This window comes from Castanea sativa, chromosome 11 (genome assembly GCF_040712315.1).
Source record: "Castanea sativa cultivar Marrone di Chiusa Pesio chromosome 11, ASM4071231v1".
NCBI classification, from domain to species: Eukaryota; Viridiplantae; Streptophyta; class Magnoliopsida; order Fagales; family Fagaceae; genus Castanea; species Castanea sativa.
In genome coordinates, this window is record NC_134023.1 from 26,409,033 (window position 1) to 26,531,130 (window position 122,098).

Consider the following 122,098-nt stretch of genomic DNA (forward strand, 5'->3'; position numbering starts at 1 on the left):
TTAGGAACGGCTGCGATTGTCTGATTAATTAAAAGCTGTGTCCAAGTTTGTATGGACCCCATGCAGACAGTGGTCCCCCAGTCTACGCCGCTCCTTTTCCATATAAAGTACAATGAAATTTTCCTACCCAAAATAATTAAAAATATTATACAAATGAGATTTCAAATAATAATATTATTATTATAAAAAAAATTCAAAATAAAATTGAAATGAAATAAAATAAAATATCTTAACAAAATGATAATCTCTGAATAGAAAGTAGAAAAATCCATAAAACGCCATATATCATTCTGACTATCAAATCTCCACCCTTCCTTCCTTATCACACATATCTCTCTCTCTCTCTCTCTCTCTCTATATCTCTCTTCCTCTTCCATTTTTCTTCATCACCATCTACTGGATAAGAGTAGAGAGCTCTCAATTCAAACCACCGTGTTAATGGTTATGCCTTCTTCATTATCCAATTTCTGATGAACACGTACTCCACCGCTCCCAACACCATTACTTGCACCTTCTTTTAATTTACACTTTTAATTTACCTTATAGTTTTTCACATTGTTGGTCTAGCTTATTACTAGCTCTAAATTGGTACTCTTTTACTTCATAACCTTAAAAAGTGCATTAAATAAACACCCTTTACTCTCAATACTTATAACAAGCTCTAGAGACTTTCTGTTCTGCTACCTGGTAATTACTCCGAAGCTCCATATATAAGCTTTGAAAGAAACTTCCTCCTATACCCTTTTTTGTTTATATGTTTATCTTTGAGCTAACTTATCTATACTATTTTATTTTGGCATATGACACTGAATATGTTTTTAAATAATTATAGGTTTACTTATAGAGTTTCAAGTTCAACCCTTCAGCTCATTTAGTTGAACAGAGGTCGAAAATGTCGCCCAGAAACAGTCGTGGAAGGGCCAAAGGAGAGAAGAAGAAGAAAGAAGATAAGGGTATTATGGTTATGGCTTTCTGTTATTATTGTCTATTGATTGAATTAACTCTTTGAAGTTTTTGAACTAGCTAGTCTTATTTCTTTCTGTTAGTACTGTTTCTAATATCTATGTAAGTAACTTTACAGTTCTTCCAATCGTCATGGACATCACCGTGAACCTTCCCGATGAAACTTGTGTTCTTTTAAAGGTTTGCTACTTTCTAAGTTCATGTTCTTTCTTTTTTTCCTTTTTGGTTGAATATATTGATAGCTTTTTAATTTAATTTTGATAATTGGATAATTGAAAGAGGGTGATTTAAATTGTAATGATGTTGGTATTTTTGTTGGAAACATTAGATGATAAGAATACCAGTTGAGTTACGAGACTTTTGATAAATGCTTTTCTTTTCAATTTTATAAACAAATGGCTAATTAAGTTTTTCAAAATGGTATTTATTAATTGATATACAGTATCAGTCACTAGCGCTTACTTTTTGTGTATGTTTCATTAATTAGGAATCATTACTGATTGGTATATTGAGTGCTTTGAATTTGTTGTGTTTTAATTCAGACATAGTGACATACTACTGTTGCTAGGCTATACCTTTACTGGTTAACTAAGCAGTCCTAAACTAGAAGTCCCTAACCAACTAATCTAATTTTGACATAGGTTGTTAATAGGTACAGGTATTAATTAATTAAAAGTAGTAAACAGTGTTAGCAGCAGCAAATGAATCCAAATTGTAATTTGGCAAATATTAGGTAGTAAGGCAGAGCAAGTTGCAGTTGCACGCCAACACCATGTATGATTGAGTAGTTAAGAAGTTTCCGTAATCTGATCATAAAGAAAGAAAGAAAGAAAGAGATTTTGTACTAAAAATAGCTGCAGTTTTTCTCATATTGTGAATTTTATTTTCTATGTTAAAGTGAAACGCTAGCTTATTGACGCTGGTCTATGATATTGAAATTTATTGACGCTGACAGGGAATATCAACGGACAGGATCATCGATGTTCGTCGGCTTTTGTCCGTAAGGACCGAAACTTGCAACATCACAAATTTCTCGCTATCGCATGAGGTAAAAACTAAAAATTCCATACCAAACGTACTTTCTTCTATTTTTTTTCCCCTATTCATCAAATTATATATTAATTACATTTTACAGCCAAATTTGAAAGTTTACCTTGAGAGTGCAAAAAAATTTAACAATTTAGCATCATAAAAAAATACTTTATCTATTTTATTACCTCGCTTTATAAAACCTCTAATATCAGTGGTTTTATTTTAATATTCAATACAATAAAATAAAACTTTTAATAAAATTTTTTTTATAATCATTTTAACTATAATGTATGGCTAAAAATATCTGTGCACTGTATTTCAAGGGACAAATTTTTTGACTCTCTTTTATTGCAATTTGCAACATGCTTTTAATATTAATGATGTTTAAAAATAATAATGATTTTTTTTTGGAGAAACACAAAAAAAAAAACCAATTAATAATGACCTTTTAGTTACACCAATTTGAACGCTGTATAACATATTGGAGGTCAGATTCATTATGTAAATGGAACAAATACCAACCGTACAAGACATGTTTGTTTGCCGGGCCCGTATGTGTTTTTTTTTTTTTGACAGAATCAAGATCACGTCTCCATTCCACCGATGGTCTTTTGGGATACCGGGACATCATAATAACTTTGGCAGCCACCCATTTCTAAAGAAAGTATCTGATTTTCGTGGATAAACTTAAAAACAAAAAATATTAACATACATATATATTTTAAAATTTTAATAATTAGACTGTATGTATATTTTATACATTCATAATATTTATGTTAAATTTTGTATTGGATGTCATTTGCTTTTTTAATTCATAAATTTATTTTCTATGAATAATTTAGATTACAAAAACTTGAAATTTAAACATTTGATTGATGATATAGTTATTGATTTTTTGAAAACTTGTAGGTATGGATGATATAAAAAGAAAATGTAACCCAATGATAGATTTGTCAAAATTTCTATCTTTTTTTTTTTTTTTTTGAGAATCTATGTGAGAAATTTTATTGTGAAGGTAGAAAACTTCTGTCAAGAATTACAAAATTTGTCACATCACTATGGATGTCTTCTAACCAAATTTATGGTTCATACAAGAATTTTGCTAACTTAGCAAGCTTGTCAACAACTTTATTTCCTATCCACCTAACGTGCGAGAAAGACACACTTCTTAGGCTTGTGGCAAGCCTACGCAAGTCCTTAATGATATGACCAAAAGTTGTCATGCAAGTTGACTCTAATAGAAGGTGGTTGTAGATGATCTCGGAGTCTACCTCAAAAACTACATCATGTAGTCCGAGCTCAATGGAGAAAGCGATAGCTTTCCTGCAAGCCAAAGCTTCCACGTCCTCCACTATGGATGGTAGAGTTATGCGTTCCGATAAAGCTGCAATCACCAATCCTTCTGAGTCCCATATCACCACTCTAATGCCTGCTGTGCCGGTGTCCTGAAAAATCGCTCCATCACTATTGGCTTTGTACTAGGATGGTGGAGGAGGTAACCAATACGTTGGGTGGTCCACCATTCTTTGCTGTCGTGGCATGTCTTGGGCTGATAGGAATTCATGGAAGCGTTCAACGACATCAGTATAGATTTTCCCCAAAGATTTCCCCAAAGGCACCATGGTTGCTCCCACTCTCTGTGCATTCCTATCATTCCAAATACGCCAAGTAATGTACGCAAATATTTCAGCCAAATGTAGTGACTTCTGAGCTAAGATTCCTTGACACAAGTCATGGAAATATACCAATTTTTCCGCCAACAATGGTCGACACCACTCCAGCTCCACCAAACATTTTTAACCCTTATACAATCCCAGAGAGCGTGGATTGTATCCTCTGTTTCACCGCAGCAACGGTCACAAAGAGAGTTTCTTGTGATGTTCCTCTTCATTAGGTTCAGTTTTGTTGGCAAAGAATCAGTTGTTGCTTGCCAAAGAAAGTGTTAGATTTTATTTGGCAGGTTTAGTGCCCAAATATCCGACCAAAACTACTTGTTTTCTGTTGTGTTGGAAGGGCCTGGAGTTTTCACTGCTTCTTCCTTTGAAAGGAGCTGATATGCTGACTTGGTGGAGTAACATCCATTCCTCGTTGCTGTCCAAATGAGTTTGTCTTCAGCATGGGTGGAACTTAGGGGTAGACCGAGGATTGCAGCAGCTTCATGAGGCACAAACTCATTCAGAATTCGATCTTCAATCCATTTGCCTTTTTCCTCATCAATCAGGGCACACACTTGAGAGTTGTTTGGCAAATTTTTTTGGGGTGACACCACTTGACTTGAGTGCAAATCCGGCAACAATTTGTCTCCTCGAATCAATACTGACTTCCCATCCCCTATTCTCCATCTCGAACCCAACTTCACGACCCTACAAGCTTTGAGGATGCTTTGCCAAGCATAGGATCCCTTCACTTTCACACCCTCATTTAGGATAGAGCAATTGGGAAAGTACTTTGATTTAAAGACCTTATAGAAGAGAGAGTCTTTGTTATGGAGCAATCGCCATACTTGTTTCCCCAACATTACTAAATTAAAATTTTCAATCTCCTTAAATCCTAGTCCCCCTTGACACTTTGGCTTACACAAACTCTTCCAAGCCACCCAATGTGTTTTCCGGGCTTCTCCTTTATATCCCTACCAAAACTTCCTGATTAGAGATTCAATATCTTTACATAAACTCTTAGGGAGTTTGAAACATGCCATGGTGAATGTGTGCAGTGCTTGGAGGACCGCTTTGATGAGTACTTCCTTTCCCCCTTGTGATAAAATGAGTTCTTTCCATGGTGATCGGTGTTAGGGCTGAAAAATAGTTGGGTTTTTCCTTGGTTAATTTTCTGCCCCGAAGACTCTTCATTTTGGTGCAAGATTTCAAGGATGGTGCTACAGTCTTGTGTGGTTGCCTGACAAAATAGCAAACTATCGTCTGCAAAAAACAAATATGAGACCCTTGGACCTGCACTACAAAGAGAGACTCATTTTATTGAGCCTGCAAGTTCTGCTTGTTGAATAAGTGAATGTAAACCTTTTGCACATAAAAGAAACAAATAAGGTAATAGAGGGTTCCCTTGTTGAAGGCCTCTATTAGGTATGAAGTGCCCATGTGATTCACCATTGACCAAAACAAAAAAAGAAACTAATCGGATACATGAACTGATAAGGGATATCCACCTATTTGCAAAACCTAACTTCTCTATTAATTTTTCTAGAAAAACCCACTCCACTCTATCATATGCTTTGCTCATATCAAGCTTTCAAGGCCATGAGCCATTCTTTTCCCTTTTTCTTATTTTTTAAGTGATGAAGCGTTTCAAATGCTACAAGGATGTTGTCGGTAATCAATCTATCTAACATGAATGCACTTTGTGACTCCGAAACCAATTTGGGCAGAATTTTTTTGAGTTGGCTGGCAATGGTTTTGGACACAGTTTTGTACAAAACGTTACAAAGGCTTATGGGTCTGAAATCAATAGGTTTTTCTGGATTTTTTGTTTTTGGTATAAGTGAGATGAAAGTGTGATTGAGGCTTTCTGGCATGGAACTCGAATTGAGAATAGATAAGGAGGCAGCAATGACATCTTGACCAACAAAATCCCAACATAACTTGAAAAAAATTGGGGGTAGACCATTAGGCCTTGGTGCTATTAGTGGTTTCATTTGGTTCAAAGCATGTTCTACTTCATATGCTATAAAATCATGAATTAAATCATCATTCATAAAGGGAGTAATTTTTGGCTCAATACCTTGGAGGATCTAATCAAAGTTTGAAGGAGTGGTTGAGGTGAAAATATTTTTGAAGTAGTCCACAAAAGTATCACCGATTTTCTTGGTTTCTTCAACCACTGAACCATCATCCAAAATTAATTTGGATATGAAATTCCTCTTGTTTCGTTGGGTTGCTTGGCCATGGAAGTAGCTTGTATTCAAACCCCCACTCTTCAGCCATTCTACCAGTGCCCTTTGCTGCCACAAACACTCCTCCTTGACCATGAGCTCATACACCTTTCCCCTAAGAACCAGGACTTGGTCATGATTCATCTCAGCCATGGATAGATGCTCGGCTTTTGCTAGCTCTTTCTTTTTTTGGGTCAACAATCTGTGTATATTGGCAAAAGACAACCTGCTCCATGTCTTCAATCTCATTTGACAAGCTTCAACCTTACCCAATAGCCCGTTCACCGAGTCTCCTGAATTCCCCCCATTCCAAGCACTTTTGATGGTAACCTCACAACTTTCATCTCTTAACCATACAGCCTTAAATCGGAAAGGTTTGGATTTGTTGTAGAATCTAACATTTTCATCATTCGAACATACCCACAATGGACAATGATCCGATAGCGTACCTTGAACATGGTGTACTCGAAATGTGGGAAACATCTGTATCTATGATGGTGTTGCAACCCCTCGGTCTAAACGAATCCAAGTCACCTCTCCATCAAATTGGTTGTTACACCATGTGAAAGGAGGTCCCACGAAACCCAAATCTTGAAATCCCAAAAGTCCAAGGCTTCTTTGAAATCCCTCATCTACCTTTCCCTTCTGATTGCTCCACCCTTTTTCTCTTCAGCTTTAGTAATTTCATTGAAATCCCCAACACACAAACAAGGTATCTCCATTTTCAACCCGAGATGTTTTAGTAGTGCCCAAGAATGTTCCCGGTTGGCCGTTATTGAATTTCCATAGAAATCGGTTGACTGCCAGGCGTCATCCATTCCTGGGTTAATTATTGTGTCAATATATGTTGGTGTGGAGTATAGTACTTTGAGATCAATCCCGTTCTTCCAATAGAGAGCCAATCCTCCACCTGCATTAACCCGTGGTTCAATGTGTACATTCTCTAATTGGAGCTTTGAACAAAGTTTCTTCAAATATTGATCATTTGATTTGGTCTCCATAAGGAAGATGATTGAGGGCAACTTTTTTTTCACCAACTCGGTGAGTTTTAAAACAGCACGTGATTGCCCCAAATCACGACAGTTCCAACTTATGCAATTCATCGCTCTTGGCGAGGCTGATCCACAGCCTTCACCACTTCAATAAAATTATCATTGTCACCTTGAAGAATTAGTTGACGTTTGAAAGGTAGGTTTGATTGTCTATCCTCTACTTCGGCTTCTCTTTTTTTTCCTTACAAGCTATTCCACGAGTGTAGCTGGAGTGTTACTTGCCTCACGTGCTTTTTGAGTCCAGGTTGGGAGAACACGTCGTTGTGGTGTTGGGTTTGGAACCCTAATAGTTTGCTTGTGGTTACATGCTTCACTTACTTGATCAATGCTAGTGGGAGTTATTGGTGCACGTGCGTTGGCCTTAGTGAGGGAAAAACTAGACTCTTCCATACTTTCAAAACCTTCCAACTCAGCATTGATCAAGATTAAATTCATGCTACCCTCCTGTTGATTCGTATCCTCCGTGCCGTTGGGTGAAACAAATGCTCTTGAATGCTTCTTATTCATATCAGTAATGAATTGGGGTGTTAAAACCGAATTTTTATCATTGGCTCTGTCTCTCATTAATTTTGTCTGAACCACATTAATGTGATTAATCCCAGGATAGCTGTTACGCCCCCTGTCATGATTGCCCCCTGATTCATCAACGTTTCCTTCTTTATTGCTTCGTCCTCCTTGTTTTGCCATTTCCTGGAGATTCACTGTGACCTTGCCTGAATTATCTGTTTCCATGGCAGCATGAGCGGAGCTTTGGACTGTCTTTTTCCTGGCCTCGTAATATCCCTACACTTTCAACCCCAATTTTCTTGACATGACAAAGGTTGGTGCTCTCAAACCCAGTCTGAATTGCCTTTCCTTCGTCTTTAGAGTTCCCTCACTTTCAATCCACATCTCATAGTCCCTATTGTTGTGAGTGAGACAACCGCATCAATAACACAAATTTGGCAATCTTTCGCACTTGAAGCCTACCCAAACTTGCTTCCCACTCTCTAATAAAATTATCCATCCATGACACAATGGGAGAGATAAGTCCAGCTTCACCTTGAGTTGCATGAAACTTCCCTTATTGATTTCATCAAAATCCTTAGGACGTGCGACTTCTCCAACCACATTGCGTATTTTCAAAGCTGTTTCCATGGTCATGTATCGTGGAGGGATACCATGGAGTTGGACCCCAAAAACTTGCCTTATCAAACTTCACATCACTAACCGGGTTTTCTTTGTCTTACTGCTGCATGACCACCAAATGCTCATCGAAACTCCAAGGTTCACTTGAGAGGATTCTTTCAACCTCTTTCTGACTGTCAAAAGTGAAAAGAAAGACATGGTCTCCAAGATTTTGAATCTTGAACCCATTGCGTGCCCTCCACAAAGGGTTGAAAGTTCTTGCGATTACATCCATTTTAAACGCTCTCTTGGTGAGAAACTTTACTATGATGGAATAGTCCGAGTTTTGATTGTCGTTGGTAAGATTGCAACCTGGACCCTCCCTATCTGAAAAGGAGAGACGCCTCCAACTCTGTGTGAGATCATCCATGGACTCTAGAAAAAAATCCCCTACAAACCTCTTCCCTGTTTCCTAAACCCCAGAAAATAAACCCCACTAGCCGAGGAGTAACCTTGTTACCCCAAGGAACACACTCAACACCTTCTATGAGAAGGGACAGTGAAATTCTACTGCGTAAAAGATGTTGAATGTCAACTTCAATTGCTATAGAGAAACCTTAGTCAAAATTCCTATATAATAAAAATATATTGAGTAGAATTATAACCATTGACTATAAACTAGTTTGTTGCCAAACTTTGTCCATGTTTCACATGTATGTAAAACTACACTCACAACATGTAGGTCTTACTATTTATTTATGGAATCACATATTTTGAGTATGATATAACATGCATCCCAACCCATATGGTACCACTTGCCTGTCTATACAAAAATTTATTGGTTGTTTAGATAGAATCAAAGCCTCCAAATTTTATAAAATTCACTATTTCAAGGAAGTCTAGACCTACAATTTAGACTAACTAACAAATTATGTTTATTCTTTATTCATGTGTCTACATTGAAATTTATACAGGAACCTTCAATGAGATAAAGATAAATTCTAGTTTCTTGGAATTTATCAATTAAATAAATAATAAATCATCATAATCCAAATTAATTAAACTTCATCACAATTCAAATTAATTTATTTGTTACAACTTACAACAAAATATATTTACCCAATACCAATAAAAATAAATTAGAACCCCAATTAAATAAGTTCTACGATTTTGTCAAATTCCTTTTTCTTAATTTGTACTAAGAATCATGCAATGGAGTTGAGTATAACAAAATTTCAAAGGTTCATAATTTGTTCTTTTAATTTTGTTTCAAGCAGTAATCAAGTTTGAGCTTAATATTGCTGACCTAAATTATATGTTTAGGCTTGATTTATTTTGTGTCGAACAAATTTGAATTTTAATATGACCTAATGGATTAAATTCTCTTTTTTTCATAAAAAGTAAATATGACAAATAAATTTTTTAATTAGTCTATTCATAAATATACACTATTGATTAATAACTAAATTATTGTGTAGATTCTCTTATGTAACTAATTACATAGATTAATTTCATTTGTTACCCTATGAAAAAATTTTATTTATTACAAAAATGAAATTTATCAACCTTATATATATATATATATATATATATATATATATATATATTTGGTGGGAGTTGTAGTCATTGGCTACTACTTAGTTTGTAGTTAAACTTTGTTTGTATTGAGGCACCTCATTCCTTCTTATGTCCTATCATATTACATAATAATAATAAAAAATTCTGTTTGGTTAGTTTACTTGCTTAATGGTGAGACAATATGTGACTTTAAGCAAATAACTAAATAAGCTTAATGTTCCTCAAAAAAAAAAAAAACTAAATAAGCTTAATTATTTAAGAAAAAAAACACTTTTTTTTTAATTTAAATTTTTACTTTTTGTCTCACCTTTAAACAAATAAACTAGCAATTAATAAGCTTAACCAAATGTAAAACCCACCAAATTTTAGTATAAGAAAAATATTTGTGTACCTTAGTTTGTCATCAGTATATTGTAGAGGGGGAATAAAAATAAGAAATGTGTGCTAATGTTTTTATTTTGCTTTTTGTGAACTTAAAAATAAAAAAACCAAATATATATATATATATATATTAGGGGTAAAATAGGTATTTGGTTAATAATTTCGAGCTTACAGGTAAGGGGGCCACATTTAAAAGACACGGTGGACGTTTCCGCACTGAAGCCCTGTGTACTGACTCTGGTCGAAGGTAACTAAAGACAGTAATAAAGAAACTTACAAAACTCCAAACGGCGCCGTTTGTCTTTGTTTTACGAAAGCGAGAAACAAAAACGACGCCGTTGGTGTTATATACATACAATTATATGCTTATGTGAACTGAACTGAACTGAACTGAGCGGGGGAAATTGCAGAGGAGTACGATGAAGAAGAGGCGGCAGTGTCGCACGTTAGGAGAGTGTTGGACATCGTGGCCTGCACGACCAGCTTTGGCGCGTGGGGGTCGAAGAACAGCCCAAAATCCGATGAAAATGCAAATAACAAGTCGAAATCCGATGAAGAGGAAGAGACGACGAGGCATTCGTGTCCAAAGCTCGGAACCTTCTATCACTTTTTCTCTCTCTCCCACCTCACCCCTCCTCTCCAATGTACGTTATTTTATTATATGCTTATTTCTCTTTCTTATTCCTACTTTTTAATTCTTATTTTGTACTTTTGAGTTTCTCTTAACTTTTTAAGATTAATCTACACTTCTTCTCACCTTTAAAAGTTTGATGGCCTTTGATATACTACCGCTAATTTGTTGCGATTGTTACTTCATAACTACAAAGTGCTTGTGGGATGTCAAGGCAAGTTTCGGATCAAGTTTCTAAAAGAAAGTTTTGTATCTTTAGATTATGCTACAGTAGAATTTCTATTATATATATATATATGAAAAAATCCTTTATGTTTGATTCTATTTTCATATTGTCACTTGTGTAATCTATGGTTACGTTGACATATAATTAAGCCATGGTCACCCATATAATAAGGAAAAGGTTTCTAACTGCTTATATATATATATATATATATATATTTTTTTTTTTTTTATGAGTAAGACTTAAGTATAGTATTTAAGTATTTTTTCTTAGGTTTTTTTCTTAAGGTTTTTTTCTTAAAATTTTGCTATGTGAATTTTTTTTCATATCTTAAGAGGCAACTTAAGGAACAATACCTAAAGTACTGTGCCTAAGTTTGGTCCTATTTTTATTAGACGTCAATTTTGAAATTTCAAAGAAGATTAAAGATTCTAGCAATGTTATTAATCAAATGTTTCAATTTTAAGTTTTTGTAGTATAAAATTATGCATAAAAAGTAATATTATTGACTAAATGGTAAAAAATATCCGATTTGAACAAAATTTGACATACATGTTAAGAAGATAAGAAATATGCAATCTAACAGTTAGATTCTCAAAATTTACACTTAATAAAAAGATATATGAGATGTTTGAAGGGTTTTTCTCCAAACTAGTTTGGGGATAAACCTTGTTCATAAAGTATTGCGAGGTTACTAATGGAAATGAACCAATATCAATATGTAAATGGAATCAAAATGTAAGAGGCCAAAAGAAAACCAATCAAAGGACGAAAATTTTGTAATTTTATCTAATTTTAATTAATTAAAGAATATTGAAGAGATGGGATTTGGCATGAATAATATGAATGCTGTTGGGTGCAGTTATAAGGAGAGCAACAACGAGACAACATGTCGATGAGATTAATTCAGCTGCTGGTCATCATCTTTTCTCCTTTGATGTAAAACTTTCTTCCCATCTATCATAAGTATAGTGTTGCATTTTTTATTTTTTATTTTTTCCATTTAGTTTTAGATGTTTTGTAAACTTGGATGGGGTTGTGTTTGTTTTGGTTTTGATATCGGTCAGGTGAAGCTTTGCAATGGGAAGTTGGTTCATGTGGAAGCCTGTAGGAAGGGATTTTATAGTCTTGGAAAGCAGCGAACACTAACTCACAACCTTGTCGATTTGTTACGACAGCTTAGTAGGGCCTTTGATAATGTTAGTTCAGTCACTTTATTTTGCCATTTTAATGCTTTTTTCATGATAATTTTCTGTTACTTTTATTCATTTTTAGTTTGATTATGTTTAAAATTCAATAACTAAACAAAGGAAAAGATAAAACATGGATCACTCTCTGAAATAGATATAAGCTTTGCAATTGCATCTTGTTGGTATATTTGAACAGCTTATACATGTTCCAAGTCTAACTTGTTGAAACAGAAGAAAGAAAAGGCTAACAGGAGATGTACAACTCTCACATATTCGAAAAATGCTGCAACAATGAGCATGCTGCATTTGAGAAACTTTTGCTTAATAATGTCCAGCAATAGTGCCTCACTAAGCAAGATATAAATATTTGTGTGGTGTTTCTTCCAAGTATAAGATGGTGTTGAATTCTCTGTCATGGGTGTTGGGATTTTTTGAATTATAACCATGCATTGTTTGAACCTAAAGGAATGTTGACTTGGTATTTTTTTGGTCATATGTTTTTCATAAATGGAATTTCTGGCTATATAGTCTCTTCTTCAACTTGCAATATATTTTAGTTTATTCTTTCCTTTAGCCGCATTCTTATTCTCTTGAATGGTAAAGAATTTGGTTGTTGCTCATATTACAGGCTTACAATGATCTCATGAAAGCATTTTCAGAGCGTAACAAGGTAACATTCTGAAATTTATTTTCTATTTCATGCTTGCTTTGATTGACATTGCCAAGTTTAATGACTTCTCTACCATTATAGTTAGTTGGTTCCCATATTCTATAAATGAATTTTCTTCTACCACCTGCAGTTTGGGAATCTTCCGTATGGCTTCAGAGCCAATACATGGCTTGTTCCTCCTGTTGCAGCACAGTTACCCTCAGTTTTCCCTCCTCTCCCAGTGGAGGACGAAACTTGGGGAGGAAATGGAGGTGGTCTAGGAAGAGATGGAAAAAGTGATTTGATTCCTTGGGCTAATGAGTTTCTGTTTCTTGCATCTATGCCTTGCAAGACAACGGAGGAGAGGCAGGTTCGAGATAGGAAGGCATTCCTTCTTCACAGCCTATTTGTTGATGTTGCCATTTTCAGAGCCGTCAAAGCTGTCCAGCATGTAATGGAACAGCCGGATTTAATTTGTTCTGTTTCAAATGGCGAAATTCTTTATATGGAGAGGGTTGGGGATTTGAGCATCATTGTCATGAAAGATGTATCCAATGCGAGCTGTAAGCTAGATACTAAAATTGACGGAATTCAAGCAACTGGAGTGGATGAAAAGAATCTAGCAGAACGAAACCTACTAAAAGGGATCACTGCTGATGAAAACACTGCTGCTCATGTAAGATAATTTCTAAAAAATGTAATTGATCAATAATACATTGTAAAATTGGTACAATTCAGGTGATTTTTGCTAAAATGATTGAAGAATGGGTTGCATATGAGTGCAGGACATTGCCACTCTAGGTGCTATCAATTTAAGATATTGTGGTTATATCGCAACAGTGAAAGTTGAGCAAAGAGAGAATGTCAAGAGCAGCAATCCATCTCAAAGCATTGAACTCCTTGATCAACCTGATGGAGGTGCCAATTCTCTTAATATTAACAGGTACTTTACCCTTAAAATGTTTAGTACTATCATAATCCATGGAGCCTGTTTGGTACAACTTGATTTTCACCTTTTTGAAAATGGGTTGTTTATAAAAGTTGGACCTAGAAAAAAGTGAGGATTTAAAACGTTGTAATTTGAAAAAGTGCATTTTCAAACTGCTGAAACAAATAGGCCCCATGTCACCCTTACATAATTCTTTACATACCCACAAGTGGAGAATTCATGATTTTGTTGTGAGCTAGAAGTTCTAATGCTAATGAACTCAGCTATTCCTTCTGTCGAATACTCACATCATGATGGTCTCATATATGAATTAAGGTCTATCCAAGGTTTTGAGGTTATTTATTATAATGAAGGCATGGTAATCGTAAGCCAATAGAAGAAACTGACTTTGCACATATAGCTCTGGTTGGTAAAATCCATGCCTCTCTTAATGAGATTAGAGAATTATTACTAACTCTTACATCCTTTAAGGTTTTAGCCTATATTAATTTATTGCTTTTTTTGATTGCTATGTATGTTTAATATACATATTCATATTCTTTATCTCTCTGTCTCTCTCTCATAAATAAAGAATATTTCAAAAGATTGCAAAAAGGAAACCCCTAGTACACGGGATAAAATTCATATTTGTTCATTTTACAGCTACAGTTCCATATATTGCACCATACTTTGTTATTCTGATGGCATATGGTCCTTTTGTGGCTCTCTTTCAGTCATTTGGATGTTGTACAGAGTCTAATTATTACTTTGTTCCTTACAGTTTGAGATTGCTTCTTCACAAAACTCCGCCTCCAGAGTACTATAAGCCTGCACCACATATGCAAAGTTTGGAGCATGAAGAGATCAATGCTTCACGATCTTTTGTAGAGGGGCTGTTGGAAAAAAGTCTTGCTAAGCTTGAAGAGAATGAACTAGGATTGGATCATGTTCTGAGATGGGAGCTTGGAGCCTGCTGGATACAACATTTGCAAGACCAGAAAAATACAGGTAAGGATAAGAAGCCATCTGGTGAGAATGCAAAGAATGAAATGAAGGTTGAGGGACTTGGGACAAATCTTAGATCCCTTAGGAACAACAGGAAGAAAACAGATGGAAGCAATCTCAAAGGGCAGTTTGAAAACTCTAGATTGAATGCAGAAGGTGTTATTGGGGAAGCTGAACATTCTATATTGCCTTCCATAGAATCTCAGCTTGAAACCAATGCAAAAGAAAATGAGCTTGCCATGAAGAGGGTGTTGTCTGAAGCAGCCTTTGCTCGATTAAAAGAAACAGAAACTGGCCTTCATTGCAAGGTAAAATCTTGTACGTGTTTTTCAATGGCATATCTCTCCTTGTTTGTACCTTAGGGTCTGAACTAATATACAATATGTCATTGACAGTCTTTTCAAGAACTGATTGACTTGTCCCAAAAATATTACACTGAAGTTGCTCTTCCAAAACTGGTAATTACTGAATATTATTTGTTTGATTGTTCTAATCAATCTGCCTATTAATATGGTTATGGTGATTTACTTCAAGTGTTTGTCATGCAATTCAGGTAGCAGATTTTGGTTCATTGGAACTCTCGCCAGTTGATGGCCGAACTCTAACTGATTTCATGCATACTAGAGGTCTTCGAATGCGTTCTCTGGGGCATGTTGTAAGTGCCTTATTCTGACCCAGGCTTTTGATGCTTTTCTGTTACATATCTATCTACCTAAAAGGGACCTATATCCTTCACTCTGTTGGCTATCTTGGGTTCCTATCGCACTTTGACATTACTTGCTGTACTTAGGGTAATATCCACTTCAGTTTTCTGGAAAATGTTGTGAAAGAAGTGAAAAAAGAGTAACAAAGCTTGTCTAGGTCTGGAATTTATGTATTGTCATCTACTTATCAAAAAAAATTTATGTATTGTCATCTACTATATCATTCTCTTATTGCTGCATTACTGACTGTAGAAACAATCTTTACTAGCCTTTTGATTTCTGGACTGCACCAGAGACTGATCTTGCTTCTTCTATTTGCTTCAAAATTTAGCCTTTCGTTTTTCTTATTGCTACATCCAAAGTCATTTGTTGTTGTTGTTGTATTTTATTATTATTGCTTTTAATCTTTACTCTGGAACTGTTATAAGATTTTACATTCTAGATAAAAAAAGAGAATTTGACTATAATTTATAACTTTGAGATCAAATTCTACGTGTTTTTCCTTACTTAAAAGATGCTCGCCTCTTTGTTTTCTTTGTAGGTCAAGCTTTCAGAAAAGCTACCACATGTGCAGTCACTGTGTATTCATGAGATGATAGTACGAGCTTTTAAGCACATTCTTCTGGCAGTGATTGCTGCTGTTGACAACACAGAGAAAATGGCAGTATCAATAGCTGCTGCATTGAATATGATGCTTGGTGTTCTTGAAAATGAAGAGTCAAACAAATCTTGCAATGTCCATTCCCTTGTCTGGAGATGGCTGCAGGTCTTCTTGAAAAAGAGATTTGAATGGGATCTTAGTAGCTTGAACTACAAAGATATTAGAAAATTTGCAATTCTACGTGGATTATGTCATAAGGTACATAACACTAGACCATAAATTCCAGAGTTTGAGCAATATCCAGAATTTTATTTTATTGTCTGTGAATTTGCACTTCATTAATTTATAACAGGTTCATATATGTTTGGGATTTTTTGCGGTTGCATTGGATTGAATTGTATGATATATCGTTGGCAATTTACATCTTTAAAAAAAAAAAAAAAAACTTAAGAATGCTTCAATCAGTAACAGGGGGAATGGAAAGAGTTGGGACACACATAGGTCTGTTTGATGTGCCACATGAATTGATGATTGTGATTGCTTACTCATAAAGCCTTTTAAATTATTCATTATAGTATAGTGCAAGAAAGCATGGACATGGCAATTTGTCTGCCTTGCTTGTGTCGGATGCATACGGGACATGGCTGCACACGTGCCATTTTTTTTATTTTAATAATCGGACACTGCTGGGACACGGACAGGACATGGCGAGTAGGGGGAAAAAAAAAGAAAGTAAAAACCCTAACTTGAATTTTTCGATCTCTCGATCTCTCTCCTTCTCTCAGTCTAACACTCTCACACTGATCTCCCCTTGCTTCTCTTCTTCTTCTTCCACTCAGGTCAATCTCACCTCTCTTAGCTTATTCTTCTCTGCCTCACTTCGCTGTTGCTGCTTCATCTTTTTCATCACCTGTTTCTTCTTTCTTGTTTTATCTTTCACTAACCAATTTTCTTTGTTTTGTATGCCAGCTACCCTCTGTCCCAGCACGTGACTGACAATTTATTAAATAACCTTAAAGGTTGTGTGCAAAGTTTGAATATTTTCAAAGCATAGAAAAAGCTGCCAAAACAGTAATTGCTTTATTTCTTTTCCCATAAAAACTTACCTAAAATAGTTCACTAAAAACTGCCCTAAGGACATCCGTTAACTTTTCTATTTTTACTTTTATTTGAATTGAAATGTTGAGTCAGACTTTAATATTTTAAATGAAACATAAATTTATAGGTTTTTATATATATATATACACACACACACACACATATTATTTATAATTAATTAATTAATATACATATCCCTGTCGTTCCTGTATCTTACTTTTTCAAAAATTTCGTGTCTCCGTACTGTATCCGCGCCTGTAAACGTGCAGGTGCTTCCTATACATCCTACTGAATTTGATGGCCATGTGCATCTGATTAGATTATTTTTGGCTGGGTGGAATGATGGCTACCAACTACGGTGATGTGTTCCTTAATTCATGAATTATGTGGATGCATTTTTCTCCCTGACTCCATTTTTCATCTAAATGCGATGGTTTTCATGTGTAACTTTCTATAATGCTTAGGTATTATCTAATGTATAAATAATGCAAAAAAAAAATTGATATTTTGATCATACTTGGGGAAATCATGATGGGAAAACAATAGGCATCGTATTTTCCATGTTTCTAGAAGTTGATAGATCATAGGTGTTATAGATATCAATGGAAGATGAATGCTGCATCACTAACAGTTCTTCTGTCCCCCACCCTCTCTTTCTCTCCCTTTATAGGTGGGTATTGAGCTGGTTCCAAGGGACTTTGACATGGATTCTCTGAACCCATTCCGGAAATCAGATATTGTCAGCTTGGTCCCAGTGCATAAGGTGATGACGTAGACAAATGATTGAAACATGTTGTCTTTTATTGTGTGTCAGAATTGATTTTGTTTCTACAGATTTTGTATTCAATGCATTTTCTTCTTCTTTGCAGCAAGCAGCATGCTCATCAGCGGATGGGAGGCAACTCCTGGAATCATCAAAAACAGCTTTGGATAAGGGAAAGCTTGAAGACGCAGTTTCCTATGGGACAAAGGTATAAGGTTTCCAAAAGCAATGGATATACTTTTATTGTATGACACTATATATATATATATATAAGGTGTATCAGAAGCTATTCTTTGTCCCTTTCATATCAGTATTGTAGCGTGTTACCTGCTTTGCTTTTCTGATTTTTGCAGGCTCTTACAAAGCTGGTAGCAGTTTGTGGTCCATACCATCGAATGACGGCAGGGGCTTACAGCCTCCTTGCTGTAGTTTTGTATCACACTGGAGATTTCAATCAGGTCTTTTTGTAGTCCCTTTTGTTTTGCTTTTGCTGGGACATCTCTGCATTTGTATAAGTTTAGTGTTACTCTTCCAAAACATTGTTGAAAATATTCTTAAATGCCCATAATAAATTTGTGCTTTAGTCTCTGGTATACTACATACTCACCTGAACTACAAAGCACTTTATATATACATTTCTTTGTAGTAGTGGTTTTCAAGTCATGTTAATTCAACAGTTTGTCCAATCTCAGGCCACAGTTTATCAACAGAAAGCTCTGGATATCAATGAGAGAGAACTAGGTCTTGATCATCCAGATACAATGAAGAGTTATGGAGATCTTGCTGTCTTCTATTACAGACTTCAACACACAGAGCTGGCTCTAAAGTATGCTTTGATCTTGCATTTTTTGATATTAATGTCTAAATCTATGTTATAATCTCTGTGGTTTGTACTTTTCAGTTTTCAATCTGGTTTCTGACTCAGTGTTGTGTAATGGTTACCCTTCATGGTCTATATGATGCATTCTCTACTTTCTTTCTTATGCTGATAATGTATAAAATTACTATAATAATTATTGGAATTGTCATTTCCTTTTTTAGTGATTTATGCCCTACATGTTTGGTATAAATTAGCTGTTTGGGCTGGTCTCTAGCTGTTCTGTTTGATTTTGTCAAATGTCAACATGGTTTACAAGTGTTGTTCATCAGGTATGTAAAGCGAGCACTGTATCTTCTACATCTCACATGCGGTCCATCTCATCCAAACACTGCTGCAACATACATCAACGTGGCTATGATGGAGGAAGGCCTAGGGAATGTGCATGTAGCCCTCAGATATCTCCACAAAGCTCTGAAGTGTAACCAAAGGTTACTTGGGCCAGACCATATTCAGGTTTTGTTTGTTTATTTTCTTTCTTAATCTTGGCTGAAGCGTAAAGTTCATTTAATATATAATTTCTTAAACCAATGGCAATAATAGTTTATATAATGGGAGGTAGGCTTCCCTCTCCCATGAGTTGAACCTAATACATCCGTTTATGAAAGGGAAAGGGGGGGTGGGTGTTGTTTTTAATTAATTTCTGGATGAGACAATAGATATGGTGATCCATTATTACTTGGATTATTCTGATATCTGCAATGAGATATGGTACACCTGTTAAAATGTGTCAACAAGGGGATAGGCTTGCTATTCAAGCAAAGATCCTAATGCAGAGTAGGTTCCCTTTCAACCTATCAAACATGAATGAAATTTGTTAATTATCATCATTTGCTAAACCTGACGTTTCTCTGCAAAAGGGGCACTTCAATTCGTTTAGGCACATTGGGCAATCTTTTCGAAAACAGAGAATCATTTTTGTGCCTCAATATTCTAAAATGAGAACTATTACATTTTTCAAAACCTAGATTGCGAATAATATCTGCACTGGCATTTTGTTTCTCAATAAGTTTTGGCTCCAAGGGGAGGGGGAAGGGGAGATGTGATCTAGTGATCTCCGCTTTATGAAGCAAGATTGTTATCTCATTTAATGATAGCCCCATCTAGATACCTTTTAACTAGCGCCATTCATCGTTAACTTGTATTTTTGATTGTTTTTTATTCTTATCAATGAAAAAGCATCTCTTATGTGATCAAAATCATGTCAAACATTTTTCTACAAGGGGTTTTCTGTTAAAAGACTACTTAACTGGACAACAGAAACAGAGAGAAATTCATTACAGGCACTCAAGTAGTAATAATCTTGATGTCAGGTGGTAGACAGTTGAACATACAGTGGCTATTTCTACTGGAAATGCATATTTTGTTGTGAACTAATGAATGGCCTCTGAAACTCCATTTATGCTTCATCCATGCTTGCAAACTAATTGTTTTACTATACCTCTGGAAATTTTATTCTACACCCAAAATTTACATAATATTTTCTTTATACCTTTTGAGAAGTAATTTCCTCTTTTGATTTCACTCCAGACTGCAGCAAGTTACCATGCAATTGCAATAGCACTCTCGTTGATGGAAGCATACCCTTTGAGCGTTCAGCATGAGCAAACAACCTTGCAAATTCTGCGAGCAAAGCTGGGTCCGGATGACCTTCGTACACAGGTATCTTCTTAGGTTCTGGCCTTTCCCCTGTAGTCATTTAGTCATTCTGGCTACTTTATACTGCAAGTGCTCATTGACTTAGAACATCTTGGCCACATTTCATAGCTACTAAAACATACAGGAAATTTTACTAGCATCCATTATTAGTGAATTTTCTAAATTTTCTATTTAGTTATTTAATTTTTTTAGTTTCCCCTTCTTTTCTCTCTGGTAAACTGTTTTATAATTTGTTTAAATCTCAATTTTGTTATCCATAGTAATTTTATATTTTGTAATCAAATACTGCAGGATGCTGCTGCTTGGCTTGAGTATTTTGAGTCCAAGGCTTTTGAACAACAAGAAGCCGCACGAAATGGTACTCGGAAGCCGGATGCATCCATAGCAAGCAAAGGCCACCTTAGGTAAGTTAGCATTGTCCTTGGATACTGATAATTTGAACCATGCCAATTACTGTTAACGTGTCATGCATGCAGTTTACTCTGCTACTTTATTGACTAATGATAATTTGAACCATGCCAATTACTGTTAACGTGTCATGCATGCAGTTTACTCTGCTACTTTATTGACTAATTAGTCCATTGCGATGCTTGCTATTGGTATGGTTGCTTTTTTAATTACACCGTTGGGATGCAGATTCCTTGATAACATTGAGCTTTTTGCAGCTGTTCTACTTTATTGGCTAGTCACACATCGGGATGCACTGTAATCATGTAGTTGCTTTCTTAATTTGCCAATATATATAAATTACAAGCAGGAACTTTAGCCATAGTGATATATGGTCTGCCTATTCCTAAAAAATTCTTTTCATTTAGTCTTCCACATCATCAAACCTTTGAATTTATGTATTGTTGGATATATTTCAACAATTTACTTTTGTGATAAAGCAAAAGGAACAACATCTAGATCTAAATTTAAGCAATAACACAAATAGATTTGATAGGCAAAAACAATAAACAAATACTGAATATATATAAGAAGAAATCTACAAAAAATTAAAAACTCACAGACCAAATGCGTGAAGGATAAATGATTCAGATCAAGTTTTGTGTTTGACACAATCTTCTTAAAACAGATTTCGCCCTTCACACAATCACTGTGGTGCTTTGAGACTCATAGACGCCTGCCTCCTAGGATAAAATGATCTACAGTACGAAAACGAAGCATCGTGCTTTGCGAACTACTCAATGTCTCTTTCTCACATCTTCCTTTTATTTGTAGCCTTCTACAACTAGTCTTGCCTTGTAATAGTCATTAATTCCATCAACTTTCAAATTCTTAGGTGCTAGATCCACCAATTACTATGCATAGATTTCCAAGATGGATTTATTGCACTATTGACAATCTTTTTTCCAAGAAGACATCTCTCAAGATATCGCTTCTTTGAGGCTTTAAGTTCATCTTCTAACATTTAAATTAGAAAATTTAGACCAAACGAATATGATGTTTGTCCTTTTACTATGCTTAGGCTCAACCTCTCTTCCATCAACTCTTGATCATGAGAGATACTAAACGTAGACTCAAACTTTCTTTGAAGAAAGTTTAACACTTGAAATATATTCTAAATAATTTTCATGCATATAAGAATAATATCTCTTCCATCAACTCTTGATCATGAGAGATACTAAACGTAGACTCAAACTTTCTTTTAAGAAAATTTAACACTTGAAATATATTCTAAATAATTTTCATGCATATAAGAATAATAGATTCATAAATTAGAAAGCACTATGCATTACTATTATGACTATAACCAATGAAAACGCAATCAATGGTTCTTTATCATTTAGGAATAGAAACCGCCACCTTCATCAAACACTCCCACATTCAAAGATTTTAAGAAAAGGCGATCACTCTTTCCATAATTCACAAGGTGTCTTAGTGGTGTCTTTTTAAGGCATCTCAATGAACAAATAATTGGTGGAAATAATAGCTTCCCCCCACAAGTTCTATGGTAATTAAGAACTTATTGCATTCATTGAGTTATTTCTCAACTTCATTCTTATAATGAATGAAACTCTAATACCTCATCTTTGCTTATGGATAAGCACTCATAACAGACTTTTGTGCATACCGCATTTTAGACAACCCAAATATGTCAAGTAATGCATGTAACATATATTTCATCCAAAGAAATATTACAAATCATATGTTGGGATTAAACACATTAATATCCAATCAAGTTCACACATGCTCAGTATATATATATATGTGTGTGTGTGTAATTAAATAAGGCTATATGTGCTCAAATACAACAATCATGTGTCCTTCATATCAATACAAACAATTTGGCTAAACTCCAAATATAATAGTTATATATATAAACATATATATAAGCCACCTTTGCATAAAGTATTCGCACGGTGTAACTGTACTTCTGCAATATTGTTATTACGCTACACGTATTTGGCAATCAAAGAATTTCACACAATAAAAAACTTTAACTGAATGTGAATGTGTTGTTACACTGAAACCCAATCACAACACTACAGTAGTTATAGGAATCTTACTGACGCAATAGCCGTAACCATCATCAACATTAGCAAGACCAAATTAGCCTATTATAATATAATTTAATTAAACCCGCTAATTCTGTCAAGCATGAAATCAACTTTATCAAATGCTTAAAAAATATGTAAGACACAGAGCAAACACTAGCAAATAAGACAAAAAGTCCTAATCTAATATAGTAATCACGAAGAAAAAGATCAACAACAAAACAGTATATACAAACCAAATTTTGCAGTCAAACACGAAATTCAACGTTTGAAGATCATGAATTAATTTATAATATAAACAAGTGGATATTTATGCAGTGGTAAACACAACCTTGGTTTTTCCAAGATTTGCTAGAGTATATGCAACTGTTGGTTTAGTGTTTTTCAACAACCACAAAATTTCTTTGGCCGTGAATCACAAAAATAAATTAAAATATATAAGAATGCTTTAAGATTGTTGGATATATTTCAACAATTTACTTTTGTGATAAAGCAAAAGGAACAACATACAGATCTAAATTTAAGCAATAACACAGATAGATTTGATAGACAAAAATAATAAACAAATACTGAATATATATAAGAAGAAATCTTCAAATAATTAAAAACTCACAGACCAAATGTGTGAAGGATGAATGATTCAAATCAAGTCTTGTGTTTGACACAATCTCCTTAAAGTAGATTTCGCCTCTCACACAATCATTGTAGTGCTTTGAGACTCACAGACGTTTGCCTCCTAGGATAAAATGATTTACAACACGAAAACGAAGCACACAAGATTGTGCTCTGCGAACTACTAATTGTCTCTTTCTCTTTCTTTGACACAAAATGAAATGCACAAAATATTCTCACTGGGAGAGTTTTCTTAAAAAGTGGTTTTTATGAATGAGGGACTATGAAAAATTATACGTTACTGAACAGACACTTTGTTTCAGTAATAATTGCTGTGTACAAACTAACTGACTCAAAAATTAAAATAATAAAATATTATTATTTGGACAAGTAGGCCCAGTCCACATATGCCAAAAGCTCAACCCAATGTCCAACTCATGAGCATATAAACTCATATATTATCTCTTTCATTTCCTATGTGGGACTCAGAATTTTTACCACTTTAATAACATCTTCAAGTGAACATAGAAAACATCTATTTCTTATTCACTCTATGCTATTTTTTCCAACATTTATGTCAAAGTATTAATTCATTATCATGTGTTAATGGCTAGATAGATGCATTTATTTCAATGAGTTAATTAATTTTGTCCAAGTATACATGCCAAATTTCATGTTAATCAGATGCCATTTACTATTTAATCAAATATTTTACAAAATAACAAATATAGATATTTTTTAAATCTCTAATCGGCTTAATATTTTTTGCAACTAAGGAGAATATAAAGAGGCAATGTAATATCTAACAAAAATTTACATTTTTTAAAACTCATTTTAGAGACAAATAATATTCAATTGAAATTCATTTCCCAAATATAATTGATGACATGTAATATAATCAAAATTAATTTCCGAAATATTATGACACATAATGAGTATTACACATGAACCATAAAAATAATTTCTTAATCAATTTTAAAATTGAACGAATAGCGTACTCACACATTCTGCAGGACATCAGCTAGTCGATATTAAAAAGTAGAATCTATTCCAAAATCCTAACTTTGGAAATGTAAACATGGAAAAATAGTGGGACCAGGTGATCTAACAGTCAATTGCTTCCCCGAGGATAATCCAGTCACAAGTCTTTCATGTTGAATTGATTGAAAATTTCCTCTGTACATTACTCATTTCGACTTTTCTGTGAATAATATACTTTGAAATACATATTTAACAAAATTAATCGGGTCAAGATGCTGCACTGGAATATTTATCCAAGCAACCTGTTGAACTGTCAATATCATGCATATGTGCCATAATGAAGTGTGCTGGAAACTGATTATATGACACTTTCTTTGCTAACACGCTCATATTCTTGTTAGTAACTAATGATATGATTTATAAATCTGGCAGTGTCTCAGATTTGCTTGACTACATTAATCCAAATAACGATGCCAAAGGGAGAGATGGAGCAGTAAGGAGGAAAAGCTATATTGCAAAGGTAAGTTGGAGCCTAGATCATGTTTGGTCAAAATTAATTTAACCCATCATTGAGCAAATGAAATCTGGAATAAGCTTATACCTGGTTTTCTTTCCACACTGATAGTATGTGAATAATTCTCCTAGTGGTGCTGTTGACAGACATGCATTTTAAGGAAATGATTGCTTGTCATGTTAACAACAACCTTTCATTGAATGGTTAAGACCCATTAAAAAGGAAATAGAGAATGTATCTGGCCCAAATCTTAAATTAACCAAGCAGCCATATTGAGTTTCCCAGAAATGAGCTTTGGCTGAAGCTTGGCATCTGGCCAAACCCATGGCACCAAACTTTAGTGGTCTGAATCCTGAAATAGATGGCTATCTATTGTACCGTACAAGCCTGTGAATTCTTAAATTTTACACCCAGTGACGTAGAGGAAGGATATTAGGCGGAAACATTCTCTTCCACAAATGGGCACCATCTCTTTTGGCTAGAAGGGACAACTTTTCCACCTTTTAGGTACAATAGAAGTTGTAGGAGGCAGAAATTTCCCCTAAAAGAGATTCTTTTCTTGCTTCGGGGCATGAGCATAAACTTTTTAGCCCATCAAGGGTGAATGCCTCTAAATTACCCAGCAATCAATATATATCTATAAAAATAGAGACCTCATGTGGAAGAGCATGAGGTTCTGTTAAGTGGCACATTCGTTGAGCTTCTCTCATTTAGGCTTTAACCTCATCAAAGTTTACATTTATGTAAAACTTTTAATTATCTATAAGTATGCACTAACTTTATATATATATATATATATATATATATATATATATATATATATATAAGATAGAAAAAAATCACGTGAAAGACCATGCGATTCTGTCATGTGGCGCTTTGTAAGAGTAATTTTTCATTTAGCTTTACACCTCAACTTTTTTACATATTTGGATTATAATAAAATTCTATTAATAGGATATCACTATTTTCACAAAGTGTTTAATTTACCACTATCATACTTCAATAATATAAACGTAACATCATAAATTTTAGATGATATTTCCATAAGCCAACTAAACATTTACATTTTTCTCAAAAAAAAAAAAAAAACTAAACATTTACATGAAATTACAAATTTTTTATGCTAACTCCAAGCCAGTGTGAAAAAAAAAATTTTGATTAAAAATTTCAGCAAAAAAAAAAAAAAAAATAAAGATTAAACAAACAATCAACTTATTATACCACATTTTTTTTTTTTGAGAAGATATTACACCACATAATAACTAATTTCTAATTTATGTAACTTTTTCTCTATAGTTTAAATTCTCCATCTCCTTAATTTTGTATTACATCATTAATTTAACAAAAATATCTTCATGTTATTGCAACATTACTTCATGTTATTACTTTTAAATATTTTGGATATTCTATATAAGTTTTTCACATAACAATTTAAAGCATTATCCGCGCGTCGCGTGGAACCATGGCTAGTTAGTTCTAGTGGGTGGGGTTAGCTGCCCATGGTCTTATTGGCTAGAGGTGAGTCCAAAGAGCTCTTCTTTAGAAAGGTTCCCTACATTATTAAAAAAAAAGAAGTAAAAGTTTCCTTTTTACTAAAAACAGATGAGGATGGGAATGCTCCAGTCTAGATTGAATGAGCTTCATAATATATTTAGCTTCTATCAAAAAAGAAGCCACGATGGCTCATAGATTGAGGGGATAATTTACTAGGCAGACTGACTCATCTGTATGGGAACCCTCCACCTGCACCTAAGATGTATTTGCATTCTTCAAATGACTGCCAATATGCAATGTCCCTTGTATCTATACACCTCTGTACTCACCTGTCATCAACATATTCAAACAAACTCAATTTTCTTTTGCAGGTGAAGGGAACATCTCATCAAGATTTAAGCCCACAAAGTTCTGATGAAACCACCAAAGAGGAGATTTCAGATGAAGAGACGCCTATTCCTGAAACGGAAGTTAGTGCAGATGCTGATCAGGAGATTAGCTCTGTCACTGTTGAGTCCCAACAATCTGTCATGGAAAAGACTGTAGAGGAAAATCCAAATATTGCCCATGAAATCTTTTCTGAAACACATGCTGAAGGAGAGGATGGATGGCAACCGGTTCAAAGGCCAAGATCAGCTGGCTCATATGGTCGGCGACTGAAGCAGCGGCGTGCAACTATTGGAAGGGTCTATAGTTATCCAAAAAAGAATGTGGACACAGATATAGAGTATTCTCCGGTCAAGAATCCTCATAAGACCAGTAAGTATTACCTATTAAAGAAACGAACAACTTCACATGGGAGTTATACAGATCACCAAACATTGAACCCTGCCCAAGGCACCAAATTTGGACGGAGAATGGTCAAAACTGTAACATACAGGGTCAAGTCAATGCCTTCATCTACCAAAACTGCTACAACAGAGACCCCTAGAAATAGTGGTGAGCTTTTCAGTTCTCCGTTATCTTGTCCAAATTCTGCGCCAAATGATGTTGGTCCAGTGAAAAATTCAATTGTCAGTCTTGGAAAATCACCTTCGTACAAGGAAGTAGCATTGGCCCCACCAGGTACCATTGGTAAATTGCAGATCTGGGTGCCCCAAAGTGATTTTGTGGATAATCGAGAACTTGACTCTGGAAAACATGAAGAGGAAATGAATGAAGTAAAAGGAAATGACAAATTAATTAGAACAGAGATGGAAAGTATAGTTGAAGAGGAAAAAAAGAATTCTATACCAAATTCCACAGATCACTTAAAAGAGGAAATTGTAGTTGTCAAGGAGAAAGAAGACACTCAGTTAACTGATGCAATGGAAGATAATCCTTCTTTGGTGGCATCAGAGAGCGTGGAAAGACTTGAATCTGGTAGAGTTGAGGTTCAAGAATTGGTAGAGACTGGCATAATTGATGGCATGCCAAATGGTATTGATTCTCTCAAAAGGGAGGTGAGTGAGAAGGATTCATCTACCAGTTCTGAAACCCAACAAAATTCACAATCTACCTGTCAAGGAGTAGAGGATCTGCAGGAAAAACCCTTGATTCTAAATTCAAGTGATGTAAGAGGATACCCCAATAAGAAGTTGTCTGCAGCAGCAGCTCCATTTAATCCATCACCAGTCATTACTCGTCCAGCAATTGCCATGAATATCACTCTTCCTTCTGGTCCTGGTGCTGTTCCAGCTATTGCACCCTGGCCGGTAAACATAAATGTTCACCGTGGGCCTGCTGTCCTACCCACAGTTAATCCAATTTGCTCCTCCCCTCATCATCCATACCTGTCACCTCCACCAACCCCAAACATGATACAAGCATTGCCCTTTGTGTACCCTCCATATACTCAAAGCCAAGCAGTACCAACCAGCACATTTCCTGTGACGAGCAGTGGCTTTCATCCTAACCATTTCACATGGCAGTGCAATGTGAACCCAAATGTTTCAGAGTTTATTCCTGGTACAGTTTGGACTGGCTGCCGTCCAGTGGAGTACTCTGTTCCTCAACCTGTTGTTGAGCCGATATCTGATCCCATGTTGGAGACAAAACTGCAGCCTGATGATTCTGGAAGCCCAAGCTCATCTTCAATTCCTCCAGTGGACATTGACAATGTGGGTGAAGCTAAGAAAGAAGTGAATCTTCTAGCATCAGAGGAAATGCATAATGCAAATGAAGTTGCTGAAATTGGACTGGAAAGTGTTAAGGAAAATGGTCACCCTATTCTGTCTAGGGTTGAAAATGCTCTTAGTGAATCAAGTCAGAACAATAGCTCAAATGATGATTCTGGAAAAAGCGGTGAAAGTAAGATTGATGGTGAAAAAACCTTAAGCATTTTGACTAGGGGGAGAAGAAATCGAAAGCAGACTCTAAGAATACCAATAAGTTGGCTCAATCGACCATATGGCTCACAGTCTTTTAAAGTTATTTATAACAGAGTACTCAGGGGAAGTGATACCCCTAAGTCTTCCAGCTTTCCTTCAGGTGATGATTGTACAGCTAGTGCCTCATAACCCCATCTTTTCTTGTTTGTCAAGTGTAGCAGGATTGTTGAGAAAAAAGAAGATAAAGACCTTTCTGTAATACATGAAAGGGAGAAGAGTACCTTGGATCTACTCTGGCTCTTATGATCAATATGCCTTGTCTTGATGTTCCTGACTGCACCACCTTTCCAAAATAATTTTAGGTGAGTTCCCAATGATCCAGATTCATAATTCTATTATTATTAATTTTTTATAATATGCTAATTTATTAACACTTGGAAAAAAAATTGCAGATGCTTTTATTTGAGTCAAGTCTCCTGCCTGCAAAAGGACATTGATGATGAAGGAACAAAAGCTAATTCCCTACATAGGTATTGTCTCATCAATTTTCTAGTATGTATGGGCCTTATTGAAGAAATGAAAACCATCATAGGCTAGGTCTTCTCATTTGGTGGAAATTAGTTTTCATTCTTCTATCCTACAAATGATTCCATAAAGCATTATGAATGTATCACGCTTTTATGCATCTGTTGAGACCTGACTCATGTCATTTGAGGTAGCATCCTGTTAAGGTTTGTTAGTCTTGGCCAAATGCAATTAAATTATAACAAGAATGGAATCAATCAAGCTTTTTTTGGGACTAATGCATTGTTTGAATCAATTAAGTTTGTACTTTGTAATATTGAACTTGTATTTTCATGGTCTGATCATTGGTTTTGCTTGACATGCAGGTTTGCAATGTGAGAAATTTACCTTGGGAATTCAATGGGCATTTTTTTGAGGTGACAATTTTGGTTTTTAATATAGTTAGGAAATTTTGACAAATTTGGTTCTCAGCATCTATAGACGGAAATCGGTACTTTTGCACCCTTTATTCCAAACAGCAATTTTTGATAATTAATTTGGTAAATTATATATGACTTCATTTTTTAATGACTGGGTATTACTATTGTATTTCTTTATCTGAATTCTTAGTCTCTATTTCCTTTAATTCTTGATTAGATTGTATTTGTTTCTTGTTTAGAGTGTTCACTATCATGAACATGATGTTCAATTATTTCAATAAAAAGTCTTATTACCTATCAAAAAAACAAAGAAAAGAAGAAAGATTCCAAACTTCTAAATATGTCTTCTAAATAGAATCAAACTCATTTAAGGTTTCTAGACTGCATATTCTCCTCATGAAGATCATAGTTAATTAGAATTCTTTAATTGTTCACAATTTGGTCCCATGCAGTTGAACTTTTCTGAAACCAGTCCCCTTCTAGCCCTATCTCTCTTTGGAAATCATTTCTTTGTATTGAATGTGTATACTGGATAATTGTCTTCACAAATTTTATTGTTGGTGAAATTTATTTTCTTGAAGTAGTTGACACATCATATTTTGACGATAGTCATTCAACCAATCTTCTCCACAATGAAATTATTTTGACGATAATTGCCTAATGCCATTACCCTCATTTCTTCTCCACAATGAAAAAAAAAAAAAAAAATTTATACGTCCTGCGAGGAAAGAAGCACTCAAAATGGCCTTACATAATAACTCTTGCACTAGCAACCAGGCTTTCATAATAGCAAAATCACTGACAATGACAAGGAACTCACTTGCTCATTACATGGTAATTATATAATTTGTACAGAAAAAGAAAAGAGTAAAAAAGCTCAATGTATCAAAATCAAGACCCTCTATTGGAGAGAATACAACGACATAATATAAAAAAAAAAAGGGGGTGGGGGTGTGGGTGGGTTGAGTTCATCACTCTGTTAGTTTTGGTTGAGGGGGAAGCTGACATTGGTATCCACACATTAATCCAGTTCTTAATCAATTCTCTAGCATCCACACACATTGACTGACTTGTACAATAGGATCAAACTCAAGTTAGGACGATGTTCTGTAAAAGTTGACCCAGAACGAGATTCAATTCAACAAGCTTGCCCCTTTTTAAAGAGGCGAATCAGCGCAAGCTCAAATGTTTTCAGACCCTTTGTCAGAGATGCAACATATAGCATCAATTATCAACCTGTTTCAGTATAAAGGGTTCTTGAAATTTCAGAACGCTTTAATAAAGAAAACAAATAGAAAGAGAAAACCAGACCTTCAGTCAAAGTACTTGAATGTAATTTATTCAACTGGATTCATTTGGAAGGATGGATCCAAGGGAGTAGGCTTCTCAGACCTTCTCAAATATGCTAATACTTCCAGAACAATGACCGTAACAATAACTATGCCAAGAAGAAATCCATAGCCAATCTTCCAATCACTCCCTGCACCTCCAATTTGGATTCCCAATACTATGTTCAAAGCTCCAAAGAAAAGGGCAAACCTTCCAACCCAATGGTGGTACCAATTCCAGAACTTGCGAGTCTTGGCGTCCTTGTTCGGGCGGAGAAAGAATGCTAGAATCTGAATCTCAAGCATAATACTCTGTTAGATTCTTGACATTTAATGTATGAGTTCTATTTTACATAAAATGGTTGCATGAAATTTGCATGTGTGCAACTTGATATGTTAACGAGTAGAATAATATAATTAGTGTCAATTGAGGGGCGAACCTGAAGAATACTAAGTACTAGAATAAAAATTCCTATGCCTCTATGACTTGGAAAATCAGCATGTATTAGATTATAAAGTCGTTGTCCAAGTATCACGGTAGCAAGTCCGATGGCAAACCCAATGAATTGAAGAACTGAATGAAGGTAGTACCAAAGGGGGTCCTTATGCTTGAAGTATCTTGGGACAATTGCCCCAATAGGAAGGATTAGACCCCATCCGATTATACCCAATACACCATGATTCTTTTTCATCTGGCCAAAATTAGTGGATGCCGCAGATACATGTGAACCTGTGGAGTTGAAAGAGTAATATCATGTCAGTCTTGTGTGATCTGTACTGGAAAAGGAATCAGCAAAAGTCAGCAGGAATAAAGAGCTAAACCTGCAGAGAAGTCGAATAAGATTGTTGTTTTGTCCTCGTGGTGAGTTAGGTGGGAGTGCTTTGGAATTCTGGTTCCGAAAGCCAATATAATGGGTTGGCGAGCAAGGTGATTTTCAAATTTCAACTGAAATGCCAAGTAAATTGAAGGTCCATGAATCACAAGAGAAGAAGGAATACCAGTGAGTGGCAATTCACCTTTGTCTGGTATGACTTCCCACTCCTTGGAACCTTGCAAATAGAACTGCTTGATTTTTGCATGACCTTTTCTATTGATCCATCCCGCCATGGCACTAGAACCAACCATCTTACCGTCTTTGGAAAATCCTATTCCCACCCATCCAGTGGTGTATACAGAAGATAATATTATGTTCACCACATTATCTTCATCCTGGGAGTACTGCAACATGTGAATATTATGTCACTGTGTGTTAGTATTGTTGTGAATTTTTGTCAGCATCTTACTAACATTCGCAGACAAAATGAAACCATTTGGAGAAACCTTGAAATTATCAGTGTTTCTTTACTAACAAAGCCTGACACATTTTAAAACTTGCCGTATTTGTTATATACAACCAACAAAGAGGGGAAAACAATTCTAAATCATATAATCATCAAACCTCTAAATCACAAGCTAACGTCGTTTATTGTGATTGTCACATAATAAAAATGATATTGATGGTGGATATAAATTAAAGTAATATTGTTCCAATCACAACATGTCATATCCGCAATTGTGGAAAAAAGTGTGTCTTGAACATTATTCTATAGACCCAACAAGGTTCAAAATAAAACTTACCCTCAAGATGAAAGTATTCCAGATAGGCTTGCAGATGACACTAGATAAATTTCCATATGGGGGAGGAAGGAAACTCCTGGCATCTATGTTGCAAAGCTCTGGTACCCTACCACCACTGCCACTGCCTACGCCGACATTACCACTGTCCTCGGCTAATGCAAGAAGCTTGGGTTCCAAGACAAGAATCAAAACACAAAACCTGACAAAAGATCTCAAATTGGCCATGGGGAGGGAGAAAGAGAGTTGGGATCTAAGGTTTCTGTTCTAAGAAGCAAGTTCCAAGGAAGCACAAGAAATGGGAATCGGAATGCGAATGTGAAGGCATGCATATGCAGAGGCTGTTGAGAGGTCGAAATCCCTTGGGTGTTAAGATTAGAATTTGGTTGGTGGGTAATGGTGGGGATGGTAGTTGGTACTGAAGGCTAATCATCATTCCCGCCATTTCTTGCAAATTCCGCACTCCATTTCTCTCTTCCTTTCAACCTTTTTAAAAGTTTTTCTCACTAAATCTAGCCCTATAAACACTCAACATTTATTTTTCTAACTTCATCTAAAAAAAAATTATTTCCTTTGGTAGGTTTTATTAGCTTAACTGGTAAAGTCTTTTGTACAAAAAATTAATTAGTGTATTAATTGGATAACAAATTGCAATTATTCCCACCTACATAAAAAATCAATTAATATTTTAATTTTAATAATAAAGAGCAATCATTATGGAGTGAGTATTATAGGTTGAAATTCTAGGTATCTATAAAAAAAAAAAAAAATAAAACAATTCAATTTCTATAATTATATAATACGGCATTATGGCTAGTTAGTTTTGTATAATTGTTTACGGAATTTTTATTTTTTATTTTTTTTGAGGGACACTTTTGGAATTTTTATTTGAAATCAATTACTATTCTTATAATCTCATTAATTTATTAGCTTCATATCAAGGTGAACCTAAACGGTAGATCCAATAATTGCAAGTTAATATCCAAAGGCTTGATGCACACACTATTAAATAAATGCTATCATTATTTTTAATCTCTCTCTCTCTCTCTCTCTCTCTCTCTCTCTCTCTCTACATATATATATATATATAATATTAAAAATAGATTAATTAATAACATGAAAATGGTAAAATATCCAATTAGTAGGTGGCCTATTATAAGATTAAGATTAACACAACTGACAAAAATTCAAATTATTAGTTTAGTATAATTGTTTTTGGAATTTTTATTTGAAATCAATTACTATTCTTCTAATCTTATTAATTTATTAGCTTCATATTAAGGTGAACCTTCTACCTCTTTCAGTCAAAAAAAAAAAAAAAAAGGTGAACCTAAACAGTAGATCTAATTATTGCAAGTTAATATCCAAAGGCTTGATGACTTATCAAAAAAAAAAATATCCAAAGGCTTGATGTACACACTATTAAATAAACGCTATCGGAAAATTATTAGATACTCCTAAAGTATCTTAAATGTGTACGTCCTTCTCTCACATGAATGGTGAGTCTCACCATGAATTTAATTAGTGGGATCAACCATTCATGTGAGAGGAGGGAGTACGCATTTATAGCATTCTGGGAGTACACAATAATTTCTCAACGCTATCATTAGTTTTAATCTCTCTCTCTCTCTCTCTCTCTCTCTCTCTCTATATATATATATATATAAATATAATATTAAAAATAGATTAATTAATAACATGAAAATGGTAAAATATCCCAATTAGCAGGTGGCCTATTATGAGATTAAGATCAATACAACTTACAAAAATTCAAATGAAATAATTCATACAAATTACAACCAACGAAAAGAATGCCTTGAATATTTACAATAGTAGTTGTGAAAACATGAATTGTATTGTAGATAGATCTTTATTTATTTTTTGGTTTTACTCTATAAAATTTATAAAAATAATTATATGTAAATTTCATGAAACCGTGAAAGCAAAAGGAATAGAAATAAGAGATACACACACCAAAGGGTTGAAATGAAAGAAGACAAAAAAGAAAAAGAAAGTGTACAAGTGTTGCCGCTTGTAAATTCTCATAAAAAGGGGCAAATCACACATTTTTACTCTAATTTTCACTCCAAATGCATTTAACTTCTTGAATTATCGAAACACATCATTTACAACCAAGTATGTATGAATAAATAGAAGGATATACACATATAAAGTGATTCAACACGATCCATATGATATACACACGAGTTGTACGATACATTTGCATCCCAAATATAATACATCTCTTTTTGCTCCAATTCAAATAGGTATAGTATGATAGTCATGGCCACAACAAAATAAAAATATTTATGGTCTAACGAGTAGGGTCCTGTGTTGATCCTTTACATGGGTTGGATTTCCTGTTGACCCCTTTCATGTGTTGGGTTCACTACAAAACACGCAGGTCTTAGGCCGCGTTTTTTTCAGCCGCATTTGCAAAAACGCGGCCTAAGACCCTAGTTGGGCCGCGTGGGTTGAACGCAGCCCAAGCCCAGGTCTGTAGCTGCGTTTTTTTTTTCTACAGCCGCGTTTTTTTGGAATGGGCTGAAGCTGCGTTTTTAAAACGCGACTTCAGACCCATTCTAAAGCCGCGTTTATTAAAAAACGCGGCCATAGTCACCCTAAAGCTGCGTTTTTAAAACGCGGCTTCAAGAATCCCTGAAGCTGCGTTTTAAAAAACGGGGCTAAAAACTATACTATAAATTAGAAAGAAAAAAATCCCCTTACCAAACAAAAGACCCTTCCTCTCTTCTGTCTAAGCCCTTCGAACCCAGTTCCCACGAAACCCAAACCAAAACCATCATCACTGACCTCCAGACCAAGCGCCGCTTCACCGCCTCCACCCTCACTTGCACCGAAGTCCGAGGCAGCGGAAAAAAGCCTTACCCTCAAAAAAATAAAAAAAACCCCCAAGGCACCGAATCTCCACCACCGATCGTACACACCGGCGCTGCCTTGGGTCTTTTATAAACATGTTATTGTAAACACAAAATTTTCTTAATTTTGAAAATCAAATAATTGAAAAGTGCTTTGCAAATATAAATTTGTATTGATTGAATAATGAGTAAAATTCTCTATTTTTGATTCTTTTACAAAATAATAATCCTCTAATTCTATCTCCTTTGTAATCATGACTCGAACTCGAAATCTTTTTTACTTTGATTGGAAGATGGATTGAACGATCTTCTCAACGAATCTCTGGCTTTGAGCTTGTTAGGGGTTTGTTGTTCTTCTAGTCTTTGAATGTTCTTCTAGTTCTTTGAATTTGAAGGATTTTAGGTTGAAGTTTTTCGTGGCTTTAGAGGTTCATCTGTTGAACTTCAATGATTTAGGGCTTTTTGAAGTTTATTTAGGCTTTTGCATCTTGATTCCAATAGAACTTCAAATCTTGGAACTTCACATATTGGAAGAAGGATTCAAAGGAATTTTTTTGAATGTTCTTCGTGTGTTCTTGAGGTAGAATTTCTCTAGAGTTTTGATGTATTGGAAAAATTGTGTTGAATGAGAAGAGGTATACCCTTTATTTATAGTGGTTTCAAAGGATGAGTCTCACTTTAAATTGATCTTATTGAAGATAAGTAGTAGATTCTAGGCCAAAATGTAAAACTCACCCTTTAAGTTTCACAATTTTTCATTTTAGTCCTTTAAGTTTGCATTTTGTCATTTCAGTTCTCTAAGTTTTAATCCTCCTCAATTCAACCCTCCATTAACATTCGATCCATTCTTTGCCGTTAGTTTTGACCCTAATTTAATATTTATTTTATTATTTATTTCTTAATTTAAAAAAATTTAAGTAAAAAAACTAGGAATAAAAAATAGCAAACCATGAAAAAAACTAGGAGACTAATTAACATAGCAAACCAAGAGGAAGAAAGAGAGAGAAAGAGAGACTGAAAGGGAGAAAGAGAGATCGAGAGATAGAGAAGGAGAGGAAGATGAGGTATTTTGGCGGCTCAGCTCTGGCCAATACTCGGCGGCTCTAGGCCGGTATGACAATGTAGGTAGTGGGTCACTATAATCAGGGCTTACTTAGGCTGTTGGCAGAGGTGTGATGCTGGCAGCGGTGAGGTTGGGTCAAGTTTGAGATGCTTTGTCTTTCTTGTAAACTTTTGTTTGGTTTGGTTGTATTTGGTGTGGATGGATTTGTGGTTTTGGTTTGGGTGCGATTTGAGTTAGTTTGCTAGGTAGTTTGTTGTGATTTTGGTGTGGTTTTTGGTTGATTATATAAAGTCCTATTTTATAGTAAATGGACTAAAGAAGAAGAAGAAGTGGCGGCATTGACATATTGGTGTACAACAGAAAACGAGTTGCCCCGTCATACTGTCCTGGAGCTACCGAGTATGGGTTGAGCCATCCCTCAATCTGTCTCTTATATCCTTCTTGGTCTCTCGCTCTTCCTCTCGGTCTCTTGATCTCTCTTTCTCCCTCTTGGTCAGTTATCGATGGGTTAGGTTGGGTTTCTATTCATGTTCTTCTGGTTTGCTATTTTCATTTATGGATTTTTTAATGTTTTTTAAAATTAAGAAATAAATAATAAAAAAAATATTAAATTAGGGTCAAAACTAACGGCAATAATGGATGTAATGTTAATGAATGACTGAATTGAGGAGAATTGAAATTTAGAGGACTGAAATGACATAATGCAAACTTAGAGGACTGAAATGAAAAGTTGTGAAACTTAGAGGGTGAATTTTGCATTTTGGCTTAGATTCTAATTAACTCAAAGTTAAAGAGTCCCACTAGAACTTGTTACTTGTAGAGAATTATCTATATTTTTATTTATTTTAATACAGATAGTTATTAACTAATATCATTCTAATTTAATAGGACATTTATCTCTATTTAATTAGGATAATTATCACCTTGAATGACACATGTCAACACTTGATTTATTTAATTTAATGACATATAAATTTAGAATTTGTCACTAAATTTTGATGCGATATTTTATAATTGGTTTAATATTTTACCTCCTACTGTCATAAAATACTTCTATCCATTACCAATCTTTTCCTCCAAATACGGGTGGATTAATAGGTTTGAGTTAAATTTTGTCAACTATTGATCACCTTGTTCTTTATTAATTAGTTTAAATATTTCTATTTATAAATTTGAGTTGCAACAACTAAAGTCTTTGATTCAAACACTACTATAATTAGTTATATATGTGAGTATATAATGTTTGGGTTATTCATTTATTATGGATTTAATCTTTTTTTAAATTAACATTATTGTTAATTGAATGCTTTATGTTTGATATCTTTATATTATAAACTTATAAAGATTTAACCATTCTTTCTGCTTGTCTATGGAGTTTTACTAATCTAGATAGAAGTTGCAGATTTTTGAATATACAAACTAATAATGATGCAAATAACTTGATCACAGATAAATTCCATCTTTATATATTGTGTATACTATTTGACCCAAATTTTGAAAAGTTACTGATAAATGTGTTGGTTTTGAAATTTAATTATTACCATGTACAAGTCGAATTCTAAAATTATATAAATATTGAATAAAAATTATAAAAGGACCATGTGCATGGATTACATGTAAGAGTATATCTTCTTTGAATTTATGTGGCCCGCATTTGAGTGATAGATGAAACTCATGTCTTAATTAAGTTTTCTATGTGTGAAAGTTACATATTAGGTGTAAACATCCTATAGGTAACTCTCAATTGGTACAACCCCTATGGTGAGTAAATTCCATGAAGTTACAATTGGTTATACTCCTTGATGGAAGGAGAGTTATAGAGCAAATCTTAAACTAAAAGGGTTTCCAGTCTAGCCTATATATATATTGTAAAGTTATGATTTACAACTAGTTTGTATTGGTTTTAATTCCGTGCCAAATTTGATTGTAATTTTTTTAAATATTTTATACCCTATATTTATTGTGGGATTTTATTGTAAGGGTTGTGTGATAGAGAGAAAGAGTGTGTGAAGAGTCAAGAATTTGAAGACAAAAGAGTTTTCGCAGGTAGCTCACGACTAAGCATCCCGCGAAGTGATGCATGTGCCTTGCACATGACTGGAATGCGAAGAATCATGGCAGATGGTGACAATTGGTTTTCGCGAGTGTCTTGCGGGTAAGGCCTTCTCGCGAGATACTCACGAAACAGTCTGTTTTGATATTTTTTCCTATCTGCTCCACTACATCCTCATACACACTATATATACCATCATTACCCACATATTGAGTAGAGAGCTTTTTAGAAGAGAAAACACCCTAGCCTCAACCTTTGAGAGTGTGAGATTGTCATATCCACAATTCTCTACACCATCCATTGTGGTTTTCCTCTACTCCTACCTCTCCATTTCTAAATCCTTGAGAGGTTGATAGCCCAAACACTTATCACACCCATACTGAGTGTCCAGTGAAGTTTTTGGTGCTGTTGGGAAACATTGGAAAAGGCCAAACTTTGGCGGATGCAATCGGGCGCATTGCGAGATCCGGAAAGCTAGACAAGACACGGTTTTGAGAAGCCTTGTTGGAGTAGGAGCTTGGAGGGCTTAGGTGCATTGGGTAGAGTAGACTTGGAGGATCGTTTGCTATTCGTGTATCCCAACTTATTGTCTAGTGGATCGATTTATCGCTTGGAGGGTGGCAGAGAGGTTTTTCGCCGAGTTCTTTTGTTGCTTCTTCAATAACACATCGGGGTGTTATCTTGTATTTGCATCTCTCTTCCCTCCTCTTTTAGCTTTCATTTTACTGCTGCGCTTTAATGAATATGGCTTAGAGTAGTTGTTTTGTTTGTTCACTTGCATTTACTCTATTCCGCACTTAGTTTAAGTTAGAGTAAAATCAACCGAGCCGTAATTTTTATTTTTGGGGTCTAAATAGCTCTCTCTCTCTCTCTCTCTCTCTCTATATATATATATATATATATATATATATATAGAGAGAGAGAGAGAGAGAGAGAGAGAGAGAGAGAGAGAGCTTGTGTCTCTATCAAAAAGATATATGTGAGGTAATGACCATAGACTAGAAGACCATTTATATATATACAATATTATATAGTTAGTTTTCTTTTTCTCTAAACACTTAAACAACTATGGTTAGCGGTATGTTTATTTTCTTCCGCTGCTCAAAATTTATCTCACATTACAAACTTTTATTTATTTATTTATTTTTATTTTTTATAGATATCATAAAACATGACAAGACACTTTACAAGTTGAGTTAACTAGAACTTATTACAAGGTAATTTTACTACAAAGATTGTAGGGTCAATGGGCCCAAGAGTATGTATTGGGCTAGATGCCCAATTCGATGACACTAAATGGTCCGAGGATGTGGAAATATCGACTCAAGAGGTAGTGTGGATGGATAAAGAGGCGGAGGCTGATCAAGGTCATCCCGGAAAGTCGTTCGAGGAGGAGTCCATCCTCGACTAAATAAAGCCGAGATAGGAAAGGGTTGCCCGATGTCGGAAGACGATGTTCTAGGAGATCCTATAAGTAACGATATGCATGAAGGGTGTAGATGATAGGAATAAGGGCTATGAAATATCCAAGATAAAGCTGCTACCACCGCATTAAATGCTCTGTAGCTAAACCTCTGGCTGCATTAATGGGGAAGTGATGCCTGAGCATCAGGTTTCAGCCTTACAACTATCTCCAAAGACTTCAAGGATGGGCTGATGGAACAAGTATCCAAACCAGTAATCTGATCCATACGTGGAGGATGGAGGCAAGAAGGAGGAGAGGATAAAAGGAGGGGAAGAAATTTAGGAAATGAGATCAAAAAGAGGAGAAAGAAAACACTGTAGACATTAAGATCAATATCTGTAACCTGTCTTTGAGAAAGAGAAAGATAAGATCCAGCCTTCTCAGCTTGAGTCCGAGGACAATTTTTGTTATATAAAATATCCCATCTGTATGATGTTGCAATCTAGCCCATTATCTTTATTACTTAAAATCACTAGAACCTAGATTTCAAGCTCACTCTCTACAAATTCATTGTATTGGGCTTTTTGAGTCTATCCCAATTTTATTTTTTGGGTTTGGGTGCAAATTGTGACCTTACAAAGATAATATATACTTTTTTTGGGGGTGCAATGATGGAATATTAAACCATAAAACCTACCATATAAAAAAAACCATAAATACTATAATCTTCATCAATAATTATAAAAGAAAGGAGTCACCTTAAAAGTTGGAAAACTTATTTTGTACTTTCCGAGTGCAACCACGTGATGCTCCCATTGATCACATGAATTGTAAATCTTACCTTAAATTTAGTTAGTGAAACCCATTACTATATAAAAGAAATGATTGTCACATCATTATACTCTAGAATTACCTAATAATTACTCTTAAAAATCAAGTATAATTTTTTAATTTTTTTGGTTGAAACTTACATTTCCCTAAAATTGGCTCAATTTTTGCTTTTATTGATTCAAATTTAAAAAATATGTTAGCTTACCATTTTTTTTAAAAAATAATTTTATAGTCACAATAATGGGAGATGAGGGATTCGAACTTTGGTTCTCCATATAAAGGAAAGCAAGTATGACCACCAAGTTATAACAAAGTTGGCATAATATTAACTGTAGGGGTATTGGGCCCAGTAATTTATGAAGGACGGCCCAACGAGGTCTTTTGGGCTAGAAACCCAAATCTGAAAACATCAAAATGATCGTGGTGTATTTAAGTGTCCCATACCGTCCGAGGAGTGGATTTGTCCTCGGAATGTTAAGCCGAGGATATAAAGTATACGTGGAGGACAATAGACAGAGCGGTGGAATGTCTAAAGTAAAGCTGCTATCACCGCCCATATATTAAAGACTCTGTAATTGATACGTTGACAGTATAGATGGAAGGATGGGACCTGAGCATAGAGCTTGGAACTTGGTCCCAAATCCCAACGGGCTTTAGGGAAGAATGGATGGGACAAGTATCCAAAATGAGGGTTGCAACCATAAAGTGGAAGATGATGAAGAGAAGAGGAGGAGTATAAAAAGGAGTGAAGGCATACGAAGAAGGGGGAGGCTTTTTGGGAAAGAAAAAGTGTATGATAATCAATATTTGTATCCAAACTTGAGAAATACTATTAGAAACTATCCTCGGAAACAGTTCGAGGAGGAATTCTCAGTCTTACTCTTTGCAAACGATTCTTTGTTTTGTTCCATTGGGCCCAAAGCCCGTTCTTTTTGTAATTGTCTAAGCCATCCTTGAAATCTAAATTACAAACCCACCCTCTACAAATTCATTGTGAAGAAAGGCCTTTCAAGCCCATTTTCCTCCCAGTCGTGGTTTGGGAAATTGAATTGTGTCCTTACATTAACAATTTCATAATTGAGATAATTACAGTATATCCACCTGTGGTATGACCTGTTTTCACTTGCCTACCCGTAGTTCAATCATTTACACTTTGCCCAGCTGAGGTTAGTCCCGTTAGCCTTCCGTAACCCACCTTTTCATTTGCCGTTAGAAAAACACATTTTTCGGCAAAAACAAATATAACAAGAATCAAAAAGCCACTGTAGCAGGAAGGCAAAAACAAATATAACAAGCTCATTGTAGCAGGAAGGTAAATATAAAAAAACATTTTTTTTATTCCTGCTCTCTCATTTTTTTAGTCCTTTCTCCCTTTCTTTTGTCTCACTTCTCTGTTACGTAGGTTTGATTGTGCTCTGGTTCGTGGGTCTGTGAGATTGTGGGTCTGTGCTCCAGTTGTGATATGGGTTTTTGTTGGTTGTGCTTCGGTGGATTTTTGTTGGTTGTGGTGGTCAGATTTGTGGGTTTGGCCGTGGGTCATGGGTGTCACTGTTGGTTTGGCCATGGGCCATGAGTCGTGGTTGTGGTGCTGGGTTTTTTTTGCTTGGGTTGCTGAGTAGCAATGGTAGTTCGGTGTCTAGCTACAATGGTGGTTGGTTATGCTTGTGTCGTGGGTTTGTGGTGCTAGGTTGGTTGTGCTGTGGGTTGCGGTCTGATATGTGGGTTCAGTGGGTAGTTGTGTCGTGGTTTGAGGCCGAGAGAAGATGAGAGGGAGAAGAGGAGCCACTGTGTGCCGTGGGTTGAGGCTGTGGGTTTATGCAAGCTTGTGGTGGTTGGTTGTGGAGGAGGTGAGTGTTGGGGTGTGGCCTTTGGGTTTGTGAATGTGATGAGTCTTGTTATATTTGTGTGGTGGGTCTAGGTTTTGAAGAGGGGTTTGCTTTGGTTTTGGTTTGAGATTTGAGAGAGAACTAAGGTGAAGCCTTGTATGATTTTTGTGAATAATGAAAGTGTCTGAAAGGATTTTTGTGAAAATAGAGTAGAGCGCTTTCAAGTGTAGGATTTTTGTAAATGTTTTTAGGATTTGTGCGAATATGAAAATTTTATTTGGATTGATTGGCTCAAGACTGTTCATACCAAGAGCAAGTGTGTTCTTGAACCCAAGCTACAGACCCCCCCCCCCCTCTTTGATCTTGTTTGTTTGAGTTTTTCTGTTATTTTTTGTTTTTAGAGGAGAGAGACATAAAAAGTGAAGATAAAATACATTTTTACCTCTGATTTTAACAGATGTGGGTAATGGATTGAAGTTTAGGTGGACAAAGTGTAAATGATTGAACCACGGATAGGCAAAGTGAAAACGGGCCATGCCATAGGTAGGTTTATTGTAATTATCCCTTCATAATTTCCTCTGTATTCAATTAAATTTATTTTGTGGCATGATAGTTTTCAAAATGTGATACTCTATTCATCACATAACTCACATCTACCATTTCTTTAATGACAGATGGATGGAAAGTTATTTGAGAGAAAATTGAATTTGGTCCAAATTTAAAGTATGAAAAATTGTATTTTAGCAAAAATGAAATAAAAGGGCTCAATTTAAAGATGATGCAATATTAACCAAAGACAATATTGGAGATTTAAAAAAAACAAAAATTTAATATCTCATTCTTTATTAATTAGAGTAAAAAAAAAAAAAAAAATCAACAAACTAGGAAGATAATAGAAGAAGCTCCGAAAATTGAAACTATAACAAGTTATTACTACTCATGTTTCCAAAGACTTGTAAGATGTAATTTTTTTGGTTCGAGAGAGGAATATATTAATGCAAATAGATCTGTAACAAAGAAGCTTGACCTTATCAAAGGCCAACAATCTTGTGGGGCAAGTTCCTTAAAGAGGCTCTTACAATCAGTAAGGGTTCCATCTTCATAAGATAAATGAACCCCACTATAATAGATCTTTTTGTTCCCTCAAGGGAAAGGGCTCCTAATTGCCCGTTTGGCATTGTTGTAGGAGGTAGAGCTCCAGCTTTGGAGCTCTGATCATAATAGAGTTTCAGTGTTAGAGCTTTTGCCAAATAGAACTTTAATGGAAAAAAGTCTTTAGTGTTTTGAGTGCTTGGCAAATTATAGTGACTTGTATTTTAAAGTTGAATTTAAAAAATATAAACAGTAAGTTGTAAAGTCTATTATTATTTTTTCTTCCATAAAATCTCCAAATTTCAACTTCAATATTAAAGTTGTTTTCAGCTTCATGGACTTATAAAGCTTTTTTTAGTGGATTGCCAAACACCCTAATTTTTGTCTTAAAGTACTTTTTAGCACAAAAATCTCTTTATGGCAAAGTCCGCTTGGCCTCAGTTTCAACTTTTAGCTTTTAGTTTTATGTATAGTTTTTTAAAACCTCACATTTTCTAGCTTTTTTTACTTTTAAAATTTTTTTCAAGGTATAAGTATACTTTAACACACTTTCAGCAAAAAGTTTTCAACAAAAAGTTAAATAAGTTGTTCTCAAATGGACACTCTACGAGATAGACTCTTCGGTGTTTATTTGGTATTAGTTTATTTGACTTTTTGTTGATTGGTTTTTTTGCTAAAAGTTAGGTTAAAATATACTTGAAAAAGTGAGATTTTATAAGCTATACATATAACAAAATAAGCTAAAAATTAAATTAAAAAGCTCGTTGCAATGCGTCTACTTCTTTATTAATGATCATTTAAGAAATAGATCACTTCATTTTTACAATACATTAAGCATTATTGCCCCAAGTATACAATGAAAAAAAAAAAATACAACATGACTTTCATTGTACATAAGATAGGATAGATGACACTGAAATTAGTTCCACTGTCTAGTTGAAACTAGGCGACATGGTTGCAAGGTCAAATTTAGTGCTACACAAAACCTAATGAGGCAACAAACATGAAGAACTCAGACTCCACAAATCCCCTCTAGCCAAAAACATTGTTAAAAGGAGGGCTATGCTGATTCACAGAAAACAATCTACTAAAGCCCATGCTTGTCCTCTATGGCAATGTGGAGGAGCAATGATATTGATTATTAGAATAACATAACTTGAAGCTTACGTGCTGCAAAATCTCATGAGAGATTTCAGAGGATGAGAACGATGATAATGTCTCCTACTAGCATGATTGAAGACTTCTTGCCTTGCTATTCATGATTTTAAACCATAAGAAATATGATTTTTTTATGCAAAACTCTGGGGCATAATATTATCATTCCCGCCAAACAAATTTGGCTTATACTGATTTAGGCATTCTGAAAATATGTTCCTCACCACTCTCCTCATCAACCTTGAAAATCCATTTACTCTTACCGCCAGTTCCCTTCATGGAACCACATGATCTTATTCCTATTCCAGAACGACCACAACCTCCAACCCCTTCCTTCTTATGAGTCTCTTCCTTTCTGCCTATCATAGTAACTTCCATGCCTTTCCCAATAGGATGCTTCAGAGACCTCACTACAACCTTTTCCTTCATTCCTCTCAAATGGCCTTCCAACCCTTTTTTCTCACCCACCAAGTTGTTTGCAACCACCACTGACCTTCTAGGATTAACATCTAGCAACTTCAGAAACCTAGTGTACCCCTCATTCTTGCAATCAACAAGAGAGAAATCGATGTTCTCATAGTTGTGCAATAGCTCGGAGGGGTCTCCAGTTCTGAATTCCACCAGGTCCTTAAGACCCAAGTCTTTAATTACTCTTTTTGATTCACAAAGGACTGGCTCTGGAAGAATACACACTAACCTCCCACCAGTTTCTCGCGCTGCAGCTGCTAAGGCTATAGTTGATGGGGAAACACCAGATGCTACCTCCACTATGAGTTTAGATTTCATGCCAGCTGCTAAGGCTGATACAAATTCACTGCTCCCAGGTTCTGGTGTCTTCCTTGAGTCACTTTGTCTCTTGGGATTGTTACACTGAACGATGTTAATGGAATGTGTGGAACCAAATGTTCAACAAGAAGGATATTAATGTTTCATTTGCAAGAAGTCCAAATGTTCAATAAGAATGTGTGGAATTCTAATCCTTTTGGTTTTTAACATAATAATTAAGAGAATCATTCTACAGCACGTTCATATTAAAAAAAAAAATGATGCTAACACCATATCTCAAAATCTAATTTAGGGAGACATACATACACAATTACAAAGAAAGCAAAAATTCTTATCATATGAACATGATGGAATAATTTCATCTTTAAGGGACTACTAATATGTTCTTTCTTGAACACCCTCATCATGCTCGAAATCACACAAAATATAATTTAAATTATTCACTAAAATGCTTGGATATGTTTCTTTTATAATTAAGATGGCAATCACAATAACGATTTGTTTGGATACCATATTGTTTTTCTGAAAACAAAACGCATAAATAGAACAAGAAAAAAAAGAAAGAAAAGATGGATAAAAGTCGATAAAAAAATGGGAAGAATTTAATGCTAATTAGGCCTGGCCTTGTTTTAAATTATTCCTAAAAAATGAAACATTCCATACATATTCAAAAGAACCTCGAGTCAAAAACAAAAACTGAATTGTGGGTCATATTCAAATATACAATAAATTAAAAAAGAAAAAGAAAAATGGAGATTTGGAAAAGAAGTTTACCAGTTTAAGGGTATCGAGATAAGCTTTTGTAGCAGATGTAGCAGACCATTCCATCACACCCTTAAAATATATGTAAAAGACTTCTTCAGATTTCGAAGGTTGAATAGATCAAATAAATAGACACTGTGGATATAAGAAACATTGACAAGAATGAGAAGGATTGGCGGTGTTCCTTTGTTTATTGAATACCGAAAACTGTAATAATACACTTTCTAAATTTTCTTCGTGTTGTTTAAGAAAGGCATTAAGACGTGCAGGTATCTCTGTAATATTACTATTACGGCAGGCTGGTTATTGCCAAAGACAGCTTTTAGTCAAACCGCGGAAGTTTACAACTGTGGCCCAAAGAACCGGAAACTCACTCCGCGATTTTCTACGGTAGATATTGAAACTTTTACAACAATACTATATACTAGTCTTGCGCTAACGCGTGCTCAGAGGTTATTTTATTTTTTTTAGTAAAAGTTAACTAGCTTCATTACACACACTTTGCGCTTGCGATAAGATTTATTTTAGCTAAAAGAAAAAAATGTGTTTTTATTTTATATATATATATATATAATTTTTATTTTGAGAATTTAATATATAAATGGATAAAATAATTTGAAAATTAACAGGAGAGTGATTATATTTTTTAGGCAATGTTTTAGTGGGAGTTATAGTTGCATTTTTACTGAATTATCCTTTAGTTTTTTCTCTACTTAATCATAGAGGTGTAAGGGCATTTTGAACTAAAAAATGAAGAATCCAAATAGGGGAAGCCCTTTATTAATAGTATAGATAATTTGCATCTATTATAATTAAAAAAAAATATTTTTCAAACAAATAAAAATGATAAACTTTAGAGATAGATAGTAATTGTAATTTCTTTTTTGAACGTGAAGGAAAAAAAATTCTAAATTTTATGAATTTTCTTTTTGAATTCAAAATGAAATTTATTATTTGACATTTATGACCCTATTTTTAAATGAAATTACTTTTTATTAATGATAATATTTTTGAACAACATAAAATTAAGTCCAATTAAAAGAGGAAAATTCTCTTATAAATAGAATAGATTATATATAGTATAAATAAACTTTCAAACACTAGCTGCCAGCTTTACTGTTACAAAGGATAAGACTTGGTAAATTTTTCTTATGTTCATAATATATCTTTTTTTTTTTTTTCTAGAAACAATTTTTCAAAATATACCTAAATATGAAACATGATAATTAATAGACATTTATAATGATTGTATTTGAATATTAAACTTTCAATTTTATCATTCAAAGAAAATATGAGGTGATAAGATTTTAATATATAATAACGGAATTTTGATAAGATTCTAATTTGATAAGAACTAATAAATTCTAATAACAGAATTTGATAACTTATCAAATTCTGTTATTATATATTAAAATCTTAGTTATAATAGCTTATGAGTTATTACTTGGGTTCTACAATTAAACTAGTTGCTAACTTGTGCTGTACATGAGAACCTACGTATTTGTGAGGTAGAATAAAATAATTTTATAAAATTTTAAATTGATTAAGAAACTATACTATCACATGATTTGCTTTTTTATGACTTCAATTTATATTACAATTTGATGAAGAAGCCATTGTTTGAACGTACAATACCTTACAAAAATTTTGTCAGACAATTTCAGATATTGCAAAAAATAATTTAAAAATTCAGATATTAAATCTTCTGAAAGACCAAAAAACATTAAATAATCAAATGATTCATGAATTAGAAATTATTGAAACAAAACAAAATATATATGACTAAAAAATAGAAAAATATAAGAAAAAGATTGGGTTACATTTAAAAGAATAATCTATGTCTATATGTTTGCACCCTATCATAAAATATCACGTTAGTAAAGTAGAGAGATGATAATAATAATAATAATAATAATAATAATAATAATAATAATAATAATAATAATAATAATAATAATAATAATATCAACGTTTGAGTTTGAGTTTAAGTTTAAGTTTAAGTTGGACTTGTTAGAGAGGTAAAATTTCACTTCTTGTTAAGTTTAGATTAAACAAAAATAAATTTTTTTTAACAAAAATGATGAGTTTGAGTTTAAGTTGGACTTGTTAGAGAGATAGAGTTTTACTTCTTGTTAAGTTTGGACTAAACAAAAATAATTTTATTTAATATATATATATATATATATATATATATATATATATATATATATATATATATATATATATATATATATATATATAGATTATTACACATGATCAATTTATCCATGTCATCACAAACCGTGTTAAACTCATAGGTAGGCATGCGTATACAATCATTTACGTGGCATTTGGTACGGGAAAATCCACATCTAGATTCCTAGGAATGTGATTCCTTGCAATCTGAATGTCTAAGAACGTAGCTATTTCTATGTTTGGTTTCATTGGGAATCTCTTAAGATTCCTAGGAATGTGAGATGATAATATTTGGTTTAATCCCAAGAATTTTAAATGAATTATTTATTTTTTCTATTCGATCCTTAAATTTGAATGTGAATTACCAAGTCCTTTAAAAAAAATATTCCTCTAAATAAATAATGAAAAAAAAAACTATTAATAATTTGTTGAGCAACTTACACACAACAACAAAATTGAATACCTGGCAATAATGGAGAGTACCTGGCAATAATGGAGAGTCCCTTTCAAACTTTTTTTTTTCACACATAAAACTTAAATAGAACTTTGTTAAAGAATATGTCAACAAAGTTGTCTATCCTGTTTATATTATTTTGACGGGAAAAGATAAAGACAAGGGAAAATATATTGATGATTTGTTTTATATTTTATTTTAATTGCTTAAATGATAAGGAAAAAGGGTTAAAATAGTTAGTTTATAAAAAATAAAATTTCCTTTAAGTTTGGAAATCTAGATACTCACCTCTTTTAAAGGGAATCCACATTCCTACTGAGAGAGGTTTAAAAGGGGAATCCAGATTCCACTGACATTTGATTCCCTGGTGTGATTTGCAACTAAATATGAGAATCTTTAAATACTTCTGGGAATCCTAAAATATTACTCCGTACCAAACTCCACATACTCCACATTAGTGTTTTAAATTGAGCTTTTATCACAAGTAATGTTTCTAGAGCATCCATCATAGGTAGGCATCTAGAACCTTTAGTGAAGTATGTACCAAAACATAGAGATGACATGATATAATTTTCCTTTTTCTCATCCATTCCATTTTGGTGGATGAAGTCTTGTGCATAAGGTATCTTTCTTGGTTTGACCGTCTATTACCCATTTTCCCTATAAATACTCTCATTTTCAACATCCAGGGGGGGGGGGGTGGTTAGAAAATCAAGCCTTATCGAAATTCTACCAATTTTTCTAGAGAATACCTAAACTTAGAGTTTTAAGGCTAGAAGGGCAAAAGGGCTGAGCATTAGATTGATCTTTGTTGATACCTACTTTTGACAAAGGGCCCAACAGTAAAAGAAGCCCAACAATATGAAGAAAGTGAGAAGAAAAAATAGTAAAGCAAGCCCTAGTAGGCTGGAATGACAGGATTGATGACTAGCAGGCTCACAAGAATGAAAAGAGGTAAAGAGGGTGTAAGTGGGCCGAGGAAGCTCAATGAATGAAGTAGTAAACCCATGAGACTAGTAAGAAGTAGGGAGAGAGTAAATCGGCCGAGGAAACCCAAGAAATGAGTTAGTAAACTCAATGGGCTGGCCTAAAAGCCAGTAAGCGTAAGTAGTAATGAGAAGTAAAGATGTGATAATTAGGCTGAGGAAGCCCAAAGGATTTGGCAAAAAGCCCATGGAAGTAAAAGAGGTAAAGAGGTAGTAAATGGGTTGTGGTAGCCTGAAAAATGACGTAATGAAATGAGCTGGTATAGCAAGAATGTTGACCAACAAAGCCCAAGAGAGGTAAAAATGTGAAAAGTGGGCCTGAGAAGCCTTGAGTAGAAAATTTACAAGAAAGTTGGTTGACCACGATCCCACAACAAAACATGAAGCAATAGGAGGATAAAGCTATAGTAGGCAAGGTGGAATGACATGGTAGGAGCAATGGCCAAGAGGCCTACGGATGCAAAAAAGGAGAACATGGGCTTGGCTGGAAGATGATGACTCTTGCCCAAGTAATGCTTAGTCCAAAAAAGAGATGAAAGGCAGAAAACATGAGCCAAGAGCCTATATGTCCTTCATGCTGCAAGAGTTAAACACCCACCAAAACGTACAACAGAATTAGGCAAACACGTAGGCAACATCAAAGGCGTGAAGGCCAGAAAAGGAATAGATTCAGATGAAAGTGGAGCATACACATAGGGCCTAGGCATCACCTACTGGTACCTAGCCAATACATGGGAGGTGGGTCATGGGTCAAGGGTATTAGAGGGTGTGTTCTTGCGGTGGGGAGAAAGAAGGGGTCTATTTTGGGGTTTTTGCTTAAACTTCTTTGAGGAGAAATATTCTACTGGAATGACATCTCACCTAAAAAAAATTAAGTATGAGTTAGAACCACTTGATGCATGCTATAGAGGTAGGTGATGGAGATGTTTAGCCCTTATCCAGATGAGAGTAGTGAAAACGGAGAGAGATAAGAAACAAGACAAGCCATTTTTGTCTAGGAATGAGTCGTGGTGCAGCCAACATAGTGCAATGGTAGTGGCTGGGCAGCCAACAGGCTAGTGGGCAGTCTTGAAAGGATAATCACAACGAGCCAAATACGGTTAAAGGGTAAAAATGGTAAATCCTGTCATGACAGACAATATAAAAGGTGGTAGCTATGAACAGTGAAAGGGGGATCATCCATCATGGAAAGAAATAGAGCTAGAACAAGGAAGAAAATGAGAAAAAAAAAACACAAAAAACTAGAGAAAAACATGAGTGATAGGAATACATGCATGCATCAATAAGCTACCCATTTCTCTCCCTCTTGACAGACTCACTTTCTAAGAAGTTAAGAGTTAAAGTTTAAGCCATTTAGGTCATTTTTCCAAAGTACGTAATCTCTATGGCAGAAGCCTTCTTTGAGGTTACTCACATTGGAAATCGGCTCCCTTTTTGGACTTATGTTTGCTGAAAAACTAAGCCCATTTCTTTGGCAGACGAGCTTTACTCTCATGATTGATGAACGATTAGCTTGTTACCTTATTACTGAATTGCTTGCTGTAACATTGTTATTTACGGTTGTATTATTCTGCCATAACCTTGATAGATTCCTTTGTCCTTATATTTAGGCATTAGTATTATTTGTCAAATGTTATAATTATTTTGCCATATCGTATTTCCTGCTGTAACGTCTATAATAGTTGTTCATGTCGTGGGCATGTCGTTCACTCAAGACTTATGCCAATGTGCGTCTATACTGGGATGACCAAATTTGTGCACAAATTGGCTTAAGGTGTATTTTACTTAGGCCAGTCCTAACTCTCCTACCTTAGAATCATGGGCTGTGGTACAGCAGAAGAGATCAAAGCCCAACAACACAAAATGTCCACCACAATATTTAGATCCTTATTGATTTGGAGGTAGTCTCTACCTCATCCACATTCGAATTCTAGTTTGGTTCAAGCTAGTAAATACAATAAATAGGGTATCCCATTTGAGCCTAATCAAGTAATACGACTCATCCTCCCACACACACAGTTGTGGTAGTCGATTTCAGCCGAGTAGCTAGTTAAGCTACATCATTGTAAGTGCTACGAGGAGGAGATGTGAATCTCTTCCATGACCCACATTCTCCTCCTTGATTCTTGTTTCTATTATTATTATTAGATCCTTTTTGTGTTTTTAAGCCTTAATATGTTGTTTTGCATGTACATATTTCATATTGTGTCTTTAATTTGGTTCATTTCTGTTATTTGTGTCAAGAAAAAGTAAGAACCCTAATTTGCGTCAAGATGTGTATGCACAAGATAAGATGTGTATGCGTCCATATCTTGGCATACACACTTTTCATGAGGCTAGAATTCTTGTTTTGGTTGTATTCTGGAAATCTGCCTTAAGTCTTAAGTGCATACACTAGTAGAAGAGTGCGTACGCATCCTTCTTACAGCGTACACCAATTTGGGCTCAACCAAATTTCTTGCATTTCCTGTTCATTTATATTAGATGCTATGTTTTATTATCTTTCCTTATCTGGTTTTACCTGTTTTGTTAATGAGTATATTCTGATTATCTTGGTTTCCTTTTTTGTTTAACATTAATTGTGAAATACTAAAGATATTTCTTTTTCCTTTCTTTTTTACCTCAAACCCTAATTCATTCTCACTATTCTCTCATCTAGTCTTTAATGCTGATTCAAACTCGATAAGGCAACTAAAAGTCTTAGAGATAAATAATGCAAACATTTTAAATATTAAAATGTTTAAATACTCTCTAAACTTAAAGTCAATAGTTATATAGCATTCAATTCATTTGAGTCTAATTAGCTATTCAAATATAAGGAAAGTATTTCAAATGGGGCTTTAATACAAATAAGTTAATTGATTGGAATCTAAGTGATAATATCATAACTTTCTAAAAAAAAAAAGGTAATAATATCAAAAGTCAAGTCAATCAAACCCTAATTAATCAAATCTTTATTAAGCCTTAATAGTCATAAAGTTCTTAATGTTAAATCAAGACAACTCAAGTCTAATAAAGGGAAAGCACACATCAATTAATGAAGCTTTCACTTGAATTAATATTCCTTCCTTAAAGACTTAAACACCCTTTTAGAGTAAGACTCTCAATCCTATTTGGTACCCACATGCATGTGCCCGTGCACATGTATGATTGGGCATACACATAAACATGCTTGGATGTTGTTGTTTTGTCTCCTTGTACTTACATGTTCATATGCTTGAATGTTCACATGCCTTTTTCTTTACCATGCTAGCATGTTGACTTTGTCACCTATCTCTTTGCCTCCTTGCTCACATGTCTATATCGCTTTCCATAATTGTCTCACATGACCCTTAAATTACACCTAGGTCTAAATGCAAACATACACTTTTGAACTTCTAGGATAAATCTATCTCTTATCTAAATCAAGCAACGATATATAAAGGTCAGCTACGGCTGAGCAGGCTTGGGGTGCCTAACCTCTTCCCCTCCTATATCCTAACTCCAAACATTGTTTGGTAGAAAGATCTTCATGAAGTCATTTTTTGGTTCTTGGACCGATAACCAGGTGGTGACTCCTCTTGCCTCTTTTTAAGAGGCACCACGTACTTTCGAGCTCACACCAGTTTGAGCTTAAAACCGTTTCTAGGGAGAATAAGTACCACACACCTTACCTTCATGAGAAGAAACCGACATGCCAATGTGTCATTTAAAGGGAGTACAAATCACAGAACTTACACCATTTTCATTTGTCTTAGGATAAACTAAGCTATTTAATGGGGGTGGTCCTTCTGGTCGACATCAAGACTTGTCCAATTCAGCCTAAGGCTTGTCCAGCAAAAAGGGAATTCCCAATTTGACTCATCTAACAAGAGAGTGCTCGTATTATCGGCACCTTAGAGAATCTCCAAGCTTGATTCATCTAATTCTCGTTGTTTGAATAGTGGGGTGACTAAATGGTAACAAGAGCATTACTCATAAAAACTCCAAACTCCAACTATGAGATACTCGTGCACCAACCAACATTCTTAAATTATGGGCATGATTTCCAAGGATCTCGCTATCATTAATTCAAATTTTCCATCTCACCCCACTATGGAATGTGGCAAAGGTTATGGGAGGCACTGTTTATAGAACCGAACTGGACCGGGAAGTCAGATTGTGAAAACTGATAACCGGGATAAAACCGGTTTTTTTAAGAATAAAGAACTGTATTTTTAGTTAATTCCGTGAACCTCTAAAATCGGGGCTAGACTGCACGAACCAGTCAAGAACTGTGCGATCCAACCCCTTAGCAATTTTTTTTTAAATTTTTTATAAAAACAATTTAACACAATTTTATTCTACTTAATTAAATTATCCATCTCTTATAAGGAATAAAAAAGAATTATAATTAAAATCTTCAAAGATATTCAACTTTATTTCAAAAATTAATCATAAATTTTAATGTTTTCATGGTTATCATTTTATTTTATTAACTTTCTTATTTAATTATCAAATATATGCTTGAAAATCATTAAATTTTCCTCACATATATAGATATATTAATAAATTTTTCTAGTTTTATAAATTTAATATCTATATTTAGGCTTTAATTAATTATTAAATTAATTATGACATCATCATGGTTCGACCTCAAAAACCTTGAACCTTTCCCTTTTATGGTTTAATGAACGGTCCGGGTTTCAAAATCTTGATGGGAGGTGGTCAGCTTAAGACTCATATATAAACTCAAAGGCTCCTCCATTTAGAGGTATGAGTGAAAAACCATAAATTCACTACTATTTGAGTTTCATTGGGTAGTAGGTTTTGTATATGATCTCAAAAATATTTCTTTTTTTTTAGGTATCAATCCAAACATGTTTATGTTTTCTATTCTCCCAAAACATTTTTCCCCTTTAATTAGTTTACCAATCATGTTTCTAACTTTGAAAACATAATAAATCTGTTTTTATTTTTTCTCTTAAGAACAAGTTTCTAAAAAAAAAAAGTAGTTACCAAACATAACCTTATTACTTCAATCACTTTTGCTCCTCCTTTGATCATTCGCCCATATTTTTTTAAGGTTTGGTCCAATCCTCCTCTACAAACAACCACACATTTTTCGTCTACAGATTTTAAGAATGCTCTCATGCAAACTTTTCAATAGGCATAATTACTACTATCAAAATATGATTATACATTGAGAGACTTGCTTTATTGATGATAATGGGGTTAAACATCACACTCAAGATATTGAATCATATGAACACTAGCTGTAAAAAACAAGAAGGAAAGAAAGATATTCTTAATATTTTATATTAGGAAGAAGCAAATATTTCAAAATTTCAACGAAAGATACCTAATCTAAATAAGCAATAAAAACAAAAACACTAATATTTGCTTACTAGGTTAGTATGGTTTTATATTACATTGTTTATGGATGTTTACCAATATAAAATGCTAGCACAAAGTCTATTGTCTAGGTGGTATTAACTATATGCATCGGGTGCGTGTATCCACCCTCATGTGAGAGGGGGGATACATGCACTTGATGCATGGTAAATCTTTTTCCTGTGTAAGGGGCCAATTGCATACACAAGTAGAAACATAATAAATGAACAAAATGCCTCAACACTTAGGCAATTGCCATTTTGGTGTTTTGACCTTGGGATCTGTTCTCTATCCTGCATCTTATTAGCCCATGCCCACTATTTTGAGGCTTACAAGAAGACTACGTCGAATAAGCGTACTTGGCTAGAATTGCAGCAAATGAATCTCATACACTAGAAGAAACAATGATCGTAAGTTAACAGATTTGATTCTATGCCTTAACTCTCATAAAGTTCTTATTTCCTTCAATTTGATTTTGATTTTTGTTTTGATGTTGTTGATACCCAAAAAATTGGAAGAACAAGCCCAACCTAAGGAACCAAACCCTGGGACTTATGTGAATACAAAGGAGTAAGAGGACACATGGTTCTATGGAAGCAAGCTTACGAAAGAGATAAAGGAAAAAATATGGTTTTGCATCTCATGCAAAACCCACAGCGGAAGCGACGAACTAGGATCTATTTCATTCATGATTGATAACGTGCACAATGTAAATTTCAGAATTTAAGAACAAGATAGCGTACCTTGGTGTGGAGAAATTCAAAACAAAGATTAGAAGCACTTGGGAACACTTTTAATCTTCACTCCAATTCCACTTTACGCCCAAGATGTGTGGTCTCTCAATCAGTTTTTCAAAGGGAGAATGAAAGTGTGTCTCACACTCGCTCACACACCGTTTCTTTTTCTTTTTTAATCTCTTCAAATAAAAATTCTGTATGTTTCTCCCTTTATAACTAACTGATTATCTAATTGGGCTGGCCTATTGGGCCTTTCCAATTGGGCTTTAGTGTGTGGCTTGGAGTGAGACCAAAATGGACCAATAAGACACTAGCTCCAATGGGCCTTGGGCTTTTCCGTCAACTCTTGACAAGTCCAAAGTTACCATTAATTATATTTAATACCACTATATAAATATAATTGCACTCTAGGCCTTATTAATAAATTATATCCCAAGACTTTATTATACACGTAACCCCTTTATAAAATATTCGTAGTAACACAAAATCATAAATGTAGACTGCCACTTTGTAAATTACTATATCTTATCCTTGAGTACCCAGTTTAATTCTTTAAAGTCATTCATTATATATTTATGAAATCAAATTTCATAAATATATACTTTAGTAATTTCTTACTAAAGTGGTTAGACCTAACTCTCTGAATAACTGAAACCATTAAACTTATCTCAAGGGAATATTTTATATCTCCATCAAGAGACTATGAATTCCATCTTGAGAATATATGTTCCATTAACACTAAATGTGGCTGCCTAACATACTGAGGTTTTGACCGTCACTTCAGATCTCACTCCTGATATATCAAAGCAACCTACACTTCATGATCAGGTCCATTAGTCTCTCAGGATTAAGAGTTCATGCAAATAGAAGTCGTGAGATTTATTATTCATTTGACAGTCATTAGGAGAATAATAAATCTCACAGCGGTCCTGTTCAATATGTTTTAACTCTTAAAACATATCAACATATCAACTAGAAGTCTCCACTTCCATGGTCAAGACAAATCATCGTAGTTGACACGTTATAGTCTTCGCAGATGAAATGCCCAATTTCATCACCGATTACGAACTATAAATTCTGAGTTTACAAAGAACTTGTGATTTACATCTTTTGTGACTTTTCACATAAATCACATACAATACATCTCATGGACTATATGATAATGTCTCATATTCATGTTACCATTATTTTAGATAATAATAAAATAACTTTATCAATCACAATATTAAGTCATAATATCATACATAGTATCATACAATAGGATTTAAGGGCACAAATCCTAACAAGAGATTGAGGGACCATGCATGAATAAGAGGCAAAAGCCTAATAGTAAAAGGATAGGAAGAAAGAACCTTAAATAAGTTACAAATGACCCAATAAAAAGGGTTGCAAGGGAAGGGGTCCTCGAATGAGACCAGTATCGCAAGTCCGAGGGCCACAAGGATGAACGACTACGAAGGACCTACTTGCCCGGTAGATGAACTTTAAAGGGACAAATGATCTCACCATAGAAAAAATAGATTTGGAAAGTCTTAGATTCCCAAGAAGAAAATGATATCATGCAAAAAGCAGCCAACCAATGAAGAAGGAAAGCATGGAACTTTGGCCAGAAGAAAACCATGAAATAGTAAAACACCTCGTGACTTTCATGGGTTATTCAACCAAAGGAGTATCTATACCATTTGTAGGTAGGAAAAATAAATTGTGAAGTCACTTTCATATCCTAGTAGCTTCACAATGTCGCCTTCACAGCGTAGCTGTAAGACTCATGTCTCGATGACCTTAGCAATCGAGCCCAATGACCTTGACGATCGCACTGAGAAATGTTTCATTAAAGAAAGGCACCAAAGGTGCTTTTCTAGAGGAAGCTTACAAAGATAATGAAACAAGAATGAAATGAGCAAAAAACCTTTATAGGCAAGGCTCCCAAGGATGAATCAATCCGTTATATATCACAAATCAAGGCTCTATGCTCTGCTCTTTCTCAAAAAAAAAAAAAGGCTCTACGCTCTGCTTCACATGAGAGAGTAAGACCCAAATCCAAATACACAAGTGTACCAAGCCCACAAATAAATATGACCACAAAACAGTTTATTGGTTTAATTGATCAATGTGCCAAGAACCTTGTAATTTACTTGGTATATTTTGGTATTTCAAATAGAAATATTTTAGGGTTCTACTGTTTCCTCTCACAATTATTGAATTATACAAATAGAAAAAAAAAAAAAAAAAAAACTGAGATGATGTCTTTTGCAAATTGAAAGTCCAATTAATGAAAAGCCAAACTTATTAAGTCAATATTCCAACAACATTAAAGTATATCATGATCATGTTACACTTGATTACATGGGGGAGGGGGGTTATATTTGTTTAGCTTATTTTGTTTATTTGGTTAGGTAAAAGTAAAACGTCTCACTATTTTTTTTCTAAACAAAGTCTATTTATTTTTTAAAATGTATGACTATACTCTTATACAATTTATTTTGTAAACAAAGTAGGCACATTATATTACAACAGCAAACCGTTAAGAAATGAGAGGAAAATAGAAAGTTGCGAAAAATAGAATCAGCAACAAATACAATAATTAATCTATGGAATAAGTCTTTAAAATCTATTTGAATTGGAAATCTGTGAATAGGCTTCATATTTTGTTTAAGTTATGATCTTCCTTGATGAGGCCTTTTTGAATGACGGCATCCTTAATGAGCTGAAGGGAATCAACAATATCGTCGCGCAGCTGTTTAGGATCAGGAATAGTATCTTCATCAACTGATAGCACAATGGTCATCTTGTTACTATAACTTTGGAAATTTATCATCAATGCCTGCAAATTGGTACGGTGGCTACTTGTCAGCTCAATCTTAGATTATCAACACCAATATTGATTTATTGTTTACCATTCATTTTCCTTTTAATTTTTGCAGGGAAAAAAAAAACTTACATGTGGTTGACCATAAGATGTTGGAGCTAGGTAAGCCATTGGATGTCCATAATATCCAATTTCTTCAAGGGGTCCAACTAGATTGGAGAAGCACATGGTTGTGCGAGTCAGAATACTGTGAGATAGAGCACTCGCCTTCTGTTTTAGCATTTCAAAAACACCCACGTTTTTTAAACATTAATTTGCATAATTATTTTTACTCATACATTAAATCATGTCCAAAAGCTTAAATTGTTAGGAAATAATATTGATTTTTTTTTGTAAGTGAGATTTCATGAACTAATTGGAACCTATAAAGTAATAAATAATATTGAATTTAATCATTTAATCTGATACTTATTTTTTTAAGTGTGGACCGTTTGAGTTACTCTAATTAAATAGGGCCCAAGACGTGAATTTTTTAAAAATAAAAAATAAAAATAAATGAGAGATAAGGTGAAGATTGTAGATTGAACAAGAACCTCTTGCTCTAATAGACCAATACTGGAAAAAAAACTAATGATTGTTACAAAAATTTAAAGGGTTAGAATATTGTGATTTAATCATTTAATCTAACAACAACAATATATTCATCCATTTTTATTTTTTATTTTCAGTACTATATATTTATATGTTCTCTCTTATATATGTGTGTGTCGGTTGGTGTGATAATAAGGTCCAAAAAATGAGAAGAGTAATTGAGACCTTGATGCCAAAAATTTTGAGGACCAACTCAGCTACGGTGAAAGTGAAAATAGCTTCAAAGGAGTGCTTCTTTCGGTCAATTGTGGCCTTGGCTTGGCGAACATAGTCTAATGGGTCTTCCCGTAATCCAATGGTGAAAGGGAGGAGGACATATCCAATCCAGTTTCCCCACTTTGCTTCAGTGTCTTTCTCCATCATATCAGATAAAGCCTTCACATAATTATTTAATTATATTACAACTACAATTTAATTTGGTCATATGCTCTCAATTAACTATAAAGTAATAATAACCTGAATCCCTGCGGTTGGTCTCAAATTTATCAGCAAAGTTGATCGGAGGCGAATTTTCTTCGGAAGATTATTTTTCGTCTTACTTGCTTCATCATCTTTCTTACTATCACCTACAAAATGCAATAATAAAACGTGTTGCACTTTGGTTAAATTTCAATTTAGAAAACAAAAATTAATTCAAATTATCAAAATAAATAATATTATAGCTTTGATCTATACCTTCTGACACCAAGGAATTTATATTCTAATTGAGAATTATAATTATAAAAATTTTCCTAACAAAAAAAAAAAAAATTCTTGAAATTGTTATACTATAAATAACCATTTTTTTAGTTGCAAATTCTGCAAAAACTAATAGTTCCTTGTCTAAATGCATCCTTAATAGAATGGAAATATAGTGGGCAATGCAGAGTTAAACTGCAAATTGGAATTTACCATATTTTCTGTTGAGATAACGGGATAAACCAGCCTGTGTAATTCCAAGAGCAACATCATTAATGGTCTGCAAAACACATAAAAATGTCAATATAGACTAAAGGCAGTTATATTTTTCATTTCTAGTATTTCATCCATACAAATCCTCAATTCAAATGTGGGTGTTTTATTCTATACTCCATCAGTAGTAGTCAATCAAGTATCCTCTTTATTTCTTTATCCTCAAAAAAAGAAAAAGAAAAAGTATCCTCTTTCTTTCTTATAAAATCATGAAAATAAATAAAAAAATTATTCACTATTATTTCTTAATAACTTTTTTTTTTTTATGTGTTCCCTGTTTTATAATGATTATTTTCTACCATTAGATCAAAACACTAGTAAATTATTTCTTTAGCATATATGGGACGTGAATTTAGATCCCATATTTGAAGACAAGAGACATTAACGGTTGAGCAATTTAAAACTTATTATTCCTTTTGAAGTATGATTGTTATTTTTTCTGTGTAGAAGGATTATTATGTTTTGATTTATAATAAAAAAATCAATAATTATTTTCTCTTTTAAAAATTTCTTGCGTACATATCCGTGGCAAACTAGAGTTCAGGAAAAAAAAAATGATCTTCACAAAAGGAAAGTAACACAATCAGTTTCCTTTAATATATATGAGTTACCACTTATTTTGATATTAGAAAAATAAGATTTATTTTAATATATATATATATATATATATATAAATATACACAGTTGTCTATATACGTGTGTTAAATTTAATTTCATGTATATATAGTTTGTCTCCCCAATCATAGGCTCTGCCATTGCGCAATTAAAGCTCCCAAGAAATGAAAAATAAACAAATTTACAGAGTTTTAGGTATAGAAAATTACCGTATTCATGGCGTTCTTCACTAACTTGATATCATCCAAACTAATCGTGCGGTAAACAATTCTTCTTGGAGTGAACTCAATGCCCGGTGGTCCCTTGAGAGGCGTTTCAGTGTCCTTCAAGAACAAAGCTGTGATCATAAACATTAAAGCATCAACCACAGTGTTCCAAAAGAGCTGCCAACCCCACCAAAACCCAATCAAACAACGCCAAATCCACCATCCACTGCTTCTATTCATAGCATTTTTCGTCTTCTTCTTTTTGTACGCTACTCCTGGAACCGTTGGCAAAGCCTGAGGGTCAGAGATTTGTCGTGTACATGCGAGTAAAAGTGACATTAGAGAAGTTCCATCTCCAAGAGAGTGGTGAATCCTGAATATTGCAACTCCCTCTGCATCTGAGGTTTTAACGTTTAAGAGGTGGACATCCCACATCGGCTGGGTCTTTTCTATACTGCTTTTGCTCAGGTTAAACACATAGTCTTCGACATATTGGTCAGCGTCATCCATGTTCGGATCTAGCTCAGTAACTATAACGTGTTTCTCCAAATCCACCTTTGTTCGAACCCACTTCATCTCTCCTCCATCCTCCACAACCTATATGTATTTTTTGTGTGTGTGAGTAATATGGAAAAATAATAATTATAATTTTACAATTGACTGGTAGATATTATGAACTTTTGGATGGCAAAAGTAATTCAATATTTTCCTTTTATCATATGAATTTTATGTTTCATTATTTATTTTAAACTCCATGGTTTGGTGACAAAAAGTTAAATAAAATCGTCCATTTTTTAAGTGGACTTGGATTGTACTTAAGAGAGATCTAAATTAATCAGCATAAACAGGCTTTCATAAAATTTAACCAAAAAAAAGGGAAGAAATTAATTTGGACAGTCAATAATTTATTAAAAATGTACCATAAAACCTATGTAAAGGGTGATTTAATGAAGTTAATAGATACTAGTATATAATTTTCTATATGTTTGGAGGATTTCCATTATATTTTTAGTACCTGCAAACTAGAGAAGCGAGGGTGCTTAAGCAAAGTGTGAACCAGGCCGGCTTTAGCGACGTCCGGGCGAATTTGGGTCTTGCAACCCATGATGGCTATGATGTAGACATTAAAATGTGGTTCGTGGAACAACCGAGCTGATGGACTCAATGGCTCTCCTTCCACCTGATGATGATTAACACTGTCTTCTCCTTCTTTGTTTGCTGTCTTTGTTTTGATAGGTTTTAGAGCTTGCTTTCTCCACCTGAGACCCTCTTCAGACTCCATTATTAAGCCAAGCTAGCCTTTCCTGCAAACAGTAATACTATATACCTACTATATATTGGTTTTTTACTAATTTCTTGGTCGTTGGGGAATGATACCACTTGCACTTGCCGACTAGAAATAAGTGGGAGGGTGAGGAACATGTCTGGGCTAGGCCAGTCCTGACATTAATTTATAGGACAGACTTAAAACCACCATACGGTTCGAGACGATATCTTATACATCTCTGTACGTAAGCACATAGTAAAATATTTTTGATCAGCAATAAATTTATGTCTATAATCAATAAATTTCAAATCTTCTTTCGCATGACTGTTGAGATGACACGACACCTTGTTATTAGCATATTAGAAAAGTAACATCAGTAGTTGCTTAGGTAAAGAGAAATGATATGTCTACAATATTTTTACAACAAATTCTAAGTGGTAGGATGTTACTGGTTGTTATTGTTAAGGCAAAAAAGTAATCTTAGTGTTAGGTTCAAATTTGAACCAATAATAACTAACCACCTATGATTTGTTGTAAAAATATTATGGACATAGTACCTCTCTTATGTAAAAATGATTTGAGACTAATCACAATTAATGTCTATGGTATTGTTGTTTTGATAAGACCTTGTCATTGATTGCAACTCTCCTATAGAACAACCGTTCAATGCAAATTGCATCATCATGTGTCATTATTTATGATGGAATTTAGGTTGCACATGCATGTATATATACTTTTTGGTCGTTGATGGACTACTTATGATCAGGTGGCTCCATCTTACGGATATCAAATTTTACACCCATCGAGAGCAATGATTTTTTTCAAGTCCTAGGCTATATATGTACAATGTTCCCGTTTTTACATTATGTCTTCGTTCTCTCATATTTATTACTTATAAAATATAGGCATCTGATCTGATATATAATTGGAGACATTATTGTGTGAAACATCTCACATCACAATATTAATTTTCGTTTAAGATATAGCATTCACGATCACTTCTAGCTACTTTAATTTTCTCTCTCTCCCTGCTCCCCTTTTCCCTGGATACAATCACTGTTTTCTGTCAGTTTGTAGCATAGAAAACACAGCTTTTATAAAGGAATTAAAAAAATATATATATATATAATAGAATTAATTGTGAACTATATATAGCTAATTAAATGGAAGAGTTTGAAGTACTCTATTTGCAGATTGGCCCTTGTCTGCTACCATTTATATATCATATTTGGAGAAGGGATTGAAATGAAGGAGCTGAGAGCAACAAATTAATCCAGTAGGATGAAAAATGAAGTGCACATTCTGAAAACTATTAGTATAACAAACGTGAGGTACAGGCTTGCAATAAGTAATATCAAAGTTAGAAACTCAATTCAAAATCAAGCCTTCAGTTCTGTTTGGAAGTCACCTGGTTCAGTTTTGCTAAGTATAGCTAGATTTGGCTGATGAGTCTATTGTTTTTGCTGTTCTACTCTTTAAAAAAAAAAAAATTTAAATATGAAAATTTTTTTCTTTAATAAAATTTTTATAATTTGTTTTAGTGCTAATTATTTTCTATGAGATATAATTGTCCTTTAAAAAAAAAAGAAATATTATCCTATACAACTCTTGCATAATCCTAGGTATGAAGTAGTGGGAATGCTGCACACCGGACATGCGAAATGTATTCCCCCTAAGTTGATGAGCTTTCAAAGTTCCAGTCGCAAAGCCATAGGCCTGTTTGGTTTAATTGAGTAAAGAAGAGATGTATTCTGTATTCATTTTTAGTTTTTTATGAGATTTACCGCTATAAAACTTCTTTGGTTTTATTTTTGTATTTAGTTTTTATTTTTAGTATATAAAAAAAAAAACGATTTGAATGCAAAAATTGAATACAATTTTTTGGTATTTTTATTTTTTTGAAAATAAATACAATAACTTTTACCTAAAAACCAAATTTATGGATCCCACCAACACTTGTCCCATAAAAATCTGTGTTTTCTATGCTACAAACTGACAGAAAACAGTGATTGTATCCAGGGTAAAGGGGAGCAGGGAGATGGAGACAATTAAAGTAGCTAGAAGTGATCATGAATGCTATATCTTAAACGAAAATTAATATTGTGATGTGAGATGTTTCACACGATAATGTCTCCAATAATATATCAGATCAGATGCCTATATTTTTTAAGTAATAAATATGAAAGAACATAGACATAATGTAAAAACGTGAACATTGTACATATATAGCCTAGGACGAGAAAAAAATCATTGCTCTCAATGGGTGTAAAATTTGATATCCGTAAGATGGAGCCACCTGATCATAAGTAGTCCATCAACGGCCAAAAAGTATACATGCATGTGCAACCTAATCTAAGTGTATATGTGTGTGAAACTCTCTCCTATAGACTTGAACCTCGACCCTTGCCCCCCACACCCCACAAATATTTATATTTCTAGAGTGACTACTACACCAAGGGAGAGTAGGTGTTTTTATTTTAATGACCGTGTAATGTGGAGACATTCAAGTCTCTTTTTTTTTTTCAATAAATAATTTGTTTTAATTCTCTTATTTTCTGATAAAAAATCTTCATTTGTTGATAATAAAATATAAATTTAGCAAGTATTTTATGTTGGATTATTTCTAAGTTTCCAATGACTTTTTGGTCAAATGACATTTTTTATTTTCTTCAATAAAAATAGTCAAGGTTTAATCTCACACCCACACTCAAGATGCATGAAGAAAAAAAAAATTCCAAGTTGTGCTCCCAAATTATGCTTATTGAATTAATTCTATAAAATGAAATGTAGGTTGTAAATTAAACATTGGCTAATGGTAGTCATGCATCTAATTTTGACAATGGGTCATATACTTTGCAATCAAGATTGCAAAGTATATGACCCATCCCCAGTTTTTTATGGATCAGATAAACCTGATATGATCTCTATTGTTTTCACATAAATGTTTTTTTTTTTTTTTCCTTTTCAATTCAAATAAGAGAACATAAAACAAAAATAGATAAAAATAAAATTTAAATAATATATAAATTTAAATTAAACAAAATTTAGCTACAAAATTGGTTGTAGCCTTAAGCTACAATTTTCAATATCTTTTTATTAGAAGTGAGAATTTTAACAAATCCACCATTGGATTACGTCTTCTTATATTCTTCATACTTGCAAAATTTTTAAAAAATTAAAAATCAATAGCTATGTCATCAATAAGTTGTTTAAATTGCAAGTTTTTTTAGCTAAAAATTATGCATAAAATATATGCTTATAAATTATATAATAAATAATATTCGATTGATATAAAATTTGACATGTGTATGAAGAGTATAAAAAACTTACAATCGACAGTTAAATTTCTAAAATATGTAGTAATGTTTAGTTTATTAAATAAGATTGTAGTTTTAGATTACAACCAATTTTGTTACTAAATTTTGTTATTTAAATTTATAGGCCAATGTTCATTAGCTAATCATTTCACCAAAGAGTAAAAGAAAACCATATCTGTCATATACAAAATATCAACCTCAGGTGAATCTAGTATATAATGTGAGAAATAAAGTTAGCAAAATAATATGATAATATACACCATTTCAGATATTACTAAGATTAAAGACATGTTTATAAAAAAAATTAAATATGAATTTTTTTTTCTTTTATAAAATTTGTATAATTTGTTTTCGTGCTAATTATTTCCTATGAGATATAATTGTCCTTTTAAAAAAAAAGAAATATTTTCCTATACAACTCTTGCATAATCCTAGGTATGAAGTAGTGGGAATGCAGCACACCGGACATGCGAAATGTATTCTCCCGAAGTTGATGAGCTTTCAAAGTTCCAATCGCAAAGCCAGCCTGTTTGGTTTGAATAAAAAAGAGATGTATTCTGTATTCATTTTTAGTTTTTTATGAGATCTACCGCTATAAAACTTCTTTGGTTTTATTTTTGTATTCAGTTTTCATTTCCAATATATATATATATATATATATATATATATAAAGGATTTGAATGCAAAAACTGAATACAGCTTTTTGGTATTTTCATTTTTTTTGAAAATGAATACAGTGACATTTTCATAAAAATCAAATTTGTGGATCCCACTAATGTTGACTTGTCCCATAAAAAAACATACACTCTCTCTCTCAATTTGTGTTGAATTTTTAATTGAAAAGTATAAAGTGAAAAAAAGAAGCAAAAACTAGACCAAAAAATAATGCAGTATCTAAAATGGGTTGGGTAGAGAAAATGAATACACAATTTGAGAAACGAAAAATGAATTCAAAAAATTAAGAAAAGAAAATGAATCCACCCCTATTGATGACCAAACGGAACCATAAATTCTTTCTTGCGTGTTTTCTTTCGCTTCCCATTTATAAGATAGTATTTGTTTTTAGTCAAAAATAATAATTAAAAGAATCAACATTTGGGTGGTCTAGTTGATAAGATACTGGGCCAATAAGTCTCACGAGTTTCAAATAACTAGCTGTGTGTTGGTACTTCTTATATCTCGTCTCTATCCCAAACGGTCGACTTAAAAAATAAGTGAATTCTTCATACAAACCGAAAATATGAGGTCTCACCTGAGAGCAAGTAAGGAGCTACTAAGATGTTACTATAGTCACCCCAAAAAAGCCACATAGATCGCCCCTCTACTTTTTTTTTTTTTGTTTACCCAAAAAAAAAAAAAGGAAAACTTTAAAAAGACATACATTTGAAATGACCTCATAATTTAGGGCGAACAGTTAGAATTTATTAATAGTATATTATACAGATTCATTTTGATGTTTTGAAAAGTCTTGACTCCAGCTATATGGTAGTGGTTAGCGGATAGAATTATTAATGGTATTCATATATATATATATAGAGAGAGAGAGAGAGAGAGAGAGGGAGTACGTAGTTGAAGAAAAATGACGACAACTTAATTTGGAAGTGCATGAGGGTTTTGTTTTTGCGGATAAGTGTTTCCGTTTTCTTGCCGAAGACCTGGTCGACTGAGTTGAATCATGAATGCAACGACCAGGGTGGTAGCTCGATCTTATTAGATTTAGATTTAGATTTAGATTAGATAGCTTTGCGGGTATAGAGCATTTAAAGGCACAGGTTTTCCCACCTGTATAACTAAATGCACCTCATCAATCATTCATGTCCTTTTCTTTTCCTATCAAAATCAAATCACAAAACTGTCTCTGTTCCGCTCTCTCAACATCTAACAATCAACGTCCCAAACCCAATTTATTAAAAGTCTTTTCTATTTATATCTACATATATACTACTCTCTTTTTCTCTTTTTTATTTTTTTAATTTTTTTATTATGCGGAATTGTTTTACACTTTTACATGCACTGTATGGTTCTAAATTAATCTAGCTGGCACACGTACGTTGTTTTAACCTATAATCTCACTTGCTATACAGCCTCTTTTTTTTTATATATAATTTTTATACAATATAAAAATTCTATTATATTCTAATCTAAATAAATAAATATATATATATATATGTGTGTGTGTTTGTGTGTGAAACTTCCTCTTGAAAATTTGAACTCAACCCTTACTCTCGACACCTCATAAACATTTATACTTGTGAAGTAACCATCACACTAAGAATGTATAATGATATTTGCTAAATATCCAATTATTCCAGAAGTATTTTCATTTAAACGAGCACATTAATTAACCATAATAATCAATCTCCACTATCCAATAAAAGAGATAAGATCAAGCAACTATTTCTATGAAATCAAGAAAGAGCATTACATGTTAATTGTATTAAAATATGCTTAAGTATGACATCTCTAATGCAAAAATCCTGGCAATGGAAGATCAAACAATGCTGTTTATTCATTAAGTACTTGGTTAATTATTGTTGCATGTTATTTCTTTTTTCTTTTTAAAATTTTTTATTATATTGATAGTCCTTTGCTTTCTTATTCTCCAAATGTTTCTTATTATAATTGCTTGAATAATAATAATAATAATAAAGGTAAGATTTTTTTTTTGAAAAATAATTACAACATACTGCTAACTCCGCAGTTCGAACTCTTTCCCTCTAGACCCCCAAACATTTTGTACATGAGGAGGTGTCAATTCAGTTACAAGAAATTTGACAATAAAAGTAAGACTTAAGTACAATACTTAAGTACTATTTCTTAAGTTCTCATCTTAATATTCTGTTATATGACTTTTTTTTTATAAAATAAAAATATATTTTTTAATTAAATTATTACATAACAAAATTTTAAAAGAAAAACTTAAGGTATCGTATTTAAAGTATTATACATCAGTTTTATTTTAATAATAATACGTAGTAGAGTAATGACTAAAGAGAAAGATCATTAATGCAAAACCATCATGCACGGAAGACAAGGGGACGGCAGTCCGTGATCCTATATATTAGCATTAGTCAAGGTAGTTATAATTAAAGGCTCGGGTTAATATGTGATCTTAATGCATCCATTAAATTATTTATTTAAAAAAATATTTTTTCAAAAATTAAAAAATTATTAATATTTTTTCAAAAATTAAAAAATTATTAATATTTTTTTAATTTTTAAAATTTATTTTTTTAAAAATAAAAATTATTATATATCCGTAAACACACATAAGCAAAATTCATAATTAAAAATCACTATATTTAATTAATAAACCAACACTTCACATGAAGAAAATTAATGGTTTGATGAGACTTTTTTTTCATGCGGTTGCCAAAAGCCTGCAGGCTGCAGCAGGGTCCGCAGAGGTAGGGTTGTAAATCAACTTGACTGAGTTTTGTCAAAGCTATTAAAAGTTCATAACTAATTTATTTAATTTTATTTGAAAATATAAATGGAGTTTAAATTTATCACCGAACTAGGTTATATATTCACAAAAATGATTCATTTTTTTATTAAAAAAAGATCAAGTTTATTCATTAGGTACTTAATTAACTAATCTTTTTCCTATATTTATAATAAACGAACACATTTTTTTAATCTTTTGAAATTTTATTATAATAATTAATATGCTAAATGCAAAGTGCACTTTCTAAATTTGACTGATATTCATTTTAACTTTCTAACTTTACTTTTGTTCAATTGAGTACTCTAAGTTTTAAAATTATTTAATTTAGAAATGTTGTCCAATTTTGTTTTAAAAAATTGTTGTTAAATGTATAATTAACTAATGAAAAAAAAAGAAGTTTGTTTGAAAAAAAATTTTATATAAATTTTTTTAATTAATTTTCATAGATTTTTTTATGTGAAAATAATATTTTTAAGGAAATTTTTTTTAATAAAATTGGATAGAATACTTGAATTGAATAAATTTAAATTTTAAAGGACTAAATTGAACAAAAACAAAGTTGTAAGACTGAAATGAATTTCAGCCAAATTTAGAGGGTTTAATTTGTATTTTAGCCTAATTAATAATAAACTATTGTTTTCATTTATAAACTTATATAATTAGATTCACTAATATTATACTATTAAAAACTATAATTTTACAATCTCATTCTCTCTTCCTTCTATATGCGTTAATTTGTAAAAAAAAAAATTAAAAATTGAAAAGTTTAGTATGAAATTTGATCAAATATATAGCAAACATGGGGCACCACTATTGAGCTATCAATTAAACCCCAACTATTTGATATCTTTCAAACTTAAATACAACCTTACACATTTCAATCTACATAAATGCTAAAAATATATATAAGCATATTGTTTTTACATGTACACTTATAAGTACGGCTGTTCATGGGTTGGGCCGGGTCGGTTTTGGACCCAACCTGGACTCGACTCGCCAACGTCGAGTGGAGGGCAAAGGAACCCAAAACCAACCGTCGGAAAAATCGGTTGAGTTAGTTTCGGGAGAGGGTTAGTGTTGGTCGGGCCAGTTCAGTCGCTGGAATAAAAAACGACATTGAAATTTGAAAAAAAAAAAAAAGCATCCCCAGAATTTGAAAAATCCCGCTAGAAATTGGAAAACCCGTTGGAAACTGGAAAATTTCGCCGGAAAGTGGAAAAACTTGCCGAAATCTGTATTTTTTCGCTAAAAATTTCTTGGATTTTTCTAGATCTGGCTCAATCCTACCAGATCTAGCCGGATCTGGTTGAAATCTCGACGGATCTAGCTTGTTTTTGCAGGATTTGGCTGGATTTTTTTTCCAGCTCTGGTCAGGTTCGGGTTGCTCGGGTTTTGGAGATGCAAACCTGCCACTTGACCCGCCGGCGTCGGTTTTTGAGAACGGAAACCCGCCGCCGACCGACTGGACCTTTGGTTCAAGCCAGAATTGGGTTGGCGTCAAGCGGTTTGGCCGGGTTGTTGGGCTTCGGTTGAATCTGGACAGCCCTACTTATAAGCATATAATTTTACAATAATACTAAAATCAAGCCTTATTCTCAAGACTTTGTTCATTGTGAGGGTGCCCTATGTTGTGGCCCACGAATGCCACCATGCACAGTTACCAATTGAACAACTCTTTTAGTTGTTGTTCGGTTTAAATGCATCCTACACTCTGATCCAAGATTGCGTCACTAACTCAAGTTTAGGGTGGAGACGGGGGTTGTCACTTGATTTAGGTTTTTTGTTGTTGCTAATCTGCAATGTCATTAAGTTGAAACAGAAGAACAAACTATGGCATCTCCCTTGCAGATAGCCTTGATAGAAGAAGGGGGGGGGGGGGGGGGGAGATTATCCTTATTAAAACAAAAGGATTGGTTGGAGTTTAAAGCAAGACTAGCAATTAAATGTGCTACTGCATTGTAGTTCCTCCGAACCCAACAAAACTTAAATGAAACAAAACAATAAGATAAACTACAGATATTACAAATCAACGTGCTTATATTCTAGTCCAGGGTTTGATTTGGAGATGACAGAGCATCCAAGATCCACTCTTTTTGACCCTTAAGAAGAGGCTTACGCGTGATGAGACCAAAGATTTGAAGTTAGGGTTTGGGCTAGCTTGGGAAGGTGTTTGGCATTAAAGCCCACCTAATCGAAGGGATTGCCCTCCATTTATGGCTCCCACACACTTCCTAACGAGGGTTCCATTGAGTTGTATCTCTTACAAGCATGCAAATTTATGATTAAAATAATTTATAACACTGATAGTCATGCTAGCTCAGCTAGAATTCTAGAGAATGGGGACCTTGGTCATTGTATTCCGCCCTACATAGATGTTGTGAAATAGAGTGGATCCAAGGGGAATCATTTCAACTCACCTCCTTGACCACATAGGTAGTTATAAGGAGGATGTTTATTTTTATTCCAAAACTATCTAAGGTAAGAGGGTATTATTGCTTTATAGCTTCACCTCGGGTCTGGGTTTGACCCATGACAATGAGGGACATGTTATGCATTTTGAAAATTCAAAGGGCAAAGCTTTTTGGCACAAGCACAAAATATGTATACAAAGTGTTGCATGAATTAAATCTCTAACTTATGGTTTCCATACAATAAGGAAAGCAAATAAAATACAACACACAACATGTGAGCAAGATATGCATATGTAAGAAAAGAAAGCATGTATATGCATATAGAAAAATAATAAGTCAAAAGCCAAGCATAAAATTTATTTCATGAAATGATGATGTTGGAATTAAAAATAAAAATTCTAGGCCTAATCTCACTAACAATCCCCAATGGAGTCGCAAAGTTGTGGATGCCACAAAAAGGAAGGCTTTTCAAAGGCCTTTCTCTTTCTTGGCTTGTCGCAGACTGGGTCTTTGGTGATGTGACTCATTTGTGTATATGTGTTTCTAGAGTGAGGTGTGTGTGCGCGCACACACACAAATCTCTTTTTCTTATTTTATTTTTAAGAGCTGCCACTAATCAATGGTTTTGTATTAGGTGTGATTGGTCACTTATTTGTCTAGTTCTTTTTTTAGTTACCTAATGAATTAAAAACCAATTCAAGGGTAATTGATTAATTAAGGTAAACCAAAGCCTTGAATCAAGGATCTTGAACTTGGAAGTTCGGTTATGGGTGGGAAGGTGTTAGATATCCCACACCGCCTATCTAAAGGATAGTACCCCATTTTAATTTTAAATTAAATACTTGGCATTTGGTTTTTGAAATGGGTTTTGTACAAACAAAACACACACACACACACACCCACATGTGAGTATTTATTTGCATATAACATATCATGTGAATATTTACTTCAAAGGGTATTTACAATCAAAACATCTGAAATATATGTATATAGCATGTGAAGGCTAAATTTAAATATGTATAACTAGCATGTGAGTATAATATTAATTACATACCTAATATGTGAATATATGCAATATAAAATAAAAGGAGAGGAAAGGAAAGATGTGACCTTTTAGCAAATTTATTCTTCATTTTCTCATTCTCATGCACAAACATAATAAACCAAAACATTAGTGGCAAGGGAAGGGGGGAATATGTTAGCTTGATTGGTGTCTATTGGTTAGATAAAAATTAACAACAGACACAAACCTAAAAAAGAATGCAATTCCAAAAGACTCAAAAAAAAGACCTAAAACTTACCTCTAGAAAGATGAGCAATTTCTTTTTAGGAAAACTCATGACTTTTGGAAAGGTTTTATTTAGAAACTAAGGTTTACCTCTTTTTTGAAAAATGGCTTCTCTTGATTTTACATGAAAAATGGTTCTCTTTGAAGCATAAAGAATGTGCTAATTTTTAAGAAAATGTGTTTGGAAAATAAAAGCATTTTTTTTTTTTTATGAAAAAGAGTTTGGGTTTTTTTTTTTTTTTTTTTTTAAATTTTAAAATACATTCCACGGTTTTAGTGAAAACCATAGTTTTTGTTTGTCTTTAGGATAGAAAGAACTTGGTTGAAAGAGATTTTAAATGAATGAAAGCTTTAACATTAAAACCATTTTATTTTAAGAAAATGGTTTCCATGGTTTTAGTGAAAACAATAGTTTTTATCCAACTTTCAAAAGGAATTAAACTTTGTGTTTTTTTTAAAAAAAAATTTATAAAAAGAGGTAGCCAAGAAGTTTTCATGAAAACAAATTTTAAGCTTGAAAATAATTTGTAAAGAAAGTTCAAATCAAAAGAAATTAAACATAATTTTTTAGAAAATGATTTTTAGAACCATAGCTAAAACATGAGAAAAGTGTTTGATTTAAAGAAAATGGTTTCCATGGGTTTACAAAAAAAAAAAAAAAAGAGGGAAATTTAAGAAGGTTGTTTTAAGAAATTTAGAAGAAATTTCTCTTAAATAAGTCTTAAACCTTATCACATCCAAGCTTATGAATTCTTTTCCATGTTGGGAAATGGGAGTCCCATTTTCCCAGAAACATATCCATATTGTGCTTATGGACAAGTTTTAATTTAGACCCATTTAAAAGAAATTCAAAAAAGGAATTTCCATTTTTTTTAAAGAAGATACACAAAACTTTAGGTTGCAAATCATTTTGAAGAAAAGAAAGGTTTTGAGAGAAGGATTTGAAAAATGCCCCTTTGGAAAGCTTTTATGGATTTAAGAGGGAAACTTCTCTTTGAAAATGTTTACTTTTAAGAAAAATGGATGGCCATTGGAACTTTTTTTTTTTTTTAAATCTTTTGGAAAACACATTTTTAGAGCTTTGTTTACCCAAGATTTTTACTATTTTGTAGCCTAGGGTTATGGTGCTAGCTCTCTAGCTAGCACCCTTAAACCCTTTTGCACAGGAGAAAGGGAATATGGAAAATAAAACAAGCTTAAAGATAAAGTGCATAAACTGAAAGAGCACAATATTTAAAGGCTTGAATGTAAAAATAAGAATTTAAAGAATTTAAGAGCAAGACATAATGTAAAAGTTTGAGTTTAAAGGAATTTAAAGACAAGACAATAATGTAAAAGCTTTAATTTAAAGGAAATTAAAAACAAGACAATAGTGTTAAAGCTTGAATTTAAAGGAATTTAAAGATGAGACAATAATGTAAATGGGTTGATTTGAAATTCTTTTTAAAGAAATTTCTCCCAAATAAGCCATAATCTTGTCACATCCAAGCTTATGAGTTCTTTTCCATGTTGGGAAATGGGAGTCATGAAGATCTCTACCATTTTCTTGAAAACATACCATATTATGCTTACGAACAAGGTTTAGAACTCACTTAAGAGAAACCACCCATCTATGGTAAATCGCCATCTTCCCATTAAGGGAGGTCGTGCACCCAAAAAAAATCCTCCATAAACCTTCTAATTAGGAAGATGAGGATTTATCAAAGATGTTGGGTTTTTTTTTTTTTTTTCCAATGGATTTAAAGAGAGAAGACAACAAAGAGAAAATGGTTAAAATGATTTTTATTTATTTATTTTAAATGTGTAGAGAAAGCTTTAAGGAATAAAGAGCATAAACATAGAGAAATATTGAACAATATGTAAAGAGAAAAAGATTAGATGAACAACATAAAAAAAGAGAGCATTTCAATATATATAGAATGATGTATTTACAAAGAGAGAAGGAAAGAAAATGGTGTAACTATGAACAAAGCTACCCATTTTTATTACAAGGCTTACCAAACATACCTAAGAGCTTTGAAGGTGTGAAAATGGTGAAAAAGAGGGCTGGAGTTTCCATTTAAGTGAGGGGTTTTCTAAATAAAAAGAAAGAGAAACTAAAAACTAAAGAAATTCTACACACACACACACACACAGAAATTTTGGAATTTTTGTGCATGAAATGGCTAGAGGGGAGGGGGGTCTATTTATAGAGGGGTGAGATGTTGCAGCAATATCACCCAAATTGCCTTGATGCAAACATAATTTTACTTTTCGTCTTTTTCCTCCTTTTAACCATATTTTCGAGCTGCTATTTGTTGGCCTTTTGGAGATTTTATTTCTTAGTGTCCCTAGAGAGTTCTAGATGTCTAGTTTTCATAGGCCTTTACCTTAAATGATTTGGAGCTACAGTCATCGAGATGTTGCATCTAGAAGGAAGGTGACGCAATGGAAGAAATTTAATAGCACTATTTTTAGAAAATTCATGTTCTCCTACTTCAGAGTAGATATCGCTGAGCCCTTTTTGTGGAAAGTAGATGACTCATCATACTTCAATATGGTTCAAGTATAGTACACCATTCGTGGCTGAATCGGTATAGTTTATTGCACAAAAATGCTTTAAAACAACTCTTTTGACCTGAAAAATAATGTACTTTATTTAGGGTTTTCGGTATTTTCTTAATATTTTATTTGTTTCAGCTTCCATTTTGGCCTATGAACTGTAGTTTCGAAGCGAAAGTTATGGTCGTTAGGATGTTTTAAAATTTACCTCGATTTGACAGTTAGATACAAAGTCAATGTTTTGATCACTCCCAGTTAGGGTTTAGTCAGAATTGGTCAAACTTTGCCAAAAATGGCATTTTTGGTATTTGGAAATCTTGGATGGTTTATTCCGATGCCCGATCAAGGTAAGTAGAAATTTTTTTCCATGCTGTTCCCCATTTTCTCGATTTTTGCCTTTTAGGGCTTAAATCAACATTTTGGCACGCTTACTGAGATCGAACAAAATACAATATCAATATCAAGTATAAATATTATGCAAAGTTATAATTTTCAATTAAGTTTTGTTGGCTTTAATTTCGTGTTAAATTTGATTGTATTTTGTCAATAATTTCTTTGTATGTTTGTGGGACTTAATGTAAGGGATGAGTGTGAGAGTTTTTGAAGAATTATGAAGAACAGAGCATTTCATGACTTGCTCGCAACTGGCTCGTGAGTGGACAACCTGCGAAAGACCATGTGAGAAGCACATGCTGGAAGCTGAAGAGTCAAGTGTCAGGAGGCATTTTGCGACTCTTCTCACAACTGGATCAACTTGCGAGATGAGCCGCAAAACTCATTGCTAGGTTGTTTTAATGTTCTTTCCTAATTTCTTTACCCACATTATAAAAGTCTACATTACGCACGAAATTGTAAGGAGACTTTCAGAGGGAAAATCCTAGAAATACACTTAAGCGTTAGAGATTATAAACTCACAATCATCTACAAAATTTTTCTTAGTTTTCCTTTACTCCTACCTCTCTAATTACAAATCCTTAAGAGGTTCTTAGCCCAAACACATACCTCACCCAATCTGAGTGTTGAGAGTTGTTTTGATGCATGTGGGAAGCATTGAAAGAAGCCATCGATTGGCAGGTGTAATTTGGAGCTAATTGCGGGATTCAGATAACTAGTGAAAAAATGACTCAGTGAAGTCCGTTAGGAGTTGGAACTCGGAGGGTTCAAGTATAGTTGATAGATTAGGCTTGGAGGGTATTTTTGATATCCTTGTACTCTAACTTTATTCAATAGTGGATCATTTTGGCTTGGAGGGCTGCAGAGAGGTTTTTCGTTGAGTACTTTGGCTTCCTCTTCGATAATACATCTCGATGTTATCTTATGTTTGTATCTCTTTTCCTTTACTCTTTGTGCTTTACATTTATTATTTATTGTTTATTGTTTATATTTATGCACTAAAGAGTAGTTTCGGTTTAGTACGTATCATTTAACCTTATTCTGCACTTAGTTAAATAAGATAAAAGAAATTTAGAAGTTAGTTTAAAATTAGGGGCGTCTAAATAAGCTATAATGTTTTGCACTATTGATCTTTCATATTATAAAGACTTAAAGTCAACATAAACCAAAAGGAACAAATAAGTGACATCAATGCCTCATTCCTCCCTGAGGAAGTGGTCATTTGATGGGAAAAAGAAAAGAAAAAGAATTAATTTTATTCATTAATTTTTTATCCTTCATTTTTAATTAAAAAAAAATATTGTTCATTTTTGTGGGTGCCTGAGGACCAAGGATGAAGTTTAAGAGTCGCAGTGTGGGGTGACAATGCCACAGGCCACGAGCCTGAAGAGGAGGGTTGCTCAGGGAGGTAAAGAGATAAGTCAAAAGTACTCTGAGGTGTACCGAGTGGGAATAAAAGATCATGGAGGAAGTTTCTAGTTTGGGGTAGCCTGTAACCTTCGCATTGAATGCTTTACATATCACCTCCTAGCCATATTAAATAGTGGGCAACAATTTTATCAGTTTTATTAATAAGGAAGTGACTTGAACAGTGCCAGTCACAGCTAAGCAGACTTCTTCTACTAAACTTTGTAAATAGGTTTTTTTTTCTCCAATAGTTTAGAGACAAAAATATGCATGAAAAAAGATTTTTTTAATAGTTTAGTTATGAAAAATAAAAAATGATTTTTTCTTAAAGTTTAAGAACGAAAGTGAAATATTTTCAATAGTTTAAGGTTGAAAAATGAACTTTTTAATAATTTATGGAAAAAAAATAAAATTGTTAAAGTTTTGGAACGAAAAACATATTTTTGATAGTTTAGAAAATAAAATAGTATTTTACCCTTAATAAATTATTAAAAGTACAAAATTGAAGTGGGCTTAAACAACCAAAGATATAAAACCTTGAGTCCTTCCTAAGACATATGACTTAAAATTTTGAATCTAAACTCGTACCATACACATTTTGAGAATTTCAAAATTATCTTATTAGGGTTAGGTCGGTTTGGAAATCCGTCATATTCGACCAACTCCCCTCCCTATAGTACATATTACCTAATTGATAACATCCATATTACCTAACAGACATAACAAACCGTACTCGGCTTCTAACAAGTTCATTTCAACAGGGGAAAAAATATGTTCTCACCTCATTGCATGAACTTCGGTCAACACTTTTCATGGCTAAAATTTATTCTAAACCAATATTTAAATGTAGCCGTGGCAAATATGCTCCCAAGTCATCCCTCACACACCAAGGTATAGTGTTGGCATTCAAGGATCAAAGAATCACTACCAATCCTATCCCTAAGATCTAACTTCCAAAAAAAAAGACCTTTTAAGAATCCAAGACCCTTATAACTTAATGGCATTACCAAGCATCCTCTATAGAGAGATCTAGGGTCCCTGACTTGTTGCAAGAAAAAATAAAATCCAACTTCTAATTAAGGAAAAGTGAAGTCTGCTTCCGTCTACTTGGACCAAGCAACTGCATCAATCTCTGCTTGGGCATTTCTATATAATTCCAGCCTTTTTGCAAGGCTGGTGCGGCGTTGCATGATTGCTGGATCCTCATCGAGCAATTTGGCCAGATGTCTTGACTGCAAAAGAAAAAAATAAAGTTATAGAAAGTACTTGGAATAATGTTTTATTTCTGTAGAAAAAGGTAAAGGAATGGGTAGGGTAAGTCGGAATTCTCACCTCCTTTTTACCCAACTCTGTGAAGAAATGATCAAGTAAGCTGCGTTTTGCCTCACGCACTTGACAATGGACAACAGACTTTGGAATAGAGTTCTTCAAACTTGCACAAGCCATATTGACATAGGACAAGACATTGGTTCCTGTATGATTGCAAGAAATAAATAAGAACAAGAAGGGAACCCTGATTATTACAGTGTGAATATAACACAACCTGCAGTTTTTCAATGTATCAAACTCTAAAGAACCTGCAGTATAATTGAATTTTATCATACTCCTTTCAACATGCAGAGAAGAACCTCATCAAAAGATTGAACTATGAATGCGTAAACTCCTCAAAACCACTCAAATCAATTAAGCTAAAGCTTATTGGTTCAAAGTAGAGGGGTTAAGTTCAAGCCAGACCCTCAAGTCAGGGAATTTAACACAATATTTTTTACTAAAACTTTATAATTTGGATCAAGTCATCCTTACTTACCAACTCGCCGGAGATATGAATCATTATATCTATCAAAAATTGAGTGCGTTGGATTTCCACCTTTCTCAATATCTTGGGGAAGTTTGCGAAAAAATTCAACAGTTAGATAACAACATTCCATATCAACCAACTGTAACGTTGCTTTCTTGCTTTCTCCCCTCATCCTGTCCAATGAATCAATAGCTGCAGTTCCGACTTCCACTCTCAAAGTGGGATACTGCTTCAGCTCCTATATGCAACAGAAATAAACATATACTTAGCTATCTGAGGGGAAAAAGAAATTCTAGGAATTAATAATTCCCCTACTCGTTGTTTTCCAACACCACCGTTTATGATGCATTTAGATAGCTGATTAGGTGAAGCTCACAGATTAAGTTACATGCTATGAACCAAGGACAAGAACATGACACAACGTGAGCCACAACAACAAGACAATTTAGGACATGACATGGTGGAGAAACCACAGTTAAAAAATTCCAGTTAAACTCCTGAATGCTTAAGCATTTTTGCGCCCCTAATTAGCATATAAATATGTATTACTAGAACAATATTCAATATTACAACAGAAAATAAAAGGTAGCAATGTTGAATGACTTGCCATAGTTTCAGCCATAGCCTTGTGAACCAGATCCTTCAGTATAGCATGAACCTGAAATTGTGAAATAATTGAATGAGTACAATAATCTAATTTGCAACATTACTATGTAACAAATCAAGCAGAATATAAAATCTGATAAACACAAACCTAATCCATACCAATTTGGTTTAAAAAGATATTCAATGCTTAATATAACAAATTTAATAAGCCTTGTTCTGAATGCTTCTCTAAACGCTGGCCTTCTATTGTTCTAAGGCAGCAATCCATGATGCTTGAAACTCAAAACTGGGTGTCCTTCCCAAAGTATGACCGAATAATAGATAAAACTTACAGGAATAGAAAGGTTAAAATTTTAAATGCAGAAAGAAGAAGGTAAAATCACAAGAGTAAAGCAACAATAACATGATTGAAAAGACGACAGGTCTGTCAAACAGCATGTTGTCAGAAAAAAAAGAAAAAAGAAGAAAGGTAGAACTACCTTTGGTAGGAATACCATAACCTCAATTATGAAATTTGCCTGCTCTGTGCAAGTACACAAAACAAGCACACAGCATCACCTTTCCAAAGGTAAGAAAGATCAAATTCAAACACTTTTAACTTATTTCAAAAGAATTCAGTAAAAAGACTGCTTTGGAATGCTTCACAGTGGGAGAATGATTTTGCTCATGGTGCAAATACCACATGGCATAATATGAGCAAACAATTGTGTACATCTGAATGCATACCGCATCTACAGCAGCCTCTGCAGGACCTCTAATAGTAACCAAGGAAGATTCAATAAGACGACGATATCCTTGTTCTGGAGCAATTAGATGAGGTTGATACCCATCTGCTTCAGTGATTAGCTTTCGCACATTTTCCATTGAAAGATGTTTGTCAAATTGCAACCTCTTCAAAGCAGCTGGAAGCTGATTGTCAAACACACTATATATTTTTTCACCGCCAGAGCGCCTGCAGTTTTTTAGGATGGTTTAGAAGCCAACAGGAAATGAACAGACCACATTCCAATTAACATGAAAAATAAAAAATACGTTAATATCAAAAGACATACACGCCATCAAGATGTTCTTTAAATACTTGATCAAAATTACGACAAATTTCCATAATCATGTACAATTTTCCCTGCATAGTGAAAAGAAAACAGTATTAACAATGCATCATATAACAAGAAGAAAACATAGAGCAAGATCATGCGTACAAAATGTGAGCAAATGATACAAGATGGGGAGAGACTTACCAAAGCTTGAAAACTGATAAGCTATACTTCTCAAATTTACGATATTGTATACATTAAGACAAAAAAAAAAAAAAACAAAAAAAAAAAAAAAAAAAAAAACAAAAAACTAAAGCTTACTCCAGCATCAGATGCAATTGGCTTCCCTAGACGGCTCAATTCTCCTTCTAGTTCATTAATAGTTTTGTTGATAAGAGACTGAAGTCCTGGAATTCGAGACTTGATAACAGTTTCCAAGTGCTGTGAAATTAATCATAGGATTAGAGAGATTGAATTTCCATGAAAATTTTATACCCTCCAAAGAATATAAGATCGTATAAATCTCCAATGAGTCCCATCCCATCAAGGGTACCATACGTACCTTAGAAAGCATCTTTCCTAAATGTTCAGAACCCATCCTGTTTGCAAGATGCCTATACTCTGGGCTATTAGCAAAGTACTCATGTTCTCTACGTCGAGCAGCAATCATATCAACACTTTTGTTGATATCAGCTTGAGATCGATTAACAACACCAATCCAAGGGAATTGTAGCTTATATGATCTTCCTTCTAGCATCTGAAAAACCAAGAAAAAAAAATATCATTGTCATGAATTTGAATACTTTATGTCAATAAAAATATCCCGAAATGCATCAAGAATATGGATCCAAGATATGAAAATCCACACTTTTTGAAACCTCAAAAGCCATCAGGTTCATAGAAAACATTTCTTCTAATGTTCCATCGCCCCTGCTTCTCCTAAATCTTTTTTCTTTTGTTCTTTTTTCTGTTTTCTCTTTTTATTGGTGAGTCACACATGCATCCTATAGGCTGTGAACCCACGACCTCACCTTCCACCCTGCTCTTACAATGGTAGGAGGTGCCATTTGTGTTAGACACTTAGACCTCAATGGCCACCTACCTGAATTTAGAAATACCTCTATAAGTTCTAAAGAAAAATTTATCCACGCTTCAAATTTTTCAAAAGTGATAGAATTTTGTAATTAGTAAATAAAAAATGCCATCAACTGATGCTAGAATAAAAATCAACGCAAGAACATATTACTCATTAACCTCACAATGACAAGACAAGAGAAACAGACTTTGAACTAATGCAGCAAGTTAGATAAATTAAACCAATCAATACTAAACTTCATAAAAACACATTCATTAGGTTTATTTGACTCTTTCAGACATAAATGCATTTATAAAGAGAAAAATCTCAACAATATTATTTATTAAGAAGAGCAGTCTTGAATCCAAAACTGAACAACTTCTAGTTGAAATAATGAAACTTACATCAACCGCATCAGTACCCTTGTCCATAAGATCAATCTTTGTCAAAACACCAAATGTTCTCTCCCCTGAAAATTTTGTATGCCAAATAAACTGAAGTTCAATGTCAAATGCATAAAAAAGGAAATCTACTTCCAATTAGAGTGATCCATCAATATGCCTAGTTAATCAATTCATCAAATTTTGTTAGTACTTGCAGGGGAGATAAGAAAGATGGTCCTTGAGAAAGTTGATAAATGTCTTACCTTTAGGGTCTACCTCACGAGAGATCTTAATTGCATCAGATGTAGCAAGATCTTGATTGGTAGGAGAAATTGCCAGAATAATACAGTTGGGCTGCAACAATAGATAGTTATTGTCCAATAAAAATCTCACTGGAAAAATTTTCTTCAATTCAAAGAAACATGAAAAATGACAAGTAAAAGCACAAAAAGAAAAATAACATGTAATTGAACTTGAAAATTATTTACATAATTCCATAAGCATCCATCAGGTGCTAGTTTCCTGAGGTCTTTAAAACTAATTAGCATTAACATTGACATATTTATAAAATTCCGAAGTTATTTAGAAAGTCCAGAGCAAGCCCAGTGAACACCGTTTTTCATTAAATTAGATTAAAACTCAGAACTCAGAAGAATCTTCAAATATATTTATTGATAACCAAGAATCTTAAAATATCTTTTAACAATTACCTTCTCAATGAAGGATCGAACCATGTTCTCAATGTCTTGGACAATGCTTTCTGGCTGACCCTCTACAATACCCCAATTTACAAAATAATGCTCAATTATTATGGTATTATCTGTATGGAGTCAGAGCCAACATGCATAATTAAAGAGTCACATAACTTACCAACGGCTACTTTTGTAAGCCCAGGAAGATCAACCAGTGTCAAGTTCACAACTGCCAAGATCAAACAGTGAACAATATGCATAAAATAGCTTTACAAAAAGATAATGTACCTAAAAACAAGGAGTAATTCCTAACAGAGCATAATTGTATACTATGCACCCAATGAAGCGAAACTCTCAGTTTAAAACTTTAATTTACTTGAAAACCAATCATAGATGCAAAGACCTACAAACAGTGAAAAATTATGTCATTGATCCTCAAATTTAACTCAATTTGAAAAGTGAAGCACAATGATCTACAGCTAAATTAATGGCAAAGCCACATTGCTTAACACCTCACTTTAACTCAAGTGTAAAATATGAGACCCTTAACACAAGGTATACTATAGCTCAACCATTGCTATAGCCTATAGCTACTGCACATAAAAATCAACAAAGCATTTGGAGCTAAATCTAAAAGTAAAAATCACCAACTAGATAATGATGCTAGACCATTTTATGCTGACATCAGTTCAACTGAAAAAAGCATTTTTTGTTTAAAATCATATTAATCTTATCTTACACAATATTTTTTACAACAAAAAGTATAAGATTATCAAAAGTTCTATCTCACCATTAGGGGAGTAGATACTAAGATGTATCGGAACACTAGAAATTTGTTTACTTCGGCCTGTCTCTCGATCAGTCTCATCAGAAATCTCCTTCCTCACAGCGGCTACACAGTATACCGTTAAGATTAGCATATGAGACGGATTAAGAAATCTTAGCTCAGTTACCAAACTACGTACTGTGACAAAATAAAATAACTTGTCAACAATAGTAAGTACTAAAAGTCCTCTTTTCTGAGAGCGGGGAAAGAAGGATACCAAAATCAGTGAATCTTTTTCGAGGGAGGTGCATAAATTCTGCATATTCTCTTCCTTCATTGATCTTATGAAGTTGCAAGACAAGAGGACGCCTAGTAACAATCCCTGCACACAATCGCATTTAGATTTTCAGGGTGATAAACATAGGCAAATAAATTTTATATTTCCAACTGTAACAAAGAAAATAATAGACAACACAAATTACCAGCTCCACGAGGTAAAAAGTCTTTTCCAACGATACTCTCCAACACAGAAGACTTCCCAGAGCTCTAGAAGTAATTAGATTACAAATATTATTAATTCAAATAAGTTTAGTTTCAGCAAGCAAAAAGGACAAAAGAAGAATTTATGTGTGTAGTAGAAGCATGCATTGCCATGAAACTGATGATTATTAATAACCGATGAAAAACATAAATATTAATAACTGATTAATATCTGATGATTATTAATAACTAATAGACGTGAATGTGGATCCTATATTAATTAATGATTGTCAGTTTGATTGGACTCATCAAAGATATCAATGAAACTGACAATCATTAATTAATATCATGAGTCCAACTACTACAGGTTTTAATAAATCATTGTAATACGTTTACCATAAGCAATGTCTTATGATTACTTTTTAACTCAAAACCCTTTTTTGTTGTTGTTGTTGCTGTAAATGCGCACGTGCTCATGCAAGAGAGAGACGTTTCTAACATTCAAACAATACTATGTTTCGAAACACCTAAATCTAGGATTTAGACAAAAAGAAAACACAAATGAATACTTAGATGAGAAAAGAAAAAAAAAAAAAAAAAGAAAAGCAAGACAATGCAAAATTGAGAAAGAATGGAAACCTGGCCTCCGACGACGGCAATGGCGGGCAAAGCGTCCCAGAGAGTGGGCAAAGCACTCTCTTCGCCGTGATCGCCTAGGGCCGTACAGGCCCTCTGTATTTTGTTCACCAATGAGATCAGGTTCTCCATTCAAACTAACTATTCAGAGATACAGAGAAACGAGACCTTTTTAGGCTTTTAGGTTTTTTTCGAGTTTTGTTGAGGTCGTAAAGAATGGCAGAGTTTGGCGAAAGAGCCGCGAAGCGAAAGGGTCGGTGCCATACTTCGGAACTTTTCCAAGTGTTTGTTAGCTTTGAAGTTTCTTACTTACTAAAAATAAACAAAAGGATAGTTTAGATCAAATTTCAATTATTTTTATTTTTTATTTTTTTAATAAAATCAAATTTCAATTATGTATGGGTTATTACATTTGAGAAGTGCTAATTTTAACCACATAAATTACTTTTTTTACTTATCAATAACAACATTTTTATTATAAAAGTGCTAATTTGCACTCCTTTCTTTCTTCTTTAAAAAAAAAAGAAGATTTATTATAAGTGTTATAAACTAATGCAAATCTTTTGTACTACTTTTTATGTATTATTCTATATTCTACCAATTACTACTTATATGTATGATTATTTTTTATTTTAAATTTTAATTATTTTATAAGGAAAATAAAATCAAAACATAACACGCAATCATTGATGAAACAGTACACAAAAATAGTATAGAGGATTTGTGTTTATAACGGACATAGCAATTTTTTCATTGCCTTCGGAGCTAATAATATGATATTTTATTTTTCGTCAACTTGTGTATGCTTTATCAAATGGCTCATTCTGTCTCATTAAAAAAAAAAAAAAATGCTCATTCTGTATGTGTGCGGTGATCCAAAAACTAACAGATTATTCATCAAAAAAAAAAAACTAACAGACTATTGCAAGTGACATGCATGTAACAAAGCCGTCGACTATAGTTCATCCTTCGAGCTGGGGAGCGAAGCAGCCGGTGCCCATTTTTAGAAAATTTTCAAAATAATAGCAGTGCACTAGCATTGGATGCCCTAAATTTTAGCATTTAGAATACTAAGGGCATTCTCATTGGCAATTGTAAATGGTATATGTAGAAAAAATTTAGCATAAAGACACAAAAAGAACCCAGTAGCCGAACTTGTAAAATGTTACAATTGCAAATTTTTTTTGCAATTGTGGTACAGTGCCATTCTAAATGTAGGATGGCACTGTAGCACTTTAGTAAAAAAATATAATAAATTTTAATTGATAAAGTGAAAGAGAGATGAGGGAGAAGAAAGAGAGAGAGTTGTATTGGAATATATTATATTATTTTAGTGGGTAATATATATTATTTTAATGAGTAGAATAGGAAAATAAAAGTTGGGATGTTGGGTGTATTGTAAAATGGTATAGTATAATTGATAAAGTAATTTTTTGGGATGGTAAAATAGAATAGGATGATATTTTCCATTGTGAATGCTCTAAGGGGCTGTTTAGATGGTGAGTTTAAACAACAGTTTTCAGTATTTAAACAACATTACACGTATTTTCACACACTTCTTCACCCACACGTATTTCTAAAAAATACAAACAACGTTACTTGAACAACATTATCAAACAAGCTCTAAAAACCCCAAAACCAACTCCATTGGATTTGTTATATGCTAATTTTATTTTAGCATTGTTACAGTACTATGCTATTTATTTATTTATTTTCTCTTTTCTCTATTAGCCCTCTCTCCTCTCCATCAAGCAACCATTCTCTCTCCCTCAGACCAGCGTTTCTCCCTCTCGTCCCTTTCTCTCCAACTTAAACACTCTCTCAATATTTGGCGTGTGCACATATACTTATATATTTTATTTATTTTTTAAATGTCAATAATTTCAATTCATTCTAATTTGAGGTTAATGCAATTTCCAATCTTCGAAGTGTGAGGTTTATGCATTTGAGGGTCTGTTAATTTTTTTGTACTACATCTTATCACATTCCTAAGTATTTCACTGATTGGAAAACATATCAACCTTGAATTAGGGTAAACCGAAAGCGCATGCTAATGAATAAAGGGATAAAAATGACAGAAAAACTTATCACAATTGCAATGCATAGATACAAGAAAAAAATCATCACAAAATTTACTACTAATACTTGATTGTTTATTTATAATCAATAAATATCAACAATTTTTACCCAAAAAAATATTAACAATTTAAATTGAATAGCATATACATATTAGGCATAATACATCATCTAGGTCCATTGGAAGCAAATGACTTACTTTTTTGATGAACTGGAAATTTTTTATACGAAATCATTATATAGTTTGAAACAAGCATCAAGACAATGGTATTACACTTTTCATAATGCATTTGTTAAATTTGGTTTTACAACTAATGATTATGATCATTGCGTATATCATTGGAATAGTGGGAGTGATTTTATAATTTTATCTATCTATGTTGATGATATTTTGATTGTTGGTAATCATGTTGAATCTATATGTGAAGTTAAAGATTTTATAAAATCCCAATTTGAAATGAAAGATTTGGGTGAAGCTTCCTATGTGTTAGGAATTCAAATTATTCGAAATAGAAAATCAAGAATACTTTAATTATCTCAAGAAAAATGCATTGATAAAATTTTAAAAATATTTTATATGGATAGTTTGAATCCATTAGATACTCCTGTCCATAAACAAACCAAATTGTCTAAGAAAATGTATCCTATAAATGATGAAGAGAAAAGAAAAAATGGAGCATAGACGTTATGCACAAGTTGTTGGTAGCATAGTGTATGCTATACAATGCACTAAACTTAACCTAAGCTTTGCTAAAAGCCTTGTGAGTAGATTTCAAAGTAATCCAAGTGAGGTCCATTGAGCAACTGTTAAAATAATTTCAAGGTACAAAAAGTCATAAAATGACTTATAGGGTCCGTTTGGATAGAACTTATTTTGCTGAAATTGAAAACTGAAAACTGAAAACACTGTAGCAAAATAATTTTTAAATATGTGAATAGTACCGTGGAACCTATTTTTAATGAAAAAGTTGCTGAAAAGTAAAATTTGTGGGACCCATGAACAGTGCATTTGTGCACTGTTCATGGCTGAAAAGTCCAACCTTGCGGCTGGGTAAAAAAAAAAAAAAAAAAAAAAATAGAAGCAAAACGCAGACGCAGCACTAATAAGCTGGATCCAAACCAGCACATAGTGGGAAACATTTGAAAGTTATTGGATATTTTGATTTTGATTTCTCTGGTGACACAGAAGATGGGAAATGCACATCAGGTTATGTATTCCTCCTTGGAGGAGGAGCTATTTCCTGGTGTAGTAAAAAACAAAGTTGTATAATTAAAAACACTACGAAAGCTGATGTAGTGTTATACCAGAAGCTGTTTGTATAAAATGTTTTCTTAAAAGTTTAAATATAAAAGAAATACTAGACGAGCTTAAAAAAGTCATGTGTGTTAACCAAGCTGCAATATGGACCATAAAAAATGGTGAGCCTGGTACAAGAGGTAACACATATGGAATGTCATTATTATTATATTTTTGATGTGGTACTGAAAAATGAAATCCTTGTAGAATATGCATCATCTAAGGAAATGGTGGCGGATCCGTTGACAAAGGTAGCTGCTACAGAAAATTTCAAGGGACATGTCCGTACTATGGGAGTTATTGAATAATTATTGTACATCTCAAATTATTTGGCCAAGTGGGAGACGTTGGATTGTGTGTCCAAATAGTCCACAATATGGATGTTGAATTGTGTGCTACGGGAAAATTCACATTACTTCTGGCATCTAGATTCTTAGGAATATGATGCCTTACAATCTGGATGCCTAGAAATGTAACTATTCTTATGTGTTGGTATAATTGCAAATCTAATAAGATTCTTAAGAATGTGAGATTATAATGTTTGGTTTATTCCTAGGAATCTTAACTGAATTATTTATTTTTCCCATTGTATTCTTAAATTTGTAAATCCAATATAAGTCTTTTTTTTTTTTAAATAATCTTCCTCTAAATAAATAATGAAAAACAAAATATAAACTATAAATTATGACAAATTCATTAAAACTATAGTCTAAAAGAAGAAAAGATAAATATATCAACAGAGTTGTCTATCATATTTATATTGTTTTAGCAGGAAGAGATAATGTCGTTTTGGCGGGAAGGGGTAAAGACAAAAGAAAATATATTGATTATTTGTTTTATATTTTATTTCAATTGCTTAAATGATAAGAAAAAATGGTTAGAATTGTCAATTTATAAAAAATAAAATTTTTTTTAAACTTGAGAATCTAGATATCCACTTGTTTTAAATAATGTTATTGATTTCGTTTCGTTCCGGCCGCAACGGTCGGAATATCTCGTACCGGCATACAATCTAGTACGATAATACCACTTGTTCCACTTCAGGTTAAATTTCAGTTAGTTTTGGAACATTCCGGCCATTCCGTTGAATTCTGGCCAATTTTGACCGAAATATAAATTTCGGCCGCATTAGATTTTGGCTTAAAAAAAAAAAACTACAAACCCATCAATCTCAGGTCTCCACCACGTCACTGGCCCGCTATTCGCCTGAATGAACCCAACGTCCCAGCCCACTTTACATCCACTGGTGTTTTGCATCCACTGGTGAGTGGGACTAGTCTTTTGTTCTTTTATTTTCTACTGTCTTGACTCTTGAGTGTCTTGGTGTCTTCTAGAGTCTAGTCCTATCTTCTTTTATTGATTTCAAATTTCAACTTTTCTAAGCCCATCACGTGATTAACTTTCGAAATGACAAAGAAATTTTAAAAAAGTCCAAAAGTAAGTGTCAGTAAGAGGTATTATTTTTATTTTCCTCATTGTACAATGGTTTATAACTTTATATTAATATTAATTTATTTTAGAAAAAATATTATTATTTAAAAAAAAAAAACACACATATATATATATATATTTATATTTGAAGGGATGAGATAAAAGAATACATTCACACGCTAATCTTATCTTCCTTTCCCTATGTATGTGTCTGAGTTTCTCAACAAAAAAAAAACTAAAAAAAAATTATTATTAAAAAAATGTTATGTTGATAACATTTTTGCAATACTTACACAATAAATTGTAAGTAATATGTTGATATTAGTTGTTACTAGTAAGTAAAAAAGGTAATTTCAATTCTGGGTTTAAATTAAAACTAATAACAACTAGACACCTATGATTTGTTGTGAAAATATTGTGAATATCACGGTTCTTTTATTATTATAATTTTAAGATTCCTATACTAATTAAAATATTAAGAACTTTTGTGCTTTCACTTTCACATTTATTGTATTTTTTAGGATTATCCAAAATGTGAATTTTATTTGTAGACAATTATAAATAAATATTTTTTTAATTTTACTTTATTTAATTTTAAAAAATTAATTAAATTAAATTTATTATTTTATATAATAGTTTCTTTAAATTGAAACTTTTATGTTGTATATGTGTGTGTTCATATATGTATGTGTGTGTGCGTGTTTTTTTTAAGAACCCCGAAACACTCTGAAACGGTACATCGAAATAGGCCGATACCGAAATATTTCATTCCACTAGACAAATCGAAACAGGGTTAGAAACGGAATTAATAACATTTGTTTTAAAAGGAATCCACATTCCTACTAAAAGGGTGTTAAAGGGAAATCTAGATTCTCTTGATATCTGATTCTCTAGTGTGATTTACAACAAAATATAAGAATTTTTAGCTCTACTAGACACCACATAAATAAAAAACTCAATACAACCCAACTTATAAAGGCGCCAATACATGTATTGTTCCCGTAATCAATTAATATTCAAAGATACCTTTAAAAGAAGAGAAGGGAGAGAGAATAAATACTTTTTTGCTTATAAAGAAGAGAGAGAGCATAATAGACGGATAAAAGAATGAAAACTTATGAGAAAAGAAAATTCCGTGGCATTATAGCATATTCCTTGCGGAAATGGCAATTTGGTTAAAACAAAATAAACCAAGGGCTGTTGTCCACCACATATTGGAATGTAATATAAATATTCGTGGTCAATCACCATCGACCAATCAAAGTTTCTCAACACTTCTTCCAATCAGCAAAGCATCAACAATCAAAAAGAAAAAGAAAAGAAAAGAAACATAAGCTACCGCAGTCTGGAGTCTTCATGCTTTCCTTTCTGCTTTCTCTCTGAAATGCAGACTGGAGTTATCAAAGCACAGAACCGAGCTCTCTCTCTCTCTCATGGACTCTGTGACAATAAAACCCACACTTATTAGTTCTTTCAGCTTCAACCTCTTGAAGATAAAACCCCAAACCTACTCCACAACCCACTTCAGAAAACTCACCACCTCTTCAATCACGTACTGTTATACAAATACAACTCCTTCAACTTCAAATCCCAAAAACCAAAATTCCAAGTTCAGTAATCAGTCTTTCCCCCCAAATCCCTTCTGGGTAATCTTGCAAAGTATCAAAATCTTAGCCACTTCACAAACCCAGAAATGGGCATCGTCTGTGCAAGCTTATAGTGATGCAGTTTCAGATAAAAATGGTGGCGGTTATTTACAGAGTGGAGGGCTTGGTGTAGCTTTATTGAGTGTAACTACGAATGCAAAGGTTCGGATTAGTCCCTTTGTGGCAACACTAGCTGCCAACCCAACCTTTGTGTCGGGCTTGTTAGCGTGGTTCATGGCGCAATCGACAAAGGTTGTCTTGAATTTCTTCGTGGAGAGGAAATGGGATTTGAGGATACTGTTTGCTTCAGGAGGAATGCCTTCTTCGCACTCGGCTTTGTGCACGGCTTTGACTACTTCGGTGGCGCTTTGTCATGGTGTAGCGGACTCACTGTTTCCAGTTTGTTTGGGATTCAGTCTGATTGTTATGTATGATGCAATCGGTGTGAGGCGCCATGCTGGGATGCAAGCTGAGGTAAGAGGAAAGAAACCAAGAAGTGAGTTTTTGTTTCACTTTTTGTTGTCTCTACTAAGTAGCTGTATTTTTTTTTTTTATTAAGAGAAAAAAAAACAACAAACATCCGAGGTCCAAGCCTTAGTTAGTCCCAAATTTTTGGTATCCTCTATAAATTATTAGTCATGGTCCGCCACATGTAGCCATTGTACTCTATTTGGTCGGTATGTTGAAATTGTTGAGCCTTTTTAGGCAATCACTACTATAAATTTATAACAAGAACCACAACAATAACACAATGCCACGTGCTTTTTTTGGAAATGTTTAGTTTCAGAATTTGGTCGGCTTTTCAATGGGAAAGTGTAGGGGGAATGGGGAATTATGGGTATTTATCAAAATGCTATAGCAGTCTTGTGACTAAGTAATGAACATTTCATGCAAAAAGGGGATTAGATGGGCGACAGATTGGTTAAGGACTTCATTGAAAACTTGAGATTTGTAATTCGGTCAAAGCTAATGCGAGGGTTATAATTTTAATGAAATCAAATGCAAGTTCCTTAAATGGAGTAAAGAAATAATCATATCTTCACAGGCCTAGGATACAAGAAACTACCTCTACTACTACTACAACTCTGTGTCTAACTCAGTGGAAAAAAGTATTTGTGATAGTAATGCCAAGGCAGTTAGTTAAGATGTTAACTTACTTAGTTTAAGCCAAAAATAGATTCAGTTCAATCTGTTTTATCTGTTATAAGTTTGTTGTTATAGTTAGTTGGCCTCAAGAGATGTCCCACTTCTTGTAAACTGACTACTTGTATAAATACTGTTGTAACTCCTTGATGAATTTAATCAATGATAGAACTTCATTTTCATTCATAGACTTTTCTCTCTTCTGCATAATTTTCTTAGTTCTTTTGTATAGCTTTCTACAAGAACTCTTTTGTGTCTAGTCTTCTAGATGCAGTTAGTTTTAAGTATATTTTATAGAAGATAAAGCCAATGTTCACCTCTCAAACTACTGAGACGTAACTAAAAACTGCAGAGCTTGTTGAATAGCCTGGTTTGCTCTATCAGGTCAAATGTTTTATTAGGCAATCTTAAAAAGGTATTACAGCATGTCTCGACATAACAGTTGAATGATGACCCAGCAATGCTTAATCCTGCTGAAGCTGTAATAAGAGCCTTGGGTGTATTAGTGAGCTATAATCTCATGTTTTGGGGCCTATATGAACTTACTAATGTTATTTTCATTGTGGATGCTTCTAACCCACCAGGACCCATTTCAGTTCTCTGCATCTGCTGATGAAGCTCCCATTGTAGTTTATGTTTTCAGTTCACATGGCTTAAAATTAAGTACTAATTTTAAATTTTGAGAATCCATTCATTATCATATACTTGTGCTACTGTTATTAAAAAATTGTTTGTGAAGATTTAGATGATTTATTTATGTAGCAGTTATTTCTTGTAGTCTAAAATAAATAGTTAAATATGAGTATTATGTAGCTGGAGAGCTTAATGATGTGTATATATATATGAACGCACACTGATATGAAGAAAACCCGTTGTGGAGGCTAGCCCTACAGCAATGGATATATATTTTGTGGATCTCAGTCCTTTAGTCTGGTTCCCTCTTAGTTCTTGGAAGCAGTTCTGTTGGAGTTGGCTTGATGAAAAAACTTTAACCCCCAATTTTGTAAGAATTAGATATCAATCAAATTGATAGATGGTATTTGTTTCTTATGAAATCCCTGTTCCCTTAGATATATGATAATAGGTTGATTTGCTTGTTGATGTCGCATTGATTTTGAGGATCTTGACTTTAATTCTACCATAGAAATATGGGATCTTTGGTTAATCCTCTTGTATTGAGGCTTATCTGTTTGGCACAACTTATTTTTGCAACTCTTAAAAATAAGCTATTTGGAAAAGTTGTAACTACAAAAAAGTGAGGCTTTAAAGAGTTGTGTTTTGAAAAATACCATTTTAGACCACCCTACCAAACAGGGCAGTTCACTATAGATGTTCTAACATCATAGCTTAGAATGGCAGCTTCAGTAAGCCCAATCTAGGTTATTGCCTGGGAGTTCATTTTTCATTACTGTGACTTACAGTGACTAATTTTCTTTGTTATAGTGACTTATGGTTACTTGGCCTGGATAATGATCTCTCTCTCTCATACTGGAAGCTTGTATTCCTTTTTTTTATTTATCTTTAGACTTGATATTCGATTTTCTGTTACGAACTTCTTGATTTCTAGTGAATTAATATGACTGCTGCAATACAGGTTCTTAATATGATTGTTGAGGACTTGTTTCAAGGGCATCCTATCAGCCAAAGAAAGTTGAAGGAACTTCTTGGCCACACTCCGTCACAGGTCCTTGCCGGAGCTCTGCTTGGAATTGTAGTAGCATGTATCTGTTCCCAGGCTTCCTTGGTTCCAACCTAAACTGCTTCTGCACTCCGCAGGAAATTTTGGTCAGATTGTATTGCTCACAATTTACAATGTTTGACGTGCCATGATTCATTTGTATGACCTGCAGAGTTAATTGTGTTTAATTGTTCTGTAGTAACTGATGGACATTCAATTTATGAAAACTCACATGTGAAGATAGAAATGTATTCTTCCTGTAGCCAAGATTATTTCTCAATTTCCTGTTTCTCAACTCAATTATCCCACTCTTGTTGATTCTTGGTAAATGATCATAGGAAGGTTTAAAAAATGCAGAGTTGAACATAGCTCTAACATCTTAATTTATCGTGAAAGTAGCAAATTCAAGAAACTCGAAGTCTCTTTATTGTATTCCTGATTTGTAATTTATTTCTATTTTTGGGATAACTTGTTCTAAAAAATAAGGGGGTTAACTTTGATAATTTCATGAAGAAAATATTTCTAGAACTAAGCTATTAAGAGGAATAGATTACTTAGGTTGGCTATTCTTTAATAAAAAGTTAATACGTTATATATCCAAAAAAAAAAAAAAAAAGGAACAGAGGAATAGGAAACGAAGAAAAAGAAAGGCATCTGCAGAGAAAAGAGAAAGCAAGTGGGGTATAGATAAAACTCATATATTCTTGCATAATGACTATCATACCCATGGTTTCCTTTATATACAACCCTCAGTCACTAATCACTCAAGATTTTCCATAAATCGTGAATCGCACTTGTGTAACTGTCTAGAAATAGAATTACATATTTTGGAGGGAAAGCATAACAACTGCTAAATACATAAAACGCTGTGGTTGTGTATGCTCTGTTGAAATGATGTGTGTGCTTGAGCTTGTTTAAGAGAGTGCATGTCCTTAGTTATAAACAACACAGTTGTGAACCAGCCTCTTGTCATAAACGACACCGTTAGAGTCTGTATGTCTTGAAGTTGTTGGATGGATAACGAAGCAACTGAAGTAGATTGTTCTTGTTGTGGAGTGTCTTCATTTCCTTTCTTTTTATCGTCCTTTGTGGGTATGAAATTGTGTGAGGAGTTGAGAGCATCGCTTGATTCACCAGAGTCTTGTACTTCCGGCTTGTTCATTAGGGTTGCAATTTAAAGGTCCCTATCTTTGAGTGTTTTTGTGAGAAGGACAATCTTTCGCTCCATTGCTTCTTTTCCTCTACAATGGAGGCATTAGCCATCAAAACTGATACAACTTCAAATGATGATGAAGGAGAGAGTGAATCTGTGTGAAAAAAGGGAAGTTCATCTCTTGGCTTTCCTTTTGACACACGAGGAATTATGTGAACAATTTCTTGTGAAAGAAGAAAGGGATTTGCCCCTAGACTTGAAGTGCTCTAAGCTAGATAACTTATTGTTGATAATCTTCTTGCTTACAAGAAAATCTAAGGAGATGACCATATGGGCCTTGGCTTCCTCGGTTGATTAAGACTGAAGCTGATTGAGAGCTATAGATTGCCCACAAGTGATTGGATCATAATGGTTGTTGGTGACAGAAGCACCTAATTTGGTTGAAGTTGTAGTTGTTGAAGCTTGAGTTTTCTTGCTAGATACCATTGCAGCTGATAGCAAGGTGATGATTTTTTTTTCTAAGGAGAAAGAGATGAGAGGCAAAGATGTCCCACCATGCTTACCAAAATTTGTAAACAAAAAATCTCAAGTTTGAAAATCAAATAATCAAAATAGTTTCATAAATATATTTTTGTATTGATGAATTTTTAGGTACAATTTTGTATATTAGATTCTAATACAATAGAATAAGCCTCTGATTCGATCTTCTTGGAAAAGTCCTTAGTTCAAGTATTGTGTTGATGTGGTCTTGATTTGAACACAAGATGTCCTCCACTTGGATTGGAAAGTGGATAGAATAATTTTGGGAATGGAATTACGATGAATTTTTAACTATGAGCTTGTTAGAAATTCTTCGTTTATTGCGTATTTCATGTTCTTCATTTTTCAAAGATTTGTAGTGAAAGTTCTTCGGGGCTTTAGAGCTTAAATCCAATGAAGCTTTGATTGATTAGAGTTCTTGAAGTTTTTGAAGGCCTTGAATCTTGATTCCAATATAACTCTAAGACTTGGAATGATGATTTGGTTGAATGTTCTTCATATTTGAAGATTTGTGTTGGAAGTTTTTCTGGGCTTTAGAAGCTTGAATCTGTAGAGACTTTGGAGCTTATTTTCAACAGAGCTTTAAGAGTTCTGAATGTGCTGAATGTAAATCCTCCATAAGACGGTGGGGAGTCTTTATTTATAGGAGTATAGAGGAGTTTGAAGACACATGATTGACTCTCATTGGTGACATGTGTCATGATTTAAATGCATGGACTTTGTGTCTTGTTCTCCAATGGACACATGTCACTACTTGATGATCCAAAGTGTTCTAATTTAAAATAACATAAGGTAGCTTTTAATTAGATTATTTATGCCATTTTAAATTAAATATCAGCATGTGTCGACGTGTGATTGACCCTTAGGTATTCTTTGTAATTTTTATTTAGAAACAATTGGATTATTTCCATTTGTCTCTAAATAATGACAATGGAACCATTAAGCAGCACATGGCAACTTGGGGTTGGTTGGAAATTTTCAGTCTCTACAGATTCCCCCATCAATCTTGTTCATGCACGCAATCTTTGAGTGTGGTGAGTGTGCAAGTATTGAAATTTTGATTAAACTACTTATGTCATTTTAAATTATATATCAGCATGTGTCAACGTGTGTTTGGCTCTTAGGTATTCTTTGGAAATTTTATTTAGAAATACCTAGAATATTTCCATTGGTCTCTAAATAATGAAAATGGAACACTAAGCAGAATATGACAACTTGTAATTGGTTGAAAATTTTCACTCTCTACAAATATTTAACAAATGTATTTTTGTATTAACGAATTTGTGAGTACAATTCTCTATAATTAAAATTTATTACAATAGAATAAATCTTCTAATTCGATCTCCGTGGAAACATCTTCAATTCAAGAATTGTTTGATTCGAACACAAATTGTCCTTCACTTTGATTGGGAAACAAATTGAAAGATCTTTGAAGCAAAATTGCGATGAATTTATGACGGTCTAATTGTTAGGAATTCTTTGTTGTTCGCGTTCTTTTTTGAAGATTTGTGGTGAAAGTACCTTGGGGCTTTAGAACTTGAATCTGATGAAGCTTTGATTACTTAGAGTTCTTGAAATTTTTGGAGGCTTGGGAGCTTGATTTTAGTAGAACTCTTAGACTTGGAAGAATGATTTTGATAAATGTTCTTAATTTCTGAAAATTTGTAGTGGAAGTTCTTCAGGGATTTAGAGACTTGATTTTGTAGAGCTTCACTAATTTGTATTCCCTTGAAGTTTCTTAAGGTTTTTAAGCTTGATCCAATAAACTTTGAGATATTGGAGGGTGATTTGAATGATTTCTTTTTGAATTTTCTTATTTAAAGGTTGAAATTCTTGAAGGCTTTGGAGCTTAATTTCGATAGAGCTTCGAGCCACTAAATGTGTTCCCATAAGTGATACAACTGAGAAGGGTCTCTATTTTTAGGAGTCGTTAGGAGGTTTGAAGACACATGATTTACTCTCATAGATGACACGTGACATATTTTAAATGGAGGAACTTTATATCTTGTTCTCAATGGGACACTTGTCACTATTTGATTATTTGATTAAGCAAAGTATCTTAATTCAAAATAACACATGAAAGCATTTAATTAGACTGTTTATGTCATTTTAAAATAAAATATCAACATGTGTTAACATTTGATTGACTCTTAGGTATTCTTTGTAATTTCTATTCAATGACACCAAGAATATTTTTATTGGTCTCTAAATAATGAAAGTAAGACCCAAAAAGTAGCACATGGCGTCTTGAAATTAGCTATTTTGAATGTACTACGTGGACTTAATGATATGACGTGGCAATTTGTGATTGGTATGAATTTGGCAATTTGTATGGTTAAAGGTTGACATGGCAATCTCTACAATTGTCTTAATATTGGCTATTAGTGGGTTCAAAATGAAAAATGGGCATGATTATTATGTTTAACCATACAATATTGTTATAATACAGAAAATAAATTTTTTACTTTATAGTATTTGACATTTCAACCCATATATTGATAAAATTAATCTATCATGGGAAAGGTAAATATAATTTAATATAAAATTCAACTAATTCAACTCCCACATGAAATAAGTTTTGGGATTAAAATTCCCCAATTAACATAAACTAACTTGTAACTTTATGCATATGCATAGATACACTTAAAGACATATAATAAGATGCATAATATAATTCATATATATATATATATATATATATATATATATATATATAGTTTAAATACTATTGATAGTCCTTTTTATATTTTGTTAATTCTTTAAAAAAAATTGTAAGGATATTATTAGATATAAAATGTAAATTGTCCATTTTAAAAAAAATTATTGTAAAGCACTTTTTTTTTTTTTAAAGATTTCATTATTTTAGATTCTTTGGCTTTTGTACTTAATAACTCACTTGGATGAATATTTATGATGTGGTCCCACATTTGATTCTAAAATTAAGAAATAAAACTCTTTACGAATAAATAATTTAAGACACATGGCACAAAATTGAAACTCTAATTTATGTTTTTCTCAGCTTCACATATTATTATTATTATTATTATTATTATTATTATTATTATTATTATTATTATTATTATATATATAGATTAGGTATAAAATGTAAAGTGTCCATATATATATATATTTAAATTATTTCAAAGCACTTTTCTTTTTTAGGATTCATTTATTTTTGATTTTTTGATTTTTATACTTAATAACTCACTTGGATAAATATTTATGATGTGGTCCCACATTTTTTATTTTAAAATTAAGAAATAAAACTCTTTAAGAATAAATAATTTAGGACACATGGTGCAAATTTGAAATTCTAATTTAAGTTTGTCTCAATTTCACCTATTATTATATAATATAAAATATAGATCCCAAATATATGACAATATAAAATTAGGTAATACAATATATATGAGTAATATTATTACAAAAATTAAAATAACACAATTTAAAACAAGAGGAACTTAAATTTTACATATAGAAAGTTTAAATTTGGAACCGATCTTGAGAATCCTTCAATTTTATCTGAAACCATAAAACACTAACAATGCTAAACACAGCTCATCAAATAAAGTGGATAAAGAAAATGATATCCAATGCATAAAAGTCTGTTATAATTGTGGTAACACTAGGTATGCGTATTGAGTTGCCATCGTAATTAGACAATTATGTGTATAAGAATTTAGGGGAAAATTAGTAATTGAAATATCATTTTTATCATAATTGAACAATTTCATATCATTCCTTTGCTCCTTAAATTCAAAATTAGGAATGTTATAATATATATTATTGTCCATCGCAATCTCTAGTAATTGATTATTCTTGACGAGACACAAAATTCATGCACTTAGGACAAAATTGTAAAGAGTTTTATTGTAGATTTTGGGTAACAAGTACTTTTGGATTCTTTCATAATTGCATCGGAAATAATTTGTTACTAAAGTGCGCAAACCATCTCGGAAATAATACAAAAATAAAAATATTTTCTATAGAAATCAATTATACAAACCATCTTGGACATAAGAATTCTTCTCAAAATATTCACAATCAATTCAATGAAGCACATTTTCAACCTTTTTGCTCAACTTAAATGCTTATAAGTGAGACCCTTCTATATAGGATATTGGGTTCCTAGTTTATAAAGCAATGTGAGAAATTATGTCGTCTTGGATGCATTAGGAATAGCGTCATTTTAGGTCCATGTTCAGGATGAGTTTCATGTGAATGAATTGGATTCAAGAGAATGTATTGTACATCTTGGACTTTTTTATGTACGACATCTCAATATATTTTGATCTGAAGGTCATACCATTCATGTACGAAGGAGCGACATTGGAAATGAAGAGCGATTGAAAGAGGTAGAGATCCGATCATTTGCATGCACGCCAAAGAGAATACATATAAGGAAAACCATTATCAACACCATTAATTTGCTAGCTATCAACTTTCTAACAGTTTAAAAGTTTTCTTATCTTGAAGTTAAATATGGAATAATAGTTTAGAATTAAACTCGCATGCCTTATATATTGTTGAATAATTAGAAACATTTCAAGTGAAGGATGTAATCTATAAATTTATTTATTCATAGAATACTTTTGTTTGTTTAAGAGTTGTGACTTTTAACCACCGCTCCTTCTTGGTGCGATAGTCACTCTATTAGTATAAATGGTTGTAGGGTGTGGCGGGCAAGAGCCGGGATTCAAGTCTTCAGGAGGGAGCTTCACACACATATACACTTAGATTAGACAATAGTAGACATTTTATCTTGTATAAAAAATAAAAAATAAAAAGAATTGTGACTTTTAGATGCATAAGAATTTTTAATTTAAGCATTGGCTTCAAGTTTAAATAATGACTTTTGTTTATGATCATGGGTTTTCTTAATATTTATTATGTTAATATGTGACATTTTCTCAAAAGGCAAGCATATTAAGTGCCATTACTTCCAATTGAACATGTGAGACGACATGAACCAATAGTCAAAATATATTTGATCAAAACACCTATTTTATATGATTTTGAAGAAGTTACTTGTTCAAAAAGCGTGATAAGCAAGACATATCAGTGTATATGGCTTTCAAATGATCTTCCTACTTGTTAATTAAAAGACAATGTATTATATTCTAATTTTACTATTTGAACAATGTTTTAAGAGGGAAGAATAAACAAAGTTTTCTTCCTACTTGAAAATTATAATATGACATTTAATTTAAGGGCAGTCAAATAAACAAACTCAATAATGTTGAAATATATGACTTTGGATGACAAAAACGTAATGTATTCATCAATCTAACGGTAGACACTCCATTTTACAACTTGCATTTAACCAACTGGTAGATCTTCAGATTTGTGATGTAAAACAAATCTTGATGCTCTAACGATCATAATGGTATGACATGGTTTTTGATTAGACCACCTGATCAAAAGTTATCATACAAACAATTTTCAAATGATCATGACTCATCTACACGATGGGCCTGATCATGTCCTATCTTAAACACATAATTTTGATTGGTTCCAAGAAGAATTAATTTAAAATTAATTAAGTGTGAATTTTGATTGGATTTCATTTTATTTATTTATTTATTTAATAAAAAAAACGTTTTTCTTTATGGCATCTTATCTGCTCTTTTGAAAAACAATTTGGAGAGAGAAAGATATGATCCATGAAAAAATTAAATAAATAAAAAAAAGAAAAATGCTCAAAAAAAAAAAAAAAAACGTTACTATCCCAAATTGTAGAGAATTGAATTTCCTTTCAAAAAACACCAATCCCAAATCAATTGGAATTTTAATCAAAAAGTTATGGCTAAAATGCGAAACAGGTGCAGAAGATAATACAAATTCAGCATTATCTTCAATTTTCTTTTAAAATTTCAAATGAGGATCAACACCCAATCTGATCAAGCTTATCTAATAGGCTTATTCCCTCCTTTAGCTGCAGAATAAAGCTTTTAAAAAACAAGTTGGATAGGAAAATAGATACATTCTTTGAAAAATTTCAAAAAACAGAAAAACGCTCAAAAAACGTTATTATTTTCAGTGGCAACTTAAATCGCATTTTTAGCCTGGAAAACATTGAAAATTGGTTTTCTCTATTTCTGGAAAAGTTGTAGAGAATTAAATTTCCTTTCAGAAAAAACCAATTTTGAATCAATTGGAATTTTGAGCAGAAAGTGAGAGCCAAAATACGAAATAGGTGCAGAAGATAACACAAGTTTAGCATCATCTTCAACTTCCTTTCAAAATTCAAATGGGGATCAACACTAAATCCGTTCCAGCTCATTTAAACAAGTTTATCTCCTCCCTTAGCTTCAGAAGAAAACTAATAACTTAGCTTTAAAGTTAAGCCATCCATTCCCTTATAAATAGAAAAGACCTTTTCCATTTTCTGGAGCCCGAATTCCCTTTAGAGAGCTAGTAAGAAAGTAGAAAAGAAAAGCTGTTGTGCAACCATTGTTCTTACTTTGGTTGTAGCTGAGTACTTCCTTGCTTTCTCCCTAGCCCTTTAAGTGATCACTTTCCCCTTTTAATTTATGTTCTATGCTGGTAAGTAGTTAATTATGTTCTTAACTTTCCACACATGCTTGAATAAATGCTTAACAAGTCATTATTTGTTTCTTTCATGATATGCTTGGATGAACATGCCTATATGTCTCATTGATATTATTTTTACATGGTTAGATGATCACTTCTAGGCTAAAGCACAACTTTCCCTTGAATGCTTAGATAAACATGTCTAGGTAGTTGTTTTATTTTTTAAAATGCTTGAACAAACATGTCTAAGTATTTTGATTCTCTATAGATGAACATGTTTAAGGGTTTTCCTTTTAATTTTTTTTCATAATTGCTTGGATGATCAAATATGCTTAAATGTTTTATTTTTTATTTTTTCTCTTTGCAATTATGTTGATGACAAATAACATGACATCTTTTTTTTTTTTTTCCTTCACATGCTTAGATGAACATGTCCAGGCTATGAATTCTTTGTTTACATTGGTTTCTTGGATTGTCATTACCTTCATGCTTTCTTTACATTAAAATTGTTATCTAACAAATTTCACTTTTTGTTTCTCTTTGTGTCAAATTTCCCTAACACATATTTGCTTACAATTCTTGCAAATTAACATGTTTGTATGACATATTATTTGTATTTGTTTGACATAACATGATATTGGCTACCTTAACCTAGGAGACCGGTTTTACTAGGCGAGATGAGTGCTTAATCCCTTCCCATCTCATAAATTAGCCTCCGAACCAAGATCAAGGGTTCTAGACTATGCTATTGTATATGCAATTTCACATTTTTTAGAATGTAACTAGGAAATAAAGCAAAGTAATTTATTTTTCTTAGATTGTATATAGGACAAAAAGCATTGTAAATTTTTGTTACAAAATTGATGTAAATTGTCATATATTAATACAATAGAAGCATTTTTTATATTGAAGGTTTTCTTATTTTTCCATTTAAATTAAATAAGTGGCAACTCCATATAAAATAAATGGAAAAATAAGAAAACCTTCAATATAAAAAAATGCTTCTGTTGTATTAATATATGACAATTTACATCAATTTTGTAACAAAAATTTACAATGCTTTTTGTCCAAGATACAATCTAAGAAAAATAAATTACATTGCTCTATTTCCTAGTTCCATTCTAAAAAATGTGAAATTGCATACAATAGCATAGTCTAGAACCCTTGATGTTGGTTCGGAGGCTAATTTACGAGATGGGAAGGGATTAAGCACCCATCTCGCCCGGTAAAACCAGTCTCCTAGGTTAAGGTGGCCAATATCATGTCATGTCAAACAAATACAAACAATATGTCATACAAACATGTTAATTTGCAAGAATTGTAAGCAAATATGTGTTAGGGGAATTTGACATAAAGAGAAACAAAAAGTGAAATTTGTTAGATAACAATTTTAATATAAAGAAAGCATGAAGGTAATGGCTTGTTCATCCAAGAAATCAATGTAAACAAAGAATTCCTAGCCTAGACATGTTCATCTAAGCATGTGAAGAAAAAAAAAAGTTGTCATGCTATTTGTCATCAACATAATTGCAAAGAGAAAAAATAAAAAATAAAACATTTAAGCATATTTGATCATCCAAGCAATTATGAAAAAAAAAAAAAAAGTAAAGAGAAATCCCTTAAACATGTTCATCTAGAGAAAATCAAAATACTTAAACATGTTCGTTCATGCATTTAAAAAAAGGAAAACAACTACCTAGACATGTTCATCTAAGCATTCAAGGGAAAGTTGTGTTTTAACCTAAAAGTGTTCATCTAAGCATGTAAAAAGAATATCAATGAGACATATAGGCATGTTCATCCAAGCATATCATGAAAGAAACAAATAATGACTTGTTAAGCATTTATTCAAGCATGTGTGGAAAGTTAAGAACATAATTAACTACTTACCAGCATAGAGCATAGATTAAAAGGGGGAAGTGATCACTTAAAGGGTTAGGGAGAAAGCAAGGAAGTACTCAACTACAACCAAAGTAAGAACAATGGTTGCATAACAGCTTTCTGCTTTCTCACTAGCACTCCAGAGGAAATTCAGGGTCCAGAAAATGGAAGAGATCTTCTCTATTTATAGGGGAAGGGATGGCTTAGCTTTAAAGCTAAGTTATGAGCTGGAATGGATTTGGTGTTGATCCCCATTTGAATTTTGAAAGGAAGTTGAAGATGATGCTAAACTTGTGTTATCTTCTGCACCTGTTTCATATTTTGGCTCTAGCATTCTGCTCAAAATTCCAATTGATTCAAAATTGGTGTTTTTTGAAAGGAAATTCAATTCTCTAAAACCTTTCCAGAAATTATGAAAACCAATTTTCAACATTTTCCAGACTAAAAATGCAATTTAAGTAGCCACTGAAAATAGTAACGTTTTTTGAACGTTTTTCTGTTTTTTGAAATTTTTCGAAGAATGTATCTGTTTTCCTATCCAACTTGTTTTTCAAAAGCTTTATTCTAAAGCTAAGGGAGGAAATAATCCTATTAGATAAGCTTGATCAGATTGATTGTTGATCCTCATTTGAAATTTTTGAAAGAAAATTGAAGATGATGCTGAATTTGTGTTATCTTCTGCATCTGTTTCGTATTTTGGCCATAACTTTCTGCTCAAAATTCCAATTGATTCAGGATTAGTTCTTTTTGAAAGAAAATTCAATTCTCTACCACGTTTCCAGAAATAGAGAAAATCAAATTTCAACGTTTTCTAGGCCAAAAATGTGATTCAAGTCTCAGCTGAAGATAATAACATTTTTTTTAAACATTTTTTTTTCATGGATCATATCTTTCTCTCTCCAAATTTTTTTCAAAAGAGCAGATAAGATGCCATAAAGAAAAAAAAAATTATTAAAAAAAAAGAAGAAATCCAATCAAAATTCACACTTAATTAATTTTAAATTAATTCTTGTTAAAACCAATCAAAATTAAGTGTTTAAGATAGGACGTGATCGAGCCCATCGTGTAGGTGAGCCATGATCATTTGAAAATTGTTTTTATGATAACTTTTGATCAGGTGGCCCGATCAAAACTCATGACATACCATTATGATTGTTAGAGCATCAAGATTTGTTTTGTATCACAAATCTGAAGATCTACCGGTTGGTTAAATGCAAGTTGAAAAATGGGGTGTCTACACTAACTTGCCATTAACCCACCCAGATAGCCAATATAATCATTTTATGAAAAAAGAATGGGTAGATTCACTATTATGTGAAACTCATGGATCTTAAAAAATAATTCCCAAAGGATGAATTCCCAATTTCAAAACATTGATACTTATTGATGCTATTATCACCATAAGTTTTTTATATGACTTTGGATAGTGTTGGGGGGCATTTTTTGTTGCCAATATGGTATTTAGGAAGCTAAGATTGAAACTCCAGTTTGAGCTTAGAATATGGCCCAATATGGTATTTAGGAAACTAAGAGCTAAAATGGCAAAATACCCCTTTCACCCAAAAGTTCCAGCAAAATACCCATATTTAGAAACTATTTAGGGATATGCCCCTGTTTTGAAACTCAATTTTTTTAAAATTGAGTTTCAATGAAAAACTTGATTTAACCAAAATCGAGTTACTTGCAAAAACTTAAATGGAACTCGAGTTCCATGTAAGTTTTTGGAAGTTTTTTGCTTATAACTCGATTTTCAAAAAATCGAGTTTTTCATTGAAATTTGATTTTTAGAAAATCCAGTTTAAAACAAGAGCATATTCCTAAATAGATCTAGAACAAGGGCATTTTGTTACTTGTTTTTGGCGAAAGGGGTATATTGCCATTTTGGCCAGAAGCTAAGACCGAGACTCCACTTTGAGATTAGAATATGGCCTAAAGGCTATTGATGAAGTGTGAAAAGACCTATTTTTGCTCGAGGTTTGAATTGCGTCCAACAAATATCATGATAAGGCCTCAAAAATATCTCTTGCAAAGATAAGCTATTACAAAGGATGGCACACCAATATAAGTTTTTAAATAATAGGCTGTAGGTAAACAAGAGAAACGTATTTTTAGAAAATTAATAAATATATTCGTATAGTAAAAATTATGCATTTTATCCATAGTTAGTTAATATAAAAGTGAACCCATTATAACAAGTATACAAGAGGAAAATGATCTAGCAGTGAATATGACAGATCTTCAGCGATAATGTTTGTTAAGTTAATAAATGTGTTTGCATGATAATAAATCATATAGTTTCTTCATTATTATTATTAAGTTAACATAAGGGAAAACTTTCATAGTATTTAAGACATTATAACTTTCAATGTAATGGCAATAAACAAGGATTAAATTCGTCATAATTACAAGTAAAAGAGGAAAATTTAGGATGCAATTAAGGGAGAGAAAGAGTATCCATCTAATGCAGCAAATGTTTAAATAAGATCTCTATGTGCCATATCATGCCCATAATGATGAATATATGCGTACAGTAAGTGATGAGAATGACTTTATAGAGAATGTGGGTAAGTATATGGAAGAATACAAGAGAGATAGAGTAGTCTTTAGTTATTTTCGGCTATCATGTAGAAAAGGGGTTATTTATGGCTATATCATGGTGCTGAGATTTTCTAAGGAGATGAAATGAGATGTTTATGGGTAGGTGCACATGGGTATTTATGGACTAAAAGCTAGTTTTTGAACTAAGGGACTGATTTATAAGCTAAAAATAGCATGATGTGTAAGGAATTTTATGATAAGATGTTGTCCCCTTGATGAGTTGATGGTAGTTCCTTTTATAGTGAAGCTTAAGGGATTGATTAGCAAAATTTAGAGAGGACCAGGTTAGACAGCAGCAAAATTCCAAAATATCTCTCATGATATTTGGCCTAAAATGGTGAAACTTGCTTTTAGAGTGTTTTGCTTATTTGGGTAATGCAGCTAGAGGCTGAGATGCTCCCAATCTAAGCATTAAATGCTAGAATTTGGAGATTAATTTCATCCAATAGGATTAGAGCATGTATAAGGACTAGAAATCTTGCTTGCTATAACTAGGATTAGAGCTCAAGAGGGTTGGTTGACATTCCAAGCCAAGTGTCAACCATTGCTGCCTTTGCTGGATGCCCTTTATGCCCTCCTAACCACTTTTCCCTAATCTCCCTAATCTTCCCCTTTTGGGATTCATGGGCTTGGTTCATGAATCAATTACATACATTTTTAGTGAAAAAAAAATTTAACTATTTAGTTGCGAATTTCATGAGCTTGGAAGATTGCTTATGAGTTCCCTTCCCCTTTGACCAAAACTTGGAGGAGAAATAGAAAATAAGCTGAACTCAACTCTTGTATGTCAGCCCTAGCCCTTGGGTCTTGTCATAATCAATAGGTTTCAGTTGCTGAAATTAAGAGGTAACTAGCCTTAGCTACTTAGTTGTTGGAGTACTTTTGCTAGAGTATTTCCGCTGGATAATTTAGTTGGGTATTTCTGCTAGATATTTTTAGTGGACCATGTTTTAGTGATTCTCTTCATTTGGGCTTGCATTTCGCCCCTTGAGTCTTACAAAATGGACAAGGTTGCTATGTGTTGCCATGGTTTTTTTTATCCCACATGGGCTTTGGTTGTTAGTAAAATTGAATATGTTTTAGGGCTTCAATACTCATAATAGGTTTTGGATATTAATTCCCATGGGCTTTAAATAATAGTATGTATAGTTTAATATTTGATATGAGTTTGATTACTTTAAAATACGCAAGGGATAATATTCGTCGTATTCTTATGGGTTTTTGATAGATAATCATAATGGGCTTGTAGGATGAATAATTACCATGAGTTTTGGAAATAAATATTATATGATATGAAATAAATAAAGGTCATGGGTTTAAGACAAATAATCATAACTTTCCATATGCTTTTATAAGATGATTGCCATGAGTTTTGAGAATGGATAATTGTCATAGATTCAATAAGCTTGTAATATTATAGTAATAGATTTAAGAATTTAAAGCATTGTTCATCATTGGACTTTATAGTAATACTTATGATAAAGTATTTTGCCAAGTAGCTAGCTTAGGCTTTTAATAGTGTCAACAAAAATTGAGCTTTTAATATTACCAATGAGAATTGACTTTTAATATTGCTAATGAGAATTGGACTTTTGATATTGCCAATGTGAATTAGGCTTTTCATATTGTCAATGAGAATTTGGTTTTTGATATATTGTCAATGATAATTGGGCTTTTAATAGCCAATGAGAATTGAGTTTTTGATATTGTTAATGAGAATTGGACTTTTGATATTATCAATGTGAATTTGGCTTTTAATAAATAATTTGCTATGAGCTTGAACCATGGGCTTTGATTATAAGATTTGAATTCCATTGATAAAATTGCCATGAGTTTAAATCATGAGCTTTGATTATGGATTTGAAATCCGTTGATAAAATTGTCAAACCATGAGCTTTGATTAATTGAATTCCAGTGGTAAAATTGCTTTGCCATAAACTTGAATCATGAGCTTTTAAAATATTGTCATGCATAAGTAGTCTTAGGCTTTAAAAAGAATGGGAAGTGTGTATTGGGCTCCTATGGCCAGTTTTGGGCTTAGCTACATAATGATAATGAAATTGGATAAAATATGAGTTTTTTGGGTTTTTTTTTTTGATGATTTGTATCGTGGTCCAATTTAGATAATAAGATATGAAATATTTGTGGGCCAATGGGATGAGATATATTCATGGAGACCCAAAATAATTTATGAATGATATTTTGGTATTTTTTTTTTGTTGAATAAATAAATGTGATTAAATAGGATTAGATCACGTGGCATGGGTGAAAAAATTGTACCTCAACAGATGGTAATAACGCAATGTATGAATGTTGTATGAATGCTTAAGCAAGGCTGACTTCATCAATCTAACTTGCCATTAATCCACCCAGATAGTCAATTTAATCATTTTTATGAAAAAAAAAAAACAAAAAACAAAATGAGTACATTCACTATTATGTGAAACTCATGGATCTTAAAAAAGAATTTTCAAAGGATGACTTCCCACTTTCAAAAATTGATGTCCTTATTGACGTTGTTACCACCATGAGTGTTTTATTTCATGGATGGCTTCTCTAGATATAATTAGCTGAAGATGAACCACAATGGTGCTACTTTTGGACTTAAATAGATGTAAACACTGTATTTTGTAATTGTTGTTTAAATTAGAATGGAAGGTAAAATGATAATTTCATAAAATAAGGGTAAAAAAGTTGTTTTCACATCTAGATGAACAAAAACATATTTTCAAACAAAATCAAAATTCCTAAGAATCTAAAAAATACCTTGAGTGAAGAAATTGGACCACTAGATTACAACATCAATACACTACAAGAAATCTGTACTATCGCGGCGGTTTTTTTGCGGCGGATGTGAAAACCACCGCTATATGTCACCTATTGCTGCATTTTTTGGGATTGGCGCTATAGGTATAGTATTTTGCAATGTCCTACAACGGCGGGACATAAAACCGCCGCCATATATATGTTTTAGCAGCGGTAACTTAGATATTGTATTGCTCCAAAATTCCGCCGCAATAAATATATCATTTTGCGTAGTAACCATAGCAGCGGTATAGAAAACCGCCGCAATATGTAAGTTATAGCGGCGTTGAGATGATCGCCGCAATATGTACTCATTTTTGCGGTGCTTTTTCTGAGTTTTAGCAGCGGGTTAAACTACCACAATAGATCTTTAAATTTCCTAACTCCAAATTTTCCTCTGTTTTTTTCGTCTTCCCACTTAAAGATCAAATGGTAAATTGCACCCAATTGGCATGAAAATTCGCATGCATGTTAAGAACATATAAAACATGTAGTCCAACGGTTGAATTTTCAAAATATGAATTCAATAATAAGTTATTGGTTGGTGTAACATTTTTAGAGTTACATCAGGTGTAACTTGAATCCAGCCCTATATTTTTTAATTCAATGTTAATTTTGACAAATGTATCGTTAGATTACATTATCTTCATATATTTTTCATGCTTACAAAATTTCAAAGTTATCAAAGATTAATAGTCATGTCATCAATTAATTGTTTAAATTTAAGTTTTTGTAGTTTAAAATAACGCATAAAAGATGAGTTTAAAGATTAAATGGTAAATTACATCCAATTGACATGAAAATTGGCGTGCATGTTAAGAACATATAGAAAATTTGATCCAACGGTTGGATTTTCAAAATATGAATTCAATAATAAGTTATTTGTTGGTGTAACATTTTTTAGGATTACATCAAGTGTAACTTGAACCCAACCCTATATTTCTTAATTCAATATATATTTTGGCAAATCTACCGTTAGATTACATTATCTTCATATATTTTTCATGCTTACAAAATCTCAAGGTGATCAAAGATTAATAGCCATGTTATTAATTAATTGTTTAAATTCAAGTTTTTGTAGTTTAAAATAACGCATAAAAGATGAGTTTAAAGATCAAATGGAAAATTACATCCGATTGGCATGAAAATTGGTAAGAATGTTAAGAACATATAGAACATGTGATCCAACGGTTGTATTTTTCAAAATATGAATTCAATAATAAGTTATTGGGTGTGTAACAATTTTTAGAGTTACATTAAGTGTAACTTGAACCCAACCCTATATTTCTTAATTCAATGTGAATTTTGACAAATCTACCATTAGATCATTATCTTCGTATATTTTTCATACTTACGAAATTTCAAGGTGATCAAAGATTAATAGCCATGTCATCAATCAATTGTTTAAATTCAAGTTTTTGTAGTTTAAAATAACACATAAAATGAGTTAAAAGTTCAAATGGTAAATTACATCCAATTGACATGAAAATTGGCAACCATGTTAAGAAAATATGGAACATATGATCCAACGGTTGGATTTTCAAAATATAAATTAAATAATAAGTTATTGGGTGGTGTTACATTTTTTAGAGTTACATCAAGTGTAACTTGAACCCAACCCTATATTTCTTAATTCAATGTGAATTTTGACAAATCTACCGTTAGATTACATTATCTTCATATATTTTTCATGCTTACAAAATTTCAAGGTGATCAAAGATTAATAGTCAGGTCATCAATCAATTGTTTAAATTCAAATTTTTGTAATTTAAAATAACGCATAAAAGATGAGTTTAAAGATCAAATGGTAAATTACATCCGATTGGCATGAAAATTGGCATGCATGTTAAGAACATATTGAAAATTTGATCCAACAGTTGAATTTTCAAAATATAAATTCAATAATAAGTTGTTGGTTGGTGTAACATTTTTTAGAGTTACATCAAGTGTAACTTGAACCCAATCCTATATTTCTCAATTCAATGTGAATTTTAACAAATCTACCATTAGATTATATTATCTTCATATGTTTTTCATGCTTAAAAAATTTCAAGATGATCAAAGATTAATAGCCATGTCATCAATCAATTGTTTAAATTCAAGTTTTTGTAGTTTAAAATAATGCATAGAAGATGAGTTTAAAGATCAAATGGAAAATTACATCCGTTTGACATGAAAATTGGCATGCATGTTAAGAATATATAGAACATGTAATGCAACGGTTGGATTTTCAAAATATGAATTCAATAATAAGTTATTGATTGGTGTAACATTCAATAATAAGTTATTGACTATGCCTTTCTCTAAATCCAACCGTTTAATTGTGACCATAATTTACTAGAATTAACCTTTCATTACACTTTTCAAATCCAACAGTTAGATTTCAAATCTAAGTATGGTATCTGCACTTGGTCCAATGTATCCCTTTGTTGTTTTGGCCTAAGCGTCATTTTGCCTTTTCATTTCCCTCATTTTTCATTTTCCAATACACTCACTTTGTTGTTAGCTCTAAGAAAAAACCATCTCTCTCTCTCTCTCTCTCTTGTTGGTTCTATAAAAAAAACCCATCATTACCACGCATCCTCACTCTCAAAATCCATCTCATCTCTCTCTCTCTCTCTCTCTCTTGTTAGTTCTAAAAAAAAAAAACCCATCACTACCACGCATCCTCACTCTCAAAATCCAGCTTAGGTCTCTCTCGATTAGCACTCTCCACCGCCGCTCACCGTTTGAAGGCCCAAAAATAGCTATTGGTGGCGGTGTGATGAGCGAAGATGGTAATGCTCGATCATAGAGCTAGAGAGAGAGAGAGAAAGGAAGGATTGAGAATGTTTTAGAAGAGTTGGAGAACCGGTTTGAGAAGAAGGTTTTGGGGTTAAAGTTGATTGTGTGAAAAAATGCTTGATAAAATGTTATTTTGATTAATTGTTATTGATCTAAGAATATGAGTTATATTTTGGAAATAACACAAAGAACATAAACATGTTCTTCCAAAAAATTAATAATAACGAAAGGAATAAAAAAAATAATTTAATCATCTAATTTTTTTTTAATTTAGAAATTAAAAAAAATAATTTTTATGTGATTTATTATTTATTAAATGCTGACTTGGAATTTTTAATATGCTAAATACAAATTTTTAAAATTTTTTTAATAGTCATGTCAGCATTTAGTGTGTAAACAGTGCACTCCGCTTACCACATAAGCAATTTCGTTAGTGAGATGACAATAAGGACTAAATTGGAACGCGTTTTTCATTTTAGGGACTAAAATCGGTAAAATAGAAAAGTAAGGACCAAACTAGAAATGACCCCAAAATATAGGGATAAAAAATGCATTTATGCCTTTTTTTTTATCCTTCTTACACAATTTCCCACGCCTAACTATTTTTTTCACTCTTTCCCCCCAATTATCTACAAGACATGGGATCATGATTTTTGATTTACACCAATTTTATAGCTTGTGGCATGATCAGATTGAATACTTTTGGTTTGAAAGTTTTACTCGGATAACATACACAAAGCTTTATATCGTGGTGTGAATGAAGTATGCATAAGCCAGTGGGTCAGGTATCAGTGTCATATTTCTACGCTAAGAAGTGAGATTAGCTTTTTTGAAATGTTCATTGAATCTTTCTTTTTCGTTTTTATGTTTGCGTATAATTGTTTTTTGGGACAAATGCAGTTTGTTTTAATCTGGGTTGCTGTAAATTTTTGATTTTTTTGGGACCCATGTGATTATTATTGTTGTGAAGTATTTTTGTGTTAGTGCCTTATGGGTTTCTTAATTGATTTGTTTCGTGCATTATGAAGGACTTGGTTGTTAGAACATGAATTCTTGCTTCTTCTTTTTTTGGCACACTCTTATTTGATTAGCTCGAAGCACCCATTTGATTAGCTATAAATGTACAATATAAATAAGCATAAGAATTTTTAAATGTACAATATAAATATTTCTTCTTATTCAAAGAGTCTGAACTTGTTTATTTGGAATTTTTTTTAATCAAAAGAGAAATATTTTCTGAATTCTTGTCTCAAATTTGATTTGGCCTACAATTCCATTCTAATTGTAGCCTAATACAAAAACATTTTTTTTTTTTTTATGCAGGATTTAAATTCGAGCTCTTTATTTCAATGAGAAAAGATTTATCACTAACTCAAACCCTTTTCTCTTTTCATCCTTTTCCGTGTGAATGCTTTCACAATGTTACTACAAAGTACTGACTATATCTAAATGAAAGAAAGAAAAAAAAAAAAGGACTATATTTGCAGCTGAGAACTAACAAATCTAGCATGCAGTTACAATGGGAGATAGAATAGTTAGCTCAAGTGCTAGGGAATGGCCCATAACCACTCTATTTAGCTATGATTTGTTTACATCTATCCCTCTCTTTCTTTTCTTTTTTGGTAAAAGAAGGCATAGCCACATAGATTTAGTTGATAACGTAGAGCCAAAAATAATTAAATTTTTATTATTATGTTATATATTATAAAGTAGAATCAGTGGTTGGATAACACTTCAAAAGTATTATCTTATATATGTAAGATATATAATGATTTATAATACTTCAAAAGTATCATAGCCAAATCCTAATTTAGAGAAAGGGTACTCTTCATTTGTCCTCCTCACCTTCCCTAAGGAGATGGAAGATGGGCAGGACCATGGTTGCTTGACTATAATGTAAATCATGTTCTTCATCATTCACTCTAGTGGTCCATTGCCATATATGAGCTACTATTATTTTGGAACCACCAAAAAGAGAGAGTTGTCCATAATGTATTAATGTTATATACTATAATTCTAAACATTGCACCATAAGCAAATTACAAGTTCACCCAAAAAAAGTACCATCAATTCCCAACCTCAACCTCTTTTCTGAAGAAAATTACTATATATTCTTGGAGTATAGTTACATGATATTCTTTTATTTTTTTATAATAGTAAATTCTACCATAAATTTAATTAGTGGAATTTATTATTGTGTAAGAGAAGAGAGTATCAAGTTGTTGTACTTTTAGAGTACTAAATTACTCCTTTATGGAACCCAATTGCTCTCTCCAACCGTCCAACCTCTATTATTGACACTAGTATCTCTCTGTTTTTAAAGAAAATTATTATGTTCGTATTGCAAATGTAGGTGTGCATTTAACCCGCCAATCCAATGAAATTGACCAAACCCAACTCAATGCCTCTAGTTGTTTTTCATGTGTTGGTGGGTTGGGTTGGGTTGAAATTTTATTTAAGGCTCAAGTTGGATCGGATTCAAGTTGATAATTTTATGTAAGTCATAATTTTATGAAAGTCTCAATTAGGCTAGAGGGTGTATCCTGGTTGCTTCAAGTCTGGAAATTCTTACACGTTCAAAGAAGGTAAATTGTATAAACTAATTCCAAGTCCTTAAACAAAAAAGATTTATTGATGGCTCTATGTTGCTGACACTAAAATATATTTGGAACTAAGACTTAGTTGTTGTAAACCAAAAATAAGTTCCTTGGTTAGCATAATATGATTTTTCTAGCTATAAATTTAAGCTAGTTATGGATACATGTGAATTTTTGTGCACGAAGAATTTTATGTCTCTTATTCTATGAATATCTACAAACAAATATCTCCATCCTTACAATGTTATGTGATAGGACTGACGAAGTTGAACACAGACGAGCCCGCCTCCACAGACGAACCTGACCGATCATCCGTGTCATTGACGAGAACATTAAGGCCATTCAATGCTGCCAATAATGTCCCGGACCGTTACAGGACCAGCTGGACGAACCGGTGGAAACGCATTAAAACCCATTACTCCGCCAGAGACATTATCAGGGGAGACATTAACACCCCAACGGCTATAGTCCACATGGATATATAAAGCCCTCACAACACCAATACAAGGTACACACAACATCACAACATATACTGAGTTATTTTTGATATTTTGACTGCTACCTTCTTTCACACTGACTTGGGCATCGGAGGCGTTGTGGCAAGCACCACACCGGTGACCATTCAAGTAAGTTCTTGTTTCCATAGGTTCATCAGAGTATAACCGGCACCATCTGGACGAACCCCAAAGCAACCGACGAGATTCTGCTTCATCAGTTTGGCGCCGTCTGGGGGACGATTTTCTCATACAACGAGAACGCGCTTCCTACCAGCCTCCAGATGGAATCCAACCAGACTCGCCGGCCTTGGCACAGCAAGTTCGAACTCTCGCGGCCACCGTCGAAGAACTCACCAGACAAAATCAGGAAATGAGACAAAGGCTACAGCAGGAAGAGAACCGGTCAAGAGCTGTCCAAGAGGACGAGGGGGACAGCCACGGAAGGAGTGACCAACGGAGGACCGTTACTTCAGAGGAACAACATTCCGACATCCTCCAAGAAATGAGAAAGGAGATGGACGAATTAAGAAATGCCATCAAAGAGAAGACGGATCGAAGCCTAGATAGAATGGTCAGGGCGACGGACTCCCCTTTTACCATAGCGGTCTTAGAACGACCAGTACCAGCAAAATTTTGACTGCCTCAGCTCGAGGCTTTTGATGGGCTCAAGGGTCCCCAAGATCACCTTAATACTTTCAAGACGACCCTAGGCCTTCAACAGCCCCCTAATAAGATCATGTGTCGTTCCTTCCCTACTATGTTGAAGGGAGCTGGAAGAGAGTGGTTCACGAGACTGCCCACTTTGTCCATCGACAATTTCAAGCAGTTAAGTAGTGCCTTCCTGCGCCATTTTGTCAGGGGGCAACGTCCCAAGAGACCAGCAGATCACCTACTCACTATTAAGCAAGGAAAGAGGGAGACCTTGCGGTCGTACATGAAACACTTCACTCGAGAGACCCTAGAGGTGGACGACGCGAAGGACAAGGTCCAGCTGACAACATTTAAAGCAGGGCTTAAGTCTAGAGAATTCGTCGTCTCACTGGCAAAAAATCCGCCCCGAACAATGGCGGAGATGCTACTGAAAGCCCAAAAGTACATGAATGCTGAGGACGCACTGGCAGCCATCGTAGACGAGGAAAGGCCGAAGAAGGAAGGAAGGAAGGAAGGAAGGAAGACGAACGCAGGGGACAAAAGAGGGAACGCCCAAGCCGTCGAGGAGGTGACATTGACAAACGAAGGGACGAGAAAGCTCCACGACTGGTAAAATTCACACCTCTAATTATGCCTGTTGACAAGATTTTGACGCAGATCCAGGACCAACGCTACCTACAATGGCCGAGACCCTTGCATTCGTCACCAAACATGCGTGACAAAAACAAATATTGTCGGTTCCACAAGGATCACGGCCATTACACAGAGGATTACCGAGACCTGAAAGGACAGATAGAATAGTTGATACAAAAAGGAAAGCTTCAGAAGTATGTAAAAAAGGGGGAATCCGGCAGGTTCAGGGAGGTCGACAAGAGCCAACGCGAATCCTCGTCCAAAAATGAGATTCGCCCGTCCCAACCACAACAGGACGTGATTGGGGAGATAAGCATAATCGCAGGGGGGCCATTCATGGGGGGATCATACAAGTCACTCAAGAAAGCATGCCAGAGGCAAGTAAATAGTGTCCATATGGAACCCCTATTGAAGCAAAGACGGACAAACCAAGATATATTCTTCAGCGAAGAGGATGCTCGGGGAGTAAGGCAGCCCTATAATGACCCCTTGGTTATAACACTCACAATCGAAGGGTTTAACACTAAGAGGATCCTCGTCGACAATAGCAACTCCACAAACATCATGTACTTATCAGCTTTCCAACAGTTGAAACTAAATCCTGGTATATTGCGCCCATTTGATTCCTTCTTCGCCAGCTTTAGCGGAGACAAAGTATACCCTAAGGGCATTGTGACGCTAAAAGTCACAATAGGCGCCTACCCGAAGCAACAGACCCGTCAGCTGGACTTCTTGGTGGTAGATTGCCCCTCCTCATATAATGTGATCATTGGGAAACCCACGCTCAACAGGTGGAAAGCAGCCACGTCCACCTACTGCCTAAAGATAAAATTCCCAACCGAAGACGGAGTCGGCGAGGTAAAAAGAGACCAAGTCTTAGCCAGAGAATGCTACCAGGCCGTGCTGGCTGCAGGGGAAAACCACACATGGACGATCGAGGGAGAAAAAAAAGAAAACATGGAAGCCCTGGAAACAGTAGAACTCGTCGAGAGGGAAACTGCAAAGGTGATGAGGATAGGAACGACCTTAAGCCCCAAAATGAGAAATAAACTCGTCTACTTCCTTAAGGGAAACTTGGACGTATTTGCATGGAGCCACGAGGATATGCCCGGTATACCACGCAAAGTAATCCAGCACGAGTTGAAAACAGACCCCGAGAAAAAGCCCGTCCAATAGAGACGACGGGTCTTTGGCCCTGAACGAAACCGAGCAATCACAGACGAAGTTAACAGGTTGTTGCAGGCAGACTTTATCTGAGAGGTTTATTATCCTGAGTGGCTGGCCAACGTCGTGCTGGTGAAAAAAGAAAATGGGAAGTGGAGAATGTGCGTGGACTTTACGGACCTGAACAAGGCCTGCCCGAATAATAGTTTTCCCCTGCCGAGGATAGATAAACTGGTAGATTCTACGGCTGGACATAAGTTACTAACATTCATGGATGCTTTTTCAGGATACAACCAGATAAAAATGGCTAAGGAAGATTAGGAAAAAACTGCTTTCATCACAAGTCGAGGGCTCTACTGCTACAAGGTGATGCCCTTCGGATTGAAGAACGCAGGAGCAACATACCAAAGACTAGTAAACAAGATGTTCAGCGAGCAAATTGGTAGAAACATGGAGGTGTATGTAGATGATATGCTCGTCAAGAGCAAAGAGGAATTAACACACCTGGACGATCTGAGAGAGACGTTTGATACCCTCCGAAAATATTAGATGAAGCTGAACCCTAGTAAGTGCGTGTTCAGGGTAGCCTCAGGGAAGTTCTTGGGGTTCATGGTGTCTCAAAGGGGAATAGAAGCAAATCCGGAGAAGGTACAAGCAATACTCAACATGGCGTCACCAAAGATCGTCAAGGAAGTCCAAAAGCTTACTGGGAGGATCGCTGCACTCAATAGGTTCGTCTCTAAAGCAACAGACAAATGCCTCCCCTTTTTCAAGACATTGAAGCAAGCTTTCTCTTGGACTGACGAATGCGAGGCAGCGTTCCAAGAGCTCAAGCGTTACCTCGGGTACCGCCCGTCGTTCGAGTCCCTCAAAAGGTGGGGGAAAACCTTTATTTATACCTCGGCAAGACGCCCACGGCCCGTCGCCGCGGCCTTAATTCGAGAGGAGGATAAGAAGCCTAGCTTACTACATCACGAAGCCTTCCGTGGAGCAAGCTAGGTATCCCAAGATTGAGAAGATCGCGTTCGCCCTAATAGTGGCTTCACGAAAGTTACGGCCATACTTCGAAGCACACCCTATCCTTGTAATGACGGACCAACCTATCAGAAAATCCATGAACAAACCTGAAGCAGCAGGGAGAATGGTCCAGTGGGCAATCGAACTCTGCCAGTTCGACATCGAATACCATCCCAGAACGGCCATCAAGGCACAAGCTCTAGCAGACTTCATCGCCGAGTTCACCCTTCCAGAAGATGACGACGGCAAAGACGAGGTAGAACAATGGACAATTCAGACTGACGGCTCGTCAGCCCAAAAAAGGGGGGGAGTAGGGATCATCATAAACACCCCTGATGGAGAAAAACTTAAATATGGAGTCCAATTAAAATTCCCGGCGACCAACAACGAGGCCGAGTACGAAGGGATACTAACGGGACTAAGACTCGACAAAGCCCTTGGGATTAAGAAACTGCTTATTCAGAGCGACTCCAAGCTGGCAATAGGGCAGATCAGGGAAGAGTATGAGGCAAAAGAAGAGAGAATGCAGAAGTACCTCAAGTTGACGAAACATTTAGCCCGTGGGTTCGATAAGTTGGACTTCGTTCAGATCCCGAGAAACCAGAATATGGTGGCAGATGAGGTTGCCAAAATGGCCTCGTTTGAAGAAGAACCAACGAACAGTGAACTTCTCATGGAAATTCAGAAACACCCTAGCATCGAAGAAGTCCCAATATTCTCCATTCAGAGCGTAGGTGGTTGGATGGCACCGATCGTCTCATTTCTTCAAGACGGGCATCTCCTTAGTGATTCATTGGAAGCCAGGAAGATTAAAGCAAGAGCGGCCAGATTTACAATTTTGAATGATACCTTATACAAAAAAGGCTTCTCCCTGCCCTATTTGAAGTGTGTCGACGAGGAAGAAGCCAAGTACGTCCTTCGTGAAATCCACGAAGGAATTTGCAGAGACCACGCCGGGCCTAGATCTCTGGTAAGCAAGGTTGTTAGAACAGGATATTTCTGGCCGACCATGCAGGTAGACGCTACGGAGCTCGTCAAGAGGTGCGATAAGTGCCAAAGGTTCGGGAATGTCCAGAGACTGCCAGCAGAAAAGTTGATGACGATTACCTCCCCGTGGCCATTCGCACAATGGGGGATTGATATCGTCGGCCCATTGCCCCAAGGAAGAGGGCAGGTAAGATTCCTGCTTGTTGCTATCGACTACTTCACAAAATGGGTCGAAGCAGAAGCGATAGGGACGATCACAGAGGCGAGAATCCGTAGCTTCGTATGGAGAAATATAATTTGTAGGTTCGAGATTCCAAGAATGATTATTTCTGATAATGGTCGACAGTTCGACAGCCAGGGATTTAGAGACTTTTGCTCAGGACTAGGTATCAGGCACAAGTTCTCGTCACCCGAACACCCACAGGCAAACGGGAAAACAGAAGTAACTAATCGAACACTGCTCGGAATCATCAAAGCCCGTCTAGACGAGGCAAAGGGCGCGTGGCCCGAAGAACTACCCAATGTTTTGTGGGCCTACAGAACAACATCAAGAACCCCAACGGGAGAGACGCCTTTCAGGCTCACTTATGGCACTGAGGCGGTAATCCCAGTCGAGGTGGGTGTGGCCAGCACCAGGCGAGAAGTATTCCGCGAGGAGAGCAACAACGACCAACTTCGAATCAACCTGGACTGCTTAGACGAAGTAAGAGACAAGGCCTCGAGCATGACGATGAAGTACCAACGGAAGATGACTGAATACTATAACAAAAGAGTCAAGCTCAGAAGACTTGAAATTGGCGACCTCGTCCTATGCAAGGTGACTACTGCAACAAAAAACTCCGCCCACGGGAAGCTCGGTCCCACATGGGAGGGACCTTACAGAGTCGTGCACTACTCCCGGCAAGGCAGCTATCATTTGGAGACCCTAGACGGGCAGAAGCTCCCGCGACCCTGGAACATTGAACACTTGAAGAAGTACCATCAACAGATGTAGCTCAAGAATGTACCCATTCCTTAAAATTAATGAAATAACGATTCAAATAATGTGTTCATACAGGTATCGTCAGTAGAAAATTTCAGAAACCCACTACGGCGTAAACGGATGTACATTACTGACAAAGGCAAAAACATAAAGAAGAATGCCTAAGTAATAAGATTCCGCGTAGACGGATGTACATTACTGACGAAGGCAAAAACATAATGAAAAATGCCTAAGTAATAAGATTCCGCGTAGACGGATGTACATTACTGACGGAGGCAAAAACATAAAGAAAAATGCCTAAGTAATAAGATTCCGCGTAGACGGATGTACATTACTGACGGAGGCAAAAACATAAAGAAAAATGGCTAAGTAATAAGATTCTGCGTAGACGGATGTACATTACTGACGAAGGCAAAAACATAAAGAAAAATGCCTAAGTAATAAGATTCCGCGTGGACGGATGTACATTACTGACGAAGGCAAAAACATAAAGAAAAATGCCTAAGTAATAAGATTCCGCGTAGATGGATGTACATTACTGACGGATAAGAAGAAATTGACGAGCTTATATGGATATACAGAAGAACAACGTGTGTAAGTAAATACGATATTATAAAAGCCTAGAAACCAAAGGCAATCACCATTTTTTTTACATTTAAAAACCCATAAACACTGGGCTAAAAATATGCTTAACAAGAGCTTCGACGACAGGGACATCAACAGCAGGAAGGTCTCTAGGAGCGTCAGCTACCGCGGCTTGGGCAGCTTCGTCAGCAGAGATCTCCCTGTCCACTTCCTTCATGTCCAGCATCTCAAAATCTACCCCGGAAGGGTGCTTGATGCAGTACCTCCTCAAGAGCTCGAACCCTTTAAAATACCAGCTGAAGAGTACAGAGTTGTACTCCTCAGTCTGCTGGAGGCCCTCGATAGCCCTAGAAGCGACGACCTTAATCTTTTCCTTTGCAGCTGCAAGCTGCTCGTCCTTATCCAGAACCAACTCCTGCTCAACCTTAAGGTCGTCACTCAGCCTCTTGACCTCCTCCTTAGAGTGGTGA

The 122,098-nt window shown here is 33.9% G+C and overlaps 6 protein-coding genes across 7 annotated transcripts; 2 read left to right on the forward strand and 4 right to left on the reverse strand.

Annotated features, from left to right (window-relative positions):
• Positions 1–317: 317 nt before the first annotated feature.
• On the forward strand, positions 318–29,827 carry LOC142614867 (protein REDUCED CHLOROPLAST COVERAGE 1). The gene is made up of 26 exons (XM_075787511.1): positions 318–687; positions 833–953; positions 1,082–1,143; positions 1,919–2,011; positions 10,174–10,246; positions 10,410–10,643; positions 11,716–11,792; positions 11,921–12,052; positions 12,672–12,713; positions 12,844–13,368; positions 13,478–13,635; positions 14,402–14,933; positions 15,021–15,083; positions 15,179–15,280; positions 15,871–16,188; positions 17,699–17,791; positions 17,898–17,999; positions 18,145–18,249; positions 18,484–18,617; positions 18,941–19,124; positions 20,199–20,330; positions 20,619–20,731; positions 24,851–24,938; positions 26,798–29,097; positions 29,188–29,265; positions 29,626–29,827. The coding sequence occupies exons 2-24, from the start codon at positions 893–895 to the stop codon at positions 28,922–28,924; spliced, it is 5,550 nt and encodes a 1,849-aa protein (XP_075643626.1). The 5' UTR covers positions 318–687; positions 833–892; the 3' UTR covers positions 28,925–29,097; positions 29,188–29,265; positions 29,626–29,827.
• A 599-nt stretch (positions 29,828–30,426) lies between these two features.
• LOC142614868 (cytochrome b561 and DOMON domain-containing protein At3g61750) lies at positions 30,427–32,933 on the reverse strand. The gene is made up of 5 exons (XM_075787512.1): positions 32,626–32,933; positions 31,830–32,226; positions 31,448–31,737; positions 30,991–31,298; positions 30,427–30,915 (listed from the first exon to the last, which is right to left on the reverse strand). Exons 1-4 carry the CDS (start codon positions 32,848–32,850, stop codon positions 31,017–31,019), a joined length of 1,194 nt encoding a protein of 397 aa, XP_075643627.1. The 5' UTR covers positions 32,851–32,933; the 3' UTR covers positions 30,427–30,915; positions 30,991–31,016.
• An 11,602-nt stretch (positions 32,934–44,535) lies between these two features.
• Positions 44,536–46,750, reverse strand: LOC142617672 (uncharacterized). 2 transcript variants are annotated; one of them, XM_075790625.1, is made up of 2 exons: positions 46,484–46,750; positions 44,536–45,778 (listed from the first exon to the last, which is right to left on the reverse strand). In XM_075790625.1, exons 1-2 carry the CDS (start codon positions 46,535–46,537, stop codon positions 45,110–45,112), a joined length of 723 nt encoding a protein of 240 aa, XP_075646740.1. In that variant the 5' UTR covers positions 46,538–46,750; the 3' UTR covers positions 44,536–45,109. The 2 variants fall into 2 exon arrangements, with proteins under 2 accessions (XP_075646740.1, XP_075646739.1); XM_075790624.1 differs by having other exon boundaries at positions 44,536–45,793.
• Positions 46,751–58,593: 11,843 nt separating this feature from the next.
• Positions 58,594–62,838, reverse strand: LOC142614965 (wax ester synthase/diacylglycerol acyltransferase 11-like). The gene is made up of 7 exons (XM_075787613.1): positions 62,423–62,838; positions 61,411–62,004; positions 60,527–60,593; positions 60,092–60,201; positions 59,801–60,010; positions 59,117–59,254; positions 58,594–58,999 (listed from the first exon to the last, which is right to left on the reverse strand). Exons 1-7 carry the CDS (start codon positions 62,687–62,689, stop codon positions 58,817–58,819), a joined length of 1,569 nt encoding a protein of 522 aa, XP_075643728.1. The 5' UTR covers positions 62,690–62,838; the 3' UTR covers positions 58,594–58,816.
• Positions 62,839–78,085: 15,247 nt separating this feature from the next.
• Positions 78,086–85,081, reverse strand: LOC142616291 (dynamin-related protein 5A). Its single transcript, XM_075789170.1, has 16 exons — positions 84,953–85,081; positions 84,316–84,379; positions 84,111–84,215; positions 83,858–83,959; positions 83,246–83,296; positions 83,086–83,147; positions 82,639–82,729; positions 82,397–82,461; positions 81,480–81,674; positions 81,239–81,358; positions 80,936–81,006; positions 80,610–80,835; positions 79,885–79,935; positions 79,287–79,515; positions 78,812–78,951; positions 78,086–78,711 (listed from the first exon to the last, which is right to left on the reverse strand). Exons 1-16 carry the CDS (start codon positions 85,079–85,081, stop codon positions 78,583–78,585), a joined length of 1,830 nt encoding a protein of 609 aa, XP_075645285.1. The 3' UTR covers positions 78,086–78,582.
• A 5,931-nt stretch (positions 85,082–91,012) lies between these two features.
• On the forward strand, positions 91,013–94,500 carry LOC142614796 (uncharacterized). Its single transcript, XM_075787430.1, has 2 exons — positions 91,013–91,873; positions 94,137–94,500. Exons 1-2 carry the CDS (start codon positions 91,187–91,189, stop codon positions 94,296–94,298), a joined length of 849 nt encoding a protein of 282 aa, XP_075643545.1. The 5' UTR covers positions 91,013–91,186; the 3' UTR covers positions 94,299–94,500.
• The last annotated feature ends 27,598 nt before the right edge of the window (positions 94,501–122,098 follow it).

Coding starts and splice junctions, on each gene's coding strand:
- LOC142614867 (XM_075787511.1), top strand. CDS start 893: ATGTCGCCCAGAAACAGTCGTGGAAGGGCCAAAGGAGAGAAGAAGAAG. Junction 10,247..10,409: donor TGTACTGACTCTGGTCGAAG/GTAACTAAAGAC, acceptor GGGAAATTGCAG/AGGAGTACGATGAAGAAGAG. Junction 15,084..15,178: donor AAGTTGCTCTTCCAAAACTG/GTAATTACTGAA, acceptor CATGCAATTCAG/GTAGCAGATTTTGGTTCATT.
- LOC142614868 (XM_075787512.1), bottom strand. CDS start 32,850: ATGGCCAATTTGAGATCTTTTGTCAGGTTTTGTGTTTTGATTCTTGTC. Junction 32,227..32,625: donor GGAATACTTTCATCTTGAGG/GTAAGTTTTATT, acceptor CACATGTTGCAG/TACTCCCAGGATGAAGATAA. Junction 31,299..31,447: donor TAGTACTTAGTATTCTTCAG/GTTCGCCCCTCA, acceptor CTTGAGATTCAG/ATTCTAGCATTCTTTCTCCG.
- LOC142617672 (XM_075790624.1), bottom strand. CDS start 46,537: ATGGAATGGTCTGCTACATCTGCTACAAAAGCTTATCTCGATACCCTT. Junction 45,794..46,483: donor ATCTCGATACCCTTAAACTG/GTAAACTTCTTT, acceptor AACATCGTTCAG/TGTAACAATCCCAAGAGACA.
- LOC142614965 (XM_075787613.1), bottom strand. CDS start 62,689: ATGGAGTCTGAAGAGGGTCTCAGGTGGAGAAAGCAAGCTCTAAAACCT. Junction 62,005..62,422: donor CTCGCTTCTCTAGTTTGCAG/GTACTAAAAATA, acceptor AAATACATATAG/GTTGTGGAGGATGGAGGAGA. Junction 60,011..60,091: donor GACCAACCGCAGGGATTCAG/GTTATTATTACT, acceptor AATTATGTGAAG/GCTTTATCTGATATGATGGA.
- LOC142616291 (XM_075789170.1), bottom strand. CDS start 85,081: ATGGAGAACCTGATCTCATTGGTGAACAAAATACAGAGGGCCTGTACG. Junction 83,297..83,857: donor TAGTATCTACTCCCCTAATG/GTGAGATAGAAC, acceptor TGATCTTGGCAG/TTGTGAACTTGACACTGGTT. Junction 78,712..78,811: donor CAGAGTTGGGTAAAAAGGAG/GTGAGAATTCCG, acceptor TTTCTTTTGCAG/TCAAGACATCTGGCCAAATT.
- LOC142614796 (XM_075787430.1), top strand. CDS start 91,187: ATGGACTCTGTGACAATAAAACCCACACTTATTAGTTCTTTCAGCTTC. Junction 91,874..94,136: donor ATGCTGGGATGCAAGCTGAG/GTAAGAGGAAAG, acceptor GCTGCAATACAG/GTTCTTAATATGATTGTTGA.